We start from the raw sequence: 115,140 nt of genomic DNA on the forward strand, positions 1-115,140 counted from the left end.
TGAGTTAGTTTTTGTGAAAGGTGGAAGGCCTGTGCATAGATTCATTTTTTTTTTTTTTTTTTTTTGCATATGGATGTTCAGTTGTTCTAGCACCATTTGTTGAAGACTATCTTTTCCTCAGTGTATGACCTTTGCCCTTTTGTCAAAGATCACTTAGCTGTATTTATGTGGAGCTATTTTCTGGGTTTTCTCTTCTGTTCCATTGCCTATGTGGCTATTCTTTCATCAATACCACACTGTCTTATTGGAACTTGATAGTAAGTCTTGATATCAGGTACTGTCAGTCCTCCGACTTTGTACTTGAAGATATCATGTTCACTATTCTAGATCTTTTGCCTCTGCATATAAACTTCAGAATTAATTTACCAATATCCACAAAATAACTTGATAAAGTTTTGATTGGGACTGCATTAAATTAGATCAAGCTGAGGAAGAACTAATAGCTTGACAATATTGAGTCTTCCTCCATTAACACGTAATATACCTCCATTTATTTAGTTCTTTGATTTCATTCATCAGAGTTTTGTACTTTTCCTCATAAAAATTTTGGACATAGTTTGTTAGATTATAATTAAGGAATTCATTTTGGGGGATGTTAACGGAAAGAGTATTGTGTTTTTAATTTCAAATTCCACTTGGTGTATAGGAAAGTAATTGGCTTTTGTATATTAACCTTGTGTCCTGGAATCTTGTTATAATTGCTTATTAGTTCCAGAAGTTTTGCATTGACTATGATTTTCTACATAGAAGATCATATCATTTGCAAACAAAAATAGTTTTATTTCTTCCTTTTTAATTTGTATTTTTATTTGTATTTATTCTATTCTTCAAGTTTGTATTATTTTATTTCCTTTTCTCATCTCATTGCATTAACTAGAACTTGCAGGACAACGAAAAGGAGTGGAGAGACAGGACATCCTTGCTTTGTTCCTTGTTTCCTTAGTGGGAAACCTTTGAGTCTCTCACTATTAAGTAAGATGTTAGCTATAGATATTTTGTAGATATTCTTCACCCAGTTGAGGAAATTCCCCTCTATTCCTAGTTTACTGATGGTATTTTTTTTTTTTTATCATAAATGAGTGCTGAATTTTGTCAAATGCTTTTTCTGCATCTATTAATTAGATCATGTGACTTTCTCCTTTAACATGTTGATGTGATGAGTAACATTAATTGATTTTGAATATTAAATCAGCCTTGCATTCCTGGGAGAAATATCAGTTGGTTGTGTGCATAATTCTTTTGAAACCGCCTCTGCAAAAATTAGAACAGAAAATTATTACAGTGAAAGAGATCTGACCTCACTGATTCCATCTTTCTTCTAACTTCCAAACTGTCCTTGTTCATTCCTGGGCGCAGGCCAAACTAATTTTGGAAGGAACTTAGTTTATGGTTTAACTTTGAAACAAAGAGGATAACAGCCCTCTTCCAAAAACAAATCCACTTCCCGCCTGCGGACTAGACTGCCTTTGCAGGACTAACAAATTAGCCACAAGATTAGACCTTATGGTTTAGAAGTCATGCTGCTAGAGGCTGCAAGGTGCTAAACCTCCCAAATTATCCTGGGGATAATATCACTAAGATCAGACCCTGTACTCAATAGATCAGCTGGTACCAGATCGAGAAACTGGCTCATCTGGTCTTGTGGCCCCCACCCAGGAACTGACTCAGCACAAGAGAACAGCTCCCTTTGATTTCATCTACAACTCAACCTGTCAGTACTCCCACGTTCTGACCCCATGCCCACCAAATTATCCTTAAAAACCCTGATCCCCTAGCTTTCTGGGAGACTGATTTGAGTAATGATGAAACTGCAGTCACCCATACAGCTGGCTTTGTGAGAATTAAACTATTGCAATTCCCCTGTCTTGATAAATCGGCTTTCTCTAGGCAGTAGGCAAGGAGAACCTGTAGGGTGATTACACTTTTCTTTCTTTTGTTTTGTTTTGTTTGAGACAGTGTCTTGCTCTGTTGCCCAGGCTGGAACCCAGGCTCGGTTCACAGCAGCCTCAAACTCCCCAGGCTCAAGCGATCCATCCACCTGAGCCTCCCCAGTAGCTGAGATGAGAGGCGTGCACCACTATACCCAGCTAATTTTTGTACTTTTAGTAGAGGTAGGGTTTTATCATGTTGCCCAGACCGGTCTCAAACTCCTGAACTCAAGTGACCTGCCCGCCTCAGACTCCCAAAGTCAGTTACACTTTTCTATCAAACTGTTGGATTCAATTTGCTAATATTTTGTTGGGGATTTTGCATCTATGTCCATGAAAGACTCTGGTCTGCAGTTTTCTTTTCTTGTAATGTCTTTGTTTGGTTTTGGTGTTGGGGCAGTGCTGGCCTCATAGAATGAGATAGGAAGCCTTTGGTCCCCTTAATGGTGTTTCTCACTGTCACTTAAAATTCGATTTAGGGAAAAAGCTTTTCTCGGTTCCTAAACAAAAACAGGATCCTGGCAGGCCCTATAGTTTGCCAGTTTCCTCCTATATAGTAAAGTGTCCTTAGATGGAGTAAAAGAAGTCTCACACAAAAAAATACAAGCCTCACACACAAAAATATAATTTCATCTATAGGAAGCTGTAGAACAGGAAAAACTAATCTGTGGTAGAAAAGGTCAGAGTAGAATTTGCCTCTAGAACCATGATGACAGATATTGACTGGGGAGGGGCATGAAGGAACTTTCTGGATTGATAGTAATGTTCTATATTTTGATAGGGATCTGGGTTGTACAAGTATATGCATTTGTTAAAACATCACACGGTACACCTTTTTGCGTGCATTTTGTGGTATATAAATCTTTCCCTAAGGAAATAATGGACTGTAAATAAATACTGAACTTTGGTTAATAATATACACGCTTCAGTTTTTTGGGGAAGCATATGGACATCGGCAACTTACTTTGATATTCAAAGAAAATATAACTTAGATTGCTTGAGAGATAGAGGGATGATGGATAGATGGATTAATATATGATAATGCAGCCCACTGCAGTGACTCTTGCTTGTAATCCCAGCACTCTGGGAGTCTGAGGCAGGAGGATTGCCTAAGGCCCGGGATTTGAGACCAACCTGGGCAAAATAGCAAAACCCTATCTCTACAAAGTGTTAAAAAAAATAATAATGATGCAATTCGTGTAAAATGCTGTGAGAAAATCTATGTAGTGGATACATGGGTGTTTGCTGGAAAATTCTTTCAACTTTTGTGTATGTTGGAAAATTTTCAGAGTAAAATGAAGAGAGATAACAAATGGAGAGTCCTTTAAAGTTTGGCATGGCTAAAAGAATGGTCTGTGTCCTGGCCCTGGCCAGGTGGTCTTATCGCTCCAGCCTGTGACTTCTGCAGACCCCTGGCCCCAGCTGTGTCCTGCTGTCTGTCTTGTGGCCGTCTCGGCCGGAAATGGCGTCATCTGCTCAGAGCCCCAAACACCGTTTCTGGATGACTCATGGTCTCTGCCCATGCAAGATATACAGGTTCCCTTTTAAGCTTTTGAGTCTTGATCACATGCATCGTTAAGGAGATGGCTTCCTCAGTAGCTGTTGGCAGCAATGCCAGCACTGGCTTGGCTCCCCCTGAGCGCTGCATCAGGCCTGCTCTGCTAAGCAGAAAATGCTGCTCTGCCCACTGGGCAGAGATGAGGATAAGGGGGCTTTTCCTGGCAGGCGCAGCTCCACTCAACACCTCTGCTGGCTCCAGAGGGCTCCGGGTTAACCATTTAACACGAACTACCTTAGTTAATGGAAAACATCTGACCTGCTGCACCCTGGCAGAAGCAGACTTTGAAGTGGAGAGCTGGGACTGAAAAAGAAAAAGTCTGTGTGAAGAACTCCAAAATACAGCAGGAAGGAGGAAACCAGAAATTATGCAAGATAGCCCCAAGGGAGAGAGAGAGAAAGACTGCCTCTGAAGCAGCAGAGGCCGCTAAAGAGAAAGCTGGAGAAGGCAGCCATCAAACCCTTTTTGCTTTCAAGGGAGCCTGAAACTGCAAGCTACCACTTATCGGCTGAATTACAAAAACAACAATGTTTAAAATAATAATATTCAGTGCTAGCAAGAAGTTGGTGAGAGGGCATGTTTGAGAGCTTGTTTGGAGGTTCTAGCAGGGGAGCGCAGCTACTCGTATACCCTTGACCGAAGACCGGTCCCCCTCTAGCGGGGATGGTCGTCCTCTTCGACCAAGCGCGCAGCTTCGGGAGAGACGCACGTGGAGCGGTGAGGGAGGAGCAGGACACCCGCCTAGCCAGCCAGATCAGCCGAATCAACCCTGGCGATCAATGGGGTGACAGATGTTGCAGCCAGATCGCCCTCACATCCAGAGAGGGCATTTTTATACATTACTAGTAAGAGGTTTTTATGAAAATAATTTAACAATATGTATAAAAGGTCATAAATAAGTTATATCCAAGGGTATATCTATTCTAGGGGCAAAAAATCAAAATGTTTTCAAAGATCTATGTATAAAGACGTTTAACAGGCCTGGCGCGGTGGCTCACGCCTGTAATCCCAGCACTTTGGGAGGCCGAGACGGGCGGATCACAAGGTCAGGAAATCGAGACCATCCTGGCTAACACGGTGAAACCTCATGTCTACTAAAAATACAAAAAAGAAATTAGCTAGGCGTGGTGGCGGGCGCCTGTAGTCCCACCTACTCGGGAGGCTGAAGCAGGAGAATGGTGTGAACCCGGGAGGCAGAGCTTGCAGTGAGCCGAGATGGCGCCACTGCACTCCAGCCTGGGCCACAGAACAAGACTCTCTCTCAAAAAAAAAAAAAAAAAAAGATGTTTAACAAATTATTATAATAACAGGAAAAATGGGGTATTGATTATAGGGTACTAATTAAATAATAGTTTAACAATGTGATGCAACTATTATGGAGACATTTTTCATGATCTACTTTTAGGGGAGAAAAATCAGATTATAGATATATAGATTATAGAAAAATCAGATTATATGTGATATGATTCCCATTATGTGCTAAATGATTATGAGAGATTATTTGTTTCCTTTTTCATAGTTTTCAATATTTTCTAAGTTTTCTGCAATGCATGCATTTTTTTTTCATATTTGGAAAAATATTTCTTAAAATGCAGCAGTTTGGAGATGGAATGTGAAGATTTCTCTCTGGGGATTGAGAAGGCAATATTGCCAAGCCTTCTTTAATATCTCTTAAAAATCAATTTGCTTAAGGACAAGCTTGCTATATTAAAATTAAAAAGAAAGAAAGAAATGAAAAATAAATCTGCGAATCTTTTTCTTTTTTTTTTTCTTTTATTTTGAGACAGAGTTTTGCTCTTTTTGCCCAGGCTGCAGTGCAATGGCACTATCTCGGCTCACAGCAACCTCCGCCTCCGGGGTTCAAGTGATTCTCCTGCCTCAGCCTCCCGAGTAGCTAGGATTACAGGTATGCTTGTATTTTTAGTAGAGAGGAGCTCGTCTCTACTAAAGTTTCTCGAACTCCTGACCTCAGGTGATCCACCTGCCTCAGCCTTCCAAAGCACTGGGATTACAGGCGCGAGCCACTGCCCCTTGCCTTCTTTTCTTTTTTTTTTTTTTTTAAATCTTTTGTTCAGTCTGTCCAAGAACATGGCAAATTTTGCAAATTTTTTGCTTATAATATAAAGACAGTGCAGGTTCCAGTTTAGATTCGTACTGATGAAAATGTTGAGTCTGTGGGTAGGAGGAACAAAGCCTACTACTGAAGAGCAGGGCTCTGCCTCCATTTGGCGGGGACTGATGCATTATAAAACTTCCCGAGAGTGTAGTGTAGTTGTAAGGCAGGGTTACGAACTGTGTAGGCAAAACAGCAAAATCCATCTCTACAATTTTTTTTTTTTAAAAAGAAATAATGCAACTAAAGTAAAGAAAATCTATGTAGTGAATACATAGGTGTTTGCTATAAAATTCTGTCAACTTTTATGTAAGTTGAAAAAGTTTCATAACTGTCCATAGTGGCAAAGGTTGCTGCTACACTTTCTTGCAACACAGACAGCTTTAGTGAAAATTTCCACCATCCACAGGGAAAGTGAAGGGTCACTGGAAAAGAGGGAACAGGGGAAAGGTGACTACCACTTATGGAGTCTTGTGGGATGTGTGTATAATGTTATAGGCAGAAAATGATAGAAACCTCTCTCGCACTAGCATACACAAAAAAAAGTTACATTGGAAATGACAGTTTGAGTGAAGCTTCATGTGATAATATGAATCTCTTGAAGCTTATATTTTCCAAAAATGGCTGCAACAATCTCCCATCCCATGGGCCTTTCCTACAATATGACTTTGACTTTCCTCCCATGAAGAGATGGGGTCTATGTTCCTTCTCCTTGAATTTGGGTGGGCTTATGACTATGGCAGAAGGGATGCTGTGTGATTTATGAGGCTAGGTTATACCAGGTGACACAAATTCTGCCCACTCTCGGGGGCACTCACTTTGGGAACTCGGCTACCATACTGTGAGGAAGCCCAAGCCACATGGAGAGCCAGGTGTAGGCGTCTGGCCAATAGCCAGTATCAATCATCCACCTGACAAATGAGTGAGGAAGCTCTGTGGGGCGCCAGCCTCCACCATCAGGTGCAGTCTTGGGAGCCATCTTGAACAAGACCCACTCAGCTAAGCCCGATTCACCCCAGAGCCATAAAAACAATAATAAAGTGATTATTGTTATTTTAAGCCACTAATTTCTGAGGTGACTTGTTACACAAAAATAGAGAACTAGAACAATCTCCATCTCTTAGCTCTTCCTCTCTTTGTCGTTGAACTCATTCTCTCCTGGTGGGTGGCAGGGTGGCGGGAGTGGCTACAGTAAGCTCCAGGCTTAGTATCTCCATGAGAAAGAGATTTTTCTTCTAAAGTCCAAATACAATCTCAGGAGACAGCTAGTGTGTTGTGTTCCATCTTTGGAACGTCACTGTGGCCAGAGGAATAGGATTCTGTTACTCAGGCTGCCATTTGTTCACTCCAACATACATTTCCTCCTTCCCCTGGTAATGACATAAATTCTCCTAATTTTATTCAGGTTGGCAATGTGCCCATCTCTCTTGTAGGTAGGCATGGCTAGGTGGTTAAATTCTGGCCAATGACAGGTGTATGGTCCTTTACAGAAAGATCCTGTATCAGCTCCTATTATTGTAACAGATCACCACAAATGTAGTAGCTTAAAACAACATAAATGTATTGTCTTACAGTTCTGGAGGTCAGGAGTTTGATGTGGGTCTCACCAGGCTAAAGTCAAGGTGTCGGGGGACTGTTCCTTCTGGAGGCGGTAGGAGAGAATCTGTTTCCTCAACTTTTCTACTTTCCAGAGGCTGCCATGTGCCTTGGCTAGTGCCTTCTTCCATCTTCAAAGTCAGTGATGGCTGATTGAGTCATTCTTACATCGCACAACCCTGACATTGCCTGTTCTGCCTACCTCTTCCACACTTTTGTGATTACAATGGGTCCATCTGGATAATCCAGGCATCTCCCCACCTTAAAATCAGCAGGTTAGCAACCCTACTTCCCCTTTCCATGCAACCTAATCTATTCACAGGTTCTGGGGGATTCAGACACGAACCTCTCTAGGTAGATCATTATTCTGCTAACCACAAATCTTTAAAAAGGAAGGGTACCCTTTTATCCTTTCTTCTCCCTTCCTGCTATCTTGAATGGACTCCACATACGTCCACTTCTGGGATGAGGCACTGTGGTTGGCAGCCTGCCCAAAGCACCTTTTGGCAGTTGCTCCAAAGAAAGAGGAACTGTTATTAGTAGGCTGAGAGAAGGATGCCAGACAGACAAAAACATCAGATGTTCATTATAAACATCTGCTGCAAGAATGCTGCATGATCAACAACCCCTAAGACTCAGTGGCTTAAAAGATTTATTTGTTAATTTCTAGCTCACAGGCCTTCAGTTGATGGTGGCTCTGCCAGACTTATCTGGGATCAGTTGGACTTGCTCAAGGCTGTGGTTAGGTTCAGGTAGGCCTTGCTTGTCTCTCATGTATCTGGCAACAGTGGCTCCTTGGCATCTTCTCATGGCAGATGGCAGAAGTTCAAGAGAGCCAGCCAAGTCAAACAAGCTCATATAAAGCTCTTTCTTGAATCATGTCTGATCACATGCCATTGACCAAAGCAAGTCCTATGACCAAGCTCGAGTGAATGAGTGGGGACACTTCTAGTGGGCACTCTTCAGGTTGGCACAGTGAAGGGCACAGACAGATAATCCTTTACGGAGGGTGCAAGGCGTTGGGAACAATCATCTAATTTACCCTAGTGAGCTCAGCCAATCCACTTCCCTCACCAGTGAGGAAGTTTTGTAGGGATGTCTCTTCATGCCCACTTGGCCTGGAGGAGTGCTACAGTGATTTTCTTCCCCCCACATCCCATGCCCACTATTTTTAAAAATACTGAAAAGTGCAGAGACTAATGTAACAAATATGGAATACATGCTCACAATCCAAATGTAAGAAACTTTCAGGCCAGGTGCAGTGGCTCACGCCTGTAATCCCAGCACTTTGGGAGGCTGAGGCGGGTGGGTCATGATGTCAGGAGTTAGAGACCAGCCTGACCAACATGGTGAATCCCCATCTCTACTAAAAATACAAAAATTAGCTAGGTGTAGTGGCATGCATCTGTAATCCCAGCTACTCAGGAGGCTGAGGCAGGAGAATTGCTTGAACCCAGGAGATGGAGGTTGCAGTGTGCCCAGATCACACACCACTGCACTCCAGCCTGGGTGACAGAGCGATACTCCAGCTCATAAGAGCCCCTTAAATTTGTATCCTTTTCATTTTCTACTTCTGGAGCACCAAATTTTTGAGACTCTCACATAACTATAAATGCAATTGTTTCTGTTCCAGAAGCCTGGGTCCTATACTCTAGGATTTTACCATACTTATCTAATATGGGCACAGTCCTGACTAATCACAATACCTTTATTACCTAGGAATTGCATTTGTCTGTGTGTAACAGTCTCCTGAAAAAAGTGGTTTCAACACACAGGATTTATTCTCTTAAAGAAATAAATTTTGAGGTAAGCAGTCCAGGGATAATTCAACACTTCTTAAGAGCCACCTGGAATCGAGATTCTTTTATCTTTCTGTTTCCATCCTCCCTGCTTTCAGGATAGGAGAGAGCAGACTTCAGCATGAGACCCATCCCTAAGTAAGCAGCTGATTTGGGATTTTGTCTTGGCTAAAGTTAATAACCAGCTCATCTTAATTTCTCCTTACCATTAGAGCGCTCAGTAATCAAGTTGTGAGATAGTTTGTTTTGCTTAACTTTTTGTTGTTGTTGTTTGTTTCTGTTTTTGTTGTTGTTTCAGCCTTTTTTCCCATTGGGTTTGACCAACTCTATCCAACTTGATCATATCCAAAGGAAGGTTCCAAATTATGGGGAATTGTAGCAGGATGAACCACAGACAAAACTCCTCAGACACCGAGTTAAAGAAGGAAGGGGTTTATTCAGCCGGGAGCATTGGCAAGACTCCTGTCTCAAGAGCTCAGCTCCCTGAGTCAGCAATTCCTGTCCCTTTTAAGGACTCACAACTCTAAGGGGGTCTGCGTGAGAGGGTCGTAATTGATTGAGCAAGCAGGGGGTACGTGACTGGGGGCTGTATGCACTGGTAATCAGAACAAAACAGAACAGGACTGGGATTTTTACAGTGCTTTTCCATACAATGTCTGGAATCTATAGCTAACATAACTGGTTAGGTCAGGGGACGATCTTTAACTACCAGGCCCAGGGCATGGCGCCAGGCTGTCTGCCTGTGGATTTCATTTCTGCTTTTTAGTTTTTACTTCTTCTTTCTTTGGAGGCAGAAATTGGGAATAAGACAGTATGAGGGGTAGTCTCCTCCCTTAGAAAAAGGCATCTAAAGTGACTCCAAAAATGAAATAATTTGGCTTATTTGGAACAAAAATTATACAGGAAGCATTGTCAAATACAAAATGGTGTTTGATTTTCTTTGGATCGTATTTGTATAAATGTTATTGGTGTGTGCTCCAAAATTATGGGAAACTTCTATAATTCTTATGTGATTTAGTGTACATTATCAGTAATAATCATAATTGTAAAGTTAAAATTATCGTGTGAGACAGAGGTAACAAATTTCCTTGTCAATTGTGTCTTTGACTATGGCTGCCCTAAAACTTTTTCTCACCCATGGACAGTTGTTGTCTTGTTTTGGTCCTCTTTAGAAAAAGTGGTTTTATAATCAGCTATAAAACTCTAACAGGTGCTCTCAAATGCAGGTTTCTGATAACTTTGGAGATTGTGGCATCAGAATAGAGGAAAACCTTTCAGGACTCATGGAGAGCTAAAATGTTCATGAATATCAAACAGAACAGGAGTTAACTACATGGGCTGAACTAATCTTTTTGACTTTTTGCTTAAAACGTTGCTGATACTTTGTTTTGTGTTTCAGTCTTGAAACTTTTCTTTTGAGCTATTGACAGCTTTTAACAATTTAGTACACTCCTATGAACAAAATTTAGAGCATATGTTTCTCTCTGCCTGATCTCTCCAGAATTTGAAAACTATTTGTGAGTATTCTTTTTTCATTTTTGTTTTTTGTTGAGACGGAGTCTTGCTCTGTCGCCCAGGCTGGAGTGCAGTGGCGCTATCTCGGTTCACTGCAAGCTCCGCCTCCTGGGTTCACGTCATTCTCCTGCCTCAGCTTCCCAAGTAGCTGGGACTACAGGCGCCAGCCACCACGCCCAGCTAATTTTTTGTATTTTTAGTAGAGAGGGGGTTTCACCGTGTGTTAGGCAGGATGGTCTCGATTTCCTGACCTTGTCATCTGCCTGCCTTGGCCTCCCAAAGTGCTGGGATTACAGGCGTGAGTATTCTTAACTTACAGCAATACAGTTATTTGCATAAGTGCAATAAGAATCTGTTTTCATTTGTAACAGGACACAATTGGAGAAACTGGTTATTTTACCAAGGCATTGACTGGAATGGTATGTTTTCCTTTAAGGAATCAACTTTAACTTATGGAGCCAATAAAAGCCCTTGGGGAAACTGGCCTCATATCTTGTCTACACAGTCCCTCTAAAGGGTTTCTGACCTGTGGTTAGTAATGAATGTCACTTTCTGATAGGCCCAGGAACCCCACGTTTATCCTGGGACCTCAAGAGGACAGGAAATTCACCCAACTCATAGGTATTTGTTGATACAAATCCATGGCTGGGCTTGGCTTTAAAAAAGTCTTATCTGAGAGAAAGTTCCATCAAAGCAAATTTTAAAAAGCCTATGTGAAAAATAATTATTCTTGATGTACTTTATACAAATAATCTGGCCAAATATAATAAAGCAAATTGGTCCTACCATGATTTGTCTTTAGTAAAAATGGTAAACTGGTGAGAGAAAAATTATGTTTCAAAAACTATAGTACACCTGTTGTTAGATTCTAGTCTTGCCTAAAGTTTTTCAATTTTTATTATTTTCTACAGTTTGGGCTGAATTCTAATTTTTCCTGACTAAAAGTCTCCAACATAATATTTTTATTTTTTTTCTTCTTTCTTTTCCTTTCTTTCCCAGTGTTTTTTCTTCTAATTTGAAATCACTGAAAACTAAGCTGTGCTTTCTTAAAGCCCTGTGAACTGAAGCTGGACAACTGAAACTTCAGAAGAAAATAACAGCAACCTATTTACATACATAAGCCACTTTCCAGGATCTTTCTTTTGTTTGTTGTTGTTTTTCTCCCTTCCTCTTTCTATTTTCTCTTCATAGGACAAAGCTACTAATGAGCTTTTGGGACCTACCCATCTAGGAATAAACTGCCCTCGCCATGAGAAATCAGATGCAACCTGAGACCAGAAACTCATGTTCTTTTCAAATGCTTTCTCCAAAAGATGTTAAAAAAGAAAAGGGGGAAAATGTGAAATGAAAATCTTGGGGCCCTCAAATTACTAAGCTAAAGGGAAAAGTCAAGCTAGGAACTGCTCAAGGCAAACCTGCTTCCCATTCTATTCAAAGTCATCCCTCTCTTCACTGAGATAGATGCATATCTGATTGCCTCCTTTGGAAAGGCTTATCAGAAACTCAAAAGAATGCAACGATTTGTCTCCCATCTACCTGTGACCTGGAAGCTCCCTCCCTGCTTCGAGTTGTACCCACCTTTCTGGATGGAACCAATGTACTTCTTACATATATTGATTGATGTCTCAGGTCTCCCTAAAATATGTAAAACCAAGCTGTGCCCCGAACACCTTGGACACATCTTGTCAGGACTGCCTGAGGCTGTGTCATGGGTGTGCATCCTCAACCTTGGCAAAATAAACTTTCTAAATTAACTGAGATCTGTCTCAGATTTTTGGGGTTCATACCCACTAGGCTTGATCTGTTTTTCATTACCAATGCCTGCTGCTAAAACTGTTCAAACACCCTTCCTCTAGGCCCAGGGACGATCTAGCAGGTGGATATGCGAGACTGTAAGGGTTGGTTTTGAGGGATAGAATTGGTTTAGACTCCAAATCAAGGATGGGCACACAGATGCTCAAACAGCTGGCTGGCTTAGGGACTTTGCCTCCTGGGCCATTATGTGGCCTCTTTTCAATCCATCCCAACCATAAAGAATTTTCTGCTTCTCATAGACTTAAAAGAGAATTGCCATGAACATCAAGACACCTGTGATGAAGCCTTCTGGGTATAATTGTTCCCAGTTATGGGGTTTATGAAACTAGAGATATGACATAATTTATTGACTACCTTAGGACAAATTTCTAAGGAGACTGCAAAACAAAAAACAAAAAACAAAAAACAAAAAAAATTTTGGCACAACAAAAGTCTCTAAGTTCCTTAGCTCAAATAGTTTTATATTGCTACATATTTAACTGAAAACAAGACTACAGTAGCTCAATTCATATAACTTATAGATAAGCTCATTTTACAACCTTGCTTTTTGGCTCTAAAAGGTTCTAAGGTTGTTAAGTGCCTGCCCACCTCCATTCTCATCTGGCCTAGAACATTTAATTGGTTGTAAGTCTTTTGGCTCTAAGTCCCTTGGCAATAGGAGTTCCACCAAGGGACAGAATGGACATGGGGCGGGCAGCCACACCATCCTGCAATAATAGGGGACAAAATAAAAGTTTGGCCATCTATGCTGCCTCTAGCAAATCCCAGCCAAAGGGGAGAAATGAGAAATACTTGTGTTAGGCACTGCTTAGTGTTTTTATAAAGAAACACCTGAGACTGGGTAATTTACAAATAAAATAAGTTCAGTTGACTCATGGTTCTATAGGCTGTACAAGAAGCATGGTGTGAGTCCAAGCTGTGAGGGAGGTTGAATCCTTCCTCCACCAGCAGCAGACCGTGAGCTGCAGAGTCAAATATGATAGAAAGTTTCCTTTTGAGAGGAGGAAAAATGGTGAAAAGAAAATTCTAGCAAATAAAAAATTATTTGCAAGTCTCCTCCTGTACTTGCTAAATGTATGCATCCATGTGACCACCTTCCAAATAAAGAAAGGGAACATCTACAGCAAGCCACTGAGTCTCCATGTGCCCCTTTCCCATCTATACTATTCTCCTGTTGGAGAGATAGGGTCTTGGTATGTTGCCCAGGCTGGACTTGAATTCCTGGCCTCAAGTGATCCTCTTGCTTCAACCTCCCAAAGTGTTGGGATTAAAAGTGTGACTTACCGTACCAAGCCTGAAAACATTTAATAACACTGAACTGTACACTGAAAATGGTTAAGATGGTAAATTTTGTGTTATGTGTATTTCACCACAATAAAAAATGGAAAATATAAAAAATGTAAAAAAAAAAAAAAAAGAAGAAGAAGGATGGTGCTGGCATCTGCGCCTGGTGAGGACTCAGGAAGCTTCCAATGATGGAAGGGAGCAAACGTGTCACATATGAGAGCAGGAGCAAGAGAGTGAGGAGTGGGAGGTCCCAGACTTTTAAAGCCATCCATGGGGGTCTACCAGCTCCCGCCCTCCCCCAACACCCCCCCGTCCCGATCCAATACCTCCCACCAGGTCCCACCTTCCATATTGGGACTCACAGTTCAACACGAGATTTGCAGGGAACACACATCCAAGCCACATCAATATTGAAATCCAAGCTCCCCAACAGAATGAACGGACCCCCTTTTGGCCAAGAGGACCCCAGAGAAACCGTGGAAGCTGAGTTCCTGAGCATGATGGGATGGGAGTTCAGACATACCTCATTACAGCCTGTCCCTGGCTAACCACCATTAGGCTGTCTTCCCTAAGAGCTAAACAGAAACCAGCCCTTTCCAAAGACTCCACACTGATAATGTAGATTATCAGCTTATCTTCCCGGGTACAGAACAAAGATGAGATTAATTGTTCCTTCACCCCTCCCTGAGACATCTGCTTCCTCTATTCTCTTTTTCTTCAAATCTTATTTTAGTAAAACGTAGACTTAGTGGGCACTGACTGAGGTCTCACATGTGTGTAACCATTCCTCTCACTGCCATGCCGCCCCATCCCCTTTAGGGAAACTGTATAAAAACCTTTAGGGAAACTGTATAAAAACTAAACCTCCTGAGAGCCTCTTTGGAAAAAGAAAAACAGCCACAGATCTGTCTATGTGGCTTGTGCATTTTCCCAGGCACGCCTCAAAGCTGGCTCAATAAACCTCGATTGATGGGGACGCCTGCCTCAGTCACTCATTTTGGTTGTCAACAGCTATGTTAAAAAGAATATATTTACAGTTTAGACTTACGTTCATTCATTATTTAGCAAGGATACTTACTGAAAACCATAAAATAAGAAAACCTGTGGACCAATGAGTCCTACTCTTCCAAGGGTTGAGTTGTACCTTAAGCAGCAGGTTGTTGCCAAGAAGGGGGTGGGTTCCCTGCTTGGAGGGGGAGGAGAGGGCCCCCCTTGGCACATCTTTTGCACTGCGGTTTATAGCTTTCAGGCAAGAATGAGTCTTCATTTCTAGGGTCCAGCACAGGACAGCCCTGATTTTGGGGTTTATTCTTAGCTATCCCAAGTCCTTTTGAAAGAGAGATTGACTGTGACCACAAAATAAACAGGAGAAAACACGTTCTGAACTTCTCTTCCGTGGGAACTGCAAAGGGCACAGGCCTTGTCTTGCCCTGACTCAGACCCCAATGGCACAACCGTGCAAAAGCCGCCTCCGCTGGTGATGCCTCTTGGCTCATCCTCAACTTCAAATACCTATAATTTAATGTGAAGCACCCTTAATTATGTGGGTACTTCAACTACCCCCTCACTACTTCCCAGCCCAAGCCTGGTTCTGATCAAGCCAGCCAGCCCCGGGGGGATTTCTCTTTCTCCTTCTCTGGCTTTCAATGGACACACGACCTTCTGTTCAGCCCCAGCTTACTGATGAAGAATATGAGGCTTACAGAGGTGACACATCTTGCCCCATGTCTATTTAATTTGGAGGGTGACTGAGTGAAAGCCCTCGCTACTTGAAATTCTGTGGCCTTTCCATGTTCCCTTCTGGCTGGCTCCTGATCCTCAGTCCTGATTTCCAGACTTGTGAATCTCGGAACTATTTGTTTGGGTAGGACATCCTCAGATAACCCCCACCTACTTGCGTGGTTGACCCCTAAATTTCTGGAGCCCTGCTAAGGTGAGGAGCAGCACGGTGCGGCCAGGCCAGGCCAGGCCAGCCTGCTGGGGAGACCTTTGGGCTGCAAACCAGCTGCTGGTGGGTAGGCACCACGCTAACACTGACCCATCTCATCAGCACTGTGAGGTGCAGATTCTACCCATTCTCCAGATGAAGGAACTGTGGCTTCAAGGTGATACATGATTCAGCACTGGGAGACTGAAGTAGGATTCACAAGTCAGTGTGTCACCAAAGCCAGATTCCAGCTAAGATGGACCAGAGGTGCTGTGGGCCCCTCACAGACGAGGCTTGGTGATGCCCTCACTGCCAATCTCATTTGTGTTGGGAAGTCAGGGACCCTGAACGGAGGGGTCCTCCACTTATTCGACCTCTCACCTGGATGGATGCTCCTGCGGAAAACTATACTAACGATAGTGTGCGCCTGGAGCTACAGATGACCATTGCCCCGGTCAACCAGAAGGCGGCACTGCATTTAATGTTACTATGGGTTATAAATATCCTTCTCTGTGCCTCAGACATGCACCTGGTTGTATCTATCGAGAAACTCAAGTCTGGGCTGCTTATCTTCCAGAGAGATTAGCCACAGGGGAATGGGGACATTTAGTCTCCAGCTCTCCCTTACTCCTTTAATACAAATAAAAAGGGGAGTAATAGGAGATACCCCATACTTTCAGTATAAACCTGTAGGAAAACCATGTCCTAAAAATTTTGAGGGCCCATCTAAAACTTTAATTCGGGAAGATTGCGTTAACTCACATGCAGTAGTATTACTCATATGGTTTAGTAATAGACTGGGCACCAAAAGGCTATTTATAAAACAACTGTTCCTCTGGTGGAAGGGAATGCCTGGAGGCTACTTATTTTATTTCTTATTGGGAGGACGAGGATCTTCATCTTACTTTGCATAGGAGGTTCAGCTCGTTCTGAAATGGGAAGATAAGGGCATTACCCCCTTTTCCAAGGCCTCGTATGATATTCTCCATTCTGAGCCCAGAACACCTAGAACTTTGGAAATTGGCTATTGCCATGTCCAGACCGCAAGTATGGGGAGGGGAAACTTTTCCGTTATCCCCACTACTGCCCCTCGCATCACGATTCTGAACCCCATGATAAATCCCCTTTGAACCCTTTTCCTCTTTTTGATGCCGATCCTCCTTTATGGGACTCCAATTGGCATTATAATTCTTCTCGATCCAGGTATGCCCCTGTACCTCTTTGGCATCCCGGGGCACCTTGACTTGCTTCTTTATGGCGGAGAACAGCGGGTGTTGCCACTGTCGCCCCCTTCCTCAGTATCAACGTAGATTCAAACATTCTGCTTCGTTTACCTCCAGCCTGACTATTCCTATACAGAGCTGTGTTAAGCCTCCTTACATGCTGTTAGTGGGAAATATCAAAATTTGGATGAACAATCAAACTGTCCAGTGCATTAATTGTCATTTATACACTTGTGTTAACTCCTGTTTTGACTTCAGGAAAAGTGTAATGTTGGTTTGAGCTCAAGAAGGAATCTGGATACTGGTAACTTTACCCAGATCTTGGGAATCTTCCCCCTCAGTACACTTAATTGATGAAGTGTTATAACAAATTCTCAAAAGATCTAAGAGATTTGTTTTCACTTTAATCGCTGTGATCATGGGCCTAATTACAGTTACTGCACTGGCCACCACTGCCGGAATGGTATTACACCAATCTATTCAAACGGCTCATTTTGTTAATGATTGACAAGCCAATTCTACCCAAATGTGGAATTCTCAACAGGGCATTGATCAAAAATTAGCTAATCAAATTAATGATTTAAGACAGTCTGTTATTTGGCTTGGAAATTGGGTAGTGAGTCTCGAATATTGCATGCAAATGCAGTGTGACTGGAATACTTCTGATTTCTTTATCACACCATATTCCTACAAGAAGACTGATCATTTGTGGGAAATGGTCAAAGGACACCTGCTGGGTAGGGAAGATAATTTATCCTTGGACATAACTAAATTAAAGAAACAAATTTTTGAAGCCTCTCAAGCTCATTTATCTATTGTGCCTGGAGTTGAGGCATTAGATCAGGTGGCAGAAAGTCTTTCTGGACTAAACCCCACGACTTGGATTAAGTCTGTTGGGGGCTCCACTGTAGTAAATTTTGGAATCATGTTTCTCTGTTTAATTGGCTTGTTTTTAGTGTGCCAGACCAGTCAAAGAATCCTGCGTCAAAACCGAGAGAATGAACAAGACTTCATCACCATGGCACATTTATATAAAAAGAAAGGGAGAGATGTTGCAGGAAGTCAGGGACCCCGAACAGAGGGACTGGCTGGAGCTGCAGCAGAGGAACATAAATTGTGAAGATTTCATGGACATTTATCAGTTCCCAAATAATACTGTTATAATTTCTTATGCCTGTCTTTACTTTAATCTCTTAATCCTGTTATCTTTGTAAGCTGAGGATGTACGTCACCTCAGGACCACTGTGGTAATTGTGTTAACTGTACAAATTGATTGTAAAACATGTGTATTTGAACAATATGAAATCTGTGCACCTTGAAAAAGAACAGAGTAACAGCAATTTTTAGGGAACAAGGGAAGACAACCATAAGGTCTGACTGCCTGCGGGGTTGGGCAAAAACAGCCAAAGTTTTCTTCTTGCAGAGAACCTATAAACAGATGTGCAAGTAGGGAAGACATCACCAAATTCTTTTCCTAGCAAGGAATATTAATATTAATACCCTGGGAAAGAAATGCGTTCCTGGGGGGTAGCTATAAACGCTTGTCTGGGAATGTCTGTCCTATGAGGTTGAGATAAGGACTGAGATATGCCCTGGTCTCCTGTAGTACCCTCAGGCTTAGTAGGGTGGGGAGAAACTCCATCCTGGTAAATTTGTGGTCAGACAGGTTCTCTGCTCTCAAACCCTGTTTTCTGTTGTTTAAGATGTTTATCAGGACAATACATGCACTACTGAACATAGACCCTTATCAGTAGTTCTGCTTTTGCCCTTTGCCTTGTGATCTTTGTTGGACCCTTATCAGTAGTTCTGCTTTTTCCCTTTGTCCTGTTCCCTCAGAAGCATGTGATCTTTGTTAGGCCCTTATTAGCAGTTCTGCTTTTTGCCTTTTGAAGCACGTGATCTTTGTATCTGTTTTATATCTCCTCCCCTTTTGAAACTCTTAATAAAAAACTTGCTGGTTTGAGGCTCAGGTGGGCATTACAGTCCTACCGATATGTGATGTCACCCCTGGTGGCCCAGCTGTAAAATTCCTCTCTTTGTACTCTTTCTCTTTATTTCTCAGCTGGCCAACACTTATGGAAAATAGAACGTATGTTGAAATATTGGGGGCAGGTTCCCCCGATAATTTGTCCTCAAGCGACACCCTGTGAGCCAGCCCTGGGTGGTACAAGGACTCCTGTGGGAGCCACAGGAGCAGGTGCAGCCCCAGGCTGCTGGTGCTCTCAGAACTGCACAAACAGTACTTTCTGAGAAACCAGTAAAGTACTTGCTAGTGAGGGGGGAGGGCATCTCCCAAACCGGCTATGACCTAGTCACCTGAGGTGCCTAAAAGTCTCTCTCATCTGTGCCTCACTCCAGCTTTGGAAGTGGGACCTCACTGTCTAAGCCACTCTTCTGGAATGAGCTGCACAGTCAAGGGACAGATTTCACACCAGCACCTTACGCTAGCCCAGACAGACAGATGTCACTTGCTGCGACACAGCAGAGATGCAGACTAAGTGGCAGCCAGGGACCATGAGAGGGAACGTGGTGGAGGGGGACAAACAGGGCCCTCCCGGCCAGTAAGCCCTGGGCTTGGATCCAGTTAAATCACCTCTGAGCCTTCATTTCCTCACTCAAATAATGGGACAGTAATCCCCATTACACAATATCGAGGTATGATCCCCACCGCAAAGGGCAGCGGGATTGTAAATCCAAGAGCTGGAGGGTAACATCTGGCAAGAAGGGTCTAGAGAGCTGTCTCCTTTTCTTCGTTACTACTTTTCAACAACCTACCTCTTACGTCCTCCAGAGTCAAGCTCCAGCCTTTCTCCTCTGCAAGCTCCCAGGATTCTTCTCCCTGCTGCCTGCAGAGGACACACGCCTTGCCCACTGACTGTTGCCCAGACAGCTGTCTGTGGCTTCCCCTGGGACTTGGGGAACGCCTCCTGTCAGGTTCACACTCCATTCCTGACGAGGGTTTCCACCCTGGCTCGTGCACTCTGGAATCAGGGACCAGCTGGGCCTCAGACAAACCTCAAACACTGTAAACCCTGCCTTGCACAGGGCCTGGGGCAGGAGCATCCCCGACAGAAGTACCTGCAGACTGTGGTCTCAGCCAGCCTGCCTCATCTTCCTCAGTGTGGCTGAACTGGGAAGGAGGCGAGAAAGGCCACTTCTACCATCCTCCTCCTCCCCACAAAGGGCCAGCACACCCTGGGCCAGGGTGCAGGGCAGGACCGCCTGCCTCATACTCTACCAGGTACGCAGCTGAAGCACTACCAGAGGTCTTTAGAGACAGGAAGCAAGGCTGAGGTCAGACAGAGCAAGTCATCTCAAGAACTCAGATCACTAAAGTTATTTAAAGTAACAAATACACTTTTAATTGATCTCAGATAAAAACTACTCGAGGGAGGTCAGTAATCGTTTTAGCCTCTAATCTGTTAGAGCCGTATGGTGAGCAGCCTTGAGTAGCTGGGCTAACTGGTTATTTTCCGGAATTCCCACCATCCACGGTATTAGAAAAAACAAGGCATTGTCTCAGTTTGGGAGAAACACATGGCCTAGTAACCAAATCCAGTCACTCATATCCCGTATTTTTTCTTTAGCTCTTCTACTTTGTCGATGTAAGCTTTCATGGCATCTTCCTTGGTAGTCCCTGTAAGGAATCGATAGGATTATTTGTCAGGGAGGCAGCGTGGTAGGAAATAAGCAGCTTCCAGAGCCCCAGACAGCTCTGCTGTAACTCTCGGAGGCTCAGTGTCTCACTTATAAAGTTGAGATTCTACTAATTACATGTTGGAGGAGACAGTATCCATGGAACCTGGCCCGAAGTGAATGCTCTATAAGCCACTGTACTCAGAAAGCCTGGTGGGGCTGGCCAAGACCTGTCGCCCATCTGCTGGACACCTGCATCCCCCACCTGTCCCGGGGGGAATGGCCAGTGTGAGCCTCGGGGGAGAGGTGCCACCCTCCAGACGGGCAGGAAACTGTCACCGTGGTGACTTTACTGGTCCTGCTAACTCTCGTGGCTGACATTGGCTTTGGCCTTTTCAGCATCTCTGGGTTGGGCTCCTATCTCCCAGAGCTGTTAAGCTGGCAGTGAAAACGCAAAGTCAGGCACCTTCTTCTTCCCAGAGAGAGGCTATGAGAAAAGTTTCAGGAACTCTGAGCAAAAGTGGCTGCTTCTTGGAGGGGAATGAGGCAAATCTTTGTCTTCTTGCTGCAGTAGAAAGGACACGGAAGGTATCCCTCAGAGACAGTGACACCCAGTTTCCTGGATTCTGTGGTGAAGGAGAGCGACCCTCTGGAACTCAGAGCTTGTCGTGAAGCACTGGAGAGTATGGGGCCTGAGGATGGTATGGAAATGTCCCATGAAAACGGCCAGGCAGACGGGCATTCCCTTCCCAGTTACTTGCAGATCCTGGGAGTGTGTTTATTGTATTGTAACCCTTTCTGAATTCAAAGATTGCTCATATGCAGAAAGACAGAGGGCTTATTCAGAAACTAGCCAGCGGGAACGCCAATGCTGCCAGGAGTTTTGGTGCCAACTCTTGGGTCTTGCTGCTGCAGGTGGCACGTGATTAAGTACGAGCTTGGATACTTCTTGGCTGCTGGTGCTTAGCATATAATGGCTCCATTCACTGAGCCTACGATGCCAGTGGCAGGCCATGCATTAGCTCATTCCCTTCTTTTATGTACCCTTCTGGCTAGGAGGGAACTGGGGAGGGCCGCTGGGGTTAGGGGGTCACCGCCTGGCCTTGTAGGGGAGAGGGAGCTGCAGACAGGAAACCACCCCTTATTCTGAACACATCCGAAGCCCACGCCAACTACATCATTTCCCAAACTATTTTTCAGTGGCCTGATTCCCAGCCCCTCCTCTCTAAATGATACTCCTGCTCAGAGATGGTGCTTTTAGAAAAGGCATAAACAGTGTTGGAAAAAAAGTAGGTGGCCCAGTTTTTTCCCATTCTGGCACAGCTCAGGCTGGTTTCCCACACGTGCCCCATTGACTTTGTTTCCTCTCCTCTTCCTTTACACTTCATAATGAAGACTCTTTCATTACTGGGTTTCACAAATGAAGGAAATTGATTAGAACAATTACCTTTCAGCTCATTCCAGGCATCCCACTTGGCCTTGCCCGTGAAGTCCAACATCCCGGGCCGTTCTTAAACAAGGAAAGAAAAGGCATTAGATCTGGTTCGAATTCTAATGGAGAACTTGATCAACCTCCTTGCCATAAATGCCATCTTCTATTACACCTGTTCCTTCTAGGCTCTCTCATGGGGTTAAATAGGTCTAGTAGAGTGGGTTCTGCCCTAAGAAAACCAGATATACGCCAATCCAAACTTAAAATCTAGAGCAAATAGGAAGAACACTATTCTTATTACAAGATAACCTTTTTCTTACAAGTTAAGTGACTCCAAAATTTCTCCTTTAAAAAAATTATACTTTAATTACAATTGTTTTTAAAACATCCATTCATATGGCTTAAAATTCAAAAGCAACAGAGGAAAATACTATAAAGTTTCTCTCCCACCCCTGCTCTTAGCTACCCAGTTTCTCTCCCTAATCAGTAATGATATCAAGTGTCCTTTCCTATGAACTGTTTATATCCTAGCCCCATTTTTCTACCAAATTGTTAGTCTATTTCTTGCTGATCTGTGGGTGTTTTCACCAAGGGTAAGGTTTCTTTAAGTTACATGATGACTTTTTGCTTATAGACCTGTTATCATCTGCAGTTGGGAAACATACTCACCATCTCCCTGTTGTCCTATTTCACTAACATGCCCAGCCCCAAAGTTCCCCAAAGGGAACAGCGTCCGTAGCCTGGAGCACTGTGTCTGAGAAAATGTTCCTGAGCGCTTTCAGGGAACTGTTCCCAGGGACAGCTGAAAACAAACTGCCCTTGCGGTCATCATCAGGATCCTAGAATAGCACTCCTCGACAGCTCTCTCCAAGCGATGGAAATGGAAATGTACATGTACATTTGCAATGTCCAATTCAGGAGCCACTTGCCACACCAAGTACCTGAAATGACTACTGGGCATCTGAAATGTGGCTCCTGTGAATGAAGACTAAACTTGATTTTATTTACCTATTTTTAGTTTAGTTTAGTTTTTTTTTTTTTTTTGAGACAGAGTCTCGTTCCGTTGACCAGGCTGGAGTGCAGTGGTGCGTCCTTGGCTCATCACAACCTCCACCTCCCCAGGTTCAAGTGATTCTCCTGTCTCAGCCTCCCAAGTATCTGGGACTATGGACACGTGCCACCATGCCCAGCTAATTTTTGTATTTTTAGTACAGATGGGTTTCACTATGTTGGCCAGGTTAGTCTCAAACTCCTGACCTCGTGATCCACCCGCCTTGGCCTCCCAAAGTGCTGGGATTACAGGCGTGAGTCACTGCGCCCAGCCTCAGTTAAAATTTATAGTCATATGTGGCTACTGGCTATTGTACTAAACTATTGTGTTTGGACTGTCATGTTTTATAATTGTGTAATAGGGCTGTATAGTACAGCCCTAGAGAGCCAATGATACCTCTTTGATCAGTAAGTGGAAGATTCCCATGCCAGTCTATCTAGACTCATGTGAAAACCGGTATCTCTAGTACTGGCACAGGCCAGTCTCTGTGAAAACACTGTCAGAAAAGCATCTCAGCACCTCTGGCCTCCTCCACTTCACTTTTCCTTCCCCTCCCTGGACGGACTGAGTTTACGAACTCACTGTAAAACCCATCTTCGCCACAAGACCTTCCTCAACTAAGTGCTCCATGTGAACCCCAGGGTTTGATTTGGTACTGCCTGCGATCCGTCATTCTGGGTGCCATTTCCTGCTTCCAGCTGGTTGGCAGCCAGCCCACATGCTCCATCTTCCACCCTAGCTACTGTGGAAATGGGGACCATGTTCACTTTCCTCCTCAACAGGGGCAGGGGAGACCTCCCTTCTGTGCTGCCATGACAACCTTGAGTCCTTGCACAGAATGCACTGTGCTGTTGCCTCAGTATCCACCCATGTTTCAGGGACTTAGGGACAGAATGAAACCTGCCCAAGGTAGGAAAGACATTATTACAGAACATGACAGTCCAAAGTACAGCCTCGAAATCTGCACCAAGATTTTCGGACAGGGAAAAAGTTGTCATCAGGAAGGCACAGACTTGTTAGCGAAATGCTCTGACCTGGCCCAAGGAACCAGGTGCTTCTCTGCTCCTGACATCAGGCTTGGCCAGGCTGTCAAGTGCTCCAAGTGCTCCCATCTAGGGCAGAAGCTGAACGGCTCAACAATGATGCCACTGAGCTGAGAGCCTACAGCAAGTCTTTTCTAAGCTGCAGCCTTTGCTTCTTCCCTAGTAGAGAGGAGCTGCTGGTGATAACCAGTAAAGACCTTCTAAAGCCAGGATTTGAATTCTGCTACTACTGGAGACACCGAGAATCCCGAACACCGTCTTTTCCACCCCAGGAACCATCACCATACCCCAACTGAAGAGTAGGGCCTCAGGCAGTTTGAGAGTGAAGTTCCCAGGGACTTCCAGTCTGGGCTGCTGAGCCTGCTTTGATGAGAAGAGGCCCTCCCAACCCCCGCTCCGCATACCTGTATTTATGTCGCCCACGGTTGCTTGTTTGTAGCGGCCATAGATGAACAGCATCTCATCATCGGCTGGCTTGGTCTTAAGGTGCTTAACCTCCTCTGCAGCTTTCTCAAACTCAGCCTAAATGGAAGGGAGAGGAGAGGACTGAGGGCCTCCTCTGGGTGGGAGAGGGTAGGAGTCCTGCTGTGGCCTGAACAGAGCTCACTTATAGGGATGGAGAGGTGGGAAAGGTGGCACCCTTCGGGCAATGCAGCCCCTGAAGTGTGTCTGCCCCACCCTGCCCCAACGGGGCAGCTAGAAAGATTCAGCAACACAAGAAGGGGAAGCCCCTCCAGTTCACTCATTCAATCGAAAACCATGTATCCAGCGCTCTAACAAACGCAGGCATCAGGTCTGGAAATACAGCAGTGAAGAGGGCAGGCCAAGCCTTTGCCCGCAGTAGGTGTCCACCCCACGGGAGAAGTGGGAGAAGCAGCGCGGCCAACTGCCTGGCCACCACCGTACCAGGCACTAGGGAGTGGCCGGGGTTTCAGCTAAGCCCTGGCCTGGGGACAGAGGCGGCACAGCATGCTGGAAACAGCTGAAAGGGGACAGGGCATGAGTGCCCCGGTGTCAGCGCCGGAGCCCGTTGGTCCCCTCCCTCCCCCTGAGGCCCGGGCATTCAACACTGACCTCTGTCCCAGTGCCCGGATTGGCAGAGGCAGGCGGGAGGGGCCAGAGGTCGCCCCACATAGCTTGGTCTCCGATAAGGGTCTACACTGGAGGGAAGGGAGGGGCCCCTGGGTCACCTCTCCCCGGGCCTCGATTCTCCTCGTCCCGCACTCGGAGCAGCCGGCCCCGTACTTCCCCTGACCTCCAAGCTCCCGTCCACGGCCTCCTGGCTTCCCCACTCCGCCGCGACGTCCTGCCCTGTGCTTCGGGATGGGGACTGAGTCTCCTCGCTCCTCCAATCCGTGCAACCCCTTCCCCCATCTTTCCATCAAGCACCCTCGACTCCCACTCCTCTCCCGCTACACAGCGAAGTCCACCCCATGGGCAACTTTCCGGCAGTTGCGGGGTGGGCAGCACAGTTAGAAATCCCCAAACGGAAAATCCCGCTCACAAGGCTCTGTCCAACGAATCAGGGCTGGGCATGGGTCCAGGAGGAACTGCGGGGCACGGAAGGAAAGAGCCCGAGAGTTTCTGGCTGCCGGGTGAGCCACCAACAGGCCTCCAGCCCGCTGCACCGTCCCAGCCTGGCTGTGCACGCGCTGTACCTGAGACATCCTGGCCGCCTTGCAAGAACTCCAAGGAGACTGCGGAGGAGGCGAGGACCAGGAAACGATCGCTCAGACTGCACTGGCAAGCGCTTTTAGAGGCGCGGTTCACTCGCCCCAACCCTGCTCGGGCGAGCACCGGAAAGCCAATCAGAAGCCAGCTCTGCGCTAGGGGCGTGCCCAGCCCCCGCCGCGGCGCCAGCCCCGCCGGAGCCCACGTGGGACTGCTTGCGCACGCGCCGGGAGTAGCCGAAGGGGACGCCGGGAGCAGGTGGGGACCACGGAAGTAGGGCGGTTAGTTTTGCGGACGGGAGTTGGTTGAGAGTTGGGTTCAGTACTGGACCGTTGTGGGGACGGCACGGGGGGGAAGGGGAGGGGACGGAGACCGAAGAGCGGAGGTTCATATATTTCTTTTCTTTCCTTAAATCTCTTGCCCGGCCTGCAGAGGCCGGAAGTTGCTTCTCTGGACAAGTAAATTCTCAGACCTGGGAATGGTGGGCGGGACCCGCTCATCTCTTGGGGTCTAGAGGAGACCCCCGGAGATGGTCCCTGGTGAGCTGCGTGATGGTGGAAAGCTGGACTGGTCTCCAGAAAGGCGAAGCCGAGGCCTCTTCCTCTGAACTTTTGGCACGCGTTCTTTAACTTGCCTGTGGCCTTAGTATCAGTCCTGTATTGCACATTGATGTCTGTGGTGCATTTCTCCATCTGGTGCCTTAACGGCAGGGACAGTGTCTTATTTGTCTTGATTTAACAAACTTGGACGGGACCAGGTGTTCAGCACATATTTAAGAATAAGTTAAATATAAAGTTCTTTAGAGGCTTAGAGAGTTGGAAAGTTATAGTTTTAAATGAAGGAGGGGGAGTATTGAGGGAAGGTGACATTTGAGAAAGTTCCTCAAGGAGGGGAGGGAGGATTCCAAGCAGAGAACAAGTGTAAAGGCATGGACAAGGAACCAGGGGAAGAGTAGAAAGATGAGGCTGGAGAGTTTTGGAGGTGGCAGGCTGGCTAAGTGATGTAGAAGTTGGCCTTCACAGGGACTTTGACTGTCATGCTGAGTGAGATGAGAAATCGTAAAAGAATTTGAAAAGAGGACGAGGAGACGGAGGGGAACGTGTTTGCGAGATTGTTACAGAGACTAATTTCCATGGGAACAGAAAGGAGCAGCACAGGTGTCTGGAAGTGTTTTAGGATCGATGTTTAAGAAGCTAAAGGAAGACTTCTCTGGCAGTGGTTACAAAGGAGCTAGGTGAAGAGAGGGAAATGATGGAAAATTCTCTAGAGATCGTTAAAAAAGCAAAATCCTTCCTCTCTAATTCATAATTTGTGGCAAGAGGGCTGGACTACAAATCTCTCTGCCCTGCCTACACCTTCCCCCTCCCCAGGGGAGGTAGATACTTTCAGACTTAACTTGCTAACTTAATGTAGGTGAGGTTTTATGGACGGTTTGGGAAGAAATGAAGATGCAATAGGGAACAAATCTAGGGTTTTCAGTCTGAGAATTTTGTTTGAGAAAGAAAAACGAAACAAATTAACAAAAATCTTGGAGTTAAATATGGGGAAAGTACACTGAAGTGTAAAAAATGCAGGTTTCTTCGAAAATCACAATTCAGAGCTGCTTTTTCCATTTGAGGCCTGGATTTGGTTTTGCTCTACTTGGTGCTTACAGCTTCCTTGATGAAAACTCAGATTGCTTGTGTGGGCCAGATTTGCAGTCAAATACATCCCCTAGTCAGCAGGTTTTAAGTTAGGGTATTGTCACGATTAGGTACTTTGATAATGCAATTATCACTTCTCAAAGATCAGTTGCTTTGATTTAGTTTTTTAGTTTTTTGTTTTTTTTCTTTTTGTGTGTGATAGGGTCTCACTCTTTTACCCAGGCTGTAATTCAGTGGCACAATCTCAGCTCTCTGCAGCCTGGAACTGCAGGCCTCAAGCGATCCTCCCACCTTAGCCTCCCGAGTAGCTGGAACTATGGGTACAACCACCATGCCTGGCTAATATTTTTATTTTTATATTCACAACTTGGCTGTTTGGTGCAAGGGGCCTAATATTCAACCTGTCTTGGCTTTTATCATGCCTTCCTCACTAAGCTTAATCATTTCTAACTTTTGATTTAAAATGAGAGACTAACAATGCTTCCTGTCACTTGAAAACCTAGAGGCCATCGCAGTGTTATTAATTGGCCTAATTTCAAAACTGTTGTGCATGTTTTGTTAGATTTATGCCTAAATACTTGTTTTTGAGTGATTGCAAATGTTATTGTATTTTGTATTTGTATTCGTATTGTATATTGTATTCCATGTGTTCTTTGCTACTATTTGGAAATACAGTTGGTTTTGTGTGTTTATTTTGTATCCTGTGACTTTGCCAAATTCATTAATTCTAGATTTTTTTTTTTTTGAGAATTCTTGGGATTTTCTGTGTAGATAATCATGTCATCTGCAAATATAGGGACAGTTTTATTTCTTCCTTTCTCAACTCTCTGCCTTTTATTTCCTTTTCTTGCCTTGTTTCACTGACTAAAACTTCCAGCAGCAGGTTGAGTAAGAATGGTGAGAATGGCTGTCTTTCCTTGTTCCTGATCTTAGGGGGAAAGCATTTAGTCTTTCTTCATGAAGTCTAATGTTAGCTCTAATTTTGTTTTTTTTTGGTTTGTTTTTTGTAGTTGCTCTTTATCAAATTGAGATGTTCCCCTCTTTTCTTGTTTTTTGAGAGTCCTTATTGTGAATGGATGTTGAATCTCCATTGATGTTTGTCAGGTGCCTTTTCTGTATCACTTGATGTGATCGTGTGATTTTTCTTTAGCTTGTTAATTTGGTGGATTACATTGATTGATTTTCAAATATTAAACTAACCTTGCTTCTCTTGAAAAAACTACTTGGTCATGGTGTATAATTATTTTTATGTATTGCTAAATTCTATTTGCTAATGTCTTACTAAGGATTTTCATGTCTATATTCATAAGGGATATTGGTCTGTTGTTGTCTTTTTTTAGTAATGGCTTTGTCTGGCTTTATTATTGTAGAAAAACTAGCTTCATAAAATGAATTAGAAAATGTTCTTTCCTTTTCCGTTTTCTGAAAGAGGTTGTGTACAATTGATGTTAATTCTTCTTTAAATGTTTTGTAGAGTTCTCTAGTGAAACCTTCTAGGACTGGAGATTTCTTTTCTTTTCTCCTTCCTCCCTTCCTTCCTTCCTTTTTTCCAGGAACCCCGTCAGGTTCTTATGGAGATTTCTTTCTTGGGAGTTCTTAAATTATGGATTTAATTTCCTTAATAGTTATAGGGCTATTCATATTGTTTATTTCATACTGGTGAGTGTTGGTAGTTTGAGTTTTTAAAGAAATTGGTCCATTTTGTCTGTGCTGTGAAATGTATGTATGTAATTAGTTCGTATTCTCTTATTATCCTTTTGATATGTGCAGAGCCTATAATGATATCGTCCGTTTCATTACTGATACTGGTTATTTGTGCCTTCTTTTTTTTTCCTAGCTGGTCTTGCTCAAGATTTTTCAGTGTTTAAAAAATCTTTTCAAAGAATCAGCTCTTTTCTCATGGATTTTCTGTTTTCTGTTTTCAATTTTATTGATTTCCGCTCATTATTATTTCTTTCCTTCTGCTTGCTTTGGGTTTGTTCTGCTCTTGATTTTCTAGGTTCTTGAGGTGGGAGCTTAGATTATTGACTTGAGAATTTTTCTCATTTAATATATGCATTTAGTGCAATACATTTTCCTCTTCACAGTGCTTTAACTGTGTCCAACTTTTATTCAGTTTAGTGTATTTTTAGTTTCTTTTTTTTTTGAGACGGAGTCTCCCTCTGTCACCCAGGCCGGAGAACAGTGATCTCGGCTCACTGCAACCTCTGCCTCCTGGGTTCAAGCGATTCTCCTGTTTCAGCCTCCTGAGTAGCTGGATTACAGTGCCTGCCACCAAGCCCAGCTGATTTTTGTATTTTTAGTAGAGATGGGGTTTCATCATGTTGCCTAGTCTGGTCTCGAACTCCTGACCTGAAGTGATCTGCCCACCTCAGCCTCCCAAAGTGCTGGGATTACAGGTGTGAGCCACCGAACCTGGCCTTAGTTTCCTTTGGGACTTCCTCTTTGGTCCAGGGCTTGTTTAGTAGTCTGTTCCTTAGTTTCCAAGTGTTTGAAGACTTTGCTGGTAGCTTTCTGTTTCTGATTTCCAATTTGATTCCACTATGGTCAGAGAACACACTGTTTAATTTCACTTCTTTAAACTCGTCATGGTTTTTTCCTGTGGTGCAGAATATGGATGTCTTGGCATCTATTTTGTGGATACTTGAAAAGAATGTGCATTTTGCAGTCATTAGTGGGGTGTTCCATAAATGTCCATTACATCCTGTTGGGTGGATGGTGTTGTACAGCAGCGGTCCTCAACCTTTTTGGCACCAGGGACCGGTTTCATGGAAGACAGTTTTTTCATGGATGGGGTGGTAGGGGGATGGTTTTGGGTTGAAACTGTCCCACCTCAAATCATCAGGCATTAGATTCTCACAAGGAACATGCAACGTAGATCCCTCATATGCTCAGTTCACAATAGGGTTCGCGCTCCTATGAGAATCTAATGCCACCACTGAGAGGAGGAGTTGATTCCATTCCTTCTCCCTATGGGTCCCACAGGGGCAATCAGAGTAGCTCATTTGCTACTGCATGTGCAGTGGATTTGTGTCACAGCTGTAAAACCCCAGGTTTAGGTAAATCAAATTCTTTATAAAGGGCTGCAGGCAAACCTGCCCAGCCTTACCCTGGAGTGAGATATCTTCATTGTACTGGACAGTCTCGTGGGAGATACGGTCTCTGTCTTTCTAAGCTGTTCGCTATATACATATCCTTGAAAGATAGTTAAGAATGAAAGCAGCCAGCGCCTCTACTAAGACACTCAGAAGTGTGAGAGACCCATGGAGAAATGTCTCCTAACACAAAATACAGGGATTAACATTCTCACTGATCAAGTGACCTATCTAAAAAATGATTGAGGTTGAAGACTTTGAAATCATTTATAAATGAATTGTCGAAAATATATTTCTCAAAAGTTCTGTCAGTGAAAGATGATTTAGCCAACTCTTCTAGAATAATGGTGCTTTCATTTGTATTATGCAGCTAAACAAACAAACAAATGCCAAGAAGTTTTCAAATGTTATTTAACCCTCATATAGTCCTATTTATAAATGTAGGGTTTTTATTTGTTGTTTGTTTGTTTTTATATTTTGAGACGGAGCCTCACACTGTCTCCCAGGCTGGAGTGCAGTGGCACGATCTTGGCTCACTGCAGCATCTGCCTCCTGCTTCAAGCAATTCTCATGCCTCCCGAGTAACTGGGATTACAGGAGCATGCCACCGTGCCCGGCTAATTTTTTTCTGTATTTTTAGTAGAGATGGGGTTTCACCATGTTGGCCAGGCTGGTCTTGAACTCCGGACCTCAAGTGATCCATCAGTGATCTGCCTGCCTCAGCCTCCCAAAGTGCTGGGATTACAAGCGTGAGCCACCGTGCCCTGCCCTAAATGTAGTTTATAAATGCTGAGTTTCATATGTTAAAAAAATATGCTTTTGAAAAAATGTAAAGCAGATTCTTTAATTGACACATAATTGTACATATTTGGGCAGCACAGTTTGATGTTTCAATGCATATATATGTTGTAGAATGAGCAATTCAGGGTATTTAGTGTGACCATTGCCTCATGTATTTATCTTTTTGTAGTGAGGATATTTAAAAAATCTCTCTTCTAGCTATTTTGTAATGTACTGTTAACCATAGAACGCCAGAACTTATTCCTCCTATTTAATTTCAGCTGTGCCTTCAATCAGCCTCTCCCGATCCTTTTCTCACCCATTCTCCAGTCTGTCCTAAAAAGAAAATTCCTGGGGCTGAGTGCGGTGGCTCATACCTGTAATCCCAACACTTTGGGAGGTTGAGGCGGGTGGATCGCCTGAGATCAGGACTTTGAGACTAGCCTGCTCAACATGGTGAAACCCCATCTCTACTAAAACTACAAAAATTAGCCGGGCATGGCAGCGTGTGCCCATAGTCCCAGCTACTCTGGAGGCTGAGCAGGAGAATCACTTGAACATGGGAGGCAGAGGCTGCAGTGAGCTGAGATCGTGTCATCGCACTCTACCCTGAGTGACAGAGCAGGACTCCAGCGAGACTCTCAAAAAAAAAAAAAAGAAAAAGAAAACTATTGTTACCTTTTTTCTTTTTATTATAATGTCCAACTCTTGATATTTCATTGTTGCTGAGATCTGTTTTTAGAAGACAATTTTGTTCTCCATCCAAGAGTTAAAATTATGCTTTTGAAGTAGGCCAGAGTAGATTAAAATGCAATTAACATTTTGCTTTTAGTCATAGTACTAAGTGCGAATTAATTTTAATTTGTCATTCTTACAAACTTAAACTGAAGTTAATATAAAGTTATTAATTTGCCAAGGTTAAATTTTCTGTAAATGGTGAGCATTTATCATTCATCTACTAACAGTATGGTAGGTGTTCCGTCTTTTTAAGAAGGGTAATAAAAATAATTTAGGCTCCCCGACATCACCCTTCGCCTTAAACAACATTTTTTTTTTTTTATAAAATGACATATTTAAATGCTATTTAATTGCACTTAAGGATTATTTACTCCAAAATCATTAAGGGCAGTTTCAGAATCATTTGCATATTCAGTGATTTTCTTCTTAGCAATTTCCTGCTCTTTCTCCTTTTATACCTGCTCATGTTTGCCATTCACTTTCCTCACGTAAAGAAACAGTAACAACTGTGTTTCTTATATTCTTTTTATTGATTTATTTGTTTTAAAAGGAAGGTGATGGACTCTCTGCCCTGTGATACTGGTTCCTAAATCTTGAGGAGAATTAAGCATTTAGCATGATTACATATACATACGTACATATGTATATATATGTAATCATTCTAACATACTCTTTCTGTATATAACCTGTCTATAATGAAAGAGAGAATCTGGTGTTAAAAGGAAAACTTTTGACAATTCAATTTAGCAGTGTTTAAGTAAAGAATGCGTCAATTAGGCAGCGTCTGAACTAGTAAAGGTTCAGAGAGCACTAACCAGCAACAGTATTTTCTGTCTGTAAATACTCAGCAGGCAGTATTTATGGTCAGAAAACAGAAGTGAGAGACCGAAATAGTCTGACTGGCTACAGCTTGACTTTTGCCTTATTTTGACATGTTTTGGCAGTTTGCAGCCTGTATTGGCTGAAAGTTTGGCTGCTGTGATTGGCTGAGGCTCCGTTACTTACTACAATAGTACACTTGCAAGTTAGGTTGCAGCTTGTTTACATAGTAAGATAGGGTGCAGTTCATTACCTATGGAGGCAGCTTTAGGTCAGATTTAATTGAACAGTGGTTAGAACCTTCTCTTTTTGAAAGTTGTACCTTTTTCATTTGGATTAGACAAACTTTAAAGCAAGGTTCATATATGACAAGTGTGATTTTACAGTACTTAAATTTAGGGAGTAGATGTGCTTTATAAATATTTTGGTTTTTCAAAATGATTCTCTAGGAATCTGTTAAAGTTCTGGTCATAAACATAATTTCTTGGAAACCTGCGTGTGACATGAAGGAAGGTCAGCCAGTGCGCAAGCGGTTATAGGGTCTTCTCCATGTTAACTGCCTTAGTGCTTGAGTGCTTTGCCTACCCTTAAAGCTTCTAATAGCTCATTTTGGATTCCATTCTCTGACAAAAAGGTCAAGAAGATGCATTCTTCAAATACCATAAGGCATACATACTGGGTTTTTTAGTTAGTACAGTCAATCCTAATTATTTTAGGTAGTACAGTCAATCCTAATTATTTTCAGATTCTGTATTTGCAAATTCATGTACATACTAACATTTATTTGTAACCCCAAAAGCAATATTCATGGCACTTTCTTAGTCATTCTTGGACATGTGCAGAGTGGTGAAAATTTTGAGTCATTCAGTATGTTCCCAGCTGAGGTCAAATAAGACAACGCTCTGCCTTTTTTATTTTATTTTATTTGAGACAGGATCTCACTCTGTTGCCCAGGCTGAGGCTGGAGTATAGTGGCACAGTCTCGGCTCACTGCAACCTCTGCCTCCCAGACTCAGGTGATCCTCCTGAGTAGCCGGGATTACAGGTACACTTTACCACACCCAGCTAATTTTGGTATTTTTTTTTTTTTTTTTTTTTGTAGAGACAGAGTCTTGCTATATTGCCCAGGCTGATCTCAAACTCCTGGGCTCAAGTGATCCTCCCGCCTGGGCCCCCAGAAGTGCTGGTATTACAGGTGTGAGCCACCGTGCCCATTCGCTCTGCCTTCTTGTTTCAGCTCTTATATTGTAAACAAGTGACCAGTTTGTGGACTATGTAGTGCCATGTTTTTTTCATTTTAATGCTTTTCTATTGGTGATTCTGCTATTTAAAATGTCCCCCAAGCATAGCGCAGACATGCAGTCAAGTGTTCCTAGGCGCAGGAAGGCTGTGATGTGCCTTATGGAGAAAATACTGTGTTAGATAAGCTTTGTTCAGGCAGGCTGTGAGTGTTGTTGGCTGTGAGTTCAATGCTGATGAATCAGCAACACATAATAATGTCTCTTTCAACAGAAACATGCACGAAACAAGATTATGTATTGATCATTTGCCAAAATGTGAAGACGGGCTCACAAGATCCTAATCCTGTAGTTGCCCTGGGAGCAGTGGTTCAGGATTTGCTAATTCAGTGTTCATAGCCAACTTTATAAACCATAACTGCTACCAACAAGCAGAACCAACTGTAGTGATGCTGGTTCTGAACTGACAGAGATCAGTGTAACATCAACCATCAAGTATCTTGTGAGTGTTCTGTGCTTATCTGGATGCTTGGCTCTGAACTTTCGTGTGTGGTGCCTAGTTTTTCACCCAGAAACCTGCCCCTGCCAGTTTATAACTCTGCAGCTCAGAGCTCTGCCCTGGGGAGACCAGCCAGCTTGGGAAGGGGAGCCACTGGGCAAGTTAAGGAGCATTGCATTTAGCTTGTTCTGGCTTTCCCTGGTTGCTGAATTTCCATCACAGGCTGCAGGACTGAAGGCTGAAGGCCCATCTCATCTACGGGGCCTCAAAGCTTCCAAGCTGTACTTCCCTCCTCACCATCCTTGCAGCTTGGACCAAAAAAGCAGCTGCAGAGGGGAGGGTGCTGGGCTGCTCTGATGCAGTGGTTACTGGCCAGGGAACTGGGGCTTCCATGCAAGGCAGTTCCTATGGAAGTTTTGTGTTTGCTTTGTTTGTCTGTAAGAGCTTCGTTTTGCTTTGCGTATGGGCTTTTCTTCACTGCCCCAGACTAGCTGGGTAAGGTACTAGCTAGAACTACAGGTTTTTTAGGCAGAGAGGTTTAAAGACCTTCCTAAGCCCTAGGCACTCTTACTTTTCAAAACATCACCTGGGTCTTATGTGTTGCAATACACCCATATCCTACGTTAAATCTAACATGTATAATTATGAATAGAATCAAGTTGCTGTTGAACTGTTACATTTTATAAATATATAATTAATATTAATTTTGATTTCTTTTTTCCCACATCTCAAACATTTTCTTGGGTCCTGTGTCTCTACTGCAAGATTGCCATGTTAGTGTGTCCTTAGAAAATGGAAGAAATCAGGTTTTGTTTCCTCCCTTTAACTGCTCATTAGTTCTACAAACATTTATCGAGGGTGGGCGTGGTGGCTCAGACCTGTAATCCTGTGCTTTGGGAAGCTAATGCAGGAGGATTGCTTGAGCCCAGGAGTTCAGTACCCACCTGGACAACACAGTGAGACCCTAGCTCTACACAAAATTAACAATTTTAAAAAGAACATTTATGGGGCTTCTGAGGTGTCTCATGCTACACAAGCTGTTGGGTCTACAAAAATGGACCACACAGCATTCTTTCCCTTAAGGAGCTTGTGGGCCAGACCTCTAAAACAGATGACATCAATAGGGAGTGATAGGTACTGCCGCATCCAGAGGGGCCTATGGCTCAGCCTGGGGGAGAGGAGGAGCCCAGCTCAAAGGTGTCCTGCAGAAGATAGCCCCTGAGCTGGGTCTTGAAGGAGCCTCTGTGGGAAAGCAAAGAGGGCAAGGGGCGGAGGGATTTTGGAGAGAAGCTGGGCTGGAGAGGTGTGGTAGAGGCGTGGCAACAGCCTGGTGGGTGTGGGAAACTGTGAGCTGTCATTGTGGCTGCAGGGATATTTGAAAGGTAGGTTCTGATGGTGATGTATACCACTGGAGAGGCAGCGAGGGGCTTGTGCCATCCTGGACAAGTTCAGACTCCTCTGGGCGTGTGACCTGCTTGTGGTGCCTCCGAATGCTGTTTGGATTTATTTGGTGTCCCTTGGTACATAGCAGGAGTATAACTAAGTTCCTAGCCCTTCCCTCCTTTCCAATACTCTCGTAAGTTTGGTATTGTTTGCTTTGTTCTGTTATCTCTTCCTTCTTAAAAAGAAATGGAAATAGCTGAGTTTTTAAAATAACTTTTTGTTCATGCATACACATACATCAGAAAAGTGCAAATATAAGTATACAGGAAATAGCTTAATTTAAAAACACATGATTGGTAAAACATCAAACAATATTAAAAAGTATATAAAACAAGTAACAGTCTCTTGGATTTCTGCCCTCAGAGATAGCCACTGTTAATGTTTTGGTAAAGGCTTTTCTGGACATCTCTCCATGCTTATGTTTACATGTAACATACCGACATTACAAACATGCAGTGATACTGTACGCAGGCAGTTTTCTAATTTTTTTTTTTTTTTTTTTGAGACAGGGTCTGGCTTTGTCTCCCAGGCTGGGGTGTGGTGGTGCAGTCTTGGCTCATGGCAACTTCTGCCTCCCAGGCTCAAGCGATCCTCTCACCTCAGCCCCGCAACTACAGGCTTATGCCACCATGACGGGCTAATTTTTGTATTTTTAGTAGAGATGGGGTTTCACCACGTTGCCCAGGCTGGTCTCTTGAACTCCTGGACTCAAACAATCTGCCCGCCTTGGCCTGCCGAAGTGCTGGCGTTACAAGTGTGAGCCACAGCACCCAGCCCTTTAACTTCTTTTTTTTTTTTTTTTTTTTTTTTTTAAAGACAGCGTTTCACTCTTGAGGTCCAGGCTGCAGTACAATGGCACAATCTTGGCTCACTGCAACCTCTGCCTCCTGGGTTTAAGTGAGTCTCCTTTCTCAGCCTCCCGAGTAGCTGGGATTAGAGGTGTGCACCACCACACCTGGCTAACTTTGTGTTTTTAGTAGAGACAGGGTTTCACCATGTTCGTCAGGCTGGTCTCTAACGCCTGACCTCAGGTGATCCACCCGCCTTGGCCTCCCAAAGTGCTGGGATTAAAGGTGTGAGCCACTGCACCCAGCCTAACTTGTTTTTTTACTCACTGGTGTGTCATGACCATCTTTCAAAGTTGGTATCCATACATCCATATCACCCTTTAATGACTGCAGGGTATTTTATTTTATTGCATGGCATAATTTACTTAACCGTATCTTTACTGGTGGACATTTAATTGGATTCTAATTTTGTTAACTATTAGAAACATTTCAGTGAAAGAAAATCTTTGAATGTACACTTTTGTGCACTTATAATCTTCTTGCAAAAGTTTTTATTAGGAAAAATGTCAAGCATTTACAAATGGAAAAGTATATGAGGTTTCATATGTAACCAGCTTCAACAGTTAACAATGGTTTAGTATTTTTTTTTTTTTTTTTTTTGAGACAGAGTCTTGTCCTGTTGCCCAGGCTGGAGAGTAGCGGTGTGGAGCACAGTATGTAGTTCACTGCAGCCTCAAACTTCTGGCTCAAGTGATCCTTCTGCCTCAGCCTCCCAAGTAGCTAGGATTGTAGATGTGTGTCATTGCACTCAGCTAATTAAAAACATTTTTTGTAGAGATGAGGTCTCGATATGTTGCCCAGGCTGGTCTCGAACTCCTGCACTTAAGTGATCCTCCTGCCTCATCAGCCTCCTAAGTGCTGGGATTACAGGCATGGGCCACCATGCTTGATCTCTATTAATGTTTTTTTAATCTACGCTTCTATAATTGTTTTTCCTCTGCTAGGGTATTTGAAAGCAAATACGGGTCATCATTTCACCTGTGTATTCCTCAGTCTTTTAAGATAAGGACTTAAAAACATAACCATAATATGATATACACAGAATTAACATTAATTCCTAATATCATCTAATATTATACAGATTAGGATCCATACAAAGACTAAATGTTGCATTGGTTGAGATTATCTCTTTTAAGTCTCTTTTAATATATAGCCTTCCTCTCTTCTCTTTATTTCTCATGCCATTTGTTGAAGAAATCAAGTCATTTTTCCAGTACAATTTTCCACCATCTGAACTTGGCTGATGGCCTCCTTGTGGTGTCATTTAACATGTTCTCACACACACTATCATAGCTGATAAACTGGTAGTGAGATCTGGAGTCTTGATTCATTCATTAATATTGATTAGTAAGCTCAGGTGTTGTCAGCCCCCGATGTACCCATGCTAAAGTTTCCCATCAGTCTTTTACCTGATGGTTTTAACACCACTTTATGATCATCACCTACACTCATTTCATTAGGGTTTTCAGAATGATAATTTTTAGAATCTTTTTATTTTGAGATAATTGTAGATTCACATGTAGATGTAGGAAATAATACAGAGATCCCATTTCCCCTTCATCCACTTTCCCCCATTGGCAACATCTTGCTTGAGTATAGTCCGATTTTACAGGCAGGAAATTGACATTGATACAAACAATGGACCTCATTTAGATTTCACTAGTTTTATATGCATGTGTGTGTGTGTATGTGTATGCCTGCATGTGTATGCATTTAGTTCTGTGCAGTTACATCGCATGTAGATAAAAATGGGTGACACCACAGTCAAGAATCAGAACATTTCCAGCACAAGGATCTCCCATTTTACCCTTTAATAGCCACAGACACCTCTTTCCCTCTGCTCTCCTAACCCCTAGCAACACCCTAATGCATTCTTCATTTCTGTATTTCTGTAATTTTGTCATCACAAGAATGACATAAAAATGGAATTATACAGTATGCAACCTTTTGAGACTGCCTTTTTTCATTCAGTTTGATTCCCTTGAGATTCACCCTGATTGTTGCCTGTATCAATAATTTATTTCTTTTTATTATTGACTAGTATTTCATGATATGGATATACTGCAGTTTGTCTGATCATTCATATGCTAAAGGGCATTTGGATTGTTTCCCAGTTTTGTGGTATTACACATGGATATGCTGTACACATTCATGTACAGGTTTTTGTGTCAATGTAAGTTTTTGTTTCTCTGGCATAAATGCCCAAGAATGCAATTACTGTGTTATATAATGGGTATGCCTAGTTTTGTGAAAAATTGCCATATTCTTTTTCAGACTGGCTGGTACCATTTTACATTCCTACCAGCAATGTATATGAATTTCTCCACCCTCACCAACATTTGGGGCTCTTGCTGTGTTTTATTTTAGCTATCCTGATAAGGTATGTAAATTGGGATTTTAAAAATTTTATTCTTTTAGTACTTTTTAGCTGTAATTCTATAAAGAAGAAACTTTTTTTCATAAGCTATTTGGTAACACTGAAATATTGTCTGTACAAGAAAGGAAGGGTAAAATGTTTGATTTCTGATTTCCACCAACCCTCACTTGGAAAGCCACTTTTCAGAAAAACAAATTAGTGCCCTGTTAGCCTCCAGAATGACTAGCTTTTTAAAAAAGTGTCATTATGAATGCATGGGTTTATAAAATAATTGATATGATTATCTTCTCAGGGTGAATTATTAGAAAAGAAATTGCCATGCCACAGGGTAGACAAATTTAAAATTTTGATACAGATTACCCACTCACCTCCAGATAGGGTGTTTCATTTTATATTCTTGCCAGTAGTTTATAAAAAATATTTGTTTCTCCATATCCTTGCCAACACTGGTTGGCTAGTTTTTAATTTTTCTTATTATACCAGTCTTATGGCAGAATTGATATCTTTTTCTCTTTCAGTTCTTCAGTTGGAAGTAAAGCTGATCTTTTCACATTATTGGCTTAAGTTTAGCCAGTTGCCTGTTAATTACCTTTATCCTTGTTTCTATTAGGATATTGGTCTCTTTTTACATTTTTATGTTGTTACAACTGTTAGTCTTTTCCTTGATGACTCCTGCGTTGTCTTTGCTTAGAGCTTTTCCTATCTTAAGATTATAAAAATATGTACCTATTTTCTTCCGGTGCCTCTTTATGATTTTATAGTTAAATATTTGTTTCATTGAGAGGTTGTTTTGTATAAGGAGTGAGATAAGAATCCATTATTACTTTTCCCCAAATCCATTATTAGTTTTCTCAATGCCATTTATTAAGGAAACTGTCTTTTCCCCACTAATTTGAGATGCCACTTTCATCTTATATTAAATTTTTTATAACCTGAAATCTGAATTCTCTGTTAGATTTCACAGATTTGCCCATCTATTTCTGTTCCAGTATCAAAATTTATATTACTGTGGCTTGATTTTGCATTTAAAATAGTTGTTATTGGATTTTGTAAAATTATGAAAATCAAACAAGCTTTTTCCTGTATAATGGTTGCTTTATAATATGTTTTAATAATTGGTGTCACTGGTCTCTCTTCTTTTTTGTTGTTTTATGACTTTGCTGACAAAGATCACAGATTCTTCTAGATGGATTTTAGAATTATTTGTGTCAAGATTCCCAAACAGCCCTTTTTTATTTTGATTGGGATTTTATTCAATGCATAGGTCAATTTAGGGAGACTTGATTTCTTTACTACTTTGAACCTTTGTAGTTAAGGACATTGTCTATCATTTCATTTATTTAAATCTTTTATGTCCTTGAATATTTTTTGTTAATTTATCCCGAAGTTTATTTTTATTGACTTCTCTGCCTTTTCATTTGAGGAATGCTTTTTAAAATTGATCACATTCACTTTTTTAAAAAACTAGGCCAAACCTTCTGGGAAAAATGTCAGATTTTATTATCTGTAAGATTAGTCTTCTAAGCTGCCTCTTCAGTATGTCATCCTCTCTAGGCAAACAAGCCTGTGTCCCACTGTCCTTACAGCAAATTAGATAATGGTCCTTCTGATAGTAGCTGTTGTTTTGTTACTGAGTATAAATTGAAGCACATTTTTTAGAAAAATGACAATAGTTGCCCAAAATTAGATATAACTCAGATTTTGGGGTTTTAAATGGAAAAGTTCAACTATTTAAGTACAGCATATGGGCAGCTTTTTATTAAGTGAAAATAACCTGTAATTGTGAAAAACAGTTTCATGAGGAATGCAAGTGCCAGCCTGCCCAGCCTTCGCTTCATTACATCCAGGAGTTTATATTTATCTGCTGCTTAACTGTCTTTATACCCAAACCTATTTTAGTCTAAATAGAATAATGATGATAGAAGTAGCTACTACTTACTGAGATCCTCTGATGTGCGAGGAATTGTGTTTAATGTATGTTAATTTCTTAAATTAATGGAACAACTTGTTTTTTTGTTTGTTTTTTGAGACGGAGTGTCACTCTGATGCTCAGGCTGGAGTGCAGTGGTGCAATCTCAGCTCACTGTAACCTCCACCTCCCTGCCTGAGCCTCCCGAGTAGCTGGGACTACGCCTGGCTAACATGGAACAGCTTTTCAAGGATTTCTTATTTTATAACACAGCTAAGAAGCAGAGTTGATCTTTAAGTTAAATAGTTAAATCTGCCAACTCTAGGCTCTTAGGGACACTGGGCTGCATCATAGGGCTTCCCAGTGTGTGTGTGTGTAGGTGTGTGCATATATGTGTGTTTGGGAGGGCTTTGTTGTTGTTTTGGGGGGTGAGAAGAGGGAGACGTGGTCATAGCTTTAGCAAACCTGTCAACACTGCTTCTGAAATACAAGAGGCTTCTATATATGTCTCTTTCTCAAGAGCTATTCCTTATTGAGTACTTCAGCATATTTAAAATTTTAATTTTGTAGCTATTTGCTGAACTGCTATTATGTGATAGATTCTGGGATGAGATTTTCTGAGAAGCATTGTAAGCCAGATTTAATAAGAAATAGTGAAGTAACTAATATTGAAATTGTGAAAAGATTTGTTAAACTAATTAACCACAAAACATGCTTATAAGATTCAGAGAGACTTTCCAGGCCAAATTAGTGTGACTTGCTTGTGTGTGTTATAAAATATCCCAGACGTAGTAAAAGGCATAAAGAATGATATACTTCGGGAGGCCGAGCCAGGCGGATCACCCGAGGTCAGGAGTTTGAGGCCAGCCTGGCCAACATGGTGAATCCCCATCTCTACTAAAAATACAAAAATTAGCCAGGCGTGGTGGTGCGCACCTGTAGTCCCAGCTGCTCATGAGACTGAGGCAGGAGAGTTGCTTGAACCCCGGAGAGGGAGGTTGCGATGAGCCAAGATGGCGCCACCACACTCCAGCCTGGCGACAGAGTGAGACTGTCTTAAAACAAACAAAAAACCATATACCTAACATCTGCTTAAGATATAAAATGTTACTAATATAATTGAAGCCCCAATTTATTCCTTCCCAAGTACATAATTCTTCCTACACCTCAGATGATTGTCTCCTTTCTTTTTTCTTTTTTTCTTTTTTCTTTTTTTTTTTTTTTTGAGACCGAGTCTTGCTCTGGCAGCCAGGCTGGAGTGCAGTGGCACGATCTCTGATCACAGCAGCGTCCGTCTCCCGGGTTCAAGAGATTCTCCTGCCTGCCTCAGCCTCCTGAGTAGCTGGGATTTCAGGCACCCGCCACCATGCCTGGCTAATTTTTGTATTTTTATTAGAGGCTGGGTTTCACCATATTGGCCAGGATGGTCTCGAACTCCTGACTTCAAATGATCCTTCCGCGTCAGCCTCCCAAAGTGCAGGTATTACAGGGGTGAGCCACCGTGCCTGACTAATTGTCTTGTATGAAACAAAATAAAGACTATGTTTATGAACTTTGTATAAATGATAGCACGGGATGCTCTGATTCTTCTGCCACTTGCTTTTTTCCACTCATGGTAGTATTTTTGAGATTTATCCATGTTGATGCTTGTAGTTCCAATCCATTCATTTCGATTGCTTGTCATATTTCATCGTATGAGTACCCCATCCTTTTCTTATCTGTTCTGCTGTTGATGGACAGTTGTTTCCAGTTTTTGCAGTTAAAAAATCACACTGCTATTAATGTTATTTTATGGTTCCTCCTTGTGTATATATGTGAGATTCCTTAGGGTACCTATGTATGAATGAAATTGTAGGATCAAAAGATATGTGTATCTTCAGTTTTACTAAAGATTGCCTAATCGTCTCCAAAAGTACTGCTCCTTTAAGTGCCTGCAATCACTGATGAGGTTTTCATTGTGCTCCACTGTTGCCAATAGGAGGTGTTGTTAGACTTTGTAATTTATCAGTTAGACGATATGTCTCATTGTTATTTTGAATTTCCCTGACTACTAGTGAGGTTGTATAGCTTTCCTTACATTTATCAGTATTACAGGTATTTTTTTTTTCTAATACTTACTCTTACTGTATATTATGGCTTAAAGTTACATGCAAAGTTGTAAGTAGCACAAAGTAGGTACTACTAGATAGAACTATGCTTGTATCTTTAAAACAAATGGGTTTTTGATACTTCAGAAAGTGAATGTGAGAGTTAGAGTTACATCTTTCAACACAGATAAATGAAAAGCGATGCTGAAAGGCTTGTGGAAGCTACATATAATACACCATGTATGTAAAGTTAACCATACTGTGTATCTGTGGGCACAGTACTTCAGCCTATTTGTGTTTCACTTTTTCTGTATGAGATGATCTTACCAACCTCACAGGGTGATTGGAGGTGAGTGGGCAGTCGATGATAGAATGAGTGCTAAGCGCTTAGAATAGTATCTGGCATGTAAGCATTGTTGATACATAACAGAAAGTGTTGCTGGGCATGGTGGCTCACACCTATAATCCCAGCACTTTCAGAGGCTAAGGCAGGAGGATCACTTGAGCTCAGGAGTTGGAGACCAGCCTGGGTGACAGAGTGAGACCCTGTCTCAAACAAAACAAAACAAAGTTAAAAAATATATATAGAAAGTATTGTTATTGCTGCGCATAATAGTCTATTTTCTGTAGATTCAAATGATACGAATTAGAGCGTAAAATTATGTATTGGAATGGTGTGTGTGAGTCACTGCTCTGTCGTCCCAGGGCAGGAAATGCTGGTGGAATTGGGGAGGGTACACGGGACTTCTGATGTGTTTTCTTCCTAAAAGTTGATGCAGTTGCATCAGAATGTTAAGATTTGACAGGATAGTGTAGCAGGTTCTTTTTTTTAACTACTTAAAATATTTCAAAACAAAAATATTTTTTAAGCATGGAAAAAAACATTGGCAACTGTGCAGAAATTTTTTGGAGGAAATAATTTGGGGTGGTTTTCCAATTTGTGTGTGTGTGTGTGTATATGTGTGTGTGTGTGCGCGTGTATTAGAAAGCATGGACTTTGGAATTAAATTGATGCTTGAATCCTGACTCCGTTATTTGCCAGCTTTATGATTTGGGGTAGTTGACGCAATCTCTCCAAGTCAGTCTTCTCATCTTTAAAATGTTATCTCACTCAATTCTCTCACTAAAGCATGAGGCAAAATGCTTCATGGTTTGGTGAGAGAATTGAATGAATTAAATGAGATAACATTAAGACCTGGCACATGTGCTTAATACTTAGTTTTAGGATGAAATACACATACTGAGCTTTAGTAATATGAAAGACGGGTACACCATCATATATAATTAAATCAGCCCTGAAATCTGGCAGCATTTATGAGATTGAAATGCTGTCTGTTGATAGTTGATTCTAATATAAATGTGCTTCCATCTCAGGGCCAGCTGAGGGGCCCACTGACATAGGGTACCCACAGTAGGCGTGTGTTTGCCATGTGTTTGTGTTTGGCCATTCTGCTTCTCTGCTTCCACACGTACACACGCCCCTGTGTTACTTTGGTTCATCTTCTGTACCCTGTCAGTTTTCTGCTGGTCAGAACATCTGTGTCTGTGACAGAGCCGTCCAGGATTGCAGTGGATAGGTGGGCATAATCACTGGACCCTTCTGGGGACTCTGGAACCTGGCTTCTGTTTGGGAATGCTGTCAGTCATCATGCAGCATGGAAGAGGGGGCTGGTGCCAGAGAGCTGATGATAGAGATGCAGGCTAGGTGCTGGTAGACAGCTGTGAGCTGGCTTCATTCAGACGGCTCTCGTGTCTCTCGCCACAGGAATTTCCTCACATGGCTCCTGAAGAAGTGACCATCACAGTTCGCCTCATCCGTTCCTTTGAGCATCGCAATTTCAAACCTATAGTGTATCATGGAGTGAATTTGGACCAAACTGTAAAGGAATTTATCGTATTTCTAAAGCAAGGTATGAGATGTGAAGGCCCTTTTGTTTTACTAGTATTTTTAAAAAATAGCTGACTATGACATTAGTAATAATCTTTAACAAATCCTAAAGTACTTTGAAAGATTTACCTGGGTTCTAAGCCAGGTGCTGGGTGAGCCCCTATTCTAGGCCCTGGTATCTGCAGAGGGCCTCCCTCAAGGATTCTCGCTGAATAGTCTGTGTCCTCAGGAGGGATTGTGACCGTCATTTTTGGCTTTTTTTTTTTTTTTTAAATTAAAAAAAGGCAATATCTAGGTTTGTTGTTAATGGGCTTATGTATTTGGAGGTTGATTAGCAAGGGAGTGCAGTGTAGCTGATTGTGGTACCCAGCTGAGCACGGGGGTGTGGGGTGGTCACATGGGGAAGCGTGGCGGGAGGGGAGCGGGGGCCATACAGCAGGAAGTCATGAGAGCTGCTGATAATTGTGGTCACAGACACAGAAATGGTGGTGCTAGTTTATTGTTTCAAACTAAAAGTATGCATGAAGTTAGTCTTCATTCTGTTATGTCCTCAATGGGTTTCTCTTCTCTGTTTTTAATTATTGAAGTGTTCCAATCGTCGACCTTTGAGAAAACATCTAAAATAAGGTTTTATTATTTTAATTGAAGTGTTATTTATGTATGGTGCGCTCTGCAGATTTCTTGTATAGTTCCATTGGTTTTGACAAATAATATTGCTGTATGTCCAATGTAATTTTTTTTACTTTGACATGATTTCAGAGTCATAGACAAGTTGCAGGAACAGGACAAAGAATTCCTGGATGCTCTTCACACAGATTCCCTGTGTGAACATTTTGTTATGTTTGTTTTATTCCTGTGGAGGCAAGAGTAATTCCATCTTGGATGCTGATCTGCCATATTGACTTCTCATTAGCCCCAGTTTCGAGATGCCTCTAAGATTTCCAGGTTATCTACTGTTCCTTGTGTAAGAACAGGTACTTACTATAAATCCTGACCTTAGGTCAAACAACCTTGATGTTACTGTACTTTGCTTGCCCTATATATCCCTTCAGATCACCCTTTCCTATGGTATAAGCCCTGGGTCTGGGGGGGATAATGGTGTGTGGATCCATTGTCTTGTCCTGCCAAAGCCTGAGACACAGACATGGCTTCTGTTTGTAAGTTACTATTCAATATGTCTTTCTAAGAAACTGAATGTGTCAGCCTTTTTCTTCAGCCTGTCAGCTTCCTTGGACTTTCTAGGGTAGGTTCACATAGACCTGCTCACCTTGAAACAATTCCCCTCACTCCCTCCCCTCTCTCCTCTTCCCCTTTCTCATTCTCCTCACTCCCCCAGATAAGGTAGCATCCTCAATAAAGAAGAGTAAAATTTTAGAGAAGTGACAAGACAAAGGAAATGAACTCTGAATCTCTCAGGGTGACAACTTGTGGGAAGGTGAGTAACCAATAGATACAGGCTAGTTAGTAAAGCTCATTAATGTGGATTCTGTTGTGCCATCTCTAGACTGATAAGGGTCTAAAGTTGTCTTCAGTGGTTAACCTTTGTTTTCCCTGGTAGAGAGGTGGGCAGGATACTTTTTGTCTTTGTAAATCTATTATATGTCCTGATTTTAGGCAAACAGAGGGAGGGCTGAGAGCTTTCCTGCATCTGCTGCTGCTTAACTGCCCTTAGCTAAAAAGAAAATCCTTAGCTAAAGAGGCATATTTTGAGGGCCACTTCCTGGTCTCTGACAGTGTCAATTAGAAAGTGTTGTGCTTTTGAGAGGTCATTACCTAAAGCATAGTCAGAGTTTGAAATAGAAACAAATCCTTACTTTTTTATTTATAATCTTTATGTGTTTTATGGGTTGCAGTGTTTCTTAATGTTGATATAGCAAGTGCTATGATGTTCTTTGTACAGTGCAGACTAGGTTCTTGAAGTCCTTGAGGATAAGATGTGTTTTCAAGCTGCTGCAGTGGCAGGGGAGGATGTCTCTTTCCCAGGGTCATGGTGTTCTTTTCTTCCCAGGTACCACGATGCCTTCCCCAGCAGAGCAGTGGTACTGGTCACAGTGAGATGCTCAGACCCGCCTCCTCACACCTTTCATCTGCAGTGGGATTAACAGCCACTGCTTGTTTCAGTTGTGCACTTAAGGAAATGTGTTCCACTGACTAAAAGGTGAACTTTTGGGGTACAGGCTTTTTTGCGTTGTGGGCTCTGTGTCCAAGCCTATCTTTGTCGTCTGATTCGAGGTACTATGGAACTCTGAAAGGTTGATGGGCCACATATTTGCCTTTTATGAATTGTATACATAACAAAGACCAAATAGTTTGATAGTGAGGGATTTTTGAAATGTATAATAATAATGATAGCAAACATTACTATGTATCAGGTACTATACTAAGAATTTTACCTAGATTATCTCATTTCATCCTCACAGCATCCCACTAAAGTTGGAACCATTTTACAGGTGAAGCAACTAAGGAACAGAGGGTTTAAGAAGCTGCTTGGCCACCTGCAGTGGCTCATGTCTGTAATCCCAGCAATTTGAGAGGCCAAGGCAGGAGGATCACTTGGGCCCAGGAGCTTGAGGCTAGCTGGGGCAATATAGCAAGACCCTGTCTCTCCAAAAATCAAAAACAAAAACAAAAAACAAAACAAAAACTAGCTGGGCATGGGGGCATACATCTGTAGTGCCAGCACTCAGGAGGCTGAGGTGGGAAGATCGCTTGAGCCCAGGAAGTTTAGACTGCAGTGAGCTTTGATTGTGCTACTACACTCTAGTCTGGGCCACAGAGCAAGATTATGCCTCAAAAAAAAAATAAATAAATAAATAAAACTTTCCTGATGTTGCATGGGTAGTAAAAGGCAAAGCTGCAAATCAACCCAGGCATATTAACTATCAAACATGTACTCTTACTAAACACTGCACTAAATTGCTTCTTTATTCTTCTCTACTGCCTCACTTGCTTGAGTGGGATCTCTGAAATAAATGGATGGACTCTGTGTCAAAAGGGTCTTTGAATTTAGTTCATCTTGCTCTAGTATTTTGAATGCTGAGTGCTAGCGAGATTGTTTGGCAGTGGCATAGGGAATTTTGTACAGTTACAGAAATGGTCATTGTGAAGAAAGATCTCTTGGAGTTATTTTACACACTTTATTGCCTTCCTTTCTTTTTAAATTAAATTTTATTTTTCGATCCTCCTCCCTCCCCAAGGCTTTCTAAATGTTCTTTTCTTTTGTAGTCACGTTTTGCCATCCACAGGTTAACCTAGTTAGCAGCCATCATTCTTTGTATTTTCTCCTCAGCCAAAAAGTTTTGGTTAAATTTTATTCATTCTCCATTGAGAATCCTGGCCCTAGAGCATCAGGTCATCAAAACCTTAAGTTGTGTGAATACAATAAATATAAATGTATATATTTACATATAAATATAATAAACCTATTGCTGATGTATGAGAACTTTATTTATTTATTTATTTATTTATTTAGAGACATAGTCTAGCTCTGTTGCCCAGACTGGAGTGCAGTGGTGTGGTCTCGGCTAACAACCTCTGCCTCCTAAGTTGAAGCGATTCTCCTGCCTCAGCCTCCTGAGTAGCTGGGATTACAGGTGTGCGCTGCTATGCCTGGCTAATTTTGAATTTTTAGTAGAGATGGGGTTTCACCATGTTGGCAGACTGGTCTCAAACTTCTGATCTCAAGTGATCCGTCTGCCTCAGCCTCCCAAAGTGCTGGGATTACAGGCATGAGCCACCACACCCGGGGCCTGGGAAATGGATTTTAACCAGATATTATGATCATAGAGGTATCATAATATATTACCATCTATAGATGACTGTATTTTTTAGGTTCAGAATACTAGACAAACCAATTAGATAACATAAAATTATTTTAATTATTCTTAATTTGCAAGCATTTCGATTCTTACTAATACTTCAGATCTGGTTTCCAAATGTAAAGTCATCCCAACTATGAAAAAGAACACTGTGGAACCTCTGTTCAACCTTCCAGTTCAGTCTGATGTTTTTCTCATGGTTAGACTGGGCTTATGGGTTTTTGAGAGGAAGGTCACAGAGGCACAGAGTGATTTTATCGGATCGTATCAGAGGTGTACGCTTTCCACATGATTTAGGATTATTGATGTTGACCTTGATTAAGTGGCAGAAGTCATGTCAAGTTGCTCTACTGTAAAGTTACTCTTTTTTTTCCTTTCCTTTTCAAATTATACTTTTCAGAAGGAATTCATATCCACAGTTAAACACTCGGGGGTTATGCTCCCCTTCCTTTAGAATAAAATATGTACAAAAATCCTTTGGAGTTCTGTATGGCAGACTTGACTTTGTTGCTCAGATTATGCTAGCTTTGGGAGCTCTTTCAGTTACTTCCTGTGCTCCTCTGACACGCCCTCAGTGTGCATGGGTGCACGTGTTCAGTACTTTTACTTTCTGCTACTACAGGATGCTCCAGACTCGTCTTGTACATGTCCTGTTCCTAGAATCAGCTGTATTTCCAAGGAGTCTCGGTTCTTTTTTAGTAGAAAATGGTATTAGAAACCAGGATCTAGGTAGTAGATGTGTTCATTGCTACTAGAGTGTTCTTTCTTTCTTTTTTCTTTTTTTTTTTTTTTTGAGACTGAGTCTCGCTCTGTCGCCCGGGCTGGAGTGCAGTGGCCGGATCTCAGCTCACTGCAAGCTCTGCCTCCTGGGTTTACGCCATTCTCCTGCCTCAGCCTCCCAAGTAGCTGGGACTACAGGCGCCACCACGCCCGGCTAGTTTTTTGTATTTTTTAGTAGAGACGGGGTTTCACCGTGTTAGCCAGGATGATCTCGACCTCCTGACCTCGTGATCCACCCGTCTCGGCCTCCCAAAGTGCTGGATGGCTTGAGCCACCGTGCCCGGCCTCTTTCTTTTTTCTGTAGTAAATATCTAAAGATCAAGGAGTGTCTTTAAACTGTCTCAGCTGATCAGGCAAAGAAACATATGTGTCTATATTAACCTGTGCATATGTACATATGTATAAATATTTTTATATGTAACGATCTATATATAAATATGTTAAACAAGAATTCTTACTGATCTTTCCATCTCTGATCCATTACCCTCTGGTTCATTCTAGCTTCCTCTCCTCACTTATCTGTTAATTCCCACACCAACAGTGAGAAACATGGTCCCACCATCTGCTATCCATTTATTTAATTGTTTAATTCTAGCATACAGGTATAGCAGTGGATCCCCATGGGAAGCACTTGGTATTAGTTAGATACAGTCCTTTTGTGTCCTTTTGCCATAAGCACTGTAGTCTTATAAAATCTGTTCATTGCCAGAGTTAATTTAGGTCATCTCTTTTTCTTCCACTCCCTTCAGTAAGGTTGTTGTAGCATTTGTAGTACAGATAGATTAGATTCTCTTGTCACCACCTGCGTTCTTTCCTGGGATCCGCTGACTTCTTAAATATATATATTTTAAATTTTTTTGAGAGAGGGTCTCACTCCAGTTGCCCAGGCTGGAGTGCAGTGGCACCATCTTGGCTCACTGCAGCCTCAACTTCTTGGGCTCAGGTGATTCTTCCACCATAACCTCCTAGTAGCTAGGACTACTGATGCATGCCACCATGCCTGGCTAATTTTTATTTTTATTTATTTATTTTATTTTTATTTTATTTTTTATTTTTACTAGAGATGGGGTTTTACTCTGTTGCCCAGGCTGGTCTCAAAACTCCTGGACTTGGGCAGTCTGCCCGCCTCAGCCTCCCAAAATGCTGGGATTATAGGTATGAGTTGCTGCGCCCAACCTTTTTTTTTTTTTCCCCCCACTTTGCATACATTGAGGTTCACTCTTTGTGCTACAAAGTTCTTTGGGTTTTTGACAAACGGGTAATGTCATGCAGCACTGTTACAGTGCCGTACAGAATAGTTTCACTGCCTAAAATATCTGCTGTGCTTCACTTCTTTATCCTCTCCCTCTCCATGCTGCACCCTTGGCAACTACTGATTTTTTTCTTATCTCTGTATCTTTTCCAGAATGTCACTGAATTGGAATCATACAGTATGTAGACTTTTCAGAATGGCTTCTTTTACTTAGACATATACATTGAAGGGGTCAGGCACAGTGGCTTACACCTGTAATCCCAACACTTTGGGAGGTGGAGGTAGGAGGATCACTTGAGCCTGGGAGTTTGAGACCAGACTGGACAACACAGTATGACCCCATCTGTATTTAAAAAAAAGAAAAAAGAAAGAAACATGCATTGAACATGCATTGAAGGGTCCTTCATGTCTTTGTGACAAGTCATGTCTTTCTCATCTCCATTAATCTGGAACAGTACCCCACCTTCTTTCGTTTTTGATTATATTACATTTAAAAAAAAATTTAGGCCAGTGTCTTATAGAATGTTACATAATTTGCATTTGTCTAGATTGTTTTCTCATTATTAGATTCAGGTTAAACAGTTTTGGCAAGATTACCATGTAGGTCAGGAGTTAACAAACTACAATCTGTGGACCATATATGTACCACTTTTGTGCTTTAGTGGTAGAGTTGAATAGTTGTGACAGACACTGTCACAGAGATGGAGACTCACCCACAAAGCCTGAAATGCTGACTCGCTGGCCTTTACCAAAATAGTTTGCTGGCCTTAATGTAGGTGATTCTTCCTTGTATCACATCAGGAAACACTGAATGTCAGTTTATCCCTTCATTGGTGATACAGATTTAAATCCTTTGGCTAAAGGTGCCATCCACCAGATTTTCCTGGTGTAAAGGTATCTTTCTGATTTATAAGTAGTCTATGGAGTGATAAACGTTGAGACCGTTTACGTATCTTGTTTCTAATGGTTTTAGCATTTATTGATGATCCTTATCTGAATCATTGGTGGTTGAAAAACTGATTTTTCCAATTCTATGGTTCTCTCTCCATGTATTATCTGGCACTCTTCTGTAAAGAAACACTCCCTTGAAGCCTCTCTTTTTTCAAAAGGAATACAATAATTTGCAGCACAGTCGTAACGTATTATTGCCTTATCACATGAGGCAGTTCCTTCAACATATTGTTAAGGCAATGCTTTCTTGTTTTTACTACTCTACTACAGGATGTACTGCAGATTCTTTAAGTACTTAACTCTATAATTTTAATACACATAATAATACATGGCCTGGCATGGTGGCTTACACCGTAATCCCAGCACTTTGAGGGGCCAAAGCGGGAGGATGGCTTGAGCGCAGGAGTTTGAGACCAGTCTGAGTAACATAGCAAGACCCTCATCTGTACTAAAAATTTAAAAACGTTGGCCTGGCCTGGTGGTACCTTCCAGTAGCCGAGCTATTTGGGAGGCTGAGATGGGAAGATTGCTTCAGCCTGGGAGGTCGAGGCTGCAGTGAGCCATGATTGTGCCACTGCACTCCAGCCTGGGCAACAGAGAAAGACCCTGCTCAAACAAAACAAAGCAAAACTGTTTTTTATCATCTCTGGCTATTAATCTTTGAAATGAGAGTATAATAACAGAGCGGGTGTGCTAACGTAGGGATGGCAGGTGGCTTCTTCTAGGAAGGGAGTAACAGTGGGACTGGGGAAAGATAGAAAGGTTTCAGCTGTTTCCAGATTGTTCTACTCAGTTAAAAAAAATAGTAAAGGATCTATAGTAATATGACTACATGTTAACATTTGTAAAATCTGGTTGGTGGGTTAAATGAATTTTTTTGTTCTACTCTGTGCTTTTCTGTAATTTAGATTATTTTATAATTAAAGTAAAAAGCATCTTAATATAGCTTTACCTTGGAATCTTACCATCATATCTGATTTGGTTTGAATGTTGGTGCATAGTTTTGATTATTAGGTGTTTGGTATTCTTTGTCCATATAGATTAGTCATTGGTTTAGTTTTGTTTTTTTTCCTTTAGGTGTTTATGCTTTCTCAAAGGTCTTCTAATGTAGATCCAGCATCCAATAAGTTACAGATTGTACCACTTCTATTTTTAGAGCCTTTACTATGAGGCAAAGAATTATTTTATTGCTTATTGATATTTCAATGGTTTTCCAGACTTTATTGATTTTTGTATTGAAATGTGTGTTTTAACATTTCAGACTCCCCTGGGGCATCCTAATTTTCAGTAGTATATTTGTTAAGTTGCCTAAATTTTTCCACTGATTTTTTTTATGGAGACTTAATTGTATGAGAAAAGTTAATGGTTACCTTCTCGTGACCTTCCTTTCTATTAATGAAATATTAAATTAGTTTTTGCAACATTCTGAAGTCTTAAGTTCAAAGGTGGGAAAACATAAAATGAAAGAATAACTCAGTGCAAAGTGGGAAATAATTTTCAGAATATAATAGATATGTCATAGACTTTTGCTTTCAGCCAAGATGGAGTGGGACCAGGGGACCAGGCTTGCTCTTCTACATTAAACAACTAAAAAAACTATATATAATATATAAAACAATCATTTCCCTGGGATCGGGGAAACAGGCAAGGTGACCCCTATGATTGTGCCACTTTCCAGGCCACAGGGCGGGGAGAGGGCATTCAGCCAAAGCTGGTGGGTTCCATGAGTTTAGGAGTCAGAGCTGGCAGTCTGGAGTGGAGCCTGGAGCGTTCACAGGGCAGAGTACAGGAACATAGAGAGCTGTGCAGAGGGATGGGGAGCTCTGAAGATTTGCAGAGGAACTTTGAAGATATGCAGAGTGTGAGTCTTTAGTTGTGTATGGATCAGTGCAAGCAAGTAAAGAAACCACTGGAAACCTGGGAAAGAACCACCTAAAAGTAGTAGAATGAGAAATGCTCGGAGCTCCTACAGGGCTGGGAATAGATTTTATTCCACCTGTTGGAGCGGAAACCTTGTTATTCGCAGGCTGTCGGGCAGAGTATCCAGAAGGGTGTTGCTGCAGTAGTAGAGTAAAATTAGCTGTGGACTGAATTCTGCCCTGGTCCCACCTAACAAAGTTCAGAAGCACAACTTGAAAGGATCAAATTGTTTCCAGGTAATTTAACTGTGTCCCAGAAGAAAGCTCAAGAAAGCTTACAGGAATACAGAAATATCCAGCACCCAACAAGATAAAATTTACAGTGTCTAGCATCAAATCAGAACTTACCAGGCATGCAAAGAAGCAAAAAATATGATCCATAATGAGCAGAAGAAAAAATCAATTGAAACCAACCCAGAAATATTGCAGCTGATAAAATTAGTCAACAAAGATGACAGAGATAATTTTGACCGTATTGCAAATGTTCAAGAAGCTAGAGGAAAGATTGAGCATGTTAGCAATGGAAGATATTTAAAACTACCTGAATTGAAAATAGTGTCTGAGATGGGTATACACTGGACAGGATTAGCCTGCAGATTAGATGCTGCAGGAGAAAAGATTAGTCAACTTAAAAACTTAGCAACAAAACAATCTAAAATGAAACACAGAAAAAGACTGGAAAAAATTAAGCAGTGGGGAGGTATGGGACAACTTCTGGTAACCAAATATACATATAATTGGAGATGGTGAAGGAGAGGGGGATGGGGGACAGACGATATATTTGAAGAAATAATGGTTGAAAATTTTACAAATATGATAAAAACTAGAGACTCACAATTCCAAGCAGTTCAACAAATCCCAACCAAAAGAAACATAAAGAAAGCCACACCAATGCATACCATAGTCTAACTGCTTAACTGGTGATAAAGAAAAAAAATCTTAAAAGCAGCAACAGAAAAAAGAACACATTACATAAAAAGGAACAAAGGAAAAAAGAAAAAAATTCCATAAAATGGAATTGACAGCTTACTTCTCATCAGAATCAATGCGTGCCAGAAAGAAGATACTGGATTAACTTTTTTTTTGAGACGGAGTCTTGCTCTGTTGCCCAGGCTGAAGTGCAGTGGCACAATCTCGGCTCACTGCAACCTCTGCCTCCCAGGTTCAAGCAATTCTCCTGCCTCAGCTACCCAAGTAGCTGGGACTACAGACATGTGCCACCATGCCTGGCTAATTCTTTTCATATTTTTAGTAGAGATGGGGTTTCACCTTGCTGGCCAGGCTGGTCTTGAACTCCTGACCTCAAGTGATCCGCCTGCCTCGGCTTCCCAAAGTGCTGAGATTACAGATGTCAGCCACTGCACCCAGCCTGGAGTAACTTCTTTAAAGCAGTTAAGGAATGAAGCCAACATGAAGATGTTTTCAGATATACCAAAGCTGAAAGAGTTCATCACCTGGAGATCTGCACTGTAAGAAATGTTAGAAGGCCTTCTTCAGACATAAGGAAAATGATACCAGACGTAAATCTGGATACACACAGAGAAATAGTACTGGAAATGGTAAATACAATAAATATAAAATATTTTTTCTTATTTTAAAAAAAATTAAAAAATATATTTGACCATTTATAGAAACACAACCACAACGTATTGTGGGTTTTGTGGGAAATTTATGACAGCAGTAGCATGAAGGCCAGCAGAGGAGAAATGGAAAAATCTTTTGTTGTTACGAAGTGCTATAGTATCATTTGGAGGTAGACTGATAAAGATGTTTACTGTAAACCTCAAAGCACCTCCTGCCTCCCAACCCCACCATCTAAGGGTTACAGCTAATGAACTAACAAAAGAGATAAAATGGAATCATAAAAGATTGTCACATAGACAATCCAAAAAGAGTAAAAGAGGAAATGGAGAACAAATGGACAAATTTAAAGGAATAGCAAGACTTTAACCATATCAATAATCACATTGAAAGTAAGTGGTCTAAATACCCCAGTTAAAAGGCAGACATATAATAGGAAGTCCCAATTATATGTTGCCTACAAGCAATGTACTTTAAAGATAAAAATCAAGTTAGAATAGAAGGATGAGAAAGTTATACCATGCTAATATGAATCCAAAGAAAGGTGGAGGGATTATATTAGTATCAGATGAAGTAGATTTTCGAGCAAAATATTACTAGGGATAAAACTGTCACTTCATAATGATAAAGGCATCAATTGAGAGGATGTAACAATGCACCTAACAACTGAATTTCAAAATAAGTAAAAACTCATAGAACTGCAGGAAGAAATAGATGAATGGAACAAACAGAAAATCAGTAAGGATCCGGAGAACTGAAAAACACTAGCAACCCAGTTAACTGAATTGACGTTTATAGAATCTTGCTTTCAGCAATAATGGAATTTACACATTTCTTTCAAATGCACATGGAGTGTTTATGAATAGTCCAGACTTCATGCTATAAAACAAGTCTTAATAGATTTTAAAGGATTCAGATTAGACAGTGTCTGTTTTCTGTCCATAATGAAATTAGATTAGAAATCAGTAACAGAAAGATCTCTGGAAAAATCTCCAAATATTTGGAAACCAAATAACACACTTCTAAACAGCCTAAGGGTCAAAGCAGAGGTCAAAAGGGAAGGTATTTTGAACTGAGTGGAAATGAATATACAACTTTTCAAATTTTGTGGGATGCGTGTAAAAATAGTATTTAAAAGAAAGTCTATAGTACTAAAACACCTAAATATTAAAAAGGGTTTCAAATCAATGATTTCAGTCTCTATGTTAAGAAACTAGAAACAGAAAAGCAAATGAAACCTAAAATAATCAGAATAAAAGAAATAATAATGATTGCAACAGAAAATAGAAAAACCATAGAGAAAATCAATAACAGTTGTCAAAGTTGGTTCTTTGAGATCAATAAAATTGAGGAAGCTCTAGCCAGACTGATCAGGAAATAGAGAAGATACAAGTTACCAGTATCAGGAGTGAGAGTTGTCATATCACTATAGACTTTCTACAGATATTAAAAGAATAATAAGGGAATAGTCTTAACAATTTAATGCTAATAAATACATTTTCCTAGATAAAGTAGACAAATTGCTTGAAAGACCCAAACTATCAAAGCTGACTAAAAAAGAAACAGCCGGAACAACTCAAGGAATTATGGTTAAAAAACACTTCCACAAAGAAAACTCCAGGCCCAAATGGTTTCACTGATACATTCTACCATATTTTTAAGGAAGAAATAATCTCAATTCTACAGAGATTCTTCCAGAAGAAGGATGGGAGCGAGGCACAATAGTTCTTCCCTATAATCCCAGCTGTTTAGGAGGCTGAGGCAGGAGGTTCTCTTGAGGCCAGAAGTTTGAGAACAACCTGAGCAACATAGTGAGATGCCGTCTCTTAAGAAAAAAAAAAAGGAGGGGGGGAATATTTTTCAACTCATTCTCTGAGGTCATCCTTACCCTGATACCAAACCAGAGAAAGTTGTTAGAAGAAAATAAAGCTACCAGCCAACATCCGTCGTGAATGGAGATGTAAAAATTCTTGCCCAAACTTTAGTAAATCAAATTCAAAAATATTAAAAAGGATAATACATTTATGACTCTCGGTTCTGCAAGCCATACACAAAGCCTAGTGCTGGCATGTACTTCTGGTGAAGGCCTCAGGAAGCTTACTACCATGGCGGAAGGCAAAGGGAAGTCAACATGCCACATAGCATGTCACATGAGAGAGGAAGCAAGAGAGAGAGAGAGGGAGAAGATGTCAGGCTCTTTTTAACAACTGGATTTCATGTGAACTAATAGAGGAGGAACTCGCCCATTACAGCATGGAGAGCACCAACCCGTTTGTGAAGGATCTACTCCCATGACCAAAACACCTCTCACTAGGCCCATTGCCAGCATTGGAGGTTACATGTCAACATGAGATTTGGAGGGGACAAAACATCCAGACTATATCAATGACCATGTAGGGTTTATCCTAAGAATGCAATGCTGGTTCCACCAAAAAAAAAAAAAAAAAAAAAAAAAGAATCTGTGTAATTCATCATATTAATAGTGAAGAAAAGAAAAGTGTAAGATTGTTTTAATTGAAGACAGAATCCAAAATCCATTCCTGCTAAAAAAAACTATTTCAAGCTAGGAATAAAACTTCCTCTACCCGATGAAGGGTATTTATGAAAAACTGTTGCCTAACATCATACTTAATGGTAAAAGACTGAGTGCTTTCCTTCTAAGATAAGGAAGCAGGGACATCTGTTCATCATCACTGCTATTCAACATCATACTGGAGTTCTAGCCAGTTCATTAAGGCAAGAAAATGAAGTAAAAGGCAACCCTGTTTGAAAGGAGGATGTGAAACTGTCATTATTCACAGGCAATATGATTATCTATGCAGAAAATCCTATGAAATCTATACAAATACTACCAGAACTTACAAACTAAACTTAGCAAGGTTATAAGATATTAAGATATATAAGATCAGTATACAAGAATTAATTGTATTTATAGTTATAAGCAGTGTACAGTGGGAAACTGAAAAAAATGATAGAACATCCAAAAAACATGAAAAACTTAGGATACATTTGGTAGAAGTGTAAGACTTTTACTCTAAAAACTTTAACTATCACTGAGAGAAATTTAAAGAGCCCTAAGTAAATGGAGAGGTATACTGTGTTCATGGATCAGAAAACTCAAAACTGTTAAGATGCCATGTGTCCTCAAACTGTGGTATTGATTCCAGTTCCAATCAAAATTTCTGCAGGCTTTTTTTCTTCCTTTCAGATAATACCAGGCTTATTCTAAAATGTATAAGGAAAGGCAGAAGACCTCAAATGGTCATAACTCACAAAAAGAAGGAAAAAAGTTGAAGAAATTGCACTGATTTCATGACTTACTGCTATAAAAGTATAGTAATCAGTACTGCACATGTGATATTGGTATGTAGATAAACATGTACGTTAATGGGAAGCGGAGTCCAGAGACAGACACACAGATGTGTTAAATTGATTTTTGCTCAAGGTATTTTTGAGGAGAGTGTAATTTTCCTAAACAAGGTATTAGGACAATTTGGTAGCCATATGCAGATAAATGAACCTCAATGCTTACCTCCTACCATATACAAAAATAACTCAAAATTGGCCAAGAACTAAATGTAAAAGGTAAAACTATAAAACATCTAGAAGAAAACAGCAACAAACCTTAGAGACTTTGATTTTGGTAAAAGTTTCTTAAATACAGCACAATAAGCACAAACTATAAAAGAAAAAAATCAGTTGGGCTTTAGCACAATTAAAAACTTTTCCTTTTCAAAATATACTAAAAAAATGAAAAACCAAACCACAGATGTGGAGAAAATATTTGTAAAACATACATCCAACAACGAACTATTATCTAGAATAATAACAATTAAAACCTCTTATAACTCAATAATAAGACATACAACACAATTAAAAGTGGGCAAAAGATTTGAACGGACACTTCACTAAAGAAGACATATATATGGCAGATAAGCACATTAATTAATACTCATCATTAGTCTTTAGTGAAACAGAAATTAAAACCACAATGAGATTACACAACACATCCATAAGAATGACTGAAATTTAAAGGAGTAACTGTGGCAAGTTTTGACTAGGATGTGGAAGAACTGAAATTCTCATATACCACTAGTGACAATATTAAAAGGAACTACCACTTTGGAACATGATTTATCATTTCTTTCCTTTCTTTTGGAGACAGTCTTGCTTTGTCTCCCCTAAACTGGAGTGCAGTGGTACAATCATAGCTCACTGCAGCCTTAACTCCTGGGTTCAAGTGATTCTCCTGCTTCAGCCTCCTGAGTAGAGTAGCTGGGACTACAGACACTACCATGTCTTTTTTTTTTTTTTTTTTGAGACGGAGTCTTGCTCTGTCGCCCAGGCTGGAGTACAATGGCGCGATCTCGGCTCACTGCAACCTCTGCCTCCTGGGTTCAAGCGATTCTCCTGCCTCAGCCTCCTGAGTATCTGGGACTACAGGCATGTGCCACCACGCCTGGCTAATTTTTATATTTTTAGTAGAGAGGGGGTTTCACCATGTTGGTCAGGCTGGTCTCAAACTCTTGACCTCAGGTGACCCACCCACCTTGGCCTCCCAAAGTGCTGGATTACAGGTGTGTCTTTTTAAAATTTTTATTTTTGTAGAGACAGGGTCTCGCTATGTTGTCCAGGCTGGTCTTGAACTCCCGGGCTTAAGCGATCCTCCTACCTTGGCCTTCCAAAGTGCTTGGATTCCAGGTGTGAGCCCCTGCACTCTGCCAGCAATTTCTTAGAAAGCTAAACGTATACCTAGCGTATGATCCAGCCGTTCCACTTCTAGGTGGAATGACAGTATGTTCCTGTGAGGAATGAAAGTAATTTCCTCCATGTGAATGTTCCCAGCTTTATTTGTAATAGTGCAAGATTAAAAATGACCTTTACCTTAAGGAACATGTTTGTTTTATTCTAGTTCCTTTGCAGACATCTTTATGTGCATTTTTGCTAAAGCTCTTATCTCACTGAAGTGTGTCTAATTTCTAATCTGTCTTTCTGCCACTGTGGAAGGTAACCGCTTTAGTTCCCACCCTTTTAAGTACTGCAGGAGGGGAGTTGAGAGGGCTGGGTTCTGATCTCAGCTCTTGACACCTTGGACTGACCAGGTACTTCTTGAGACCTCAGTGTTCTCCACTGGCAATTGTAGGCATTAAATTATATGTATTCTTTCATGAAATGTTTTTGAGCACATGCTGTGTACCAGGCACTAGTTTAGGTTCTGACAACACAATGAAGAAAACGGGCCATGGTCCCTGCCCTCATGAAGCCAGTTTGTGTTAATTTGCTATGGGCTGGACATGGTCTTAGGTTTTGAGAGGACAGCCCATGTTGTCATCTCGAGGAATTTATAAATTTATAGGAAATAGAGACAAAAATAAGTTAAAAGAAAAACCTATAATTGTAAAACTTGTCATGAAGGTAACAATATCAGAGAAGACCCCCACTTTAGGCAGGCTGTCAGAGGAGGCGGCACTTAGTTAAGATTTAAAGGCAGGAAGAGAATAGGTGCATGTTGTGTCCTGGTCGTTGTCTCTGCTCTCAAAAGTCTGGACTGAACGTAAGACTGATTTGATTTCTTCAGTTGTAGACATCTGTAAATGATAATAGCTTCATGGGGCCATCTGTTCTTCACCTCACGGCTTTCTTCAGGGAGTTTCATTGTCTGATTCAGGAAATATAAATGGCAATACATTAAATGGAATTAATTCTCCTTTCTGATGTTTAATGAATACTTCTTTGGTCCATAATTCACAAATGATTGAGACAGAAGAAGAATAAAATGAAGTGCGTATACTCTTGAAAGCCTAAGCCAGAGGTTTCAAATTGGTGTCTGGCAGGGCAAATCCTGCCTCCAGAGAGGTTTCTTTTGGCCTATAGTGTTCTAAAAGTCAAGAAATTTCACCTAAACCCTAGACTTGTAGCATTGCCATTTAAATCTTTAAGTGTGGCCACTCCAGGCTCATGTTCCTACAGCACTGATCAGTCAGCACTGACTGGCAGAGCCCCCTTTGATGGGCTCATGCTCTCAGATCCCACTGCCCCTCCTTGTTTGACCTGCTTCACTCACCTGTTGTCACCTGTCTGGCCCCCGGGTAAATTTGTTTGACTATGAATCATCTCAGGGTTTTTTTGTTTTGTTTTGTTTTGTGTTTAAATTTCTCTGCCTGGGACCAGCCTACTGTGAGTTGGATCCACTCGTGCCAGGCTGGGTGATTCTGACGTGTAGACGGGTGAGGACCACAGTCCTAGGACGGTAGCACTGGCTGGAAATGTACTTTTGTTACAGCATTCACCACTGGAGCACTCGCTGTCATGAGTAGGCAGCTCCTCTTTCACTCTGTTCCTGGAATACCTGGTAGAAGGTGCTTTAAATGCTTGTAACATAAATGAATAAATTCTATTTTAATTTGATATGTATTTGACCTTGAAAAAGCATTTTTAAAAGCCCCACATTTCCTGACCAGTTGCTCATGCCTGTAATCCCAGCACTTTGGGGGTGAGGTGGGAGGATTGCTTGAGCCGAGGAATTTTAGATCAGCCTGGACAACCTAGTGAAACCCATCTCTATTAAAAAAAAAAAAAAAATGCCGGGACTATGGGCATGGTGCTGAGCGCCTGTGGTCCCAGCTACTTGGGAGGCTGAGGTGGGAGGATCGCTTGAGCCCAGAAGGTCAAGGCTACTGTGAGCATAATCACGCCCCTGCACTCCAGCCTGGGCAACAGAGCAAGACCCTGTCTCAAAAAACCTTCACATTTCCTAATTTAGATATGTGGATTTTGTGGTTCATTTTTAGTTTTCTTTAGTAGATAACACATTCATGTGGTTTTAAGATCAAAATGTAAAAAGGAATATAGTGAAAAGTCTCCTTTCCTCTTCTGGTCCCTGTCTGACCAGTGCACCACCCCCCTGCCCTCCCTACACCCAGTCAGCAAGTACAAGCAAATCCAACCATAAATTCACATTTCATCCCCTTTTTACTCAAAAGGTAGCATCCTAAAAATAACGTTCTGTCATATCTCTTTAGCCTTGACATAACTTGAAGATCTTATCATGTTAGTAGAGAGCTTCCTTTTTCTTTTAACAGTTGAAAAGTACTTTTCATTGTTTGGGCATATTACGATTTACTTAACAAGTACCTAATTGAAGGACATTTGGACTTTTCCTAACAGTTTCTGCTGTGAGCAATGCTGCAGTTAATACCCTTCTATGAATGTCATTTTACACACACACGTGTGCATAGTATAGTTCTATGATAATAAATTTCTGGCAGGGCACAGTAGCTCACGCCTGTAATCCCAGCACTTTGGGAGGCCAAGGCAGGCAGATTGCTTAGGTTCAGGAGTTTGAGACCAGCCTGGACAACATGACAAAACCCCATCTCTACAAAAAATACAAAAAATAGCTGGGCGTGATGGCATGCACCTGTAATCCCAGCTACCTGGGGGGTTGATGCAGGGGGATCACTTGAATCTGGGAGGTCAAGGCTGCAGTGAGCCATGTTTGCACCACTACACTCCAGTCTGGGCAACAAAATGAGACCCTATCTCAATCAATTAATAAATTCATTCGTTCACTCATTCATTCTGAAGTGGAATGACTAGGTCAAGGAGTGTATGCATATATAATTTTTATACACACACACACACACACACACACACACACTTCTCTGTTAGGTGTTGTACCAGCAGATCTTATTAATTAAAATTAGTACTGGCATTTGGAATATGTTTTTAAAAGAATATTTACTGTGTTTTGTTTTGTTGTCTTTGCAGAGTTAGAGGAGTTATTTTGTTGGTTATATGAATTTTGGTAAGAGTAGTAAGATTGTTCCAGGTCATTGGTTTCCACTAACGGTCAAAGACCCATAAGGGGTTCTCAGATTCATATGCTAAACGAACATCAGCTATATATATATGTCTCACACAAGTGTATTAGTATATATTCTAACTATACATAGATACTGTTGTCTTTAATGAAATTAAAAATTCTTTTAATAGTGTTACTGAAGTCTTAGTTCAAATAGTAACAGCTCAACATCTTGTCAATAGCTCTAATATTTTAGGTGGTGATATGCTTTGTCCGTATCCCTCCCCAAATCTTGTCTTGCATTGTAGCTCCCATAATCCCCACCTGTCAGGGGAGGGACCTGGTGGGAGGTAATTGAATCATGGGGGTGGGTTTTTCCCGCGCTGTTCTTACGATAGTGAATAAGTGTCATGAGATTGATGGTTTTATAAAGGGCAGCTCCCATGCACAGACCCTCTTGCCTGGCCATGTTAGATGTGCCTTTGCTCCTCTTTCACCTTCTGCCATGATTGTGAGGCCTCCCCAGTCCATTAAACATTTTTTTAAATAGATTACATAGTCTTGGGTATTTCTTTATAGCCGTATGAAAATGAACTAATATAGATGGCCCTTGGATTTCGGTGATGTATTCGTTCTGTGTTCTATCAGTTTTTTCAAAGTAACTTAGTCTGTAGATAGAGAAGAGTAGAATCAAAAGACTGTACATATTCCATGAGTGTCTATTTGCTTATTGTGTAATAAAAATAATCTTTCTCTTATAGATGTCCCTTTAAGGACCAGCCTGCCACCACCATTCAGAAATTATAAATATGGTAACCATTTTTTTATTCTTTTAAACTATATAGTAATAAAATTTTGCATTAGTTTGTTACAAACTTATATTTTGTTTTCAAAAATGAATTGACTATCTGTAAATAAAAACCAATTTGGAAGTTTATTTAGAAATATAGGAATGCTAGTATGTTGCGCAAATGAATTGTAATAGTAAGGAAGTGACATATTTGCAAAGAATAGCATGTTTGGCAAAACTATGTTTAAAATGAGTTTCTCTGCCAGATAATTAGAAAAGGAAAATGATTGAAGACTAAGAATTAAAAGAAGGGATTTAACATTTTAAATGCCAGTAATTTGAGCATGTTATATCGTAGTTTTATATGTTACAATTGATGATTTAAAAATGGAGTAATAAGGCAAGAAGCTAGATGTCATTCATTATTTGTTATAAAGATGGCACAGTTATTAACCTTCAGCAGAGGGACACTCACCAATCTTTGAATTTGAGACTTCCCTTGAAAGGTATGATGTACCTAATACATATTTCTGTTAATTGGTGCAGACATTTTAAAGTATAAATTTTTTATTACCTTAGATTATTTTTTTGGAGTGGCTTTTCATTCTGTTCTCATTTGATAGAACAACTTATGACCTAAAATCCTTTGAAATCACAATCTTCACCGTGTGTATGCATTTTAATATCCAGAAACTAATTGTAAGGTTATAAGGGGTAGTGAAGCAGAAGTTGAAGGCACTGAGTGGAAAGTACTTTGATTTATTGGGCTTAAAGAATTTACATACTCAATATTGAATAAGAGAAAGGAATAAAAAGGATGATTAAGGTAAATATGAAACTTCTCAATTGTGGCTTTCAAGGCTTTCAGAATACAATGTCTTGAAATATAGCCTTAAACTTGAATCAACTTACAGATGCCATTTTAAATTAGAATAGTTACATATGGCTTCCTTTTTCATGGTGTGTGTGTGTGTGTGTGTGTGTGTGTCTATATGTCTATGTGCAAAGCTGGGTTCCATGGAAGTTCTTTTGAAAGAAATTTTAGATAATGAAAGCGTTAGAATATCCAAGTTGCTAAGCATTATTGTGGTAGATAATGTACCTTTTAGGCTATTCTATCTTATTAACATCCTTCTGTCCTAGTATTTCTATACTGTTCAGATGAATTGGCAGAAAAAATGAATACATTTATCTGTGAAGAAATTCTAGAACCACTCGAGTTTTCGTAGACTTCAAGTGGCTTTGTCTGAACTTGGCTCTTTAACAATCTTCTGCTTTCTGTTGAACAAGGAAGGCTGCAGTGTTATTTTCGCCTGTCATTGTCATCTGAGATTGCCACCTCACAGTCTGAGATTGCCACCTCACAGTCTGCAGGACAGAGCACTTTGTTGGGTATTAGGGAGTGGAAAGAGTGTGGAGTCAAATTTCAGTTTTGCCTGTTACTGTCTCCCTGCCCTTTGGCAAAGGGCTGGTTCTCTCTGCCACTAAGAGCCTGAGATTTCTCAGAGCCCTCCTCCCATTTAATTGGCATCCACATCTATTATTGATTTACCACGCATGCTACTTATCTTAAATCCCTATCACCTAGACATGACGCATGAGGGCACACAAAAATGTAGTTGTTGTACAGTGTGGGCTGCTCATCCCTCTCTGTTTCGTAAAGCTGAGTGTGGTGCTTCACAAATACAAGATGATATTTTTGTGAGGTTGCTTTCCTCAAGGAATTTGTATTTAGAAAACAATGCCCACAGGTATTGTTTGTGATCATTATGAGGATGATTTGAAAGAAGCAAGAACAAGGGAAGTAACTTATTCAACACAGAAAGGGACAGTAATACATCTCTTTGCTGCTTTGTCATTTCTCCTTTCTTACCCATTCCTCAGGTCACACCCCTTTCTGTTGGAGAGAAAAATCTGGCAAAAACTTCTCTTCAAAACATTTCTTTTTCTGCTAAAATACGTAGCCATTTAGTTGTGTGTTTGCCAAACCTATTAGAGCAGCAGGATTTCTAGTTGAAAGGCTCATTAGCAAAATATATAGAACAGGATTAATATTTAGTAAGGTCAGACTATAGTTTTGCAGGTTGATTGCAACAGACTTTGAGCTCCTGTTATTTAAAAAATTACTATTGGCTTCTCTCACTTGTCTCAAATAATAAACATATCTACAGTAAGAAAAAGAGCATGATGGGTAATTCAGAATACTAGATAAGCTGAAAGTCAACTTTGTTTATTTTCTTACACACATTTTAAGCTTATTTTTAGCAATTACGGTTTATTTACATCCTTAATATGCACATTTTACTTAGGTTAGATTTATTTTTATTTCTTAGGAATACAGAGTTATAGTCTGAGGATTATGTTGACCTTGTATAAAAAGTTACAAGGCCTGGTGCAGTGACTCATGCCTGTAATCCCAGCACTTTGGAAGCCGAGGAGGGCGGATCACCTGAGGTCAGGAATTCAAGACCTGGCCAACGTGGTGAAACCCTGTCTTTACTAAAAATACAAAATTAGCCGGGCGTGGTGGCGGGCGCCTGTAATCCCAGCTACTCGGGAGGCTGAGGCCGGAGAGTTGCTTGAACTTGGGAGGTGGAGCTTGTAGTGAGCCAAGGTAGTGCTGCTGTACTCCAGCCAGGGTGACAGAGCAAGACTCTGTCTCAAAAAAAACAAAAAAACAAAATTGCAATAGATAACTGAAAGTTGACTATTTAAAATAATGGGCAAATTCAGAGTGCTAGTTCTTATCTCGATAGCCATCTTATTCTGTATTATGAGAACATAGTTAAATAAGATCTGTTTTAAAAATAGATCCTTTCATTTCCTGTCACTGTTGGAATTCCTTGTTACAACGTGATTGATAGAAATGAGTTTTAGTGTAAGGTTGGGAGTTTATTCACTAATACATTGTAATCATAATGCATTCATTAAATGGTTAAATAAAAACGAGTGAAGAATTGGAAACTTTCTGAATTTCAACCTGTTGAATGGCTGCGTAGATTATGTAATTAAGGGCTGATTGTTGCTGAATTAGAATTTTACCCAAGTGTGGAGTAGTTACTTACTGGAAATGCACAGTGTAGCCTGACTTGAAGATAAACAAATTAAGGAGTGAAGCTGGGTTTGAATAGAGCAGATTACATGGTGTGAGCCTGTGCAGTATTTGCAAACCAAGAGGCAGATACTGATATTCTTGGGGCATTAGCAGCCTTGTTCTGATTACCTGTGGTCCTAGATACAGTGTTTGAATTCTGAGAGTGGCAACACCTGTGTCATCATGTGCTCTCTTGTCATTGTATCTCGTCTGAGTAGATTTTTTTGAACTGCTTTTGCTAATGTTTATTTTAAGACTTTTTTCTTTTTTTTTACATTATTTGCTAATCCTGGTCTGTAGTGATTCCAAAAAACAAGATACAGTAATGTGATTTGCTTGTCTTCCATTCTAAGAGAAAATGTGCTGAGTTGACATAAAGTTCTGACACATACTGCTGTGTGTCTAAAGACCAAGGCTTTAAAAGATGAAGATCTTTGACTTCAATTTTAATGATCTACAAAAGTAATTTTTCTTTTACTATATAGTATATTTCTAAGTGAGTCTGGTTATAAAACAAGGACTTACATTTCTCAATTTCATAGCCACCCTCCAATCATTTTAATAATTTGAAAAGAAGTTTAGAATAAACCGTGTAAAAAGATAACTTGCTTTTTTCTTTCAGATACACTAAAGATTATTCATCAAGCACATAAATCAAAGGTATGTTCCACAGGTACAGTATCTGGCACATAGCAAGGAATCAATGTTGGTTGAATTTGTGAATAAGTGAATGAATACCTGTACATCTAAAATATTTCCCATTATAATAGCGCTTTTTATTTTATAGGTACCCTTTCTACTGCCTTGGCTTTTTCATTGAAGAAAAATAAGCTATTTCCCTGTTAGTAGTAGGTCCTTTTTCAAAAAGTGTTAATTAAAAAAAAAAGTATACCATATTTTGTTTATCAGGCACATATTTAGCATAAAATAAGCATAAAACTTGGAAAAGTAAATTCAGTTTACAGATAAAAGAAACTGCTTATTATCTGACAATCCAGTGTCTTTTATTTTCTTAATTCTGTACCAGAACAAAAGGGCCAGAAGCAAACACAAATAATTCACTTGTTCTGATTTGATTCTTGCTGGGTATAAGAGAAGGCACAGAACTGGCTCTGGGAGCACACCTTTTAGCTCCACCAAGGCCACGGCCTGCAATACTGAAGCTGTCTTGCCTTTCCCAAAGAGAGCTGTTTATGTATGGGTTTGTTGCGTGTTTATATTTCTGTTTTTTTACTTTTTTGGAGTAACATTGTTATGAAGCCACAATCAGAGATTTATCAGACAGACAGAGCGGAGTGATCTTTTTCTCTTTAATCTCAGTTGCCTTCTATAGAGTCCTCTTTAAAGCAGTAATCTTACTGTATTATATAAACTACTCAAGAACAAGATACTATTTGTCGTATCCCAACACCTGGCACAATGCCTGGCTCATAGTAGTTTTTCCGTAACAATTTTTGAAGGAAGTACTTATGAATTCATTTTATTTCATTGTCTTCTGTTGTCGTAATTGTACTTCATACACTCAATCACCTTTCAGATAAATGGGTATCACAGATCACAAGAAAATGCCATGAGGGTATGTCTGTTGACCATCGATTGGTAACTGCTTTAAAATTTATTTAAAACATTTTTTGTGGCTTAAAACAACACACATTTATTCTCCTGCAATTCTGGAGGTCGGAAGTCCAAAATCAGTCAGTTCCACTGAGCAAAAGTTAAGGGTTTAGTAGGGTTGGTTCCTTCTAGTAACTTTATTTTTCATACCAAGGATTGTATATGCCAGTTTTACAATATCCATTGTGAAATGCCTCAAAATGTCATGCTCACATGTGTCTGGGGCTGTGGTATGGAATCTGCCCTTTTGATTGGTACTAGAATGTATGGCCACCGTATTTGGACTTCGTCCAGTTTCTCTCCTTGGGGACAGGAATGTGTTCAACCTCATTCCTAAAATGTAGAGAATAGGAAATGTCCTATTTTATATTTTTATATATTATATACAATATATTTAAAATACAAATATAAATATAAAATAAATTTAAAACAATACGCTCTTTGAAAAGGTTGTAAAGCAAAGTGAGTCCCCATTCTCCATTCATTGCTGCATGTTTTACATCGTTTGGCTTTTCATATGCTCATGTTTCCAAAAAGGAGTAAGTAGTAAATTATTCCTTTATCTTAGTGAAGACATAGTTCATCGTGTTCAAATTATCAGTATTATAACATTTTTAGAAATCTGGAAATTATCCTGTCATTGGAAGACGAAACAATCTTAGAATTGTTACTTATATTTAAGACATATGTTTCACACTGGCAGGTTCTCGTTATAAAATTAGGGCTTGTCTTTCCAGTTGAACAATGTATTTGTTTAAGGGAGGATTTCCAAAACAATTAAGTCACTTAGAGTGCTTCTGGAATCTAGCTTTATAAACTTTCATCCAAATCATAACAATGCTAGTTAAGATGCCCTGGGGATGGTTCTGCAAGTTTCTACTTCAGCTTTTCTAAGGGAAGAGTTCAATATATTTTCACAGATACAGTTTTAAAACTTCAAAGAAACTTCATCCACATGTCCTCATTTGTGCCTTATCCAGCTCACAGTCATTTTTCTCATTTCCAAGTTATTGTTGTCCTTTCATTTTCTATTCCCCATCTGCGGGGCCTGTGGCATTGCTGGCCTGGCCTGTCAGTATTCCAACTCAGCTATAATTTTAATTTCCTTCATCAGCCAAAAGGAGAGACTTCTAAATAATTCTGTTGTCTTAATGAACTCATTCATAAAAGGCATTTTTCCCATTTCCCTGGTTTTCTGGACTTAGAGACTTTCCTAATTGCAGTTACTACATATCCTCAGAAATTTCTTCCCATTCCAACAATAAAAAGACTGACTGGATACCTTCCCACCAGAGCCGTGTGTGTGTGTGTGTGTGTGTGTGTGTGTGTGTGTGTATGTGTGTATTATGGATGTAATCAGTGGTCTGTTTATAAAGTCAGAATAATTTCTATTAAAGAGATTGCAATAACTTTAATTTCCATTTTGTGTGTGGAAGTCATATCCTGGAATAAACTTTATAAGAAATGTGCAGGGTCTTTAAAAAGAAAACTTAAAATGCTGCTGTCCTTCCTCAACCCTCACCACACACACACTTGAAAATATGAATCTAAGCTCTGGAATTAATTTTTCAGACCCATTAAAAACTCCTCTCAAGATCTGTGCATTTTATTGTGTGAAATTGTACTTCAACTTAACAACAAAACAAAACCTGCTATGAGAATTCCAAAATAAGACTTAAACAGAAATGCTTAGGATATTTTGGGTAGGAAGATACAACAGCACAAAATAAATTCTCTCAATTTACATATTTAATGCTGCCCCAATAACACACAATACTTGTGTTTATATGTAAACTCAATAAGCTGATTTGAAAATTAGTATGTAAAAAATATGAATAATCAGGAGAATTCTGAAAAAGAGAATGAGAGTAATTAGCTCTAACATATAAGACATGTTATAAGACTATAGTAATTAGAACAGTATGGCACTATCACATGAACTGGTAGGTTAAGGGCACAGAATTAAAAGTTCAAAAATAGACCCCAATGTGGAAATTGAATGTATGGTAAATATGGCATTTCAAGTTTGTAAAGAAAAGATGGCGGATTCAGTAAATAGTACTTGAATAACTGCATAAACATCTAAAAAGCAGCTAAGTTGAATCTGTGTATTTTTCTTTATGCCAAAATAAATACCCCTTGGATTAAAAAATTAAACCCATAGATGAGGATAGAGATGAAACAGATGGAACATGACTTGATAATTTGTTCAAGTTGGGTCCTGGGTACAGGGCAGGGGGTTTATTACACTATTCTGTATCTATTGTATATTTGAAATTCTCCACGATGAAAAATTCAAAAAATAAAATTCATGAAAATATTTGAAGAGAACGTGGAATTTAAAAAATCTTGGAGTGAAGAAGGTCTTTCTAAATATGACAGAAAACTGAGAAACGATATGAGACTGATACATTTTACTTCATTCGCTAACTTATTTATTCCAAGAAAATTTATTTAACACTTTCTATGTAAAAAAAACAAAACAAACAAACCAACAAAAAAACACTGAGAAAAAGCAAGGAACAAATAAAAAGTGGGGGAAATTTTTCTAACTTACAGAAAAGGCTGAATTTCCTTAGCATATGAAGATACTCTAGACTCTACAACTCTATTGGATAAATTAGCCTACAACGCCATCAAAAAATAGAAAATATTCAGAACTTTGAGCATAATAAAATACAAATTAAGACTATACTTAATCCACACCTGTCAGATTGGCAAGGATCAGAAGGCTTTGCTAACACACTGTGTTGGGAGAGTATGGGAAATAGGGCCTCTCAGTGGTCCCAGTCCTCTCTGGAGAACTAGATAGCTGGTGGATGGGGATTGGGAGGAGACTGACTTTTCACTTCCTATTCATATGTGCTTGGAGAACTTTGTATAATGAGTTATTATACAAAGAATAAAAAAAATTACTTTATTCTTTTTTTTTTTTTTTTTTTTTTTTTGAGACAGAGTCTTACTCTGTTGCTCAGGCTGGAGTGCAGTGGCATGAACACAGCTCACTGCAACCTCTACCTCCCAGGATCAAGATATCTTCCTGCTTCAGCCTCCTGAGTATCTAGGACTACAGATGTGTGCCCCCACACCCAGCTAATTAAATAAAACTTTTTTTTTTTTGTAGAGATGGGGTCTTGCCATCCTGCTCAGGCTGGTCTCAGACTCCTGGGCTCAAACAGTCCTCCTGCCTTGGCCTCCCAAAGTGCTGGGATTACAGACTGTATTACCTATTCTAAAATGATTTTTTAAGTAAAGTATTTTTTCTTTTAATGTGTGTGCTCTGGAGTTTAAGCCCCTGTGCTCTGCAGTGAATGAGGAATGAGGTCCATGAACCCTGCGTGGCGTGGGCTTCGAATTTGGCTGCTGAGAGGCCTTTCCGTTGACTCTCTGTCTCAGCTGTATTCTAGAAATAGAATATGTTGCTAAACAGGTGTGTTCTGGTTGACAAGTGGTGCTGTGTGACACTAGTGGTCATCTCTTTGTGCTATTTAGAGGCAGATAGCAACTTTAAATTTTTCACTTGTATTTATGGAGTCTCGCTGGATTTGTAAATATCACTGGAGAGCACTCTTGTTTACCCCCACCCCAAATCACATAGAGAAATATTCCAATTAATGTGACATGGAACCAAATTTTTTAGCTTGGGCAAGGTTTTTAGATATGTGGACTTATGGCCATTTGAAGTATACTTGTGGCCAGGTGTGGTAGCTCATGCCTGTAATCCTAGAATTTTGGGAGGCCAAGGTGGGAGGATCACTTGACTTTAGGAGTTCGAGATGAGCCTGGGCAATATAGTGAGACCCCGTCTCTACTAAAAATAAAAAAAAAAAAATTAGGCTTGGTGGCACATGTATGCAGTCCCAGCTACTCAGGAGGCTGGAGATGGGAGCATTGCTTGAACCTTGGAGACTGAGGCTGTAGTGAGCCATAATCATGCCACTGCACTAGGTGACAGAGTGAGACCCTGTCTCAAAAAACAAAACAAAAGAAGGAAGTATACTTGCTTCTCTCAGAAGTCAGACTGGCCAGAGCTGGCAGCTCCGCTCTGTCGCTGACCAGGTTAGGATGGCAGGAGAAGATGATGATGATGCAGCCACAGAACAGTGACAGCCAAGAGAAAGTGCTCACCCTGTGGCCGGCACTGCTGATCTATATGCTCCATCCTGTCACCCTTACCACAGGTGATGGGGAAGGAGCCCTCTCCTCCCCTTTTCTACCGATGAGGAAATCGAGTCCTAGAGAGGCCGTGTAACTCGTTGAGAACACACAGCTGAGTGCTGGTGGAGTCTGGATTTGCATCCTGATCTGACTTCATTGCATGCCACAGGACTCTCCCCAGTGCTTTACGTGGTGCCTGCGCTTGGCAGGACCTCACTGTGCCTCTGTTCACTGCCCTCATTACAGCCAGGGGAGTGGAATCTACTTAGATTATTGCTGTGCTCAAAGTTACAACTCTGTGTCTTTGAGAAGTCTCACCGAACACACCCATGTAAGTACTGATAAAATGCAGATTTTCTTTTTCTTTCTTTCTTTCTTTTTTTTTTTTTTTTTAAGACAAATGAGCTTGTGTTGAGTTTGGAAGATGACGACAGACTCCTGCTGAAAGAAGACAGCACTCTGAAAGCAGCTGGAATCGGTGAGGAAGGGGGCCTTGTGTTGCTGAGGGGAAACCGTCTCCTGGCCTATGCTGAGGCCTGGCTGATGGTATTTGGATAACTCACTGGAAAGTAAATGCTGCCGTTGGCCCCCCGACACTGCCCGGTGACTGCTGAGAGGAGGAGGATGAGAATGATGTGCATTCCGATCTCTTGACTGAGGGCAGTAGATGTCTGCTCTCCAAATATGCAGAATATAAATGGCTCTTTTCAGAAGGTATGCTCAGAATTCTCCTGAGGGGCGAGTTGTTAGTACCATGTCTCCTTACTCTTACCATTGTCACTTGAGCTGATGGTTGGAGAGAAATGGGCATAGTAAGAACTAATGAGGAATAATGTAACGCGGCGTTGTTGGTATCACATGCAGTGTGGTTTCTGATGGTCTTCCGAATCACTCAGGGCCCACCGAGGCATGGAATTTAAAATAGGAGCCTGGTGTGTGCAGCTGAAAAGTACCTGCTTGGGCCTTCCAGCCTAGAATGTGCATGTGGTTTTATTCTAAATAAATGTTATGTGACATATTTTGTGACCATTAGATGTCACTGTTATTCTACGTGTATGTACACCTAAAGCTGATCTGGCAGGAGGGGAAGTGGAGATGGCCAGGGAGGTCTCAGTGGTTAAAGGCAGTGTGGCCCTGATACACCTCTGCGGTTGGTGACTGATGCAGTGTCACAAGCCATGCTGCTTAATTATTTATTAATTAATTTATTTTTTGAGACAGAGTCTCACTCTGTCGCCGAGGCTGGTGCACAATGGTACGATCTCGGCCCACTGCAACCTCCATTTCCCGGGTTCAAGCGATTCTCCTGCCTCAGCTTCCTGAGTAGCTGGTACCACAGGTGCGCACCACCATGCTTGGCTAATTTTTGTATTTTTTTAGTAGAGACACAGTTTCACTATATTGGCCAGACTGGTCATGAATTTCTAACCTCAGGCGATCCGCCTGCCTCAGCCTCACATTGTTCATAATTATTTATATGCACTTGTTAAGGACCGCGGTTAGTAAGGTGCACATTGGGAGCCTGAATTTTTTTTTTTTTTGGATGAGTATTATTTGAGTTACTTTAATCACGTATATCAGGAATTTACTTCTGATTGATTCATGTGACTAGCATGAATTCCCGACATAGATCTGAGTTAAACAGGATCTTAAATAGCATGTTGTGAAATCTTAGACTTGATTTCTGTGTTGTCATCTACAATATTTGCTAGAATATTGTTGTCTTTCCATGTTATGAATATGTAAAGTTGTTATTTTGAAGAATGATTTTAAATTTGGCATTTGTTTCTTTAAATGCTATTATATTATCATAGCAGGTGGCACCTTTGTGATTGGGGCATGTAGCACCTAGAAGGTAGCCCTGTTTGTTGTTAAAGCATGAAGCATAATGAATATTACAGACTGATATTGATGGGGGTATTGACAGAGAGCTCCATGGAAAACACTGGAAAATCCAAAAACTAAAAAAAAGGTAATATTTCACAGGATGATAAAGTTGACATTTCAGAGAAGTGAGAAAATAATGATTTAGCCAGAAAATTATGTGAAGCCCATTGCCAAAGCATTCAGGAAAATAAAATTCAAACTCTTATCTCATCTCTGTTTTTATTACAAAATAAATTCTAGATGGGTTAAATGTTATAATGTAAAAAAATTTTTAAAAAAGAAAGTGTAGTTCAATAATTTCATAATCTTGGGAAGGAGAAGAGCTTTCCAAGCATGAGCTCAAAGACAGAAGCCATAAAGGGGGATTAAGTGATAGATTTGACTACATAAAAACTAAAAACTGTAAACAGAGTTAAAGGAGAAACTTTGAAAAATATTTGCAGCATATACAACAGATAAAAAAGTTATTAGCCTGTGGTCGGGCGTGGTGACTCATGCCTGTAATCCCAGCATTTTGGGAGGCTAATGCGGGAGGATCACTTGAGGTCAGGAATTCGAGACCAGCTTGGCCAATGTGGTGAAACCCCATCTTCACTAAAAATACAAAAATTAGTCAAGCATGGTGGCACACGCCTGTAATCATAGCCACTTGGGAGGCTGAGGCGGGAGAATGGTTTGCACCTGGAACGTAGAGGGTGCAGTGAGCTGAGATTATGCCACTGCACTCCAGCACAGCACTCCAGCCTGGGCAACAGAGTGAGACTCTGTCTCAAAAAAATAAAAAATAAAAAATAAAAAAATAAAAAAAGAAGACGTTATTAGCCTGACTTTATAAAGAACCCTTGTAATTACTATGAAAAAGAGAAATTCTACTGATAGAAGAAATAACTCACATATAAAAAATAGCTCCTTCTCATTAGGAGAGAATGAGGACTTACTAGAAATGAGTACATAGATACTGTTTTATGTAGTAGAGTCTAGTGTTAAGACTCTAGTCTGGGGCTGGGTGCCATGGCTCATGCCTGTAATCCTAGCAGTTTGGGATGCCAGGCTAGTGGATCGCTTGAGGCCAGGAGCTCTAGATTAGCCTGTACAACATAGTGAGACCTCATCTCTATAAAAATAAAAATTAGAGTCTAGAGCCAGAGTGCTTGGGTCCAAATCCTGATTCTGTCTTTTACTGTCTAGGTGACCTTGGACAGCAGCAATTATTATAAGATTAGCAGACATGAAAAAAGTGGCATTGTCCAAGGGAGTTCAAGGTGTAGGAAAAATGGATTGTCTTATACCACTGTCAGGAATGAATATGACCTCGAATTTTCTGTGGGTCAGTTTGACCAATAAGACTTTCCCAAGTTTGAATTTCAGTGATACTTGTTTCTAAGCCAACAGGGACAAGTTGTGACGTTGTGATAGGTCTTCAAGGGGGTGGTGGGGTTAGCTCTGACCTTCCCTTGTATGTGAAGCACTGATGTAGAGTTTGATTTATTGAATAGAAATAGAACATGCTGTGTGATACCATTATGGTTTGGGTTTGTTTTTGTTTTTGTTTTGAGACCAGAGTCTCACTCTGTCACCCAGGTTGGAGTACAGTGGCACAATCTTGACTCACTGCAGCCTTCACCTCCTGGGTTCAAGCAATTCTCCTGCCTCAGCTTCCTGAGTAGCTGGGATTACAGGTGTGTACCACCACGCCCAGCTAATTTTTGTATTTTTTAGTAGAGACAGGGTTTCGCCATATTGGCCAGGCTGGTCTCGAACTCCTGACCTCAGGTGATCCACCTGCCTTGGCCTCCCTAAGTGCTGGGATTACAGGTGTGAGCCACTGTGCCCGACCCCATTATTGTTTTAAAATGTTTAAAATATACATGTAAGATTATTGTTTATGTGTATATGGAGAAAAGATCATATGTCAAAATTATAGAAATGGTTTCTTGAGGTGGTGGCATTGCCGGTAATTGATAGTCTCCTTTGTAATTAAAGGACCTTTTTTTTTTTTAAGTATAAACCCATGAAGTTGGGGAAAGTCAGTTAGAATGAAGGCTGTGCATTTTGCTTGCTTTCTGGCCTTCTGTAAGCCACTTATCGTCTCTGAAACTCTATTTTGTTTTCTGTAAAAATAGGAAGAATGAAACCTATTCTAGAAGGTTGTCATAAGGGTTGTGTAAAACAATGAAGGCATCGGGAGTGATGTGTGTAAAAGGCCCTCAAGAACAACTGCTTTTGTCTGGAAACCGTCCTGGAGAAGGCAATTGGCAAATGTTTTGACTTTACTAAAATATTGAGTTGTTGGTCTTGTGATTAATTTCAAACTGACTTATGTAATGAACCATCTGTAAAGGTGAGAAGCAAGTCCCTCTTTTTGTCCTCTTACTTTAAGGCTATTGGTCCTGGGTTAGAGTCAGATTCTTTTCCCAGATTCTCCACTCATTTCAGGGTGGTATGAGGACTCCAAACGTCCCTCCTAACTCCAGCAAGCCAGCAACCCTGGGCTCAGGGCGATTTGGGTCCCTGCAGGGAGCGATTTTCTCTTTGTTATCTAGAGTGGTGTTGCTGTGCTCTTGGGGTCAAGCTGAGGTTATACCTGGGGAAGGAGATGAGGGTACCTGGAAAGCAACAAAAAATTCTAAGTGAGAACTGAGTTCTGAAAATGACACTTGAAATGTGATTTTTTTTTTTTTTTTAAAGACAGACCTCACTCTGTCGCCCAGGCTAGAGTGCAGTGGTGTGATCTCGGCTTACTGCAACCTCCGCCTCCCAGGTTCAAGTGATTCTCCTGCCTCAGCCTCTGAGTAGCTGGGATTATAGGCATGCACCACCACGCCCGTCTAATTTTTGCATTTTTAGTAGGGATGGGGTTTCACCATGTTGGCCAGGCTGGTCTTGAACTCCTGACCTCAAGTGATCCGCCCGCCTCGGCCTCCCAAAGTGCTGGGATTACAGGCGTGAGTCACTGCGCCCGGCCTGAAATATGTGATTTTTCTGGGGAATTTTCCCTCTCTCAGTGCCATGTTTGATGAGATTTTTAAGAGGTTTAAGAGAAAAATTCGAAGTCATCTCTGCCTCCCCCTTTACACCACGTGATCTTGCTGTAGAGCTGTCACTCTGCGGCCACAGCCCGTTGCCATGGAATAATACCAGGGTAACAAATTTATCATTAGGACTTTTCTGCAGTAGTCATGAAAAGAAAAGGCTGCAGGTGGGGAAATTAGGGAAAAAAATGTTTGAAGATTTCTTTTCTCACGGAGAAATTCTCTAGTTCATCCTTTGGCTTTTTCTCTGCATTGCAGATCCCGATGGAACATTCTACACCTGACGTCAGTGGAAGTTTTTGCTTGTGGACTCAGTACGGAAAACACATACTTAAAAGAGATTTGCTCAATAGAAGCAAGAAGAGACTTTTACCTAGAAATGTTACTTATAATTTAAAGATTGTTTCTACCTTGCTGTCAGCAGTTGTAGTTTTATGGACTAATTCCCCTAAGTAATAAATTTACGTGTAAGGGTTTTTTTTTTTTTTTGTAAGTGTTATTTTCTCTCTTTCATTTTGCTACATTCTACTACTGTTGTCTTTGGAATCTGGTCTGGTTTAAGAGAGAAATTGTGACTGGGTAACTCTTCCATAGCCAGTTGTGTTTCATTGGAAACATTTTAAAACAAGGTACAGTGGCCAAACTGTAAGTGTTTATCTGAGGGAAGCATTCTCGGCAAGCCAGGTCTTGTAATAATTCCAAAACTCCCTCGTGGTTTGTTTTCATTTTGCGTGTCACTTCTGTCATCTGCCCCCAACCAGATCCCTGTCGTTCACGCCTCGCCCCTTTGGGTGATCTTGTCTGTACAGCTAATATTGTGGGATTCTGTGGCTCCCCCTTTTCTTTCAGGATCATGTTTGATTTGTGTGTCCTTAAGGTGTGGGTCCCCTTCCCTTTCTTCTTCTGGGTAGCAATATTTTAGGTCATGCGTGTTTTCTTCCTTCGACAGTATGTTATGGTGGCCGTTTTTCACTCTTACATAGAAACAGTGATAGTCTGGTTACTCGGTAATGTGGGTGTTGGACTCAGGAAACTGGGGATTCCAGAAGCAAGACTTAGAGTGAACCTCTGTGGAGTGCTTTCCTTTTTACCTCCCCACACCATGGTGGAAATTACAGGCATGTACCCAGTCTAGCAAAGACTGAGTTTTTTTTTTTTTTTTTGGCTAGTTGTTTTCTTCAAACTGTAGTTTGAAATCTTCTCTGCCAGCAGATCCAAAACAATATTTGAAGCAAGCCACGAAATAAAAGGCACAGCACTTGGGATCTCTGTTGGTGGTGAAAACTTAGAAATATAACTCAGCTGCGAACACAGCTTTGAATGATTTGTAGATGAGGATTTTGTGACATTTGGGAGGATAGGTGATACTCCTAAAGTGGGAGAGAAGGGGAAACTTCGTCCTTTTGGTCTCAGATTGCCACAGAAGCCACACCTCACCCTTCATGTATTTTTTTGGTCAACAGTCTGTGGTTATTGTCACAAGGCAGCCTCCCTGATCGTGGATTTTCTGTACCACAAAGTCAGTGTGCATGTCTCAGGCTCCTTTTTCCAGACAACAGGGGCTGCGCCTCATATTACATTGGTGCTGACTAGCACAAGGCTAGGGACTCAGAACATATGGATAAATCCTTGTTGATGATGAGTTTATTGAGATAAATTAGTTGAAGAGTTTAAATACATTGCATTTAATTTTTCTTGGGATTTTACACTTAAAATTGATCTTATATTCTTTCATTTAAAGTCATTATCATTATGTTCCTTTTAAAGTTGTGTATGTCTGTCTGGAAGCATTATAAAATTATTAATTTTATATCCAAAGTTTGAAAGCCCTGGCTTGTGTTTATTTCATTAAACTTGAACATCAGTATTAAAATGATCCTACAAATGTATTTGGAGGGTTCTCTGTTTCATTTGATAGTAAGACGAAGGGATGAAGTGGCAGTGTATTTATTGGATTTTAGATTGCACATTCATTTCAGATTCCCATGCCAAGGCACTCTGCACCTGACTGCACTGCCGCCTGCAGCACATTTAATTTAAAATCAGGTGCCCTGGGGGACCAGCACAAGGTAGACTTCCGGAGGGTTCATCCCCAGCCAGTTTTAAAGGAGCCATTTTAAATAGTATTTGGGAAGCAGGAATTTAAGGGATAATGGTGGAAAGAGTAATTATGTAGAGGTCTTAAAAATCATTTATAATTGGTTTTCACGTAAATTGGCAAATGAATTTGCAGTATAAGTCCCTGAAATCATTCTCTCAAACATTTTCCACAGAGTTTTACAGATGTAAGAAAACGTTACATTCTACTTCTGCTTAAGGGCCACATTACTAAAATTTAAAACCCATTTAATGTTTTACTTTTGAATGTTCAGAGTAAATTTTAATTTGTGTGTTTTCCAGTTTGTTAAGGGTGAAAAAATTTTTAAGTCAACCTGAAGTATTATAGTTTAACCCATTTGTTTACCTAGATTTCCTGAAAAAAAAGTACAGTCATCTGAAAATAAAATCTTTACGCTGCAGATTCTCATTCGGAGTCTACATTATGAGAGCTAACATAAATGCCCTATGTAAATAATGGATTGATGTTTAAGTTAACTGGACCCAGGAGAACCTATGTGTCAAAACAGAACTGCTTAGTCCTTGCTTCCCATCAGCTTCTCTGAACCTACTATGGCTGAAGAGCCACACAACATATTAGTTTCTCAGAAGGGGTTCAGATAAATGTCAACTGCCGTAAGTGAAAATTGTAATTACAGTTAGTGTGGATTGAGCAAAGTGCTGTGTGGGCAAAGCACTGTGTAAAGTTCTGTATGTAAATAGCACATCACAGATAAAACCTTGCTCTGTGATTATTAAGAACAGGGTGTCTTTTGCTCATTTTCCATTAGAAGGTTGATTAGAATCACTTGCAAATTATATAAGTCTACCTCTGGGCATGCTTCCCTTCAAAAAAGGAAACCCCAGGAGCTTTTTGTATAAAGGATAGATTTCCAAATATCTTTGAATATTGAAGTTTTTGAAGCTCCCTTTCTTGATTTTCTTTTTCCCACTGATTTCAAGTGTGGAGTCTTTTTACTATTCTTTTAGATGCCACTTTCTCGTAAAATTTAACTGTACCTTAACTTACTGTTTGCACAGGGTGCATATTTTTACAGCCCCTCCTTATTGATTTCCAGTTTCTCTCTGCTGTATCCCCCACAGGCTCCTTGTCATGCGAGGCTGCAATCTGATTTTCATCTCCTCAGATTAAATTTAATCTTGAAGATATAGTAAGGACTGGAATGAGGATCTGTGACTGTGGCTGGCTTTATTTTCTCCTTTTGACACTTGTTTATTTTCTGTAATGAGCATGGGTAGCTTATGATTAACAAACGTTAAATTTGATATTCTTGAAAACAGCAAAAACATTTTTAATGAAATGGCATGCTAATCTCATTAATTTCATTGTTTTGTGATAACATCTAATGATGAGGTGAGAGCTATAAACTAAGAGACCAGTGGTAATCCTTGGCACCCTTTCTTATTATCCTATTTATTTGACTTGGAGAGTTTTACTTGTCTGTTTTTAGAGAGTATGTTAATTGAGTACTCAGTATTCATTACAAATAATCTTGACTGTTTTCTTGTGGAGATTCTGAAGGCCCTTTTGCTCTTTCTGTAAAAGCCAAGCAGACTGTATTAACTTCTGGTTTAATTTAAAAAACGAATGTGGAACTTGTTGGCACAACACCTTAAAGAATTGCATGTTTAATAATTGGAAGGCTTTCCATCAGATTTGTCTCTAGCCTGAATTAATAATGTTGCTGACTTACTGTTTTAGAAGACGCAGTCCTTGACCTGCTAGGTTGAAAGAATTGTGACTGCTCTGAACCTTCATGGGTTCTTTAGCGGTGCCATCTCCCCTGTGAATAATTAGAGGTATTTGAAGGTATTGAGGTAGCAGCCAATTTGTGTCTTTCACTTTGCATATTGTTGAAGCCGTATGAATTAATCATAAGCAGGGCAAAAAATTAACTTCTTCAGACACATATTTTGATGGGTCATGAGGGAGAATGTAAAGTGATCTGTAAAATATTCTACTGATCCTCTAAGTATTAAATTATTATACCTACAGGCTAATTTCAGGGGGGAAAAAGAGTTTTCCCTCCCCTTCCTTCAGTACCTGAGTAGCATATTTGAGAAAAAAATCAAGGTTTTTTATTTCCTAGCACTGTAAAGAGTACTACAAATGAGCAATTTTATGATTTCCTGAAAACCAGATTCTTGCATTAACTCTTGATTTTAATTTTTGGGTTTTGTTTTTTACTTTTAAATCATTTGAGTTTTCAATTCTTAAAACTTCACCTGAAACTTCCTGTTGATTTGGTAAAATTCATTGTGCAACCCAACAAATAACTCATCTTTTTCACTTTAGGCATCTGAAGCTATTCTAAAATACTGAATCAAAGTCATATGGATTTCCATACTTGTTTAAAATTTAGATTTACATTGAAATCTTGTTTTCTATTTTCTGTTTTTTTTCAGCCAGTGAAACTGAAATTGCATTCTTCTGTGAAGAAGATTATAAGAACTACAAAGCTAATCCCATTTCATCCTGGTGAAAACATCTCGAGGGCTTCCTTTTTGCATACCTGTATTAAGCTTTTTATTCCACTGCTGAGTTTGTGAAATTGACAAACAAATCTTAAAAAATTAATCCCAGGCTCTACTCTTTGAGCTAAAATCTGGTGATTTCTTTCTCTTTAGGTCTTTCTTTCCTTCCCTCTTTCTTTTTCTTTGTTGTCGTAAAATAATATATTATGAGAAAAACATTTGATTTTTTTAAAGGGAAATAAATTGTTATTAAAAATTATCGTGGAATATTGATTCTTAAATTATCATTTATTTTCTAAAATTAGGAATTATTTTGGTGACTTGCATGTTGAGTTCCTTAAAAAGATTGTAAGACTAAGATCATACTGTTTATATTTTTTCTGTAGTTTCTAATTAGAGCAACTGTTACTATCTGTGGCTACCAGAAATTCTGAATTTCTTGACTCTCATGGCTACCTTTTAGCTCAGGGTGTGTGATACATACCACCATATGTGCAACTGAATTGTGTATATTTTAGGGAGGTTTTATGATGTAGGAAGGTTACTTTTTTTTTTTTTAAAGTATCGCAGCCTATACAAGTAATGTTGCTGATTTTTTTTTTCTTTTCTTTCTCGAGCTGTGTTTTCCATCTTTAGGAGCAAACTGTCATAGAACCAAATTCATTTATTTAGAGAGAGGAAGTAGCAGGATGCTTGCACTTTTGGAAGAAAATTGTTCATTGAGAACAAGTCTATGTCCTGGAAGATACATTCCTTCTAAATAATATAATACTTGTGGTTGCTGATCATGGCTGACCATCAGCACGTGAGGAGTTATTATTTCATAGGCCTTTCAGTCAGCCTGCGTTTAATCAGAACTCCTGGAGAGCTTAGCTAGCTCTGCCATTGCTCCCTGAGTCCTGGAGGGCTTAGCTGGCCCTGCCATTGCTCCCTGAGTGCTGGAGGGCTTAGACAGCCTTGCCATTGCTCCCTGAGTTCCGGAGAGCTTAGCTAGCTCTGCCATTGCTCCCTGAGTCCTGGAGAGCTTAGCTGGCTCTGCCATTCTTCCTTGAGTCCTAGAGAACTTAGCCAGCTCTGCCATTGCTCCCTGAGTCCTCAGAGTTGCCAGGAGGGCAAATTGGTTTCATTATGACCACGTCTAACTTAAGGAAACCTATTATTTTTTAAAAATAAACTTTGAAAGTCTGATTAACATGATTAGAAGATGCTTTGCTTTATTGAAAAAGTTAATAGGGTCTTCTTTAAAACAGAAATTCTATTTATTTTACTCATTATTTCATTCAGGAGCAAAGTGTTGAATACACAGATGACATAGCTTTTGGGGGAGTTAATAAAGAAGAATATAAGACCCAGTTTTTGCCTCAGTAAATGGAGAAAGACGTAGTACAATCAAACGATTTTAAGAATAGCAGAAAAGCTGCCATCAGAGCATTGTTGACAGAAATTAGTTCTGTGGTTTTTGTTGGTTTTTTTTGTTTGTTTGTTTCTTTGTTTTTAGAAGTACCAGTTGAGCTGTGTCTTAGAAGATTGAATAGGAATTTTTGCTTAGAAGAAAAGAAGGGAAGGGCTTACCGGAAGAGGGAGTAGCATACACAAAGGCAAAGCACTGTGAAAGAGCTTGAGGTTTCAGGAGAAAGCACAAATTTTAGTGTCCCTGACTTTTATAGGTGGTGCAACTTAATGATGTTTAGACCTAACAGTGGTACAAAAGCAATAGGCATTCAGTAGAAACTGTACACTGAGTACCCATAGAACCATTATGTTTTCCATTTTCAGTGCAGTATTCAATAAATTACATGAAATATTTAATACTTTACAATAAAATAGGCTTTGTGATAGATGATTTTGCCCAACTGTAGTCTAATGTAAATGTTCTGAGCATATGTAAGGTAGATTAAGCTAAGCTGCAGTGTTTGGTAGGTTAGGTGTATTAAATGCATTTTTCACTTATATTTTCAACCAACAATGAGTTTATTGGGACTAACCCCATTGTAAGTTGAGGAGCATCTGTACAGGAGGGCAAAGTACATGGAACAGAGTAGAGGAAGATAAGGCCAGAAAGGTAGGTTGAGGTAGGCCTTACAAGTCATGCTAAGGAGTTGAAACTGTGTCTAGTAGGTAGATGGGAGCCAGTAGCATGATTTAAACAGGTATTTGATTCCATTTGTATTTTAGCAAGTGAGCTTTGTCAGCAATGTCCAGATGGCAGAAAGACTAGAAGACATCATTGAGCAGGTGACGTTTGGAAGGCCTGGCTCAGGGCAGGGACAGAGGGGAAGAAGAGGAGTGGGGAGGTTCTTGGTGTTACCATTTGATCATGCATTCCATGGCAAATATGATGTGGTAGTTAATTTACATATGTTATCTCATTTGACGTTTACCACAGTTCTTCAATGGTAGCATGTATATTTATAGATGAAGACACTGGGGCCCAGAGAGGTAAAGTTATTTGCTCAAGAGAATGCAGTAATGTGCAGTGGAATTAGAACCAAGTCTGTCTTAAAATTCTGACTTCCCCCATTCCATACTGCAGCCTCCCAGTGGAGACCTGAGGTAGAATGACCTCAGAATGTTTGGGACCTGGTGAATGCCTGGACGGGGATAGTGTGGGGAGGGAGGAATGGAGACTTCAGTGATTCTTGCTGGAGTTGAGTGGCTGGATTAATGATGGTAGCAGTAACCCAAATAGGGAATTCAGTAAGTAGAGGTTAAAACATATTCCATTTGTTCGCTTTGCACACATTCAATTTGCATACCAGGCTTTTTTAAAATATAAAATTAAGCATATCTTTACCTGTGCATTTTAAAGTAGATAATGTAAAAATATGTATGTATAGTACCTTTTTTGGTGTGTGTTTTTCTTATAAAAGGTACATATAGGCTATTTTCACTTATAAACAAGGAATAAAAATCAGAAATAAACCTATAGACAGCAACCACCAGAAAGAGGCAAAGAAGGATTGTTTCCTAAAGCCTCAGAGCGAGCAGGGCCCTGCTGACATCTGGATTTCAGACTTGTAGCCTCCAGAACTATGTGAGAAAAGACATTTCTGTTATATTTACAATAAATATGAATATATGGTGACTAAAAGGGACTTTTACCAGGAATGGAAGATTGATTCAATATATAATTTTCAAAATCTATAAAGGAGAAAAAAATTATGTTTATCTCAATAGGTGCCAAAAGGCATTTGATGATATTCTTGCTCATGCATATATAAAAGTTAGCAAGGGAAAGAAATACCCTTAACTTGATGAAGGTTGCTCGTAGGAAACCTACTTAATGGAGAAGTGTTTCAGCAAATCTGTTAGATACGAATAAGAGGCTGCGGCTGGGTGCGGTGGCTCAGGCCTGTAATTTCAGCACTTTGGGAGGCTGAGACGGGCAGACTGCTTGAGCTCAGGAGTTCGAGACCAGCCTGGGCAAGAGGATGAAACCCCATCTCTACAAAAAAACAAAAACAAAAAATTAGCCCAGTGTGGTAACTTGCGCCTGTAGTTCCAGTTACTTGGGAGGTGGAGGTGGGAGGACCCCTTGGGTCAGGAGGTCAAGGCTGCAGTGAGCTGTGATTGCACCACTGCACTCCAGCACAAAAAATATGAATTAGACAAGAATGAACACTATTGCAGTACTAGTATATTTCTGCAAGTCTTACTGTAGCCAGTACTGTAGGAAAAGTAATGATTCTCAGATATTGGACAGTAGTAGGCAAAACATTCATTTGTAGACAATATGATTGCAAGAGAATTAAGTTTTTTGAACTAAGAGACTTCAGTGCTGAACCTAAAATGTGTTGTTCATAAAAGCTATAAAATAGTGTTATTAGATGAGTATAAAAGACCTAAATAGAGATAGATTACATGTTTATAGATGGAAGATACCTACCTAATCCATAAATAAATGCAGTCTCAATCAAAATCCCGAAGGATTTATCATGGAACTTGACAAATTGATTTTAAATTTATTTGGAAGAAAAATATGCAGGAATAGCCAAGATCAACTTGGAAAAACAAAAGGTAGGCTAGAAGAATGGGTGGTTGCCTACCAAATGTCAAAATATATTCAGTGATCAAACCAAGTTGGTAATGGTACAGAACTAGATAAAATGATGAATGCAATAGAATATAGAAACATAAAATGTACATGGAAACAATAGCTAATAAAGGTAGTATTTGTAATTACGAGGAAAAGAAAGATTACTTAGTACATGGCCAGGTATTTAAAAAAACAGTTAAGGGCCCTACTTCATACCAGTCACAAAAATTTCAGATGGATTAAATAACAAACATGAAAAACAAGATGATGAGTTTATTAGAAGGAAAAATGGATTATATTTGTGACCTTGGGGTAGAGAAGGCCTTCTTAAAACACAAAAGGCGTATGCCACAATTTCATAAAGAGAGTGTGTTTGTGTTAAGAATAACTAAAAGCAAGCCAGGTGTGGTGATGTCTGCCTATAGTCTACTCAGCTACTCAGTAGGCTGAGGTGGGGGGATTGCTTGAGCCTAGGAGTTTGACACCAGCCTGGGCAACATAGTGAGACCCTGTCTCATTAAAAAAAATGAATTAGTAAAAATAAAACCAAAACCTGTATAGAAATCAAAAGAAGTCAAAAAAATTCATCAGGCAATTGCCATGAACATTTTGACATATTTCCATCTAGGTTATATTTCCTGTGTATTTTTTTAGTGTTTCTGATATTTTTCATGTGTTTTAAGTCACATTTGCTTGTTAAAACAACCAATTCTGGTCTGGGCGTGGTGGCTTACACCTGTAATCCAGCACTTTGGGAGGCTGAGGCCAGTGATCACTTGAGCTCATGATTTGGAGTCCAGCCTGGGCAACATGGTGAAACCCCATCTCTACAAAAATTAGCTGGGCATGGTAGTGCATGCCTGTAGCCCTAACTACCTAGGAGGCTGAGGAGGGAGGATGACTTTAACTCAGGAGGCAGAGGTTACAGTGAGCCGAGATCACACCACTGCACTCCAGCCTGGGCTATAGAGCCAGACCTTGTCTCAAAACAAACAACAACAACAGAATTCTGAAGGTTAAAGTAAAAATCCTGTTCTTGCAAAGTCACTCCTTTGCGTAGCTTGGTGAGCATACCTTCAGACTTTTATTTTTTTCTTTTTGCACGTATGTTATTTAAACATATAGGTATGCATTTTAAAGCTTTGTCATTTTGTGCATTTCAAAGCGTGATCACTCTCTTAGATACGGTTGAGAAGTCTCTCTCTTTTTTTAATCACCGCTATGTGCCAGACACTGTATGTGTTTTATATTATCTCATTTAATCCACACAGTAGACTGTGATAGAGCTCCGAGGAGTCCTGGTTTCCCCATCTGTGAGATGGAGGAGATAATAAGGGCCACTTTGTAGACTAGTTTTGTGATCAAGCGGGACATTGCCTACAAGGCACTTACGGACAGAGCCTAGCAGGAAGTGAGCGCTCATTACATGTCTTCGGGTGCTTATTGTGAGAGTGAGTGCAGCAGCAACAACTTTATTCTAGAGCAAGGAACCCTCACCCTCAGAGATTAAGCCACTTGCCCAAGGCCTACAATCTGATAAGTCAAAGAGCAGGTCTCTTCTGGCTTCAAATCCTACTTTCTGCCACTCTTTGAAAACAAAGGGAGTTGGGCACTTGGAGAAACATGGTAGAAAGGTGGTCAACCATGGCCAAGAGACAGTTCCCCATCTGCGTTGTTGGTATCCCTTTACACGCATTTTTCTGTTTCTCAGGTGAAGAGAACTTGCCTTTGCCGAAGAAATACATGGGCCCTGGTCCCACAGGTTGGGCCAGGTTTCATATGACTTTGAGGAAATTCTTTGCCATAGCAAACGGGTTTTCTTTTCCTTCTTTTTCTGCTTGCCCCAGACACAGGCAGGAGAGATGGTGATGTTCCTGCCTGTTTGGACACCCAGAGAACTGGCCTGGCCTGAGCCCCTTTGGAAACCTGCTGCTGATTGCTGGGGACAAGAGTGAAGAGCGGGGGCTTCCCCATTTCTGCTAATGCATGTCGGGGCATGCATGTCCTTTAGCTTGTGCATATGTGAGCCTGTAAGGGTGACTCCCAGGCAGGGGCAGGGACACAGGAATTACTTTGCAGAGGGGATGTCCCGCTTCCCTTGTGAAGACTGAATGTTCTCACACATGATGAGGCAATGCCGGTAACTCTTTGGATAGTGTACAAAACGCTCCATTTGTTTCTAGGTTATTTTAAAAATTAAGACATCTCACTTTAAGGCAGCAGACAGAATAAAAACCAGTCTGCCCTGGTGCAGAACTGTGCCTGTGTGGACTCTCTTCCTGGCTTAGCTGGGTGTGGCTGACAGCAGAGAACTATTCCCGGCAGAGGGCTGAGTTGGAGCTATGAGTGGGGCCTGAGACAAGGTCTGAAGTGTCCAAGGCCTGAGTGTCCAAGGATCTGTACTTGGACCCCTCTGCCCACTGCAGAAGTTATCCAGCAATCTTGTCATCTTTTTCTCACTGTACATGTGCGTGTGTGTACCTGTATGTATGCAATAATCAGAGAAGGACTCTGATTATTGGTTCTGGGCAGTTTCACCGTATTTTACTTTCAGAAACTCTCATGATTGCTCAGTGTAGCAAAGGTAATTGAAGTGGAGTATTGACTTAATTGGTCCGAGGTTAATATTTTGAACTGCACCATCAAGACAGTGGGCCTTGCTGTCTGCAGGCCTGGAAAGAACCCATCTCTCACGTGGAGCCACAGCACGCATCTCATGGCCACGCTGTACCTTTCACTGTGCACTTCTAGCATTTATAGGAGTGGAAGAGGAAGGCACGGTATTCGTCATTTCTTTCCATCAAAGGAGACATATTTATTCAAAGAATCAGACCTGAGACCACTTTCCCCATCCCCAAATGTGCATTTTGGGCTAGAATATGAGCATAAGAGTTTTGATAATGGCCTTTGGAGGCTCGTTTTTTGATCATTAGTCAGCGAGAGGGTCATATAGTTGTCATGACTTAAACATGCAGGATGTGTGTTGTTCTGCTCGACGATGTGGTTTCTTAGGGAGCAGTGACCCTCCTCCATTCCGTGCTGCTGCCACTTCGGCTTAGTGTTCAGTAAATAACGTCATTCATAGGCCGCGAGATTTTAAGATGGAGAAAATCCATTTCAGGTCCCAGATGAAGTCATGTGACTCTTTCGAAATAAGTAAGGGCAGACCGTTTTGGGAATGCTGCCTTAGAGACTCAAGCTTTTGGTTTTAACTTCATTTCTATTACATCCAGTACATAGGGAAAAAACTGTCGTCCGTAATGGTATTCTTGTGATCTATCGAATCTGGTCAATCAAAGCAGTCACCACAGCACTCTTAGGGCTGTGACTCCTTCACAGGACTAAGGCAAGTGGCCAGGATGGAGGGTGGCGAGGGCTTCTTCCCCTCCATCTCTGACTTGGTGGAGAATGAGAGCGGTAAGATCGGGAGCGGTCATCTTCAGTCCACTCAGTGTTAATTCTGTTTAGCAAAGCACGACAACCTCATTTAATTTCCTGATCAGTGCCCTTTCCCTCTCCCTCTGTCCTGTGACCTTGAGCCTTATGCCATCGGACTACACATTATCGCCATCCCCCAACCTTGTTGCAGACACTTGCAGGCCCTGTGCCACTCTCCCTTATTACCTGATGATTGTAGCTCCTGGCTCACCACTGCTGTCTCTCGTAAATCAGGATAGACGTAGACTAGCCTTCCTGTACCCTAGGGCCTCTTACGTCATTGAAGAACTCACTGCAACCTTCTTGTCGTCTCTTCTCAGCCACCTACTCCTAGAGGCACACCTTTGCCGTAGTCATTAATAACTGCACCCTAGTCCACAACGCCATCTCAATATCCACCTCCCGTTCTCTGACCGCTCTCTCCTGTCTTTCCATTTCTCTGCCTCTGGTGCCCCCTCCAAGGCTCTTCAACCCCCACCTGAAGTACACTTCATTGATCCTGCTGTCTTCTCACCGTCCCACCCCCGACTTGAGATCCTCTGCACCTTCTCATCAATCTCTGCCTAGACCCTTGCTGCCCTGACCCCTGTGGCCCCAGGCCTAACCCTGCCATGCTCCACCTTCTCCACCCGCACCCGAACCGCTGCACTGCGCGTGGTGGGGTGGAGGGCCAGTGCTGACTGGCCACGCTCTTGGTCATGGCTGCTAAACCGCAGTCAGGTCCTCGTGCTACCCTGCAATTCCCCTCGCTCTCCGGGTTCCTTTAGGCCCTCAACCCTGAGACCCCTCCTCTCACTCCCAGCTGCTGTCCTCACTTCGGGCCATCCCAGACAACACGCTGCTGCCCCCGGCCATGTCCTGCACCTGCCTTCCTGTGTGGGTAGGCGAGCGAGTAGTGCTGTCTGTCCTCCCTCGTGCCCGGGAGGGGGCTCCTCTGGAACACCAACGAGCACACTTCAGCGTTGTCCTCCCTCTTCCACACCATCAAGTTCTGCACCCCACCAGCATAGGGACAGCTCTCCCATCGAACCCTACCACAAGAGTCACCCCATCTTCCCTTCACAGCCAAAATCCTGAACTGAGTTCTCCACACCCTCTTTCCTCCATGAGGGCTTCCGTCCAGCTCTCTGCTGAGACAGCTCTTGCAAGGTCACCAAAGGTTCCTGTTGCCACAGGAATAGGATTCTCTGTCTTGGCATTGCTTCACCTCTCAGCATCTTTGGACACACAGAATCAACCGACACCCTTCTTGCCCACACTTGCTTCGCTTAGCTTCACTGGTCACTCCTCCCCATCTCGTTTGCTGGTTCTTCCTCATCCCTTAACCTTTACAATGTGGAAGGCCCCAGGGCTCAGTCCTCTGACTTCTCTAATTATATCTTCTCCCTAGATGACCTCATGCGTGCTCCCAGCTTTAAATAACAACTAAATGTTGCAGACTCTGGATCTCAGTCCACAGCGCAGCTCCCTGCCGGAGTCCCCGCTGGGTGCTCCCCATCCCTGGTGAGGTGGCTGATAGGTGTCCTTTGATAGATGCCTCAGATGCTAACACACCCCAGCTAAGCCTGTGTGCCTTCTCCCTGAGGCTGGACCATGCTCAGTCTTCTCCACTGAGGGATGTGACCTCCAGTCCTCCATTTGTTCAGGCCAGAAACCTTGGAGATATATCTCTTTTTTCTTTAACCCCCACAACCAGGCCATCAGCCAGTTCTGTCTGCTCCACGTTCAGCGTATATCCAGGGCCCAGGCTTCTCTCACCTTTTTCACTACTACCACTGGGTCCAAGGCACCACCATTCTTACCTGGACTATTGCAGTCACCTTCCTTCTAACTGGGCTTCTTGCTGTCACTCCTACCCCACTACAGTTCTTCCTGTTCTCATTTCTGCCCCACTGCAATGCTCTACCCAGCCATCACAGTGATTCTTCTAGAACGTGAGTCAGATCCTGTCATGCCTCAGCTCAAAACCCTTACTCAGAGAAAGAACCTTGGCCTTGGTCCTCTTCGTGGTGCACACCAAATACATGCATGCCCCAGGGCCAGCTGGTAAACATACACATGCCCCAGGGCCTTTGCTCTTGCTCTTCCCTCTGCTTGCAATGACTTTTCTACATTTATTTGCATGGGTTTCTCCCTTTCTGTCAGATGTCTGCTCAAATGCCATCAAGGAGGCCTTCTCTGCTTATCCTGTACAAAATAGCAAATGCTTGCCTTTGCAAAACTCATTTGTCTAACTGTTTTACTTTAAAAAAAATCCTTTTCTGTTCTGCCTTCTGCTGTTAGAATGCCTCCAGTGTATGGAACAGTGGCTGGCACTTCATAGGCCAGCATGGATGTTTCTGGGATGAGTGAAAGACTTTAAAATTGTGTTTGTTTTTTGTTTGTTTGTTTTGTTTTGAGACAGATTCTCACAATGTCGTCCAGGCTGGAGTTCAGTGGCACAATCTTGGCTCACTATAACCTCCGCCTCCCAGGTTCAAGCGATTCTTCTGCCTCAGCCTCCTAAGTAGCTGGGACTACAGGCGCGTGCCACCATGACCAGCTAATTTTTGTATTTTTAGTAGAGGCGGAGTTTCACTATGTTGGCCAGGCTGGTCTCAAACTCCTGACTTCAGGTGATCCGCCTGCCTTGACCTCCCAAAGTGCTGGGATTACAGGCATGAGCCACCGTGCCTGGCCTAAGATTATATTTGAATGTTAAAGAAAAACTTTACAGATTGTTGAAGCTCATCTCATAGCAATGTTTTAATAAATCTGTGTAGATTGAATACACTCTCTAGGAGTTTCTTTAGTTGAAATTAGTCATCTAGATATGTAAAGTGGTATAGACTGAGGTCTGGAATAATTGGTCAGCAGTCCTGAGTGCATATGTGTTTCAAATGGAGTTGAGGAAATGAGATGAAAACCTGTGTTGAAAGTTAGTTTGTTTTTGTGGATCTGACTCCGGTCACTGCTGCACTGGCATTTGCATGCGGCTGACAGTTCTTTTCTGCTCCGCGTATGCCCGGAGGCGGTCCTGAGCCTCCTGTGAGGGCTTTTTTACCAGCTGGAAAAAAAAGACAAAAAACCTCAAATGCTGTGGTGGTTAGTCACAATAGGCAAGATAAGTGTCCTAGATTGTCATTTGTTTCTGTTTGAACTGTTCCCTGGAAAACTGAGTAGAAAACTGAACAGTGGATTGTACAACTGTACAAATGAAGGCAGAATTTTTTTTCCCCACTTGCCTTAAAGCAAAGTTGCTTGTTTAAAAAGTGACCTAGAAGTGAACTTGTGGTGACATTTAAAATTATACAAATTGGAAAAGGCAAATGGTGCACTTTTGCATATATTGGAATTATTGGTCTTTCTGTTTGCTTTAGGCAAGCATGAGTGGGAGGAGAGAGCTCAGCTTTGACATAGGCAGCCCGGGGTCGGAAGAACAAAGGCATTGTCGCTAGCTTGGAGGTGTGACCTTGGGTGAGCTGCTTGGCCTCTCCAGATCTCAGTTTCTGGCTCTCTTAAGTGGGGATGATAACACTGACCTTCCAGAATTTCTCTGTGGCTTTGTTAAGGTGAGCTAGCTTGGTGCTGCCTAAACATATTCTGTTTGGGGGAATAATTTCTGTTACACTGCTATTTTACAAAGAAATACTATTAATCCCATCGCACAGGGAGAACATTTAGACACCGAATAGGAGGTTGTCCCTTATGAGCACCGGGCAGTGGAGCCGGGCCTCTTCCTACAAGGCAGGGGTGTCTGGTTGCCGCCAGTTCTCCCCCTCCACCTGCCAGCTCCAACCACACCGCCCAGCAGTGTTCTTGGACCCAGGGAAGGACCCATTTTTCATTTCCCAAGAACCCTTCTCTTCCCATGTTATTTCCCGAGGTGTCTTGGCCTTGGATTCATCTAGCCCTGAGCACATTACCTGTCACACGTTTCCTTGACATGTCCCCTTTCTTCTGGTTGGAATTTTCCCCAGTTAGGACTAATGGGCTCATTAACAACAGCTGGCAATTTAAATGTCCTTTCTGTAAGAATAAAGCCGTCCCTTTCACTATTCTCTGGCTGTGACTTGCTTCAAGTGGGATGGGGTGGAGTGGGTTGGTAGAATGAATGGATACACAGGTCGTCCAGGGAAATATAATCTCTGGGAAGAAAAATCTTGCAAAGGCCGATTTTGTAGTTTGAATATTCTAGATACCTGCCAGGCACCAGCCGATTAATGCGCAGCCGTTTATCTTTACGCCTTGCCTAGCAGCTCCTCCTCTGATATGACACCTTTCCCGCCATTTCAGCACATCCTCCTTACCCAGAGAAGTCCAGGCTGCAGGTCAGGTGGAGTGGCTCTGCACTCGTCCGCCTTTGCCTACCCTCAGCCACCAGGTGGCAGCAGAGTCTGTCTGGGCCTGGGAACTGATGAAGCCAAGCCAGTGTCAGTCATTTATTAAGGACTGTGTGCAGTAGGTTTGTTCCCCTGTGAGTCAGCCTTGGCGTCTGATAGCTGAAAGTCAAAACCATCAGCTTGTACATGGGGTGGCATGTTGTACTAGTGCTCAAAAGCGATCATGCAATTGCTACCGCCTAAAATTTTGTTTATTTTTATGTTTATTATTTTTTTGAGGCAGAGTCTCACTCTGTCGCCCAGGCTGGAGTGCAGTGGCGCGATCTCGGCTCACCGCAACCTCCGCCTCCCAGGTTCAAGCGATTCTCCTGTCTCAGTCTCCCGAGTAGCTGGGATTACAGGCGTGCATTACCATGCCCGGCTAATTTTTGTGTTTTTAGTAGAGACAGGGTTTTGCCTTGTTGACCAGGTTGGTCTCGAACTCCTTACCTCAGTTGATCCACCTGCCTTGGCCTCCCAAAGTGCTGGGATTACAGGCGTGAGCCACCTCTCCGAGCCTACAATTTTATTTTAAAAGTAAATGCTTAATTATTTCAAAGCCAATACCTAACTTTAGTCAGTTTTACCTCTATAGTCTTATTTCCTTCTTTTTCTTTTATACCACTCTATTTGATGATGGGCCATTTCTAAAAAGAAGACCAATAATGTGTCAATGCTTTGGAAAATGTCTCTGTTTATTTGTCGAGGATTCCTTAAAGCTGAGGGTTGAAAGTTGAAAGGTGCTGAGCTGGTTTCTATAGCTCCTTTGTTAAAAGCTTCCTAGCACGACAATTGATAGTCAACCTCCTCCATTTGGCCCAGGCGAGGTGCTTAAAAAACTCCTTCCCAAACCAATTGCAGGGAGAGTCTCTTCTGCTTGGTGGAGGGGCTTGGAAGCTGTCCTTTAGTTTGTGCATATGTGAGCCTGGAAGCAGTGCCCAGAGCTTTGGGGTCAAACGGTGACTCCCAGGCAGGGGCAGGGACACAGGAATTACTTTGCAGAGGGGATGTCCCGCTTCCCTTCCAAAGACTGAATGTTCTCACACATGATGAGGCAATGCCGGTAACTCTTTGGGTAGTGTACAAAACCCTCCATTTGTTTCTAGGTTATTTTAAAAATTAAGACATCTCACTTTAAGGCAGCAGACAGAATAAAAACCAGTCTGCCCTGGTGCAGAACTGTGCCTGTGTGGACTCTCTTCCTGGCTTAGCTGGGTGTGGCTGACAGCAGAGAACTATTCCCGGCAGAGGGCTGAGTTGGGGCTGTGAGTGGGGCCGGAGACAAGGTCTGAAGTGGCAGGGTCTCCTTATAGCTCTGTGAACCCCCTTGGTGTCTAATTCCAGTCCCCAGTCCTGTCAAAGCCACCCTGCACTTTTTTTGTTTTTTGTTTTTTTTTGAGACAGAGTCTCGCTCTGTCGCCCAGCTGTAGTGCAGTGGCACGATCTCGGCTCACTGCAAACTCCGCCTCCTGGGTTCAAGCGATTCTCCTGCCTCAGCCTCCTGAGTAGCTGGGACTATAGGCGCCCGCCACCACGCCCGGATAATTTTTGTATTTTTAGTAGAGATGGGTTTTCACCACGTTAGCCAGGATGGGTCTCAATCACTTGACCTCGTGATCTGCCCGTGTCGGCCTCCCGAAGTACTGGGACTACAGGCGTGAGCCACCGCGCCCGGCCGCCCTGCGCTTTAATGCAGACACCACAGCTGGTAGACGCTTCCAGACTAAGATGTATGTCAAGGAGATCTGGTTAAGTGAAAGATGGAACACAGAAGCTAAACCACAGGAGAGTAGAATTCTAACAAGGCTGATTGGAGGCGGAGTACAGTATGTCCACACCTGACTGTGTGAGACCCCCTGACCCAGTGCACATTCTGCAGCTCAAGGCCCCTGTGTTGGCTAGAAGTATGTTGGGACCTGCCTGCAAAGGTCCTGGTAACTGGCCTTCCTCAGGCTTTAGGTCAAAGGGACAGAGTAGTTTCTAGAGCCAGCAATTCTCTCTGTATTCCCTCTTCCTCTCCTTCCAATGTGTTGGGTTTTTCAGTGTCTTGGCCCAGGGTTGCTTGTACACTTGAAAGCAGAATAGCTTGAAGATGGATTATTTCAGTCTTCCCTGAAAGCCTTCGAGAGTCAGGGAAATTTTGCTAGAAGGCTTGAGGTATAAGGGAGGGAGAGGAGGCTGGGGGCTGGAGTGACTCACCAAGGCTGAGGGGACAGAGCTTGTGGGTTTCACCGTTGCCAGGTGTCTGGTTCTGGGGAGGTGACTTGTCCTCAGAAGGGAAGAGCTGACCCTAAGCAGGTAAGTGCCCCCTCTCCAGTCTCTGGCCCAAGCAAGGCCTGCAGCTCCCAGGTTCTGAGGGTGAGCGTCCAGCTTCTGGTGGATGGTGCTTTCTGCCATTGTTGGGGTTGGAGCTTTCTCTGCTCTGACAGTTCCACCCCTCTGTCCACTTCTCACCTTCCAAACTTGGATCAACTCTCTCGTCCTCAATGTCTTCTCTCTGGGTCTCTTTGTCTTCATGGGTTTATGTTTGTATTATCTCCTTACTCCCATCTTATTGGGGTTTTCAGAGGAGATGATGTAAGTGAATAGATCAGCCTCTCATGTTTAACTTTGGAAATCTGCTTGCTTGCTCTCTCCCTTTCTTTTTTAAAATTGAAGGATAATTTACAGATGGTGAAATGCAAAGATCTTAGACATGCAGTTCTTTCAGTTTGACAAGTGCACGACCCACATCTAAGTCAAGATGCAGAACATGCCCACCGCCCCCGAAACCTCCTTTGTGCCATTACAGTTCCGTCTCTGCCCCTCTGTCATCACCCACCACTGCTGTGATGTCTGTCACCATAGGTAAATTTGGGCCTTCGTTTTTGAATATATGAGGGTAATGTATATGGTCCAAATCACTCTCCCAACACAACTAACTGAAGACAACTCTAATATTATAAGAAATTGGAATTTAAGTAAGAACAACGCCATGTTATTTAAAACACACACAATTGTGTCCAAATCTAACCTCTTCCTTCAGGAGTGAGGAGAGAAGGTGTGTTGTCTTCAGGAATTTCCTTCATAACCAGAACTTCATGTCAGTTAAAAACTTCTTCCATGAAAAAAAAAAAAAAAACTCAAGAAATCAAGAAAGAGCCTCAATGTCTTTGAACAAACATCGCGTCTCCTTCACAGATCTTCCCTGCCATATTCTCCTTTGTTGTTCTCAACAGACACAGAGACTTCCCGTCTTAAAAATGTATATGTGATGTCTTATTTAAAAAAGCATGTTATTAGCTCTCCTTTCAAATAACCCTCCAAAGTTGTATACTTGAGGGCAGAGGCCGTTGTGCTGGGGTTGTGGAGAGCGTCTTGGGTGGTACGCGTGTGTGTGTGTACATGGGAACATGTGACGGTGAGCTGGTGGGGACTGAGGTGTGATAGTTGCTTGGTTTCTGGCTGGTGGTCACTTCCATTGTGTAGATGTTGCATATGTGACAAAAGCCATATTTCAGAATTTCAAGTATTTTTCCAGCAAGGTCTAGCAAGCTCTGCAGGACAAGCCATCAGAAGTGAGACTAAGCCAAGCATGAAACAGCCAACATTTATCAAGTGCTTGCCCTGCCAGGCCTCACTAAAGCACTTTGCAGGTATTTACTCACTATTGCTCGTGACCCCTGTGAGGTAGGTTATCTGCATCTTACAGATGGGGAAGGGGCACCTGGAGGTAAAGTGACCTGCCTGAGGTTTCCCAGATCCTAAGTGATGGAGTCTGCTAGAACCAACCATCAGGAGGGACTTCACAGGTGAAGGAGGGTTCTTACGCTCACTGGGGGTACTAGGAAGAAATTCCTAGTCCTAGCTGGAGCAAGTGATACCCTTCTTTGCCTTTCACTACTTGCTGATACCTCCTCAACAGGAGTCAGCTCAGAATTGCCGGAATGAACATCTCATGAGAACGGCCTCCCCTTCCCTTCCCACCGCCACTGCCCTGCTTTGGGCCTCATCATTTCTCATCCTGACCGCAGAGACACTCTCGCGTCTGGTGTCCTTTCCTGCAGACTCTCATCCACGGAGTCCATCCTTCATGCCGCTGCCAGAGTGATCTTTTAAAAATGCAAGTCTGACTGCTGTATCCCTCCCTGTTCAGAACCATCGGATGGGTCCTTGTTTCCTTCTGAATCGCGTGCACACTCTGGCATGGTGTACTGGGGCTTCCTGGGTTTGATCTCTGGCCATATCTCCAGCTTCTCCTCTAGCTATGGAATTTGGCACCCCCTCCTGTCTCCCCCAGCTCTCCCCTATCCCCTTGCCCTGTTCTCTCTGGGCACACCGTGCTGCCACTTCCTCAGACTTCCCACTCTGGTCTCTGAATGTTCCACCAGACTACCATTCATCCTGGGAGGCACAGCCAAGGACCATCTTGTCCCTAAGGTCATTTCCGTCCCACCTTCCCAGCACTTCACAGCCAGGAGACTCGACCCTGCTCTCCTTTTCATCCTGCTGTGTCCTGGCTAGTCCTCTGTGGCACTGATCACACACTGTGGCCTTGCTTTTGTTTTTTTTTTTGGAGATGGAGTCCTGCTGTGTTGTCAGGCTGGAGTGCAGTGGCGCGATCTCGGCTCACTGCAACCTCTGCCTCCCGGGTTCAAGCTATTCTCCTGCCTCAGCCTCCTGAGTAGCTGGGACTAAAGGCGCCCACCACCATGCCCAGCTAATTTTTGTATTTTTAGAAAAGATAGGGTTTCACCATGTTGGCCAGGATGGTCTTGATCTCTTGACCTTGTGATCCACCTGCCTTGGCCTCCCAAAGTGCTGGGATTACAGGCGTGAGCCACCGCGCCCGGCTGGCCTTGCATTTTTATATACTGACCTTACCCAAAAGATGTGGCTCTCCCTGAGGTTGAAGATCAGGCTTACTGTTGTATTTCCACAGCCTGCACACATTGGGAGTTAATAAATGCATGCATCTGTTGTTTATGTATGAATGAACGGATTCACTTTCCTTGCTATACCATATACTCTTCTAAAAGTTACCAGGCTTTCTGGAACTTATATTAAGAAATCCAGATACCAGCAATCATATCCAGGTAACTCAGCCTCTGCCTAAATTGCTTGATGAGATTACCTGTGTCTCAGCACCAGGACCACAATTTCGGTTTCTTTTCCATTTTCTCCATGCCCTGACACAGTGCTGGATATCCACTACCTATTTAAAAATGTATGTGATGATTTGAGTTGGTCAGGTGTTGGGGGTGGGATACGACAGACAGAGAAAATGGGGTCCCAGCTACTGAGGACCTGACACATGCAAAGGGAGATGGGACAGAGCCTATTGAGAAAAAGCTCCATTAAAGCCAATTCCGGAGCCTCAAGAAGCTCCTCCAAGTTGCGTGACCCTGATGAAGGTCTTCCTTCACCATATGATTTGTTACAGGAAAAATGAGGAAGGAATTTGGAAGCAGTTAAGGTCACTTTGTGCCGAGACTATCGCACTATATCATGTTAAATAAAATGTCAGGTGATAGTTATTGAGTCATTCTTTTCTAACGGTTTTATGCACAGTAGATATTTTTATTATCTCTATATGATTTGGATTTGAATAAATTATCAGTTTTGAAGAATTTAATAAGAATATGTAAATACATTTGTATTCCCTATTTAAGTCAACCTAAGAATGAAAGGATGAGAGTAATGATATTTTGTGAGGATGGTGGGGGCCTTTTGGTAGATGACCTCCTCTGATCTCCTCCACGATCCTGGAACGCAGATAGTACATCCCCTTCTTACAAATGAGAAAACTGAAACTCAGACAGGTTAATTTGCCTAGGGTCTCCCATCCCAGAGTATAGGTTCAAATTTTAGAGGTTTTTCACCTTATGCTACCTGTGGATATTCAAATCTGAATTTATTCCCATGAAATGATGGGTTAAATCATTTACAAAATGACCAACCATAAGATTCTGTTGGCAAATACCCATGAAATATTTATTTTTAAAGATGTCCCGTCCATGCACATGGATTTCAGTTTTAAACATGAAAAATAGTTTAGCTTTTAGGTTGCAAAAAAATCCCCCAAAACAACCCACCCACTATACGGATAGTATACAAAATGAACACAGGCTGATGTACATCAGTGTTTCCATAGAGTAACAGGAAACCTGGAACAGTATTTTTGGGGTGGAGTTAATTGATAATATATATACCCAGATAAAAATTGTACAAGCCCAGTGATCCATGGAGGCCTCTTGGGGGTTCTGTGGGTGCAGCGACAGGGACACACGAGTGCAGGGAGGGGCTCTGGGTTGCCAGAGACCTGCTGTGGAGAATTTTTCTGCCCTCAATAAACCCTACAACTGTACACAATTTAGTTTGAGTCCTATTTTCATCATCCGCAAAATTAGGCTACTTATGCCTTTGTGGGGCATAAGTGACACCAATGCTGAAAAGCCAGTTTCTACCAGGAAGGTGGCACGGGACGCCTTGGCTGTGCACCTGGATGTGTGGGGCCGTTTCATCACACAGTTGCATGGGTCTTGCTTCTGTGCTGAACTTTCCAGGATGTCCTGAGACTGGACCTTCCAGTTTCCAAGATTCAGTCCCATTGTCACAGCCTAATATCTGATTTTTTGATTTGATTGTATGGTGTAGAGAAGTGGAAAAATCCTCAAGTTTGGGTCATTAAACATTGTAAAATAGGGCCAGGCACAGTGGCTCACACCTGCAGTCCAAGCACTTTGGGAGGCTGAGGCCGGTGGTTGGATCATTTGAGGTCAGGAGTTCAAGACCAAGCTGGCCAACATGGTGAAACCCCGTCTCTACTAAAAATACAAAAATTAGCTGAGTGTGGTGGTGCGTGCCTGTAATCTCAGTTACTCGGGGGGCTGGGGCAGGAGAATTGCTTGAACTTAGGAGGTAGAGGTTGCAGTGAGCCAAGATGATGCCACTGCACTCCAGCCTGGGCAACAGGACCAGATTCCCTCTCAAGAAAAAAAAAAAAAAAAAACAAACCCAAAACCATTGTAAAATAGAAATGGATGTGGGGGAGAGAGAGGGGGAGAAGGCAGAGCAGGAAGGAGGAGGCAGGAAGGGCAGAACTGGCACCAAGGCAGGCCCTGGGCTGGATGCCCAGGAGTGTGGGCAGAGGGGGTGCAGCACTGAGAGGCAGACTGGAAGCTTCTCCTGCCAAGCTCATGACAATTAATGGGAGGCAGGGAGGAGGCCCACAGAGCTTGCCGAGTGCTAAGTGCCTGCACCCCTGCCCCGAGCTACACTTTGGTGCCACTGTCAACGGCCAGCCCGAAGCCTCCAGGAAGATGGCCACCAGTGTCTCTCAGGGACCTGGGCTTCCTCCCCACCAAGGAAGAGGGAGAGGGACTGGGGCTGTGCTCCACTGTGAAGGGCCCAGCTAATTATTCATGACACCCCCACAGGATGGCTGGACTGCCACAGCTTCCCCGTGCCCATCCTCAGAGACAGAGCCTCAGACGTGGACATCTGTCTTTCAGGAGGGACTTAGAGGTGCCCTCCCAAGGATGAGCATGTTGTTTCCCACCGAAGCCTTGAGTTTTGAAGAGTGAAGCGGGAGTGGTTGGTGATTCTAGGTTTAATACTTCCACCTGATTCCCCATTTCATCACACTCCTCAGTACTATGACATTTGGATTATTTTTTAATCTTCTCTTCCCCTTTTTGTTGTTCTGCTGTTGAACTGATTATGCATAATTGTGTGTCTCTGTGGCATCTTCCCTCCAGGGATGCAGCTCTGTTTTCCAAACACCCCCTCTTAATCCTCTTAGGAGAGAGGATGCACCGGGGTGCTCACCCTGTCTGTCAGGACCAGCAGAGACGGATGCTTTACAGGTGTTTGTTAACCTGGACCATGCTGGATGGGAGGCTTGGAGGCACCAAGATGCGAAATCTCTTCCCCGTCCCTCCAGCCAGGCATCTCAAGTGGCTAAAGAATACATGCAGGAAAATTAAGAGCCAGCTCTGCCTGCGAAAGAGAACAGGAGCAAGCTGGCTGTTGGCTGTCACCTGGAGTCACCTGCTGGGAAGTGCCGAATCACCCCAGACCAAGGACAGGAAGGAGGCTTGGTGAGTGACAGTCCCACCCTGGCAGTGCCATGAACAGCAGAGCTTCAATTCAAAGTGAAAACAGATTCCCTGCATCAGAGCCGACCTATTGGTATAAGATATTTCACTTCCAGCCCAGGGGCATTTGTGATATATAGATCCACACAGGATCGCCTGGTTTCATTTTTCACGTATATGGGCTACTCGGGACACCTCTCACTTTCCCAACTTTTTGTATCTTTTTAAATTTTTTTTCTTTGAGATGGAGTCTGGCTCTGTCTCCCAGGCTGGAGTGCAATGGCATGATCTCAGCTCCCTGCAACCTCCGCCTCCCGGGTTCGAGCGATTCTCCTGCCTCAGCCTCCCAAGTTGCTGAGATTGCAGGCGTCTACCACCACACCTGGCTACTAACTTTTTATATCTTAATGCCTTTCCAGAACTTTCCAGAACATGTACAACATGCTCCTAGTGGACCTGGAGATGGTTGAGGGTGGGTAGCGCAGGAAGACAGTTACTGTTACTTCAGTTTTCTTTCAGGTCTTCTGGTTGAGAGAAGAAGAGGTTTTAGTTTGGTGATGGCATGTCCTTAAGACTTCACTTGCTTGCCTCTCTCTGTTCTTTTGAGAGCGGGTCTCCACCAAGCATTTTAGCAGGTAAAAAATCTAGCTAGAATTTAATTATATTGTCTTGTTTTTATTTATTTTGAAGTTGTAATTGCTTTAAGGTCTTACAGCCAGTAATAACGTTTTTCTATTCATGTTAGAAATGTTTATTTAGCAAACGCTTATATAGCACTGGAAGATCTGTTTTAAATACGTTAAAAAGAGAAACTGTTTTTTCTCTCTCATTCTCTCTCTCTCTCTCTCTTCTTTTTATTTTGTGGTAGGGTCTCCTCTATCACCCCAGGCTGGAGTGCAGTGGCAGGATTGCGGTTCACTGCAGCCTCGACCACCCTGGCTCAAGTGATCCTCGCATCTCAGCCTAAGAGAAACTCTTGGAACAGAAAACCAAATACCACATATTCTCAGTTATAAGGGGGAGCTAAATGATGAGAACACATGGACACAAAGAGGGGAACAATGGACACCGAGGCCTACCTGAGGGTGGAAGTTGGGAGGAGGGAGAGGAGCAGAAAAGATAACTATTGGGTACTGGGCTTAATACCTGGGTGATGAAATAATCTGTACGACAAACGCCTATGACAGTAGCTTTCCTGTTTAACAAACTTACACATGTACCACTGAACCTAAAATTAAAGTTAAAAATAAATATGTTAAAAGGGAAACTCTTGTTTTTCTCATAACCTAATAACAAACCTATGTGTTAAGAACTATAATCACCTTCATTTTATAGCTGGGGAAACTGAGGCAAGAGGTGGTTAAATCAGGTTAGGAAGTAGTAGAAGTGGTGCTGAAACCCTGGCAGTGTGGTTCCAGATTTTGTGTTCTTTTTTTAACCGTTTTTTTTTTTTTTTTTTTTTTTTTAAGAGATAGTGGCTTGCTGTCAGCCAGGTCAGAGTACTGTGGTACAGTCATGGCTCATGACAGCCTTGACCTCCTGGACTCAAGTGATCCTCTCACCTCAGCCTCCTGAGAAGCTGGGTCTACAGGTGTGTACTACCAGCTTGAGTAATATTTAAAATTTTTTTTTTTTTTGTAGAGATGGGGTCTCAGTATGTTGCCCAAGCTGGTCTTGAACCCCTGGCCTCCAGCGATCCTCCTGCCTCCCAGATCCCTGTGATTACAGGCCTGAGTCCCCATGACTGGCCTGGACTTTGTGTTTATAACCTCTGTGCTATGCTGCTTCTCAATAGGAAATATTAAAAAGTAATGTGTTCAGGCCAGGCGCCGTGGCTCATGCCTGTAATCCTAGCACTTTGGGAGGCCAAGGTGGGCGGATCACCTGAGGCCAGGAGTTCAAGATCAGTCTGGCCAACATGGCAAAACCCTGTCTCTACTAAAAATACAAAAGTTAGCTGGGCGTGGTGGTGGGCGCCTGTAATTCCAGCTACTCCAGAGGCTGAGGCAGGAGAATCGCTTGAACCCGGGAGGCAGAGGTTGTAGTGAGCTGAGATCGCACCACTGCACTCCAGCTTGGAAGACAGAGCGAGACTCCGTCTCCAAACAAACAAACAAACAAACAAACAAACATTTTCAGGGAGAACAAGTGAGTAGATTTGAAGGAAACATTGATATAAAGAAATGAGGTCCAAGCCTGGGTGGAAATGGCAGATATGGTGGAGGTGAATGGAAATGGGCGCAGCGGCTGGCCACACTGGCAGATACAAGGAAGAAGGAGCTAGTGGGTTAAGCACTTACTTGACCTCAGACACGGCACACTCCTCAGCAGGGCCTCTGGAGCCTCAGCTGAACATTCCTGTGGGTTGACTCTGTAGTAGAGCTATCTTGCCGGAACAGATGTATTTGTAATAATACACACATGTATATGCATATACTGCTGCTTTGGCTATTAACTACCCAATCCTTTCCTTTCACCTTGGTGACAGCCATAGGGGGTTTTCAGCTCTGCTCGGAGATAAGCTGAGGAACTCCTCCAGGCCCTATGGATGGGGGTGGTGCTGGGCAGGTATTCAAGCAAGGCTACTCCTGAGGCCAAGCAAGGTCTTAACCAAGTATTGAAAAGTGACTTCAGGCCTGGTGCAGTGGCTCAAGCCTATAATCCTAGCACTTTGGGACGCCGAGGCAGGTGGATCACCTGAGGTCAGGAATTTGAGACTAGCCTGGCCAACATGGAGAAACCCTGTCTCTACTAAAAATACAAAAATCAGCCAGGCATGGTGGTGGGCACCTATAATCCAAGCTACTCAGGAGGCTGTGGCAGGAGAATCACTTGAACCTGGGAGGTGGAGGTTGCAGTGAGCTGAGATTGTGCCACTGCATTCCAGCCTGGGTGACAACAGTGAGACTCCGTCTCAAAAAAAAAAAAGAAAAAAAAAAGTGACCTCAGTCTTCCTACTCAAAAAGGAAAGTGCTAGGTTCAGACATGACTCTGGACCATGATTCTCAGACTTCAGGGTTTACATAATGAAGAATTTAAATCTTAGAGATCGATTTGGATTTGGCAGCTCTGTATTTTACTAAGTGTGGACATTAAAAACCAAACCACACTTCCCTAAACAGTAACGAAGTCCGACCACTGTCTATCATCACTATCAATACATAAGCAAAAGGAGATCCTACCACAGAAACATAGGGAGGAAATAAACTTCGAATAACCCGTGTGTGTGCGCGCATGTTTGCATGCATGTGCATATCACATTCCTTAAGACAAAGAAAACTTCTTTGGGGGGGAACATTGGCAGTACTGGGAACCACCGACCTGGAGTGCCTGTCTGATGTTTTTGCTGTCTCCTGTTGGCTGCCTTAACTACCTTAATTTAAAAATTACCTCCCTCAAGTCATACCAACAAGGTATTTTCTAGTTATCCTGAAATGGAAGGTCCTGATTGTGGATCGTCCTGGCTCTTACTTACTCTCTGCAGATTTGTTGTTGTTGTTGTTGTTGTTACTTTAAGTTCTGGGATACGTGTGTAGAATGTGCAGGTTTTTACGTATACATGTGCCATGGTGGTTTGCCGCATCTATCAACCCGTCATCTAGGTTTTAAGCCCCACACTCGTTAGGTATTCATCCTAATACTCTCCTTTCCCTTGCTCCCAACCCCCAACAGGCCCCAGTGTGTGATGTTCCCCTCCCTGTGTCTACGTGTTCTCATTGTTCACCTCCCACTTATGAGTGGGAACATGTGATGTTTGCTTTTCTGTTCCTGTGTTAGTTTGTTGAGGATGATGGCTTCCAGCTTCATCCGTGTTCCTGCAAAGGACATGGACTCATTCTTTTTTATGGCTGCATAGTATCCCATGGTGTATACGTGCCACATTCTCTTTATCCAGTCTGTCATTGATGGGCATTTGGGTTGGTTCCAAGTCTTTGCTATTGTAAATAGTGCTCTCTGCAGTGCAGATTTTTAAAAACCCACTTCCCACTCGGCCCCATCACCAATGGGGTAGAATGTCCCGGGAGGCTGTGAACTTTGAGTGGACAGCTGTGGTCTGTCACTGCCCTATCCTAGGACCTAGCACAGAGCTTGGCATAGGGCGGGTACATAGTGCCTATTTGTTGCACAACTGAATGAATAAACAAACGAATGACTGATGAAGGAGATAATTCCATTTTTAATTTGTATCCTTAGTGTGCAGATCTGATGAAGTCTTCATATAAAACACATTTGTGAATCATGAAACATGATAATCAAAAGTATACTGTGAACCACCACACGACCTAGGAAGAAAACTTGGGTCTAGCTCCCCTGTTCCATCCTCCTTGCTTCCCTAGAAATAAAAACCAGCTTGAATTTTGGGTTTACCATTCCCCTGCTTTTTAAAAGAATAGTTTTAAAAATCACATGTCTACTTATTCCTAAACAATATTGTTTAATTTTTGCCGATTTCTGAGCATTATAAAAATGTTATATGGTATGCAGTCTATCCTAGATTTTATGTTTGCCAGCCTTGCTTCCTTAAAACGTAGTTTTAAAAATCACATACATATGTATTCCTAAATAATATACTGTTTCATTTTTGCTTGGTTTCTAAGGCTTATAAAAATGGTATCATATAGCGTGTAGGTTTTTGATACTTGTTTTTTTCCCTCTCCATAATCAAGTTTCTAAGTTTCACTGGAGGAATAGGTCATTTATTTCATTGCTGAATAACAGATCATCCTCTGAATAGCACAGTTTATTCATGCACTCCTGTCAATGGAGTTTGGGGCAATTATGAACAATACTGAGATGAACACTCTTTTAAACAAATTTAGTTGCTAAAAAAGAAACCATTATGGCCAGGCACGGTGACTCACACCTGTAATCCTACCATTCTGGGAGGCCAAGGCAGACTGATCACTTGAGGTCAGGAGTTTGAGACCAGTCTGGCTGACATGGTGAAACCCCATCTCTACTAAAAATACAAAAATCATCCGGGTATGGTGGAGGGCGCCTGTAGTCCCAGCTACTTGGAAGGCTGAGGCAGGAGAATCGCTTGAACCTAGGAGGTTCAGTGAGCCGAGATCCCGCCATTGCACTCTAGCCTGGGAGATAGAGTGAGACTCCATCTCAAAAAACAAACAAACAAACAAACAAACAAATACGAAAAACAAACCAAAACCAAAATGAAAAACAAAAAACACCATTATACACATACATGTATGTGTATATATAGCATAAGACAAAATGAGAGGTTAACGAAATTACAAGATAAACACCTTTAAACATCCCCGTGTAAAGGAAATTGACTCTGACCCCATAAGCCTGCCAGGTTCACTTTCCCAAATGCAAAGCCCCACCCCTCCTCCAAGAGTAAATGCCAGCCTGGCTTTTGTGCTAATCGCCTCTTTTCTTTGCAGTTGTGCTCCCCGTTCCTGAATACTACAGATGAGCTGTGCCTTCCTCCCCTCCCCTCCCTTCCCCTCCTTTGCTTTGCTTTTATGTCAAAATATTAGGCTGTAGTTTTCACCTGTGTGTTTCTCTGGCATGCTTTTATCGTCTGCAGGGATGTTATTCTACTTTTTCTTTTTTTCTTTGAATAACTGTGTGGGATTTGACTTCAATCCTTTTCTGCTACTTATGTTTACATAATATTAGATTTCCTGAACTTTTTGAAAGGAGGCATAATTTGAAGGGTTTTTCTCATTTCACAATGGTAGAGCACTCTCTTCTGTTGTTTTTGTTGAGTATTTTAAAAATAGGGCCCCTCACTTTCTGAGAACTTCCATTCCATTCTCTCCTACTGTAGTCTGGGTTCTCTTTTTTTGCTTTTCTCTATTTTCCTGAAGTGCTCAATTTGGAGTCTGTTCCCAGCTGGGCTTCTGTTCTGGATGGGGGCTTGGGCTGGTTAGTTTGGAGTGTTTATGAGGCCCAGTCTTCCCTAGCCTCTTCTGACTTTACCTTTGGAACTCACATGCTTTTACTGAAAGATACAAATACCTCCCTGGGTCAGGTGCTGTCCTCCAGCTGCCTGCGGGCTTTACAATAGTTGTTTCTTGATTATTTTAAAGTTCTTGTTGCAGGTGATCAGTGACTATCTGGGCTGGTAGCATGGGCTGTGAGAAGAATTTGCCAAGATGGTTAGTTGTAGGTTAAAAAAAGGCAGATTTATTAGAGAAAGTAGGCAAATATGTTGCAAGGATGCAACAGGCAGGTTAGAAAAGGAACTGATTGCAAGGAAACAAAGGCTTCCGGGGATTTTATAGGATGGTGCTTGTGCTATGTGCTGAAGAGGGCTTTGTGCAGTACTGATGACACCAAGGTTGCAGTGAACTAAATTGCGTTATTTTATTAGTTGAGGGTTGGCACAGGAAGGCACAGTTGAGCACAGGAAGGTCGTGAGTTATTTGTGCGGGAGGGTAATGTGTTTTGGACCTTATAAAAACCCTTACAGCTTATCTGTTTTCTGTTTTTTGCTTCCTCTGCTCCTGCCAGCCTGACTTCTTTCCCCTCATGAGGACCCCACAGTTTTGAGGCCTACCAGGTGCTCTGTTGCTTCCTTCTGTGTCCTCCAACAAAGCTGCTAATATCATGCAGATCTTGTAGCTGTGTCTCCACCCATTTGTGTTTTAGGGTTTGTAGGGATTTGGTGTTATTTTGTTTGTTATAGGGATTGTCCATGGGTTTTTAGTTTTGCAATCCTGGCTGCTTTGTGTATCTTTATGGGGGATTTGGAGATGTTAAATAATTATGCCATCAAGGCTGCCACCTTCTCAGAATCTTCATGTTGTTTTCATATACATTGAATTTTTTCTTTTTCTTTTTCTTTTTTTTTATGAGGTGGAATTGTGCTCTGTCGCCCAGGCTGGAGTGCAATGGCATGATCTTGGCTCACTGCAACCTCTGCCTCCTGGGTTCAAGTGATTCTCCTGCCTCAGCCTCCCAAGTAGCTGGGATCACCAGTGTGCACCACCATGCCTGGCTAATTTTTGTATTTTTGGTAGACACGGGGTTTCAACATGTTGGTCAGGCTGGTCTTGAACTCCTGACCTCAAGTGATCTAGCCTCGGCCTCCCAAAGTGCTGGGATTATAGGCGTGAGCCACTGTACCCAGCCTATATTGAGTATTTTTTATACATCCACTGTTGCCACCTATAAGAATTTTTCTAAATATACTTTGGGGAGAAATTACAGGCTGTTAGGGTATGTAAAGTTTCAACATTATAATGCTGAATTGTTTTCTCAAGTTTCTGTATCAATTTATGTTGCTACTTTCCTTCTGGTTTCTTTAGGTTTGGTTTTCTCTTGCTTTTCTAGTTTCTTAAGATGAAAGTTTAAGTAATTGATTGGAGATTTTTCTTCTTTTTAAGGTATTTACAGCTATAAATTTCCCTCCAAGTACCTACCACTTTAGCTGTACCCCAGAAACTTTGGTATGCTATTTTTTTCCTTCATCTCAAAACTTTTTTCTAATTTCTCTTATTTGTTCTTTGACTTCTTAGTTAAGAAGAGTGTTTTTAAATTTCCATGTATTTGCCAATTTCTCAAATTAATTTTTGTTATTTTCTAATTTTATTCTATGGAGAACATACATTTATAATTCTAATCTTTAAAAATTTATTGGGACTTATTTTGTGGTCTAATAGATGGTCTATCCTGGAGAATGTTCCATATGTACTTAAGAATGTGTATTCTTCCTCAAGGATCTAGAACTAGAAATACCATTTGACCCAGCAATCCCATTACTGGGTATATGTCCAAAGGATTGTAAATTATTCTACTATAAAGACACATGCACACATATGTTTATTGCAGCACTGTTCACAATAGCAAAGACTTGGAACCAACCCACATGTCCATCAATGATAGACTGGACTAAGAAAATGTGGCACATATACACCATGGAATACTATGCAGCCATAAAAAGGGATGAGTTCATGTCCTTCGTAGGGACATGGATGAAGCTGGAAACCATCATTCTCAGCAAACTATCACAAGGACAGAAAACCAAACACCGCATGTTCTCACTCATAGGTGGGAATTGAACAATGAGATCACTTGGCCACAAGGCGGGGAATGTCACACACTGGGGCCTGTTGGGGGTGGGGTGCTTGGGGAGGGATAGCATTAGGAGAAATACCTAATGCAAATGACGAGTTGATGGGTACAACAAACCAACATGGCACATGTATACCTATGTATCAAATCTGCACATTGTGCACATGTACCCTAGAACTTAAAAGTATTTAAAAAAAAAAAAAGAATGTATATTCTTTGCTAGGTATGGTGGCTCATGCCTGTAATCTAGCACTTTGGGAGGCGGAGGCAGGAGGATCACTTGAAGTCAGGAGTTCAAGACCAACCTGGGCAAAATAGCAAGATCCTGTCTCTACAAAATTAGCAACTTAGCAAGACCCTGGGCAACATAACAAGACCTTGTCTCTACAAAAATTAATAATTAGCTGAGTGTGGTGGTGCACACCTGTGGTCCCAGCTACTCGGGAGACTGAGGTGGGAGGATAACTTAAGCCTAGGAGGTAGAAGCTGCAGTGAGCCATGATTGTGCCACTGGATGCCAGCCTGGGCAACAGGGCAAGACTGTATCTCAAAAAATAAAAATAAAAGAATGCATATTCTGCTGTTGTTGAGTAGAGTGTTCTATAGGTGTGTGTTAAGTATAATGTACAGTGTTGTTCAAATCTTCTATTTCTTTGGTAATCTTTTGTCTAGTTGTTCTACCCATTACTGAAAATGAAGTATTGAAGTCTCCAACTATCATTGTTGAATAGTTTATTTTCCCTTCAATTCTGACAGCTTTAACTTCATATATTTTGAGGCTGTATTGTTAGTTGCATATATGTTTATAATTTATATAGTCTTAATGAATTGACACTTTTACTATTATAAAATGTTCTTTATTATGTAGTCATCCAGTTCTCTTTTGGTTACTGTTCGCCTATCTTTTTTCCATCCTTTTACTTTCTTTTTCTTTTTGAAATGGCGTTTGCTCTTGTTGCCCAGGCTGGAGTGCAATGGCATGATCTTGGCTCGCTGCAACCTCCACCTACCTGGTTCAAGCGATTCTTCTGCCTCAGCCTCCCAAGTAGCTGGGACTACAAGTGTGTGCCACCATGCCTGGCTAATTTTTTGTATTTTTAGTATAGATGGGGTTTCACCCTGTTAGCCAGGATGGTCTCCATCTCCTGATGTCATGATCCTCCCACCTCAGCCTCCCAAAGCACTGGGATTGCAGGTGTGAGCCACTGCGCCTGGCTCATCCTCTTACTTTCAAATCTTTGGGCTTTTTGTTTTTGTTTAGTTTTTGTCTAGAGGTGAGGTTTTACTATGTTGCCTAGGCTGGACTTGAACTCATGGGCTCAAGTAATCCTCCTACCTCAGCCTCCTGAGTAACTGGGACTACAAGCACATGCCACTGTGCCTGGATGGGTCATTTAAAAGAATTTTTTGTTCTGCCAATCTGTACCTTTTCTTGGAGAGTTAAATCCTTTCACATTTAATGTAATTACTGCTAAGTTAGACTGTATTACATCATTATACACTGTATGCCCATCACCACAGATACATAGCTACTTCTTTTTTTCTTTCTTTCTTTTTTTTTTTTTTTGAGTGACAGGATCTCACTCTGTCATCCAGGCTGAGTGCAGTGGTACAGTCATGGCTCACTGCAGCCTCCACCTTCTGGGCTCAAGTGATCCTCCCACCTCAACCTCCTGGGTAGCTGAGACTACAGGCATGTGCCACTGCACGTGGCTAATTTTTTTTCCTATTTTTTGTAAAGATGGGGTCTTGCTATGTTGCCCAGGCCGGTCTCGAATTCCTGGCTCAAGTGATCCTCCTGCCTCGGCCTCGCAAAGTGCTGGGGATTACAGGCATCAGCCACTGCACCTGGTCTATATGCTCACTTTTTGTTTTCTTGAATCAGTTTTGGTAAGTTATATTTTTCTTTCCAAGTTTCAAATTTATTTGCATAATCTCACATATGATATTCTCTTATTATCTTTTACATTTCTGTTTCATCTGTAGTTTTCTCTCCTTTTTATGCCTAAAATTATTTGAGCATCTTACCGTTTTTCAGGATCAGTTTTATCAGAGATTCATTTGTTTGATCAGTTTTATCCAAAAACCAACCTTTGGCTTTGTCAATCCTCTCCATTATATTTTTGTTTCCTAGTTCACTAATTTCTGCTCTTACTTTCAGTATATCTTTCTGTGTGTGTCTATCTTTTACTTTCTGTGGATTGGATTCTTTTTGTACTGATTTTTGTCAAGGTTATTGATTTCCTTCTAAGCAATATTTTTGCTGCATCTCTAAATATTTGATATGAAGATATTTAATAATCATTCACATTTAAAAGTTCTGAAGAATTTTCAGTATAATTTTCTCTTTGATTAATGACTTATTTAGAAATGTATATTTAAAGTTTTAAAATGTATAGACATTTAAAATATAGCATTTTAGGGCAGGCATGATGGCTCATGCCTGTAATCTCAGCATTTTGGAAGGCCAAGGCAGGAGGATTGCTTGAGGCCAGGAGTTTGAGACTAGCCTGGGTAATATAGCAAGATCTCATCTCTAAAAAATAAGTATTAAAAATTAGCTGAGCACAATGGTGGTGCTTGTAGTCCCAGCTACTCAGGAGGCTGGGGTGGGAGGATTGCTTAAGCCCAGGAGTTTAAGGCTGCAATGAGCAGTGATCATTGTGTGACTGTACTCCAGCCTGAGTGACAAAGTGACCCGGTGACAAAATATAAAAAATATTTTATTACAATATAAATATATGTGATATATACGTGTGTATACATATATACACACATACATATAGCATTTTGTTCTTGATTTCTAACTTTCTTGTATTCACCTGAGAGAATGCCGGTATTATTTGAATTTTATTGAAATTTGCTTTATGGTATAATATGTCTTCAATTTGTTTTCTCGAGAAAAATATAATTTTTCTATTTCTTGTTACATCCAACTTGTGTTGTTATACACATACATGCATGTGCACACATGCATATAATTTTCTGTTTGTTATAATCTAGTATAATGAGGGATTTGCTCACATTGCTTTGTTTTTTTTTTTTTTTGCTTTACATATTTTGAGGCTATATTATTAAAGAACATTATTCTAAAATATGTAAATCTTTATTTTATTATTATGTAGTAATTCTCTCTATTCCTAATAATGTCTTTTCTCGTAAAGTATGCTTTATATGATAATAATCTAGCCACTCCAACTTTAATTTAGTTTGTTTTTGCCTAACATACTTTTTTCCATATCTTTACCTTGAGTCTTTAGGTATGCCACTTACAAATATAACTAAAATCCATTCTGACCGTCTCTATCTTTCAACTGAAGTGTTTAATCCATTTGTATTTATTGTGATTATTGCAGGAGGACAAGTCCTTGAATGACCTTGGCTGATTCAGCTCTCCCTGCTCCTTCTTACAATTCTTGGGCAGAATGTATGAGAATGTAACATCCTGAGAGAAGGAAGAACCATCTAGAACAGCCTGGGCTTTGTCTTTGTTCTTCTCAGAACAAGATGCTCTGCAGTGCTTAAGCTCAGTGATTTAAGTACCTGTAGGGTATAAAACCCAGAGTGGACTGCTTTCAGGGTCCCTCAGCAGTAGTGTGAAGTTGGCATGTGCGGGTGAGATTCTGTCTGCCCTGGGCAGCTTGCTTGAGTTCTGGGGGACCAGCTCACCATGGATTCTACGCTTCTGTCTATCTTTGCTACTGATCTATGAGTAATAAGTTGGCTTTGCCTGACTTGTGCAGGTGTTTTGTCATACCAGACTGAGACTCTGGCAGCTGGGTTTGTGCAAAACCGTTAGAAGCTGGGTTTGTGTAAAGACTCCTGCCAGACCTGGGCACCCACCAGATATAGGAATCTTTACAAAAATTGGCAAGGTGTTTAGAGTCCTCTCCTGGTAACCAGCGTATGGTGTATCCCTCATAAGGATTGATACCAGTGCATGGAATATGTTTCACAATTATGAATATATGTGGATTTTTTCTAATATCTACTTTTTGTTTTCTGCGTCTTGCTTTATGTTCTTTTTCTTGTTTCTTGTTTTTCAAAAATCCAATTAAAGTTTTTTCCCTTCTTAAGGATTTTGGCGTTATACTTTTAGCTTTTTAGTGGTTACCCTTGACATTTTTCCTGATGTACTTAACAAGATCTAAATTAGCCCATAACTTTCCCAGCCCCAAACTCTAAACAAATATGAGCCTCAGAACATTTTAACTCAATCCCTTATTTACATATCATCGTTTTTAGCCAGGTAGTATGTCCCTTTTGTTGTTGTTGTTGTTGAGATGGAGTTTTGCTCTTGTTTCCCAGGCTGGAGTGAGATGGCACTATCTCGGCTCGCTGCAACCTCTGCCTCCCAGGTTGAAGCAATTCTCCTGCCTCAGCCTCCTGAATAGCTGGGATTACAGGCGTGCGCCACCATGCCTAGCTAATTTTGTATTTTTAGTAGAGATTGGGTTTCTCTATGTTGGTCAGGCTGGTCTCAAACTCCCGACCTCAGGTGATCCACCTGCCTCGGCCTCCCAAAGTGTTGGGATTACAGGCATGAGCCTTTGTGCCTGGCCTAGTATGTCCTTTTAAAAAAACACATAAATAGATATTATTCTTTTATAGAGAAAAGGTTTGCTTAGATTTACCTTGAGGGTCACCACTTATTCGCTCACTGTTTTTTCTTGTTTTCAGATTCCCCTCTGGGATCATTTTCTTTCTATCTGAAGTATATTTTTAGAAGTTTTCCAGAAAAGAACTGTTGGTAAGCTCTCAATTTCTGTAATCTGAAACTTTCTTATTTTGCACTCAATCTTCAAAATCAGTTTTGCTTGATTTAAAATTCTAAGTTGGCAATCATTTCCCCCTGGACTTTCAATATATTAGACTACTATTTTCTAATCTCCATTGATATTGTTAAGAAGTCTATTATAATTCCACAGTTGTAGGTCATCCATAATTTTCCTC

General features: G+C 41.6%; 2 protein-coding genes across 12 annotated transcripts; one reads left to right on the forward strand and one right to left on the reverse strand.

Moving 5' to 3' along the window:
* Positions 1–20,100: 20,100 nt before the first annotated feature.
* Positions 20,101–25,724, reverse strand: DBI (diazepam binding inhibitor, acyl-CoA binding protein). The gene is made up of 4 exons (XM_007964732.3): positions 25,582–25,724; positions 24,328–24,445; positions 21,845–21,907; positions 20,101–20,398 (listed from the first exon to the last, which is right to left on the reverse strand). The coding sequence occupies exons 1-4, from the start codon at positions 25,588–25,590 to the stop codon at positions 20,325–20,327; spliced, it is 264 nt and encodes an 87-aa protein (XP_007962923.1). The 5' UTR covers positions 25,591–25,724; the 3' UTR covers positions 20,101–20,324.
* Positions 25,725–25,771: 47 nt separating this feature from the next.
* On the forward strand, positions 25,772–82,490 carry C10H2orf76 (chromosome 10 C2orf76 homolog). 11 transcript variants are annotated; one of them, XR_012094169.1, is made up of 8 exons: positions 25,849–25,875; positions 44,836–44,980; positions 63,825–63,875; positions 67,570–67,607; positions 73,116–73,433; positions 74,534–74,691; positions 76,730–76,947; positions 77,897–78,114. XR_012094169.1 is itself a non-coding variant. In XM_073019620.1 (6 exons), exons 2-6 carry the CDS (start codon positions 44,848–44,850, stop codon positions 77,920–77,922), a joined length of 330 nt encoding a protein of 109 aa, XP_072875721.1. In that variant the 5' UTR covers positions 25,772–25,852; positions 44,836–44,847; the 3' UTR covers positions 77,923–80,156. The 11 variants fall into 11 exon arrangements, 7 of the variants coding, with proteins under 7 accessions (XP_072875721.1, XP_007962920.3, XP_072875720.1 ...); XR_012094167.1 differs by lacking the exon at positions 25,849–25,875 and adding an exon at positions 42,232–42,463 and having other exon boundaries at positions 73,116–73,197; XR_012094166.1 differs by lacking the exons at positions 25,849–25,875; positions 74,534–74,691 and adding an exon at positions 42,229–42,463 and having other exon boundaries at positions 73,116–73,197.
* The last annotated feature ends 32,650 nt before the right edge of the window (positions 82,491–115,140 follow it).

Source organism: Chlorocebus sabaeus, chromosome 10 (assembly GCF_047675955.1).
Source record: "Chlorocebus sabaeus isolate Y175 chromosome 10, mChlSab1.0.hap1, whole genome shotgun sequence".
In the NCBI taxonomy this organism is placed as follows: Eukaryota; Metazoa; Chordata; class Mammalia; order Primates; family Cercopithecidae; genus Chlorocebus; species Chlorocebus sabaeus.

Excerpts from the sequence above, each read along its gene's own strand:
- DBI (XM_007964732.3), bottom strand. Across the intron at positions 21,908-24,327 it reads CGTGGGCGACATAAATACAG|AACGGCCCGGGATGTTGGAC; the intron begins GTATGCGGAGCG and ends TCCTTGTTTAAG. Across the intron at positions 20,399-21,844 it reads TGCCTGGAATGAGCTGAAAG|GGACTACCAAGGAAGATGCC; the intron begins GTAATTGTTCTA and ends GATTCCTTACAG.
- C10H2orf76 (XM_073019618.1), top strand. The coding sequence starts at position 42,431 with ATGATCCTTCCGCGTCAGCCTCCCAAAGTGCAG. Across the intron at positions 42,464-44,835 it reads GTCAGCCTCCCAAAGTGCAG|GAATTTCCTCACATGGCTCC; the intron begins GTATTACAGGGG and ends CTCTCGCCACAG. Across the intron at positions 73,198-82,162 it reads TCTGAAAGCAGCTGGAATCG|CCAGTGAAACTGAAATTGCA; the intron begins GTGAGGAAGGGG and ends GTTTTTTTTCAG.